This window comes from Hyperoodon ampullatus (assembly GCF_949752795.1).
Source record: "Hyperoodon ampullatus genome assembly, chromosome: 12".
NCBI classification, from domain to species: domain Eukaryota; kingdom Metazoa; phylum Chordata; class Mammalia; order Artiodactyla; family Ziphiidae; genus Hyperoodon; species Hyperoodon ampullatus.
In genome coordinates, this window is record NC_136925.1 from 272,307 (window position 1) to 416,485 (window position 144,179).

The following is a 144,179-nucleotide window of genomic DNA, read 5'->3' on the forward strand; positions in this document are numbered from 1 at the left end:
AAGCCTGTTAATTAGAGGAATCAAATCTGCCAGCAGCCTGGGTGTGGCATGCCCACTGCCCACTCAACCCCATGTGAGAAGAGCCAGAGGAAGGCCCAGGACCTCCCGCAGCTGTGAGTCAATGCCCCAAGGTGATGTCAGGGCCAAGAGTGGAGGGCTGGTGCCAGGGCAGACAGTGGGCAGGGGAGACAGGAAGGGCATCTGCTAGAAACAGGTACTGGGCTAGAGGTTCCCTCATATTTCCTTATTCTTGTCTCACACTCAGTCCTAAGAGTTAGCCATTGTTACCCTGATTCTATAGCAACTTGCTGAAGGCTACAGAGCCTTCTGTAGCAAGGTGCCAAATCAAACTATGTATGTCTGACTACAAAACCAACGTTTTGGTTTTCGTTTTGTTTTGGTTTTTCACGATGTCACCCTGTCTGCACAACAGCCTTGCATGGCTGTGGGCTGGGGTAAGTGGATAAGACCGCCAACCTAATCGAACACAGTACCAGTCCAACAACAGTTCACTGAAGTCCATCTGTGTACAGAATAAAGAAAAAATTGTCTTAAATAAGCACCCGAAGGCCAGAGAATCTCATGGAACTATTATGCCCTACAGACAGGGCCCAGTCATTTTATAAGAAATATCATAAAATGCACATGCTTTTTCCACCATATTGTTTGTACATAGGAAAAGGCCAGCCACCAAATTAGCCTTGAGAAAATGGGTGGTCTTCAACGAGCATTTGAGGAGACCCTAGTATTGCTGCGTTTGCCAATAGATAACCTAAGTACCAGTCCATCAACCTGAAAAAAACTGACTGTAATCACTCACTGGTGTGTGGTATCAACAGAGGCACCACCAGCAATCCCATGTGCAACTGATCCAATTTGAAGTGATTTGAAGGCTTGGCCAACATGATGTGACTAATTCAAATGTATAATAATGACCTGCTTCTCCTGAACAAACTGCAGACAAAGATTCTGTGCTTCCAGGAGAGAAGTCTTCTCCAGTCGCCTTCCCACTGTCTGAAAAAGCATAAACTAGAAAGGAAGATTTATTTTTTTACATCTTTATTGGAGTATAATTGCTTTACAATGGTGTGTTAGTTTCTGCTGTATAACAAAGTGAACCAGCTATACGTACACATATATCCCCATATGTCCTCCCTCTTGTGTATCCCTCCCACCCTCCCTATCCCACCCCTCTAGGTGGTCACAAAGCACTGAGCTGATCGCCCTGTGCTATGTGGCTTCTTCCCACTAGTTATCTATTTTACCTTTGGTAGTGTATATATGTCAATGCTACTCTCTCACTTCATCCCAGCTTACCCTTCCCCCTCCTTGTGTCCTCAAGTCCATTTTCTATGTCTAGGTCTTTATTCCTGTCCTGCCCCTAGGTTCATCAGAATCATTTTTTTTATATTCTATATGTGTTAGCATACTGTATTTGTTTTTATGACTTACTTCACTCTGTATAACAGACTTTAGGTCCATCCACCTCACTACAAATAACTCAATTTTGTTTCTTTTTATGGCTGAGTAATATTCCATTGTATATACATGCCACATCTTCTTTATCCATTCATCTGTCAATGGACACCTAGGTTGCTTCCATGTCCTGGCTATTGTAAATAGAGTTGCAATAAACACGGTGGTACATGTGTATTTTTGAATTATGGTTTTCTCAGGGTATATGCCCAGTAGTGGGATTGCTGGGTCGTATGGTAGTTCTATTTTTAGGTTTTTAAGGAACCTCCATACTGTTCTCCATAGTGGCTGTACCAATTCACATTCCCACCAACAGTGCAGGAGGGTTCCTTTTTCTCCACACCCTCTCCAGCATCTATTGTTGGTAGATTTGTTGATGTTGGCCATTCTGACCAGTGTGAAGTGATACCTCATTGTGGTTTTGAGTTGCATTTCTCTAATGATTAGTGTTGTTGAGCATCCTTTCATGTGTTTGTTGGCAATCTGTATATCTTCTTTGGAGAAATGTCTATTTAGGTGTTCTGCCCATTTTTGGATTGGGTTGCTTTTTTGATATTGAGCTGCATGAACTGTTTGTATATTTTGGAGATTAATCCTTTGTCAGTTGCTTCATTGGCAAATATTCTCTCCCATTCTGAGGGTTGTCTTTTGGTCTTGTTTATGGTTTCCTTTGCTGTGCAAAAGCTTTTAAGTTTCATTAGGTCCCATTTGTTTATTTTTGTTTTTATTTTGTATTTATTTATTTATTTATTTCCATTTCTCTGGGAGGTGGGACAAAAAGGATCTTGCTGTAATGTATGTCATAGAGTGTTCTGCCTATGTTTTCCTGTAAGAGTTTTATAATATCTGGCCTTACATTTAGGCCTTAATCCATTTTGAGTTTATTTTTGTGTATGGTGTTAGGGAGTGTTCTAATTTCATTCTTTTACATGTACCTGTCCAGTTTTCCCAGCACCACTTATTGAAGAGGCTGTCTTTTCTTCATTGCATATTCTTGCCTCCTTTATCAAAGATAAGGTGACCATATGTGCATGCGTTTATCTCTGGGCTCTCTATCCTGTTCCATTGATCTATATTTCTGTTTCTGTGAAAGGAAGATTTATTGATCCTTTTAGTCAAGATGGCTTTTTCCAACTACACAGGATTTGTAACATAATCCAGAGATGTTTATTCCCAGCTGGAACTTATTTTTCTTCCCTTCCTCTGTTTTTTTTTTTCCCCCTCTGAGTAATTTCTGCTCTGACAGAATGCTCTTCTCCACCTCCTTCTGATGGAATTTGATATTTATACACAGCAGAAGGATACCCCGTGAAACAGTTGTGTTTGAAAGATAATCCTTTCACTTGTCCTAGACGTGGAAATTTTGTTCTGGGGGTAGGATGGTCCGTCTCAAGATGAAGCCAGACATGGCCCAATAGGGGAGGGTGAGGCAGTCTGTCATGAGCCAGGACTTGGGTCCAGAGAACTGCTCGCTGGGGCAGGTGGGTGCTAGAGGAAGGGGCTCTGGAACTGGAGACCGCCACCGCCATCATGAGTGTGACTCGCTTCTAAAGGTTGACCAAGCCCTACTCCACTTATTTAAAAATGTATTTAATAAACATTTATAAAGAGCTTACTGTGGCCAGGCATCATTCTAATCACTTTACACAGATTCACTCATGAAATTTTCATTATTGCTCTGTGAGGCTGATACTGTTTTGATCCTCACTATACAGGGTAAGGAACAAAGTCACTGGCAGGTTAAGAAGCTTGACTCCAAAGCCAGGAGGTGGTAGAGCCTGACAGTGTGTGTCTGAGTCCACTCCCTTTATCCCTACCTGTGCTGCTTCCAAGAAAAGCCCGACATGGACAACGGGCCATGGCAGCAGTCATGGAAGAGTCAGATGGGAGCAGGTGGCACTCAGGAGTGCAGGCCAAGGGAGGGTATAAAGGAAGTCTGTGGGACGATAGAGACAGGACTCAGGCTCTCAGACCAGCCCACATGTGGGTGAGGAAGGAAGCTCTGAACGAGAAATGCCAAATGTGGCACCCGCATTCAAAGCCTCAGCCTTGCTTCTAATTTGTCGTATAGCTAAACCTGATGGTTTGATTAAGGAATCTATTAATTCATCCCTTTGCACATTCATTCACTCATTTATTCAGCGTTTATTTGGTCAATCAGTCAGTCATTCAAAAAACATTTACTGAATGTGTCATACTGCCAGGAACTTTGCTAAATGCCAAGGAGAAAACATAGCAATAAACCACAGACTATACACTAACTAATTTAAGATTTAATAATATCCCTAAATTAAAATAATCCCTGCTTGAGAAGCCCAGGGAATAATTTACATTTAGACTTATTTAAAAATGAAGGCTAATTTAAATTGAGATAGAAAGGAATAAGTTTGCCCATGAGTCAACGGTAGTACACATTTAATGTGGAGCCTAGTCATTGAACCATTTTGGTCAAATGAGTCAATTTTCCCCCTTTGGGTAAGCTAATATTAAAATTAAAGAAAGGGTAATAGGAGGTGAAAATATAAGTTTTGACTTCAAATTCACTAAAAAGAAAAAAATATATAGGTACTATTGAACCATACATTGAAATGCTAAATCAATGTTATTGTTTGAGCAGCTGTTCTTTTACGAACAATTTTATAAGGCATAAGCTAAATTTTACTTCATTAGCAGAGTATAGCTTTTCAATAAACAATGTAAATATAATAGGTAATTTCAATTAAGGCATTAATTAAATAAATTGGGTGAACTAGGGTTTACTTTAGACCAGTGGTTCTCAAGTATTTTGTCCTCAGAATTCCTTTATGCTCTTAAAAATCATTGAAGACCCTAAAAAGCTTTTGTTTATGTGGATTATATTTATCAATATTTATCATTTTAGAAAGTAAAGCTAAGAATGAAAATATATATTAATTGATTTAAAGATAACAATAAACCCATTTCAAGTTAACATGTTTATGAAAAATATATTTTCTAAAACAGTGATGTTTAGGGACAAGAGTGACATTGTTTTACATTTTTGCACATCTCTACTGCCTAGCTTAAGAGATTCTCATATTTTCTTTTGCATTCAATCTGTTGCAATACACAGTTTTGGTAGAAAAAAATCAAACTTCACAGAGATATTTAGTTGGAAAGGAGAGGAGCATTTTTAAAAGCTTCACTATTGAGGTATAATTGACAAATAGAATTTTTAAATATTTAAAGTGTACATCCTGGTGACCAGATCCATGAATAGATTGTGAAAGGATTCTTCCCATCTAGTTAATTAACTTAGTATAATGCCCTCAAATTCCATTCCCATTGTTACAAACAGCAGGATTTCCTTCTTTCTCATGGCTGAATAATATTCCACTGTGTGTGTGTGTGTGTATATACGTGTGTGTGTGTGTGTATGTGTATATATGACACATCTTTATCTGCTGACACTTAGGTTGTTTTCATATCTTGGCTCTTGTGAATAATACTAAAATAAACATGAGAATGCAGATACCTCTTCAAGATCCTGTCTTTTGTCTCCTTTGGATATATACTCTGAATTGGTGCTCATGGATCGTATGGTAGCTCTATTTTTAACTTTTTGAGGACCCCCCATACTGTTTTCCACAATGGCTGTACCAATTTCCATTCCTACCAGCAATGCTCAAGGATTCCCTTTTCTCCACATGAGAGGAGCATTTAAATGGCCTTTAAATAACTGTGGATAACCTTCTTTGGTACAATGCCTAAACTCAACAGCAGTACTTTCTTACAGGTAAACTGCATTGTGGAACCTGAAATATCAATGAACCTTTTGTACTTTGTAACATTAAAATCCACTGGTCTATCTTGTACTTCAAGTCGATCTCTTACTTATGCATATATTTTTTTACTAGATCACATTTTGGTAAATAGCCGCTCATAACACTGTGCAGATCTTCCAAATGTTGATATCAACAAATTGTACAATATCCAAAAAAATCACATTTATCAATATCTCCATCGATCTCATCAAAAATTATCTTTTTAAATTTTTTAAAATTTGGGTCTTAGTTGCAGCATGTGGACTTCTTAGTTGCGGCATGCGGGATCTAGTTCCCTGACCAGGGATTGGACCCGGGCCCCCTGTATTGGAAGGGTGGAGTCTTACTCACTGGACCACCAGGAAAGTCCCAAAAATATCTTTAAGTATTGGGAAGCTGTCAAACTCATAGTAGAAGACACAGGTTTTCCAAAATTCTAATCCCTTGAAAGTCAAAACTTTATCATTAGCAAAAAATACAAAATTAGCCAAAAATGTCAGTCCTGGCAGTGACAGTCTACTTTGTTAGTTTTCAAAAAAAATGCCCGCCAAATCCACCAGTCTGAATAATCATGGTTTGTATGTCATTTGTTCTATCAAGTAAAAATGGTATCCTACATATAAAGCAGCCAGCTCAGCTTGCAATTTAAAGAGCTTTTCCTTAAAACAACTGTCTTCAGTCTACAGCAGAAATGTCTTATGTGTCCTCACTGTTTTGTCTCACATAATATTTTCTTGTTGCATCAAGATCATTGTTAAGTGAAACTGGCATTTGTTTTTTCAGGGCGTGAGTGATGTTGGAAGAATACAAACACCACTGGTGCAGTGCAATTGCCTTAATTTGTATTACGGCACCAGCGTTTTTACCCACCACTGCTTTTGCGTCTTCAATAAAATGTCAACACATTTGTCCCAAGGATAAGCTATAAGATTCAGAAAAAGTGATTCAACGCTTTGAATTTTCCAGTGCGGCTGGAGCTTACTGCGGAACATTCATGTATAGGAACCTCTTCTTTGTGCTTAGTTAGTGCTGATATGAGATGAACGTCAGCAAAAAGTCAGTACAGCCATGTCTATAGACCAATCCATTTGTAAGGTGAAAAGTGCAATTCTGCAGAAGAGATGTGAACTCCATCTTCACATTTGTAGCTAAATCTTGAATTCACTGAGTTGCTGTAACCTTGGAAAGTGGTACTGCTGGGATTTCCTTTACTTAACTCTCTGTCCAGCAGGCAGTAAGCAACATCTGATTACAAAATTGTTACAGGATTTATTTGTCTCTGAGTTGTTTGTGCTCCTTCAGTCACATAACTTATCCTAGAACATGCTTCAAAGAGTTTTCATTTCTAGTTCAAAAAGTTGGAACAAATCATTTTTAGCATTTAAAGAGCTCATCAAGTCTATGTTTAAAATACTCGATTATTTATTCTTTAAACTCTGAGTTATTGGTCTCAAAATTGGCAAATCTAAATTGGCAATATAGAATGACAATTTAATTGATACTCTATATTATCTGAAATTTTTCTGTTGCATAAGACCCAGGTGGCAAATTATCAACACCCACAAAGTGAAGGAAACAGAATTTTTGTCATTTGTTTCATTTAGAGTTTTGCACAGTCTCTTTTGAGAGTCACAGAATTCTGTTGTGTCAGTTTCCAAATTCTTCAGCATCTTTAGACATGGATGGTACAACTGTGGGTTGAGAAAGCAAATCCTCTAATCTTTCCTTTTTATGCCAAGATCCCTTCTTTAAATATAAGAAAAATATATTATAATTTTAAATTTTACAATAAAATTATTGAACTCAAAATTTTCAAATGTTTTCAATAAACTTTTAAAAACATTGCAAATTTGTGTATATAGTACGATCTCACTTAAACAAAAATACATATGTGTGTATATCTAAATATAAAAAATACATGCAAGAATGGCCACAGACATGTTAATGACGATCATCTCTTGAGTGGTGGGATTTTATCCATTTTTGCTTTTTCCTTTATATTTTCGTGTATTGCCTAAATTTTTGCTGTGTTTTTAAAATAGTTTTTAAAAGCTATTTTCCTTGTTTGTTGCAGGGAGGGTACCCGTTCCCAACCTTGGATACTGCTGTGTGACATGCTGTGGAAAAGATGAGTGGGACTAGTCAGAAGGTTTGATTGATGAATCTGATGAATCTGCCCAAAACTAATCTGGGAAAGAGAACTTGTCCATGATAATCAGAGCTCGCAAAGTTGTATTTGAACACCAAAACACGAATACTTTTACTTGATTTACTGAGAGAACTATAGCTATCAAATTCCACCAGAATATCATCTCATTCTTTCCCAAATCACAGTGCCGATGGGAGAAAACAAATTATGGAGTCATAGAAGGCCAGAACAAGAAAGAAATTTTAGAGATCATCTGGCCCAACTCTGTCACATTACAGACAAGAATACTGGGCTCCAATAGGAGGAAGTACGTCTTCCAGGTCACAGAAAAATCTCGCAGTGTGTGTGTGGTGAGGACCAGTGCCATTTGGGAGGCCTGAGATTATGTCCTCATAGAGCCCTGATTTATCAGCCCTGGAGAAAGTGTGTCCCAGCCCTGACTCTCCATCTCTCCCTTATCAACATCACCAAGACTTCCCATAAGTGTCTTGTCATGGCTCCAAGATGTCTTCTTATCATGGTCTAATTACATTTACTCTACAACCTTCCTGCTTTCTTCAGAGTTGCCACCTCATCCTCATAAACATATGATATTGAAGTCTTATGGCAGAATAAGCAGTCTTAATGCATTAATGAGTCGGCTGTTAATGTTTATTACTATCAGTTGCTGACTGAACCTTATTTCCAGATTCCAGAGTTCAGTCTCTGCTGAACCCATCATTTTTATTCCTTTAATGTATGTACTGTAGAGATCATCAGCCAGCAGGGCAATGGTCTGAAAAAGTGAGCAAGGGATTGAGAGGAAATAAAGGAGATGCTCCAAAATCTACTGCAGGCACATTCCTTGCCCTAAAAAATTGCTTAAACCTACAAAATGTAAAGCCAGGTTGCACTGAATGTGGCTGCCTAGCCATCTGGAAACACTTCTAGGAAAAGGTGGGGTAAGTATTAGGGTTCTCCAGAGAAACAGAACCAAAAGAAGATGTATATAACAGATAGGTAGGTAGTTAGATACATCTATCTATATATAGGAATATATATAGAAAGAGGATTAATTGATTGACTGACAGAGAGAGAGATTTATCATCAAGCAGAGTCTGCTGTATTGATTACCAACCTCAGAAAAGGACTCCACACACTTATGCCCATTGTACCTTGGTATTGGATGACCAAGGAAGACACCATGCAGTCAAGCACTAGACAGAACAAGTCTTTACTCACACAGAGAAGGGGCGGAGCAGGATTTGCTCCAATAGGAAGCCGTGGTCCTCACGGCTGGTGGGTCCACCTCCACCACGGCCAACGCAGGGCAATTGGCCTATGAACCCCCAAGCTCCTGAGCACCCCTCCCCAGCGGCAATAGAAGGACCCTGACCGGGTCTGAAATACCGAAATCTGCAGTTGTGCCTGAGGGCCGCTGATATACCTGCTTAAACAGAACAAAGGGACAACTCATCTGGGAAAAACATTCCCACACTAGGTGATAACCTGCACAGGCTGTATGGGTTCTTTATCTCTAAGGCCCAAGGCCCGTTCTTATTCCGCCAGATTGGTGTGAAAATACTGTGCACATGACACTGTCTTTGCCAACATTCGTTTTAAGGAACTGGCTCATGTGACCGTTGGGGACTTCTAAGTCCAAAATCAGTGGCTAGAAAGTCAGTTGAGAGTTGATGCTGTGTCTTGAGTCCAAAACCTGCAGGACAGGGCAGTTGGCAGGCTGGACACTCAGCAGGGTTTCTATGTCTTGAGGCAGAATTCCTTCCTCAGGAAACCTCAGTCTTTACTCTTAAGGCCTTGAATTGATTGGATGAGGCCCACCCACATAATGGAGGGTCATCTGTATTGCTTACAGTCTACTGCTTAGTCACGTCTTAGAAATACCTTTACAGCAACATCTGCATTAATGTTTGATCAAACAGCTGGGCATCATACTCTAGCAAACTTGATTGTTTTGATGCATTGATTACCTTCCTTATGCCCTAAATCACTGGTTCCTCTCTGGAAGAGTATCACTGATTCTTAATTATCCTCTCACTGTGCCATTTCCCTACGGGAAAATGTTCAGAGGGCCTCCACTGCCACTATAGTTATATACAAACTCCTTATTCTGACACATAAAACCTATGACCTGGCCACACACATCACCTGCCATCACTCACCCCCATGCAGGCAGCCAACCTGTACCCCTGGCTCTTCCAGGCTCTGGTACTTGCTCCCTAGGCTGCCCCCAGCCCTGCGCATCAAAATCCTACTGCCTGAGGAAGGTCAGCTCAAAGACCAAATCTGTTCAAAAATCTTATCTGTTGCTCAACTGAAAAAAAATCTCCCTCTTCTATGTTTTCAAAATATATGTCCTTTTTTTTCCTTTTTCTTTTTTTTCTTTGGCCATGTGGCATACAGGATTTTAGTTCCCTGACCAGGGATGGAACCACACCCCCTGCAGTGGAAGCATGGAGCCTTAACCACTGGACCACAAGGGAGGTCCCCCAGAATAGGTTCTTTAAAACTTTTATTTTTAATGTTCTGCCTTCTACAGAGACCTTTCAAATTCACTATATCCCTTTGGAATGTAAGCATCCTGAGGACAAGGATCATCTCGACATCCTCACAGAGCAGGCGTTCAGAGATCCAAATAATTTCAGAGTCTGAGAAATAAGGGAGTAGAACAATGTTCTCAAGGTTACCGAGCAGCATGAGAATAATCTTTACTTTGAGGTGAAAAAAGCAAAGTCCTGCTGTAACCACCTTCCCCCTCCCTCCTCCTGCACACTGCGCTCTGAGGCCACTTCAGCCCCACCTGTACACTCCAGCTGCCCCGACCATGGCCTTGGAGGAAGGAATGTAAGGCGTACGAGATCAATTCCTCTAATCGCCGACCCTGCTCTCACTTCAGACTCCCACTGTGCTTCCCCAGGACTGAGACCCACTCAATCCGCCAGGTGTTAAAGGACTAGACTCCTGCCCACGTCCATCCTCTCATAGCTAACCAAGAGTTACCCAAGGCCGCAGCTGTGGTTAGGGAGAGAAGCGTGGGCTGAGGCTAAAGATCTGGGTGTGCGTCCTGAATGTTCCACTCACCAGCTTGGTTAATTACGTAACTTCCCCCAGCACCTCTTCCCCATCTGCCAAGTGAGAATTATTGATAGAGTGCAATGTGCAGGGCACAGGGTTTGGTGAGGAATAGGTGAGATGCAGCTCATGAAAATGCTCTGCAACATTTGCTACAGATCTCAGTTATTCCCTTGACTGGGGCTCATCGCAGCCCCTCTGCCCCGGAAACACTTGGGATCAGGGACTTACCCCAATTTACCAGCTTTTCATGTGGGGTCATGTGGGAGGACAGAGGGAAGGAAAAATGCTCACTGAGTTGAGAAGACCTCTTGAGACAGAAAAGCGAGAGGGGCAGCTCCCTATAATCAATGAATCCGTTTATTATAGGGTAACTTACTCAGAGGGTGGGGTTGGGATGGGGGGGCAAGAAAATGATCTGGAAGAATGTGGCATTTGCAGCTGCATTCTGCACCACCAAGGGGCCACTGGGACAACTTTATAGTTAACCTAGGGTATGGGGGGGCGGGGGTAGGTGCTTAGAAACAGGAAGTACATTCTTAAGTCAAGATTCATGAATGGATAACTAGTTTCATGGGCGCCGGGAATATGTCACCAAAGCTTTTCATCACTGTTTGCGGACTAACTCAGTATACAGGTTACCTGGTCCTAATGACTATTAAATAACACCTATTAACTACAAAGCCCTTGATGACAGAGAAGTGATTTACTGCACAGTGCAGTCTTGGGTAGGGTCAGCAGAAGGACAGGCGAAACAGTAAGGGACCAAGATAGTGTCAGTTATGCACATTCCGCCCCCAACAACTTGATGGCCCCTACAGTCTTATCTGACATTCTTCCATGTAGACCCAAGAGCCAGATATAAAGATTAAGATCTTTATGTCAACTGATGTAAGTGTAAGAAATGCGAACACAATTTTCTTATGTTTCTTATGGCGATAACTTTGAAGTTCGTTTCGAAATAGAACATTCGCTAAGAACGTCTAGGTCCCCTATTTGCTGCCCCTTCCCACATGGTGGGGTCAGCCTGCTGGTCAACCAGCATGGTCTTCATCCAGCTTTCATGTCCTAAGGCCTGGCTTTTACTGACTGGATCAATCTGGGCCCCAGTTCCTGACCACCCTGGGCTGGCTTAGCTGATACTCTCTTCTAGAAATGACAAGGTAGGAGAAAAGGTCAGCAAGTGGCAGGGTCTAGTTATCTGAGGGCACATGCAGGTGGCAGACCAGCCAGGTGAGACAGGAGCCCATAGCTCAGCCTTGGAGGGGCTCTAGTTGAGTGAGTGGCACCGTCCTCCTTTAGGTGAAACCGGAGAGTTGGTACCCATCTTCTGTGCTGGACAGCAACACCGCCGATCCAATAAGAAAGGGATGCTCCACTACTGCCTCCTCCACTCCTCCCTCCTTTCTTATTCCTGGAGCGTTTCAGCAGATGCGACACTGGCTCCTCTGTGGCCTGGTCTCACTGCCTTTATAGAGTCCACCAATCCCTTCATCCCTCTGGCCTTAACTTCTCTTACCCCTCCATGCCCATTCTGAAAGGGATTCCACCAGCCTTCCTCCAGGAAACCTGTTATGATTACTTAAGACTAGGGAAGGATTCTGTCTCTAGCTCTCGTGGTACCCTTTGCACATTTCTAATACAGCATTTATTGTAACGCACCACAATTGTTTGTTTACTTATTTGTACCCACTAAATTAGGAGCGTCTGGATTAAAAAAAAAAATTCTGTTATATTGAGAGATGGAAGTGTCCGCCCAAAGTGGGCTCAGAGGACATCAGAAATTCTGAGTTAACAAAGGGACAAGATGGGTGGGTGACAATAATGATCTAAACGAACAAACTTCCTAACAATTGCATATCACTTGGGTGCTTGCAGATGCTGGGAGTATAGGGAAACTCCTGCTGTTTGTGTGGGCCTTGGTTCCACGTGGGTAGGCATGTATCAGCAAGGCAAAATGTCAGAGCTCAGCCTGGGAACTGTGACTTAGAAATAAATTATACAGATAGTCATCGAATAAATTATATAGATAGTCATCACTTTCTTATATTCTCCTCCCTTTCCTATCATGCTGTAACGTATCATTTATGAGCTCTGCAACGAATCACAACAAGAAAGAAAATAGTGATCCTTTTCAGTTGGCCTCTAAGATTGCATAGAAATTTGTTATGCAATAAAAACAGCACTAACATTCTCTGAAAATGTTCCCCTAGAACATACCTTCTGGGGATTTCCAAATAGCTCAAAAGAAGGGTTTCAAAACTTTTCCTGTAAAGAACAACTTGAGGCTAGCACTTCTCAGAAGAAATGCCAGCCTCAATTTTTCTCGGCTTAATTTCATTTCAAGAGTAGTACATTTTTTTTCTTTCTCCAATTAAGCTCCATGCCTAGTCCCAGGAAGAAAAGGAGTCATGGTAAAGCAGCCACAGTTAATAGATGAAGAAAGGAAGAGCAAAGCAATGAGACTGACAACAAAAATACATTTGGGAGGATGGACAAAACCAGAAATTCATTATTTAAAAACACTAATAAAATAGCTAAAGCTTTGTAAAGATTGATGAGAGAGATAACTAGCAAATAACAGGAATGAAGAAACTGTCTTTAACTACAAATGAATATGCAATACCCAAAACAAGAAAATACTATGAACAATTTTTTCCCAGTGAATTAGAAAAGTTAGATAAAACAAACCATATTCTAGATGAATATGTTAGCAAAACTGACTCAAAGGGGAAAAAAAAGCACAGAATCCCTGCTGTAGTCTAAATGTTTATGTCCCCTCAAACTCATATATTGAAATCCTAACCCCAAAGGTGATGGTATTAGTGGGTGGGGACTTTGGGGGATGCTTAAGCCATGGGAGTGGAGCCCTCATGAGTAACATTAGTGCCCTATAAAAGAAAGATCTCTAGCTCCTTGCACCATGTGAGGACACGGAAAGAAAGTGCCAGCTATGAATCAGGAAGAGGCCTTTCACCAGAATAGCACCATGCTGGCACCTTGATCTTGGGCTTTTCAGTCCCCAAGACTGTGAGAAATAAATTTCTGTTGTTTATAAGCTACCCAGTCTGTGGCATTTTGTTACAGCAACTCAAATGGACTAAGACAACTCCAAATAGACTTTAAAATATTAAAGACGATCAAGAATATAAAAATCTGCCCATGGGATCAGGGGGAAAGTGATGAAACAGTTTTACAAATGAGATCCACCAACAAGTGAAGGAACAGATCCCTGTCATGTAGGAATTTTACCATAAAATAGAAAAAGAGGAAGAATTGTCCACCCCAAAACACACGTTACATGACCAGTATTACTCCGATATCAAAACCAGGTTAGAATGATTTAAAGAATGAAAATAACAACACTAATCTCATAAACACTGATAAAAACCTCCTTAATAAAATATTAGCAAAGAAGATTCAGTGATTAGAAAACAAAATAAAAATTATGACCCAACTGGGTAACTGGTTTTATCCCAAGAATATGAGTTAAGTTTAGAAAAACCTATTGTTTTTTAAATCTATATTTTATCTATTATCACATTAGCTGAATAAAAGAGAAAAATAAAATCATCTCAGTAGATGGAGAAAAACTTTTTTTGAATTTATGATTTAAAAAACAGAGCATATTTGTTTGGAAAATTAGAAGGAAATTTCCTCAACTTAATAAAAATTTTAACACAATAAAAAAATCATACTTAATATAGAAAATAGAATAAGAAAAACATTTGATAAAATTAACACCATTAAAAATTAAAAACACAGATTCACAGATATAGAGAACAAACTAGTGGTTACCAGTGGGGAGAAGGAAGCGGGGAGGTGCAAGAGAGAGGTAGAGGATTAAAAGGTACAAACTCTTAGGTATAAAATAAGTTACAAGGATATATTGTACAACACAGGGAATATAGCCAATGTTATATAATAACTATGAATGGAGTATAACCTTTAAAAGTTGTGAATCACTATATTGTATACCTGTAACTTATATAATATTGTACAGCAACTATACTTCAATTAAAGAAAATTAAAAACAAATGCCATGCACATATATTTGGAGAACACTGTAATTCAAAAAGATATACACACCCCAGTGTTCATTGCAGCACAATTTACAATAGCCAAGACATGGAAACAACCTGTGTCCATCAACAAATGAATGGATAAAGAAGATGTGATATATATATATATATACACACACACACACACACACACACACACACACAATGGAATACTACTCAGCCATAAAAAAGAATGAAATGCCATTTGCAGCAACATGGATGCAACTAGAGATTATCATACTAAGTGAAGTAAGTCATAAAAAGGAAGACAAATACCATACGCTATCACTGATATGTGACACAAATGAACTTATCTATGAAACAGAAGCAGACTCACAGACATAGAGAACAGACTTGTGGTTGCCAAGGGGGAGGGGGTTGGGGGAGGGTTGGATTGGGAGTTTGGGATTAGCAGATGTAAACTATCACATATAGAATAGATAAACAACAAGGTCCTACTGTAGAGCACAGGGAACTATATTCAATATCCTGTGATAAACCACAATGGAAAAGAATATGAAAAAGAATGTACATATATATATATATACACACACACACGTATATATAACTGAATCACTTTGCTGTACAGCAGAAATTAGCACAACATTGTAAATCAACTATAATTCAATAAATTTAAAAAAACAACAAAACAAAAGTGCTGTGCAAACTAGGAATAAAAAGGCACTTCCTTAACCTGGTAAAATTTGTAAAACTATAGCAAATATCCTATTTAATGGTGAAACATTAGTTTTAAATAATTTAATAATTATTTTAAAGGAAGAAATAAAACAATCATTCACAGCCAGTATTCATTATCTAACTCAAACGTGAGAAAACTCAAGAGAAAAACAGACCAATTATTAGAATTACAAATTGAGGTCAGAATACGACAAATATATATAAATAGGTTGCATTCCTACACACAAAAATATACATATGCATAAAATTTTAAAGCATATCGCATATAATAGCAACAAAATGTAAGGTACTAGAAGTAAATCTAATGAAAATGTGCATATATTTATGAAGGAAATTATAAACATTTATTGAAAGACATTAACGAAGTTCTATGTAAGTGGAGATATATCCCCTTCAAGGATAAGTATGAATATGATAAGGTTGTTAATCTCCTCCAAATAAGCTATAAAGCTTCAGTTATAATCCCAACAGTATTGTTCATGGACTTTGACAACTTTGTCTTAAAATTTATGTAGAAGAGCAAAGAACCAAGAACAGACATGACAATTCTGAAGAACTTCAAGGTGGGTGAGGACCCTCATCCTGGCAGCTATGAAGGTCTTCCTAACACTTGAAGAACGAAGCAACATGGCACAGGGAAGGGACAGAGAAACCTATGAACAGCTGGGAAACTCAGGCATTGACATATTCATAGACAAAAACCTGACACGTGACAGAAGTGGCTTTGGAAATCAGAAAGAAAGGGACAGAATAGTCCAGTGTTTTTCACATTTTGTTTTACCAATTACCCACAGTGAGAAATGCATTTAACACTGCAACTCAAACCACAGTCATGTGTATGTAGGTAAATGTATACATAAAACGAAAACAGAAGATTCGAGGAAAATAGTTACAATTACTATGTGCAGTGCATTCTGGTATTTTTCTATTCAGCCCTGTTTTATTTAAAACACACACACAGACACACACACACAATTGTTGCAACCCATACAGTTGATTCCATAAGCACTACAGAGTTGTAACCTTCAATTTGAAAAACTGCACCATGCAACAAGGTTCTTGACAGAGAGTTCTGTGCAGTGGGCATGCTAGTATCATTCCCCAGGGGTTGCAGAGGGAGTTGATTTGTAGTGTTTGCCCATAACTGTGGTATAAAAATTCCTGCCGTGGCCCATATGAGCTAGCAATGTGTTTAACAACCACCTAACGCGATGCCTGAGAATTAACAATGAACTTTCATGAGCTGGTACGAGGTAGCTGCAGCACGCTGCTGATTCTAGGATAACTGGTTACCCATATGAAAGAAATAAATAATCAGACCTGTACACCACACCATATATGAACATTAATTTCAGGTGAACTAAATACCTGATACATGAAAAACAAAGATGTGAATGTGAAATGTGAAAAGCAAAAGTTAGAAAAGTGCAAAACAAAAAACAGTAGTATGTCTTTTTAACTCCTGGGTAGGAAAGGATTTTTAAATGATGTTAAAATCACAAGCCACAAAGGGAAAGCTTGATACATCTGATTACATTTAAAATAGACATTCCTGAGCATTAAAATTCATCACTTAAAAAGTGAAAAAACAAGCCACAGACCAGGATACAACATTTGCAACTCATATACATTCAGAATTTTATAGGAATTCTTATAAATCAATAAGAAAAAAACCCTATAGAAAAATACACAAAGACACGTGCAATTAACTTACAGCAGAGACGATCTAAATGGCAGAAGAAAAAGGAAGAGAGGGAAAGAGGAATGGGGGGAAGAAGAAAGAAAAAGAAAAGCTCAGTCCCACTTGGGTTAGATGTATCAGCTGGGTTCAGACTGGAAGGCAACATTCACACCCAGTCTTTCAATTCAGAGGAAATTTAATTCAGAGACTTTGGAAACCCAAAAGGCGAGGCAACCAAGAGACATAACTGCAGGAACCCCTAGGCTGGAAAGGAAAGAGAAGACATGGTGTTTTCAGAATCCAGGACCTGGGGCTGCCCAGCAAGCCCTGAGTGGAGAAGAGGCCATCCAGCTGAGTCAGAGCCATGGCAGGGGCTGGCCAAGTTGAGCTGGGACCATGGAGACCCCATTGGAGGCAGAGTGGATGGGGAAAAAGACCTTGGCTTCTCCCGTTTAACCTTCCACCAGTGCTTCACATTAGCTGAATGAAAACGGAAGCCAGCAGGCAAGGGACCCTGGGAACTGTCCTTTTAGAGATGGGCTCCCTCCAGGATAGGAGAAAGGAAAGATCTGAGAGAAAACATGTAAATGCCCAACGTATCAGGGGCTGCACTGAGACCACTCCGTATCCATTAGATCTGGAATATTTCTAAAGTCAAACAATAAAAAGCATTTTAAGGATGTGAATGTATGAGAAATCTAATACACTGGTAGTGAACGAGGAAACTGACACAACCAATTTTGAAAATAGAGGGTTTTTTCTCTAGTAAAATGGAAGGTGCACACATCTGTGATCAAAAAATTCTACTCCTAGGTATAAATTCCAGAGAAAATTCTCACATATATGCACAAGGAGACATGTACAAGACTATTAACCATTTGGAGATGGTTCCAAAAGTGGAAATAATTTCAATGTCCATCAATAGGAGAATTAATTTTTTAATGTTATATATTCATATAATAATGGAATACTATATCACAGTTAAAACAAAGGAACTAGTGCTACATGTGTTAACAGGGATTTATCCCTCAAGCCAGGCCATTAAAACAAAGCAAGGAGCAGGAGACCATACACAATATCATTCATATAAAGTTTAAAAACATAAAAGACAATTCTGTGTTTTGCACGGGGATGTTGCTTAGGACCACATACAGAGGATAAACTATAAGAAACATGCAAGAGAAAGATAAACACAAAATGCAGGATAATGGTAATCCTGGGAGTGATCTCGAGGAAAATGGCATCATGGAAGGGTGTCTAGGAGTCTTCATCAATATGTAAGTGCTTTGCTTCTCAGGTTAGGTGGGCAATACCTGCCTGTTCCTGACGGTTTCTCTCCACCTTTTTATATGTCTGAAATGTTTGATTTTTATTAAAAAGATATGGAAGGACTGGCATCAAATTACTTTATTACTCACCTATATATATCAATCCTCATATTGGTCAAAACTCTGAAATGTGTTTATAAGAATTCATAACACAAAGCTGGTGTGAGAAATAGAAATGGTTCATAAATTGCCTGTTAATTACTCCCTATGTTTTTGGACTTACAAAGAACTGTGATCTTTCCTCCAAAAAGCTCAGCTCCTTCGTTCCATCAAATATATAAAAACCCAGAACAGGGCTTCCCTGGTGGTGCAGTGGTTGAGAGTCGGCCTGCCGATGCAGGGGACACGGGTTCGTGCCCCAGTCTGGGAAGATCCCACATGCCGCGGAGCGGCTGGGCCCGTGAGCCATGGCCGCTGAGCCTGCGTGTCCGGAGCCTGTGCTCCGCAGCGGGAGAGGCCACAACAGTGAGAGGCCCGCGTACCGCAAAAACAGAAAACAAAACCCAGAACATTTGGAGATAGTATTAGTGGCTAATATGTATTAAGTACGTCCTCTGCTTCAGGCACCTATCATCCCCACTGTATGTATGAGAAAAACAGGGCATCAAGAGAGGACGTCGATTCCCCAAAGCCACCTGCTGATCGGGGACACAGCCTTTCCCACACTCCCTCTTCTGCCCCACCCAGGTCAGCCCTTGTGTTTCTGTCTTACCTCGGAGTAATTTTCAAACACGGGTAGATGAAATAAGGGTGCTTCTGGCAATCTCTAGACCTGACCGTAACGTGGAGCTTTCTAATGTCACGGAATAGAAAACAAAATTCAGAGGGCTCTCTGGGGAGAAGCGAGCCCTCCCTATTGGCACCCCTGGTTCTGAGGCCATGCGACAGCTCCCACCAGCGTGTGACCTGGGCAAGTTAATCAAACCAAGTGCATTCCAGTCCCGGTTCTACCACTTTCTGACCCGTCACTTAGCTTCTTGAAGCCTCATCCAGAAAACAGAGTATTTAATACCTTCCTCGTTGAGTTGGTCTGAGGGTGCGAAGTGAAAGCACGTCAGAAGTTCTTGCACCCTGCCTGCCCCCTGACCTGCGATGGTTACCCACGGGGCAGAGCCAACAGTGCCCATCCCTTCCCAACTCCACATTCAGTCACCTCACGCTGACATTGGCCATAGTGAGACAGGCTGGGACCTGGGACCCTTTGCTGCAGTGCTTGCACCTGGGCAAACATCTCCCCGAGCAACAAAATACAAAGAAACTCCAAGGGACTAAAAACAACTGTGTGCATGTGCGGTTGGGGCACATTATAGACAACAAGATGCAAAAAGACCAAAAAAAACCCCAACTGCCACTTCTGAAGAGCCAGAAGCAAAAGCAGGACACTGCGCATGCCCCCTGCACAGAGCACCACCAAAGAAGTGGGTAAAGCATCGAAGCCACTCCTCCGGCCAGAGCCCTGGACACAGCCCCACCCTCGCCCCATAGAAGGAAGCAGCTCAGCCCCTGCCTCGGGGCTCAAGCCAGTGAAACCGTGGCTTATTCTCGCTCCCCCCGGCTGCAGCAGGAACCGCAGTAAAGCTTTGCCTGAATTTCTTGTCTGGCCTCTTATCAATTTCTATTGATTAAGGAGGCTAAGAGTCCTGGTCGGTAACAGCAGCAAAAGGACTTAAACCACAAAAGTGGACAAATTCTACAAATCAGGGCTTTATTTATTTATTTTTCTAAGAGCTGGTTGTTAAACGTTTTACCAGCAACTCCTGCAGCACTGTTGAAATTGGTTTGTCAACTATATAAATATTAGCTATTATTGTTTAAGATTTCATGACCAAGAGGACAAAATGGAGAATGTTTAGGGGTGAAAACAGCTCCCACAAGAACATGGTCCTCCATCTCACAGAACACCTGTGCAGCACACACAGGTAAGGCCTTCCTCTGTGCCCAAGCTGGGATGGTGGGGTGCCAGGAAAACAGCAGTTTTTCCACAGCTGGTCCAGCACAAAGGGGCCGAGCTCCACGGCTTCATTACTGAATGAGCAGGTGGTATCTTCACGTGTTACTCTCTAATCTGACCAGCATGTGCTTTTCCTGAAACCCCAGTAAGTACCGGGAACCCTGTATTTGGTTGCCTTTGCCACTTCCTAACTGGGTGAGGGAGAATGCCCCTTGTTCTAATGGTTTACTGCACAAAACTCCCATCTCACTGAAGGTTTAGAACAATTAATTCAAGATTTTAAAATATGAAAGTATATATATTAAAATACACCAGACAATATATGAAAGGCAATGAGGAAAATCTAGATGTATAATGATTTCTGTGATCTTTCTTCTCTAAACTGTGCAAGAATGTGGCTATTCTGAGACTTGCCTTGTGACACTTCTTATATTAGTAAAATATTAACTTGCTCAGAAAGTGAGAAATCCTCAGCATATCAAACACCTGAATGTATTTTACTAAGAATTTCAGCAGCTTCTCCCTTAGACATGTTTACAAGCCAGAGTTATTTGTATCGAACACAAATAACTGCATTTCTCAGCATGTTCGAAATGAGAGGAAATAGAATTGTAATGAAGTCAACGCAGGCCACCTCAGCAAACACTACAATAAAAACACTTCCCTCACTGTTCTGATCACCACGGGTTGAGATGATGGCTAATCAGAAAATCCTGAGTCAGAACATAAGCTCTTCAAATTCAAGGAAGAGAGTTGCCAGCATCATTTTCAGATTTACCTCCAAGTGTCCAGTTGCTAAGAGACATATGGACAAAATGTACTGTAACATGGAAATGGCTGTTCCTTCCAAAGAGCCAAGCTTACACAAAGCCTGTGTGGTTTGTATTTGCCTCCACGGCTACAGTGATGATTTGCATTGTTTAACGTGTTTGCCATTGTACCAGAATTAAAGATGTCTCATCATGGCCCTATTTGTCATTAGCTGCCTGCCTCTCAGACCTGTCCCTTCCAGAATGTTCTCCCCATGCTATCACCAGAGTTCTCTTCCTAGAATGTTAGTCATTCATTTATCAACTTCACAGCTGCCTTCTGCGCTGTTATTTGGTTTACACTCTTAATTTAAATTGATTTATACCCAAGCTTATTCTTGCCCTTAGCACTCCATATGATTTGCTGTCACACAATGGAAGAAAATATTCGTGAAACATATCTGAAAAGGGACTTGTATCTAGATGTATAAAGAATGCTTCCAATTTAATAACAATAAGAAAAACAATCCAATTAAAAATGGGCAAAGGCTTCCCTGGTGGTGCAGTGGTTGCGAGTCTGACTGCCGATGCAGGGGACATGGGTTCGAGCCCTGGTCTGGGAAGATCCAACATGCCGTGGAGCAACTAGGCCCGTGAGCCACAACTACTGAGCCTGTGCATCTTGAGCCTGTGCTCCGCAACAAGAGAGGCCACGATAGTGAGAGGCCCGCGCACCACGATGAAGAGTGGCCCCCGCTTGCCACAACTAGAGAAAGCCCTCGCACAGAGGGCAAAAGATTAAAACCCTACAAAAGACAATATATCAGTGGCCAATAAGCACATGATAACAAGTTCATCATCAACAGACATCAGACAAATGCAAATTAAAATCACAATAAAATACCTCTACACACTAACTGTTAAAAGATTAATAATTCAAGGTTGCTGATGATGTGGAAGGATTGAAATTCTGATACAGTGCTTGCTGGGAGGAATGTAAAATGGTACAACCAATTTGGAAAAAAGAAAAACCTGGCATTTTCTTAGGTTTGAAACTCTACATTCAAAAGCATGATTATCTAACTAGTATATGTCTCAGCATTAGATCTAGAAATATACAGAGAATAAAATAGGGTTTAAAAAACAGTTAAATGTACAGTTACCACATGACTCAGCAATTTCACTTGTAGGTACCCATCCAAGAGAAATGAAAAAATACGTCCACAGAAAGACTTGGGCGTGAATGTTCTGGGGACAATAGAAGCTTCTCTCGGGGTGACACCCTTCCTAAGAGCTGAGCACTTGCTGGAGGGCTGGGGGCAGTGGCCTGAGGTCCCCTCGGCTTGCTCTCCGGGTGTGGAACCAATGCCTCATTACCAGGGCCCCGAGCTCAGTGTGCTGCCCCCCAAGATGGAGCCTCCATTCCATGAGTGGGGACTGGGCAGCAGAAGAGAACTTTAACCAGGAAAGAAAACATGTTTTTTGTATTTCAGATAGGTGATTCTGGCATTGTGGCAGACAGAGAGAACAGACTTGGGATTGCCAAGGGGGAGGGAGGGTGTGGGAGGGATGGACTGGGAGTTTGGGATTAGCAGACGCAAACTAGTATATATAGATGGATAAACAACAAGGTCCTACTGTAGAGCACAGGGAACTATATTCAATATCCTGGGATAAACCATAATGGGTATGAAAAAGAATGTATATATAACTCAATCACTCTGCTGTACAGCAGAAATTAACACAACATTGTAAATCAACTACACTTCAATTAAAAACACACACACAAAAAACCCCAAAAGGGCTTCCCTGGTGGCGCAGTGGTTGAGAGTCTGCCTACCGATGCAGGGGACACGGGTTCGAGCCCCGGTCCGGGAAGATCCCACATGCCACAGAGCGGCTAGGCCTGTGAGCCATGGCCGCTGGGCCTGCGCATCCGGAGCCTGTGCTCTGCAACGGGAGAGGCCGCAACAGTGAGAGGCCTGCGTACCAAAAAAAAAAAAAGAAAAGAAACCCCAAAAAACCAAAGCAGAAAGACACCAAGAGACTGGGGCTGGCTGAGGTTTCACTTTTCCTTTTTAACCAATTAGCCGCCATTCTAAATATCGTAGACCAAACAGAGACTGGGTCATCTGCCCAAAGGTGGGAGTCTGCAGCTATCAACAGAAACAGCCCCAAACTAGTTTAGGACAAGTTTATGTGGCAGAGAAGGTAGCCCACAGAGGAAGCTGTAGCCAAGCCCTCACCAGCATAATGGAGTTAAGTATTCTGGAGTGGAAAGCGTCTCTCGCTCCTCCATCACATTAAGGTGAAAACTGAGGGCCCATAGTGAGCTCTAGACAAAATAGAATTATCTTACCTTGGACAAGTTTCTCTGTTCTCTTCAGACTGTGGTAGGCAGAATGGTCCCCCAAAGACGTCGACACCCTAATGCCTGAAGACTTTGAATATGCTATATTAAATGGCAAAAGGGACTCTGCAGCTGTAACGCTACAGGTTTTAAGATCAGGAGATTATCCAGGTAGTCCTGGGCGGGCCCTGTCTAATTGCATGAGCCCCTAAAAGCAGTGAACTTTCTCCAGCAGGGGGAAGAAAGACTGCAGCAGAAGGGAAATTCAGAGAGATCTAAAGCACGAGACGCGCTGGATCTACCAGTGCTGGGGGGAGCCACGTAGATAGCAGGAGAAGGGACATGGGCAGTTATACAAGCAGACTGGCCCCCAGCTGACTGCTAGCAAGGAAATGGGGAACTCCAACCTCAAGGAACTGAATCCTACGGACAACCTGAAGCAGCCTGGAAGCTAAACATTCTCCAGCACCTCCCGAGAAGAGTCCAGCCCAGCTGACAACCCGATTTCAGCCTTACGAGGTCTTCAGCAGAGGACCCAGCTGATCCCCATTGGGCCCAGACCTCTGAGCCATGGAATAAATGGGTGTTGTTTTAAGCCTCGAAGTTCACAGTAATTTGTCCTTGCGGAAATAGAAAACTGATACAAAACTGACACATAAACACATTTTTAAAAAGGAAGTAAGCAAGCAGAATTCTCAAGGAGAAGTGACTGAGTATAATTCCAATTTTCTTATTGCAAATACAGGATGTAGGAGCCTTGGAGCTCTTTGCTCAAGAATGATAGTTACAATCCATACTCCCTTCTGCACTCCTCAGTATACGGCTGTATTAAATGGGAGACTGAGGCTCTATTTAGGGGAGTTTCTAAGGCCCTCTAGCAACACTGGAATGGAGAATGGATTTCAGTGAGGTCAAGAGTGCAATAGGAAAACAAAACAAAACAAAACAAAAAAAACCTGCAATAGGAAGACCAGTTGTCAGGCTGTTGTACTGAGGTGATTGAGGGACCACAGGGCAAGGTTGGTATGGAGGAATCAGATTGGAGAGGGAGACACTGATCCCGAATAGTTCTAGAAGGGCTGGCTAGGAGGAAGGTAGCACCAGTAAATCAGAGAATTCAGGAGGAACAGACCTGGGAGAGACTGAAACCATGGGTTTGCTTAAATCCACTTCAGCTGCCTTCACTGATCAAGGTGGTTTTGCATGTCCTCCAAGCGGCATGTAGCCTAAACAATAAGGTATCCATCTGCCCGAGTTATTTTCCAGGAACTTGGAGTCAGCTGTGTCCAGTTGGAGCTCAGCTGGTTAACAGTGGATAGGACCACTGACCCTCCAAATGGGCACACATGAGTGGCCGCGCAGGGACCTTCTGACGCCAGAAGGTCGAAAACTCCACCCTCAACTCGGGCTAAGCGCCTCCACTCTTGAACGTGCAGAAACCTGTAGCCTCGTTACGCCTGCGCAGAACCACCACCACCCCGCCTTTTCCCGGTGACCTTTCCCCGGTGACCTTTCCCCGGTCACCTTTCCCCACGCTCCCCACGCCTCAGAGGGCCCTGCTTCTTCGTTCATTATCCCACAATTCCCCTGAGCCCCTTGCGGATCTGAGACTTGTTTTCCCGTCTTCTCACCTGGCTGCCTTTTAAATAAACCCTCTCTTTGCTGCAATCCTTGGCGTCTCGGCGTTTCGGCTTGCTGAGCGTCAGCCAAACATTAGCCCGGTTTGGTTACAAGATGGTCACGGCAAAAGCTTAGTTTGGGATCTGTTGAATTTGAGGGGCTTGTGGAACATCCAGGTGGTAACTGGATATTGAAAACTGAAGCTCAGCTGATTCTCAAAGATGCCGATTTGGGAATTATTAACATACACGTTCAGAAGATGCTCATGGGTTTTCTTTTGCTTTAAAATACACTAAGAAGCCTGAGGAAGAGATACAAACAGGGAGTAATCTGGAGGTAATTAGAAATGGGTTTGGAGGAAAGAGGAAAAAGGAGGGTAGAAAAGATGAGAGAGCTGGCTAAGGTAGAGTTAGCTGATATATTACTAATAAACTACAAGAAAAGGTGTGCCCGGAAAGTTCATGATCTTAGGGGAGAAAAAAAGAGGTGGTGGGAGGGCAGAGGTAGAAAATATTCGTGTTAGCCACAGGGAGCACGGCCACCTCCGGCCTCGGTGAATGACGATGCATGGAAGAGGGAGACGCAGGGAAAGAAGACGGTGTTGATCCAGCCACTTGCACCTGGGGAGCTTCCTGGGCTGGGGATCTGTAATTTGAGGAATGTTAATATTGTGTTCCTCCTGAGCACACCATTCATTCAGTGAAGACTTAGCTATTTACAAAATCGTTTCAGGGGAGTTGGAGACTCCCCACACCCCGATTTCTGTAAAAGCAATGCTGCTGTCCTGAATACGACTGAAAAATCTAAGTTAGCTTATGCATAGCCACCTATGCATCCAACACAGTTTCCTCATGAAAATCTCACGATGGCTTTTTTTTTTTTTTTACTTTATTGGAGTCTAATTGCTTTACAGTGGTGTGTTAGTTTCTGCTTTGTAACAAGTGAATCAGTTATACATATACATATGTTCCCGTATCTCTTCCTTCTTGCGTCTCCCTCCCACCCTCCCTATCCCACCTCTCTAGGTGGCCACAAATCATTGGAGCTGATCTCCCTGTGCTATGCAGCTGCTTCCCACTAGCTATCTATTTTACATTTGGTAGTATATACAATGGCTTTTCTTGATACCCTTTGCAGAATCCCAATCTGTGAAAGCTTCTGAAGGCTGCACACAGCAGCAGGGAGAGAGAATAAGATGCCCACACAGCAAAGCTTAGGAGGGCTCCCTGCTGAACCGCCAGCTGTGGGGCAAGCAGCCAGCCAGGGAAGGTACCATTTAGGATGGAGTGTTCCTCATTTTCCCAGCTGGTCTAGATGGGCTCAAAAAGAATTTAAATTTAACCTATTCCAAAGCACCAAATGATTATTTTAGACCATGAGACCAGATGCTATACTTTCATTATCTTTCCTGATGCCTCTAGTTTTGGCTAAGAATCAAAATAGCTGTCAAGGTTGCCTTAAACTTTCTAAACACATATAATCCAAAGCTGTGTGTGTGAAGTGTCTCCAGAATCTTTTATTGCTGCTTTTAAAATTCCCCGTAGACACTAACCTATACTGTTGCACTCAAATACATTTCTACCACAAAGATTAAAAAGTACTTAAGGGCTTCCCTGGTGGCGCAGTGGTTTAGAGTCCACCTGCCGATGCAGGGGACGCGGGTTCATGCCCCGGTCCGGGAAGATCCCACATGCCGCGAAGCGGCTGGGCCTGTGAGCCGTGGCCGCTGAGCCTGCACGTCCGGAGCCTGTGCTCCGCAACGGAAGAGGCCACAACAGTGAGAGGCCTGAGTACCGCAAAAAAAAAAAAAAAAAAAAAAGTACTTAAGAATATTTTTTATTCTACTCTGTATCAAGGCCATAGACACACAAAATGTTTGGATCACTTAATAAGTTATAACATTCCATGTTTTCATAGTAAGAACAAGGACATAAATGATCATTTCCTGAGTTTACAGTGCAATGTAAAATTTAATCTGTATTGCTAATCAGACATCTTACAGCATAGAAATGTGATCAAAATGATCATTTGCTTTATCATGTCATAAAACACAAGAGCTTACTGTAGAACAGTGATACAGTTTAAATGGTAAGGAACTTTGTGATTCATAACAAAGAATCCTGTATATACTTGTTGCCACGATTGACCTTCCAGGACAAATATCAGTAGTAAAATAAGTTATGGTACAAAATAAAGTCAATAAGGTATCTATAGTGAAGAAACATTTGATTTCATTTAAGAAACTAAAACCTGGATTCTAGTTAACCTATATACAAAAATGTTCTTTTAAAAAACCCTAAGTAATCACAAATTTAGCTAAAACAGCTGAATGACGGCTCTTCATTATGCTGTAAAACTATGGATCTCATCTTTGGAAAAGTTCAAATCATGCAGCAACCTGAAAAACAAATAAAAAGCACATGTTTCTTAGGGAAGATGTTTAAAAATAAAGAAGATCAGAGTTTACCATCGTAATCATAGTATTTTTTCATTTTCCCCATTTAGCATGTTTTCTAAAAAACTCCACAATTATCACTTCTAAAAAACTAACAATAATTCCTTAATATCATCTAATATCTAGTAAGTGTTCACATTTTCAATTGTCTCATAAATGCCATAATTTTTTAAAGTTTGTTTGAATCAAGATCCAATTAAAGTCTACTTACTGTGATTGGTTTATATGTCTTTTGGGTATTTTTTGATCTATAACATCCCCTCCATCTCTCCCCCCACCCCCTCTCTCTCTGTCCTGCAATTTATTTGTTGACAAAATCAGATTTTTAAGTGTTGAGTCTCCCACGGTTCTCATTTTGCTGCATCCCTGTGGTTTACTTTAATAATATGTTCCTTTTTCCTTTTATCTCCCAAAATTTAATAATTGGATTGAGAGGCTTAATCAGATACAGGTTCAATTCTTTTTGACAAGACTACTTCATAGTGCTCTTTCATCAGGAGGCACATAATACCGGGTTGCCTCTCTTTTTGCATGCTAACCACCACTGGTGATCTATGTACAGATCTACTAGTTTCATTAGGGACCGAAGTTGGTGATATTCTACTCCTATCATTCTTTATTCATTTATCAGCCGAGGAATTCTATAAAGAATAACTTCTGCTCATCTATTATGTGGTTATCCAGTAGTATAACTCATACAGAAAAGGCAGAATAAATGCTGGTTTTCTTCCTCTTTATTCACTAGTTTTTGAAGTAAGGACTTGATCCCCTAGCATTCTATCGTAATTTTCCCCCACTGAACAGGAGAAGCAGAAATGCTGCTTAAGTATAATTCAACTTGGAGAATGCTGTAAGTGGAGACTGAAATCTTAAAAGTAGCTCTGTTTAAAATAGTGCTGAAGGGGACTTCCCTGGCGGTCCAGTGGTTAGGACTCCACGTTTCCACTGCAGGAAGCATGGGTTCGACCCCTGGTTGGGGAACTAAGATCCTGCAAGCCATGTGGCATGGCCAAAAAAACAAAAGGAGGTGAAAAAAATAAAATAAAATGCTGCTGAAAATAATAAACATTTACTTTGCACTCACTCTTTGTAGTCACTGTGCTAAGCATTTCACATGCATAAATATTATCATTTATTCCCTTGGATAGGTGAGTTCACTAAAGCTTAGAAGAAGGTTTTGGCCCTAGGACACTTAGCTGATGATTGTAGGACGACTCTAAGTGGTGGAGCTGGGACTCCAACCCAAAGTGGCAGCTTCCAGAGCTGACACACACATTCAGACAAACGGACAGGTTGGCACAGGAGTTACGAGGGCCAATGTGGTGCGGCAGGCAAGCCTCTCGCTATCTGAACCCAACCTACCTTTCCGGCCATACCGCCTGTCTTTTTCATAATTAAAATTAAAAATAAAATAGCAAGAGAGAAAATTACCTAGCAAATGTTAGGTTCAGTCATATACCAAACAAGGAAATGCGGGGCATTTAAGGCAGTCATATTTTAAAATCATCTAGAAACCCAGTAGTGGCTATATCTAACCCAATATTTTAAAGTGTCATGTTAGAGTTAAATCAGATCAAGGTGATTTTTAAATAAGACGATCACTACCACTGGTTGTTCTTTGTGCGGAGTTCAACTCTCGGTCTTGGCTTATTTATGTTCTAGTCTCTGGTTTTTGTCTTGCTGTTTGGCTTTCTCTCACTGTGTTATTAATGCTCACCCAGTTGCAGAGAATGATGGAAGATCAAAAGCTACAATGAGATGAAACCGCTTATTATGATACATTTTTTAAAAATTATTATATATTATGAAGCTTTGGTGGAAGAGGAGGTTGAATCTAGTGTCCCCAAAACTATCTGGCACCAATCTTGTGAAAGCGTCCACACTACCAGCCACTACCAGAAGCCGTCAAGAGCTGGCTGTGTCTGACTTTTGTGTTCACGTCTAACTCTGTGCATAATCCGGGCCTCCGACGCTTCACCTGCACACAGATTAAACACTTTGTTATTATTTTCTTATGCTGTGACATACTACTGAAGTGCAGGTTCATATGAATAGGAAGAAATGAGAGCCACGTCAGCTGCTGTTTATAGGAGGTCATCATTTCACGGTGCTGGGATTCTCTCTCCTACCACGTTGCTACTCACTTCATTCCTTGTTCTGTAAATGGCATTGGTCCACAAATGCAGATGAGGACTTTGGACGTGTCTAAACTTCTTTTCAAAAATTCAGAAAGCAGAGCTGGTGAAATGTATCCCCGTTTGCCGTTCCATTCAGAAGTAGGTGCTGAGAGAACAAATTCAAGGTCAAATCTGGAGAAAAGAAACATTTTTTTAAAGTCTATTACATTAAATATATTATGAACATGTTTCCAGTTCACTAACGCATCTTTTTCTCCCCTGCAGAACAAATGAATATATGAAGGCTGACATGCTTGCTAGCAAAGCACTAGAACAGAATGTAAACAAACATTCTGCAGAAACATACAGGTATATCCACATTTACTGAAGATAAACTTTTGCTACAGATAAGACAATAATTTGATATTTTCTATTCAACTCATTAGAAAGAGAGCTCTAAAGGATCTCAGAGAACTCCACATTTTTATTAATAATTTGCTTGTATAAAGCACAATAAAGAGCAGCAACCAGTGACGTGCATTTTCATCTGACTCAAACCCCTCCAATGAGTCCTTGACCCCGATAACCAACGGCCTATCTGACTTCTTACTGTTACTGTCTTCATGGCTTCAACCTTGACTTACAGTATCCCTGTGCCACACCCGACATCACTGCTGTGAATGGCACCACAGTCCGTTTGGTTGCACAAACCCGAAACCCAGGACTGATCTGCCTCACCCTCCACGTCCAAATTCTCCCCAATCCTGGCTCCTAACTCTGTGCCCTGCTTCTCTCAGCCTTCACTGCCACACCCTGCCTGTTCTCTTTCTCCTTCTGTAATGTTTCTACCACACCCCACTGTTCAGTTTCTTAGCTCAAGCATCATTTCCAGGGAAGCACTGCAGCCCCACCAGTCTGGAGTCCTTCCGTAATTACATGTGTTGTAGAAATGTTTCCCTTTTCCTCTTCTTTATAGCCTTTCTATCAGGCTGTAAATATGTGGCCACCAAGGTGATTATTCTAGTAACGTCTACCTTCCCCATTAGACCAGAAACTCCGTGAGCGCAGGGACCATGTTTGCTTGGGTCATCACTGCACCCCTAGTGGCCATCACACAGGAGGCACTCAAACACTATGGGGTGAAACACTTCAAAGAAAAGAAAGGGTACAGAATTACAATCAGAAAGAAGCACCTCAAACCAAGCCTCACAAGGGAACAACAGACCATTTCTTCCCACAGCTCTGTAATCTGTTAAGTGAACTGCTGATGAACAGCCATAGCAAATTCAAAATTCTAAGCTCTACCTGCTTCCTTTGTTCCATTTCTGCGAACACAATTAGTTCTTATCATTTTCAGTAGCATCAGATCGAATGTGTTTCTACATTTTCCACTTGAGTAATATGTTAATCTCAATCTTAAGAAAACGCTGAAGCGAATAATTTCTCTTGTGAGGTGGCCCTGGGAGCCAAACATCAGAACAGAAGCAAGACATGGCTGGAGCTGTGGTCCCCGCCTGGCTGGGCTGCAGCTGGGTGAACGCTCCCAAGTGCGGACGGGCCAGCACAAGCATACAGAGCAGCTCAGGGCGCCCGCCGGGGCTACAGAACCCGACCCAGCTCTCAGCAGCCCCAGCCTCTAGGGCTTATAGGTCCATCTGTGGAACAAGGTGGGAAACTACATGCTCTGTTACCATTCTAATATTCTGATTTTATATTTAAAAACCCAACAGAGACATGATTTATTTCTTGCCTTCAAGGTTCCCATTTCACTTTAGCAGCAATAGGAATCCACCCTATACAAAACAGTACCCCAAATACTCTCTTTCACTAGCATGTTTTCCTTCCCAGCACTTATCATTAAGATAGCGTTACGTAATTCTGGAATGTGACGTTTGTTTGCTGCTCCGTGAAGCCAGAGTCCTGGCCTGTCTTGTTCATACTGTATCCAGGCCTGGCTTGAGGCAAGTGTGCAAAAAATACTTGATGAATGAAAAAAGGAATTTATTTAACAAGAAGTCATATTGGTTAAAAATAAACACTATACTCAGAAGAACAAAGCCATATGCTGGCATCTATGAAATTACATATAAAAATGTACGTGAATTTGTAAGGGCATTTTTCTGGGAAGAAGGTCTATAACCTTTCATCAGATTATAAAAGGGGACCCAAAAGCAGCTGTGGAACCACTATCTTAAGACATTTCTAATTATACATAGACAACTCAATAAAATATAGCAACTGCTTTGTTAAATTACAAATAAAAGATAGTCTTCTCTGCCTCTATTTCCAATCAGCCTGTCACTGGAATAAAACTGCTAAGATATATGAATCAATACTGGCGTCCTTTGTCATCTGAATAAAAATCTTAATTTTCCTTTAGTGAGATGCTTTAAAAAGAAAAAAAAAAGCCTAATCAGTGGCATGCTTTCTGCAGGCATCTACTAAAGGGTGAAAAATAACTGTGATCCTTACATAAATGGTATAAATTCCTCATGTATTTTGTATTTATTCACATATTGGTCCCCTGGGTATACCTTTGGGTCTCTCAGTGGAAAATGTGACCAGGTGGCACGGATGCGATTTTCAGGGGATTGTAAGGAGGCTGACATCCTGTTTCTCTTCTCCTTCACAACCCTGGAAAAGAGCCTTCACTGGAGCGGGAGCAATCCCAAGGTAAGACTCAAGAATACATGAATGAAGGACTTCTTACACCATATCAGGACACAGATGGTTACTGTGGATGGTTGCTTCTGAATTTTTCTGAAGGGCAACTTACTGCCTGAAGCATTTATAGCCTTGAGGCATGAGGGGATGCACTGGCAAACGTCCTGAAACTCCTTTCTGCCCTATGATTTCAGAAGTGCCAGAAAGGATTGGGACTCTTGAAAAGGTTCCCTGAAAATAAATTTCGAGAATCCATAAAGTGCAAAGCAACATGAAAAAGGAAGAGAGAGAGAGAGAGAGAGAGAGAGAGGGAGAGGCCTGCTTCTGATGAATGCCTATGAGGTCTAAATGTCAATGGAAGTAAATAACCTTGTCCAAAAAAAATTACTTTAAAGTAGGCTGATAAATGACCTGAGATTAAAAAAATCTTGAAATATAAACGTATGCATCCAGTCTAAACCATACGCAGAGCCTGAAGTCATTCAACAGCGTATTCCCTCCTCCTCCAGGCAATCAGCTTCCCAGACCCACTCCTTCCTATTTCTTACACATACATATTCCTGCCTTCCCATTTTTACTGCCACAACTCCAGGTCCGGCTCTCCTATCTCTTATCTAAGATGCTGCTCTAATAAGCTTACCCTCATCTATCTGGCATATCCTTGTTATACTAGTTCTCCTAAAAACCCAGATCCAATCTCACAACTTCTTTGCTAAAGCTTCAGTGGCTTGTCACTGCCCACAAAGTAGTATTTGGGGCCCCAGCTTTTCCTGGTTTCTCTAGCTAAAGAAAAATACTAGAATCTGCAGAAAAACTTGCTATTTGCTCGTGGGAAAAACAGCTCACAAAATAAACAGCTAGGGGTTAAAATTATTTCTCAAAAAAATAATCTCAAAAACTGATTAAACACTTGTGCTCCTCCAAATGTTAGTGGTCGTCCATGAAAACAAAAGGCTAACCTGTCAAATAAGTTTGGGACTACTGGGTTAAGAGAAGTTAAATAGATTTGTTTAGAATTTCTCAAAGCCTTGAATATGCTAAGTTCATAATAAACTTCAAGAAGATAACATAGTATACATTATTTCTCAAACTTATTTAATCACAGAGTCCTTTAGGGGGAACACATGAGTATTTCAAGGAACACAGTCCAAGAAACACACCCTGGGATTTCCCTGGTGGCGCAGTGGTTAAGAATCTGCCTGCCAATGCAGGGGACATGGGTTCAATCCCTGGTCCGGGAAGATCCCACATGCCACGGAGCAACTAAGCCCATGCACCACAACTACTGGGCCTGCGCTCTACAGCCCGCGAGCCACAAGTGCTGAAGGCCACGTGCCCTAGGGCCTGTGTGCCGCAACTAGTGAGCCTGTGTGCTGCAACTACCGAAGCCCACGCGCCTACAGCCCATGCTCCACAACAAGAGAAGCCACTGCAATGAGAAGCCCCCGCACCACAATGAAGAATAGCCTCCGCTCGCCGCAACTAGAGAAAGGTCACACGCAGCAACGAAGACCCAATGCAGCCAAAACATAAATAAATTTAAAAGAATACCAAAAAACATTGGGAACGGTATTCAATGCCTTGTAATAACCTATAATGGAAAATAATCTAAAAAATATATATCTGAATCAATTTGCTGTTCATCTGAAACTAACACAATATTGTAAATCAACTATACTTCAGTAAAAAAAAAAAAAAAACATAAAAACACCACCCCTGGAGGAACATCTGGGAAGAAGAGAGAGTGGTACAGGGTCCAGATTAGGGGCCCACATAACTGAGTCGCCTCACAGGCTGGGGCAAAAGAAAGGCGTTCAAGCACCTTGTTTAACTTATTTGTGCTTCTGGAATCACTGGATTTTGCTGTCTTAAATGGGACTTACACATTGCTGGTCCCCAAACGGACACCAGAATATAGAAAAATTTTACCTTTCGAGAGGCTATTGTCAAAATGGATCAATAGGCCTTGGTACACTTTGACTTAGTGATTCTTCTGGTGAATCTTTATCCTGCATAGTTAGAGAGGTACTGAAAAATCTGTACTCACTATGTCAAACAGTAGAGGGTTGGTTAAACAAATGATGGTATGAACTCAATGACCACATACAATTCAGCTATTAAAAATCATGGTGTAGTGTGAGTTTTCCCAACTAGCACTACTGGCAGTTTGGGCAGGATAATTCTTTGCTGTCCTGTGCTGTCTTGTGCACTGGAGGCTCTTAACAGTTTCTACCCACTAGGTGCCAGGGGAGCCCCTTCCATCAGTTGTTACGATCAAAAACGTTTCGAGACATAAATGTCCCCTAGGGTGTCAGGGTGTCAGGCGGGGAGAAACAGAATCACTCTAGGTCGAGAGCCACAGGTTGAAGTATTCTATGCATAGAATACACACAATTCACTAAAAATGTAGTTATAAAAAGTATAGTCAGTATGGACACATTATTTAAAAATACAAAACAAAAATAATGTGTGCATTTAAGCATATAAGTGCATGTGTGCGTGTATGTGTGTATGTGTCTGTGAGAGAGAGAGAAAGAGAATGGAAAGATACAAACCATAATGTTGTTCCTTGGATGGTAAGATTATGGGTGATCTTTTCCCTTATATATTTTTCTATACAAATACGTATTAACTTTATAAACGGGGAAAATCAGCAAATCATCAAATTCTACTATTTATAGAAAAGAATATGCTAATAACTTTACTAAAATAAGGTTATTATCTTCAAACATGACTGCCTTGAAAGAGAAGGAAAATACTTCTTATATTTATATATTACAAAATGCCATCCAGAAGTCAATCTCGCTGTCAAACTGTCCTGCACCTCAAAAAGAATTCTGCAAAAGCAGAGAACTCAGAGCGGGCGCATTCTACTGGGGGAGGCGGGAGTACCAGCGTGTAAGACTGAGTCAACCAGGCCTCATAACACTGCTCAGTAGTCGAGACAGAGATAAGTGAAATTTAATTTGGATTTCAGTTTACATAGTAATTAGCTACACCTGCTGTTGTACCTATTTACCTTCTACTGGAGTTAACAGTCAAGTGTAATAAAATATTTGGATAAAATTCAGGCAAGCTAACTTTTTTTTTCCATTGAAATTTTATGCTTAATGACATGAAAACTGATTTGAAACAGAAACATGCTGAAAGAGTACAAATGGTCTACCTATTTTCGGCAATTCTGTTAAGTTCAGCAACATGGGAAAATGAAGAGATCCATCCCTTGCATGAGAAGATAAGCCAACACAATATCCTGTTCCCTGTTATACGCCCATACAGGCACCTGGGAGACGCTCACAGGAAATTCATGAGTAAATGAATGTTACAAATATGCTAATTCTGGGCAAGGCACCCACGTCCGCTATCTCATGGCCCCCACTCCCAAACAACCCTATGATGGAGATATTGATGTCCCTGTTCTACAGAAGGAAAAACTGAAGCTCCGTCAGATCAAGTGACTTGCCCGAGGTCACAGGTTAATAAGTTTCCATCATACAACAATGTTTCGAAGAATTTCCTTTGCTAACTATATTATTTGGATAAACTCTGAGGACAAGCACAGCATGCTTGCTGAAAATGAAAATATTAGATAATACACCAGTCTCAGTATACATTTTTCCTATCCCTCCTTGTTCCGCAAAGGATTGAATGGAAAGCTGTGTCCTAATCCTACAGAGAGTAATGTATTTCATTTGTTTTAACTATAGAACTTATTGTTTTTATTAGTCACAATCCAATAATAATTTAACCAAGGAGATGTGTTCAAGTTTCACATTCTGCCATCAGAACCTTTATTACTAAAACGAGCAGTGACATAGGAGAGTCAAGACGTAGGAAAGGGTGGTTTAACAGATAAAAAAAATTAAGCCTTAAATGTTAACTAAATGACAGATGTGACAAATTAAAACTACCTTATATTAAATTTGAACTTTCACTTTCCTTCTATGTATGGGACTCAACAATTACGCTCTGAATGAACAGTACTACCGACAGCCATCAGTAAACCTTTAAGGCTAGGTTTCTCCTCTATCTGCATAAAACCTGAGAATATGGAAGGTTCCTGACAAATGTTCCAAAGCCACGTACATACACAAGGCCTCTGTGTTTCCCATTGAGGGTCTGACCCCAAGTCTCCAGGGGGGCACAGATTATCCGATGCTGGAAGTCAGTGCCGGTAGAGGGCCCCCAGCCCTCTACCTCCGGAAAGTGGAAGGAAAAGGAGGGAGCAGAGAGCACACAGTAGCGGGAGCAGGCGGGTGAGAGCCGGGAGAGAGCGAGCGAGCAGAAGAGAGAGGATAAAGGCCGGCCAGAGGCAAACACTCACTTCTCCCAGCAAACTGGAGCGTCTCACTCACTTAGAGCCAGTCATCCGGAAGTGAAAAAAAGGAGTCTTTCCTCATCCTCAATCCTGCAGCCTATGCAATTCCACCAACCCAAATTACATGGACCAAGCGAGACAAAACAAAACACACAGAGGACATTGTTAAAGGGCATTTCATGTTCAGAAGCTGTCAACACATGCCTTTCCACCAATTCTTTCTTTTTTTAAATTTTTTTAACTTTTTATTTTATATTGGAGTATAGTTGATTAACAACGTTGTATTAGTTTCAGGTGTAAAACAAAGTGATTCAGTTATACATATACACGTTACTTCTTATGTCGAGTTTAACATCAATGGATAGACTAAGAGTACAATGTCTGTTTGCTGAAATAATAGTAAATGAATTTTTCTTGTACAAGCAAACTACCTTGAAGAATACCATGTCCCAAAACTGCCAGAAATACTTTTTTAAAAAAACCTAGCTAAAAAAGTGTAGCTATGTCTGCTTAAAGTCTTTTAAATGCTTGCTTAGGAAGCAGGAGCTCAGTCAATACAAGAACACATGTATACAGAGGTCCTTCATAACAGCAACCCAAATATCTGAGGCAGGCCTTCACAATTTCCAAGCATCTGTACTATCTTCTCTAGTCCTCACAACAGGCTTATGAAGTAAGTAGGAAAGATGTCATTATTCTATTTTGAAAATAAAGGGACAGGCCCACGGAGCTATGTAATTTTTGAATACAGTTTCAAGCTAGTAAAGGGTAAACTGAAAACCAGAATTTAGGTCTTTAGGCTTTTTGATAAATGCTGCTTCCGATTTTCGACTTTGAAAATCAGTGAAAAAGACACTTGAAAAACCCAGGAATTTCTATTTCTTTAAATGATGCTCTAAATTGCCGTGCAACTACTTAAGTATAGTACATATTCTTAGGTTTATGTTTTAAGTATGTAAGAAAACACTTGGATAATTAAATTCAGGTGGTCCTTCATTTGTGCAAATTATTTACTAAAAGAGAAAGAGGGGGAGGATGGGAGACAACAGGGAGGAAAAGACTTGAAGGAACCACGGCACCACCTTAGTGAGGATGTTCAGAAAATATTCAGAAGAACCTGGAGCCCCTGGGACAGCTGAAGTAATGAGGTCTTTAACTTTTAAAATGTCTAGAACTTTATCTCCACCATATTGTCATAAACATAAATACTTACGTCAGATATTCTGTATGACTTATGAAGTTCTGCAATTCTTAGAAACAGTTTTTAATGATTACAAAAATGCTTCAGAAATATGACAGCTTGGCCAACTCATTCTTCTTCTGAAAATTTTGTCTTGAATTTCCAACTGCTTTCATATCTCCTTAGGGGAGATGGGGCATATGTGTGTTTAAATTATCTCACTTCCTTGGACTGTCCTAGGGCTCTTTTTTCAATGAAACAAATTGCCGCCTTGCTGTCCTTGCTGCCTCGTTTTACCACTGAATTCAGCCTGATTCAGACTCTTTTCTATTACCTATACCAGCATTTCCCAAAGTGTGTACTGAGGACCACTAGTGATATTTAATATGTGTTAATGTAAACGAACAAAAATGAAGAGAATCTTGCTAAACAATGCAGAAGGAATCCCCTTCTTGGAAAGTCACAGTGGACATTGGCATAGCAAAGGCTCTAAGAAATCCTGCAGTAAAAAAACATGTTTATTTTTGCTTAACCTATCTCACCAGATTTATTTGATCTGTCCCCATTATAACAAGAAAATCTTGAATTACCAAATTGGCTACACTGGATCATTTTCAACGAAACCTAACTGAGTATAAACAACATAACATAAACATAAAGCCCAGTATATATTTTATTGATACATATTTGATGTCACATTGACCTTATCAAACTATTTCTTTGGGGGAGGTGTACTAACATTACTTAACATTACTTACATTTAGTTTTTTTAGTTTTTTTCTTTTAAGAGAATTAGTGATTATTTTTGTTTGAAGGAGTCAGTTAAAAACTCCAACCAAAGGAAGCAAGAGTATCAACGGACTAAACCTGTATGAATATTTAAAAACAGAGCTAATACCACTTTTATACCTTTTATCCTTAAATGCTAATTTCTCCAATTGGCTTCTCCAAATTATGTCATCCTCTGTTTTATTGAAGAACATCAGCTTCACTTTCCTTAAAAGAAAAAAACAAAAACAACTCAAAAAGTACTATTTCGATTATAGAATTAAAAATATGCATGAATGGCAAGTCTAAAAGTGAACTAGCATGAATGTTTTTTTCGTGCCAACTAGGTAACCAAAAATACCAAAAATAAAGGAATCAAGTAAATAAAACAGCTTGGAAGGGAGAAAGAAGAGTGAGAAATGACGACTGAGGGATAACATGTCTGTTGAGGTCCACTAAGTATTTAATCGATTTAGAATACCTTCTACTAATCTAGCAGTCTTACAAGGGGTAGTAATTAAAGACAAAATGACATACCTGAGACTGGGTATATTAGTCAAAGCATAACTCAGTACTTTAACCATTGGTGTGAAGCCTGTTCCCGCTGCCAATAAAAAGAGATCTTCCAAGTCTTGGAACTGGGATATTTTAAAATTGCCCTCGGGATTGCTTACAGAAACATAATCTCCTAAACAATGAAATATACATAAAATCAGGAAAAAAAAAACAAAACTGAGACCGTTAACCTAGCTGAATTAAGAACACTAGGAGAAACAGGTTGCATAATTATCAGACTACATCTCAGTTTTTAAGGAATGTAAGGGGTTTTGAGAATACTCACTAGGCTCCCAAGTATGTCATTATACTCAAATTATCATTATAATCAAATTAATAATGAGATTTCATTATACTCATTTCCCAATATTATTTTCCCAAATCAGCTGGAGTCTCTAACATACAAACTACTGCCAAATATTTAACTACAAATTATCAATAAAGGCTTGATTGCTAAACTAAAACTAGGCACTTCAAAAGCAGAGTCCGAGTATACCTGTCTTGCACAGTATAGGGCGGAAAATACACATTCACTACTTACATACTGATTCTTAACCACAGTAATAAGCGGAATAGGAGAGAAAATTGAAATGGAAATGGATTCTAATATCTTATGTTGTAAGTGTGCTAACTTTGCCTCCATCAAATCTCTGAAAATACCTATCAATTAAAACAAGAGCTGTTCTGCGTTTAATTCCCATAAAGACAAATCAAGATCAGAAACCGTACTTGGGGCATGCTACTTCCAAATTTTCAATCAAAACAGTTGAATAAACCCTTTTCTGCTATGCAGTTGATATAATCGCTATGTACCACTCATATAATGTCTTTAGGACATTTCAGAAATTTTCAATGTAACTTTAAAAATACAAAATAAAGCTGACCATATTTTAAAAACAATTTCAAATGTTCTGGTTTATTTTTAAATGTTTGGATGCTCATAATTTTTCCCTTTTTTGTCAATGGCAGGATAGTAAGACTGTTGTAGTAATTGATGAGTTAAACATTAGAAAGTAACAGAAGCTCCTTGTTATAGTTTGAAAGGGACCATAAGATCAGAACATCCTCAGGAAAAAGTCAGCTGGTTGTTTACTAAAGCAGCCTCACAGAATGATATTAACTTGATAACTTTTGTCCACAGTCCAGTCCTTCCAATGCCATAAAATTGATTACACTCAGGCAAGGACTTGATGCTAATGAAGTTCACAAGAGATTAAAGCACACATTCCAGAATGGCATTTGGATTTTCAGCCTGACTACCTGCATCTAGTGACCTGTGCATTACTCGCCCCCATCCAGGGCATCTCATTCCCAGTATTGGAAGACCAAATATTTGGAACATTTAGAAGGGCAAAATAATCATTTAAAAGTTACTTGATGAACATGGAATTGAAACAAAGAAGTGGATAATTTTATAGGGTAGCTCACATAGGCCATAATGAGGCTTCACGAGTTATCACTGCTCTCATGAAGGCATCTCATTCCCAGTATTGGAAGGGCATCTCCAGGGTGTCTCATTCCCAGTATTGGAAGACCAAACATTTGGAACATTTGGAAGGGCAAAATAATCCTTTAAAAGTTGCTTGATGAACATGGAATTGAAACAAAGAAGTGGATAATTTTATAGGGTAGCTCACATAGGCCATCATGAGACTTCATGAGTTACCACTGCCATGCCAGTGTACAACCCTCTAAGTGGCACCAGTATCTGTGCCATGACTAGTTCCCCTAGATGAAGATGAAAAAACACTGATCTTGCTATTCTGGCTTTCCTTTCCATGCTCTGTGCTGACTCTCCACCCTGCTCTCTGCTACACAATCTCTATGGATAGGTTATAATACCATCAGTTAAGTTTCCAGCTGCTATATTACGATCATGTTGTCAGTCCTTCACAAGGTGATATCACCTTCACTAGATCTGTAGGTATTCCAGAATTCTTTAGGTTCACATTTATGTTCAATAGTTTGATTTATGTAACCAAAGATGACTCATCACATCTATTATATGTAGACTGCTGAGCTTAACTTTCAGACAGCAGCAAATTTCCTCTATTTCCAAATTTTAGTAATCTACTTCACTCAATATTACTGCTAATACTGTCTTAAAAGGGGAAGAGCTCTTTTATTGTTAGGCAAAAGGCAGTGAAAAGTTCAAGACAGAAAAAGGAGTAGAAACAGGAAGGGGGGCGGTCTCTAAATATTAGTAGATTTCATTATAGTCCCTTTATTAATTCTTTCAAAGTACTTTTATTGAGAGCCTGTTAGGCGCTAACTGCCTTGCTGGGTATGGAAAATACAAAGATAAGACATATCTATCCTTAAACTCAAAGTCCTGTAAAGAAGGAATATTATTTATTCTTATCCTAGGTCAATGAACAAAGTGTTAGTTACCGAGGGGTGCAGAAGAGGAGGGAGGCTTCATAAAGTAAGCGACATTTTTAAAAAATATTTTTAAAAAGGTACTTGACAGGTAGAGAGAGGCATTCTAAAAAACTCAAGCACCTAAGAATGAGGATGACAAACTTCTGGACCAACTGATTAAGTCCTCTTCATGGCCTGCAAAGACTTGGATGCTTTTTCCAGCTTCACCTCTCACTGTACAAAATACTAGTGCTACTCAGGTAATGGAGACCCATCCAAGGCGTCAAAGCTGCAGAGCAACATGATTAAATCTATCATCAAGTCAGTATGGAAAAAGAACTGGAAAATGCAGATTAATAGAAAGATACCAGTTAGAGGCAACTGAGAGAGACCAATTACAGATTAAGAGAGAAATGATGAAGGCTTGATCTAAGAAGGTGGCAGAAGGGATAGAAAAGAAAGATTAAAAAGTCACTGAGAGGTAGACTCAATAAAACTTAGTGACTGACTGGATTGGGAGGGAGAAAGTGGGAAGACGCAGGGATGACTCGAGTCTCCAGATTGGGTCGAAGATGTACAGTGATGCTGCAAATAGCAGATGAGGAATATGGAAGCAAGGATAGGTTGGTGGGACTAAGAGAACATGACTTTGGTGGCAGACATGATGAGTTTAAGATATCTGACAGACTCCCACAGGGAAATAACTAAAAGAAAGTGTAACATGTGATCCAATCCAGAACACAATCTAGATTAAAAAAATATATACTAACCAATCTGAAGATGATCAAGCTCTGGTGTAAAGAGTCCAGCAGGGTAGATTTTGATCAAAAAGTAGATGTATTTATTATTGGGAAAAACTGGTTCCTTGAACTCTGAGAATAAGGAATCAGATACTGGTGTATATGGCTTCACAATTTCAGTACCTGGAAAAAGTCACAACAAAGAAATTCAAATCTAAAATCTAAATGAAGATGAAGCATACAAATTTTATGATGCTATCAGTATATATTTAAAACTGTGCACTTAATGTAAACTTAATTCTATGTTCTATATGTATGTAGTACATGTATATGTGCCCTAAACCTATGTGTGCTGAGATAATTTTAGCAAATCAGTAATCTACCCATAATATAAATAATCTGTTTTTATTAAGCGTGGCATAAGGTGATGGGGTTTTATGTTAATAAACTTAGGCAACCATCTACACCATCAGCATGTAAGCTTTGTAATAGGCCACAACAAAAATGGCATTAAAAGTTAACAGAGATGCAAGGAGGTACTTACATAATAATTTTAATTATACACCAAATTTTTTAAAGATTTTATTTTATTTTATTTATTTTTTGCCTCACCACACGGCATGCGGGATCTTAGTTCTCTGATCAGGGATCAAACCCATGCCCCCTGAAGTGGAAGCACGCAGTCTTAGCCAATGGACCACCAGGGAAGTCCCCATACACCAAATTTTTAACAATGGATTCCGATGGCCAGTGGGATCATTTGAGTTCCAGGAAGGGAAGAATTTCACTTTTTACTTTATATATTTCAAATTGTTTTAACAATTTAATATTTTATATATTACTTTGGTAACTGAAAAGAATGTTAATCCAACTACTTCTAAGAATATAATAATAAAAAACAGGGTAAATAAGAAGTCATATTTTAGCTAGCCAAATTCCAAGGAAAGAGGAGTCACCACATGTTTGAAAGACCAAAATTTTATACATGGTTCCATCACATATACAAAAATTAATCTATGTGTAAATTATAATACATTGACAATAACCACACTGGGGAAGATACCAGCTATTGAATGATAACTTGGCATTAGTGATGATGAAGAGAAAAACTGAACAGCGCCATCATAATAAACTATAGTCACCAAATCCTGGCTGGTAGTCTGTGAGGCTGATTGCTGGAAAGGCTAGGAGTGTTATCTTCTGCAGTTTCAAAAGACTAAGAAGATGTCAGACATCAGTAAGAGAGGTATTTAAAACAAGTAAATGAGGTAATTTCAGGACGAAAATGAGGGAAAAAGAATTTACACAGTAAGGAGTATATTTACAGAGCTTCTTATACTAGTGGCACATGCAAGGAAATCATTTATAATCATCCACTCATTTTCAGTTTTATAAATTCAACTTCATAAATGACAGACCCGAAAGTGGCTAAATAAGAGACGTTAGTGTGTGTTTCTGGCAGTTGTCTTCACGGAAGACCATCTGTGTGCTCCCTCACCTCTTTCCTTTAAGGCTTTGTTAGTAATAAATTACAATGCTGGTGGCACTATCTCTGTGACTAGTGATAATTTCTTTGTTCATACAGTGATGCAGCACAGCTATAGTTCCCACATGTAGGATCACTGCATCCACAAACCTAGAATCTGGCTATCACGAAGTCTAGCTGCCCAGAAACATTTTATTTATAACCTAAATGGGCACTTCCTCGAGAGATCAGTACTGATTCCAAACTGCTTATAAAAGAAAATGTTTCCGCAAAGCCTCTGCTTGCCTTACCTGTAATAGTTAGCTTGAAGTAAACATGTTGCCCAGTTGGCACCTGAAGATGTGTGCTTGGTGGCAGCATCAAGCAGAAAAGCTTCGTATCATGAGTCACATCTTCCTTGGAAATTAACTGGCACTTTCTGTAGTACAAACCTAGAAAGTGATCCATTTTCTCTTAGTGATGAATAAATTAAATAAGAAGTACTCTCAGACCTACCACGCAAAAACACAGGCTCAGCTTTTGCTCTTCAGTGAGCTTGAGTTTCACTAACAGGCCTATGACATTTTAAAAATTCGTCAGTATTTTGAAAATCTCATAGTGTTAGTTTTTTCCATTTTATTTCCTGTAATATCCATTTTCTAAAACCTGTAAGTACTTCTGTAATTTGAAAAATAAGCTCTACAAAATGAGTGTTATTTTCTCATGTTTGTTGTTATAGCATGTTAAAACCATTATAGTCTAAGAAATTAAAGTCTAGTTTATTTCTTCTTAAATTTACTTTTTAAAATAATTCCATCCTTTAAGCCTATAACAGCTATATAATTAAATTGTAGATGTGAAAAATATTTGATAATCAACAAACTCATTCTAAATTCTTTTCTTACAGAATGGAAAAGTCCTGAAACTCAAATATTTAAGGTTTAACAATACCAGCACTATTCAATAACTTAGAAATATTTCTTTGATAAAGGCAGGAAAAATATACATTCTTGTGTCTCTGTATATGTGTATTATATATACACAAACAAAATTCATATATATATATGAATTATACAACATTTCAATGGTCAAAAAATGACTAAAACAAAAAATAAGCTTAGGTTTAAGGGTGTAAGTTCTGATTATCTGGAAAATTAATTTAAGTGAAAAACTGAAGATGCCAAGTTTGTGGTACTAAAATACAAATAAACAAAAGGAATCAAGTATTTCTATAAATATGGGAAATATTTGAAATTAATACCCTAAGCTCAGGAAATATTATCTGTATACAGAGCAAAATAATACCACTTGGATTGGAAGATCTTGTTACAGAAGTTCTGAAAGCATGAATATTTTCACTTGTAAATTTTCTTTCGGATGTAAACAGCATGCCAGAGTAGACTTTGTTTCATAATTTCCTCTCTTTTATAAAACAGCATTTACAGAGATGTCAGGAATTAATCCTAATAAAGCATCTTATTACCCTAATTATGCTCTTTTTTTTAACCTAAAAATATTTAAGTAGGTGCAAAAAGATTTACTCCAGACCTCAGGATGTGAAGGTCCTACATCGAATAATGGAATGGTTACTGGAAAACTAAAATTCACATAGAATCCTAAGAAATCATTTTGGCCACAGTGTCATCCAATTATTTTCTTCCCTTGTCCCTTTTGCTCCCAAAGATCCTGGTCACTAAATCTTACCATCTGTCACCATGGTAGCTCGGTATGCACATAAACTTAAGAGTGCATCATTGCCAGGGCAAAGCTTAGACCAGGTTACAGCTAAGGGTACCGCCCCAGAGTTATCCCAGAAGGCCTTACTGGACCGACGAAGGATCAGAGGACCTAGGCTCACCCCCAAGAAGAAATGAAGGTAAGCTGTGACAAAGCGAAAGAGAGGCATGGACATATATACACTACCAAACGTAAGGTAGATAGCTAGTGGGAAGCAGCCGCATAGCACAGGGAGATCAGCTCGGTGCTTTGTGACCACCTGGAGGGGTGGGATAGGGAGGGTGGGAGGGAGACGCAAGAGGGAGGGGATATGGGAACATATGTATATGTATAACTGATTCATTTTGTTATAAAGCAGAAACTAACACATCATTGTTAAGCAATTATAGTCCAATAAAGATGTGGAAAAAAAAAGAAAGAAAATAAGAGAAGCCTGAAAGTCAAAGACGACAAAGCTGAAAATAAAACCTTTCAGCCCTAAAAAAAAAAAAAAAAGAAAGAAAAGAAATGGAGGTTCAAACGATCTCCTTATCCCTTCCTCTAGACCTTCCTGGGACCCAGAGTGGTAATACAATATGAGACCCCCATCTATATGTCTAAATACATGAAAGTTATAAATCAGACAAATAACTGCTAAATAAAATATGTTCTATGTTGTACCTTGAAATATACTTTGATAATGTCCTAGAAGGCTAGGTTCGAATTCAGGATTCTTCAACTCCTCAGAGTTCCATGCAGGAAGATGGCGGAGGGATGAGAGCCGCACTCCCTTGACTGCCTATGGCCTGACCCCCCTCTTCTCAGCCCCACTGTCTGACCCTGAGTGGAGCCTTGTGCAGGTGTGGGTGCACCAGCCCATATGTTAAGGCTCATCTACCTGCTCTCTCCATAAACAGCCTTGGCCACTTCTTGGATAGAAGCGGATTTGGGGCCATTTGGGCAGGGAATTCTGGGGCTCCAGATACCTGGAGGGCAGTGGTGAAGGAAAGAGCCTGAACTCCAGGTGGATAATTCTTCACCTTGCTCACTCCTCATCCCGTGGGAGCAGTGCGGCTGGAGGAGAGCCCTTGTGTTTTCCTACAAGCACGGAGTCCAGGGCAGGTGCCCCTCCTGACAGTTTCACTTCTAGCCTTTACCAGAAAGGATTTTCTACAGTTAAGTATGCACCTCTTTGACTATACTTAAAACACAAGGAAACTCTGGGTTCCAGTGACTGACTGGCTTTCCTTGTTAGAGAATTAACACAGTATTCCTGCTGTTTAACACCACTGAGATAATTTCAACATTTTACCAATAAAACTGCCATAATTTCCCAAGGACGTGCTAACAATAGGTTCTAAAAGTCTTACGGAAAATTTAAGAACAGTTTTGTCTTTCAGTTGCACTGAGGAGAGAAGTGTCACAGGCATGGACCTGAAAAATGGGGGAAAAGGAGTATAAAACAGATACACTGACAACTTCAGTCTGGATAATGCCTGTATTGAAGTGTCAGGTTTTTGGTTTTATAAGCATAATTATACAAGAAAATGAGAAACTGAAAATAAATATGAGATGGTGAAACAAAAACATAAGACAGAAAACTGTCTGCCCAGAAACCTCAGTTCTTTTTTTTTTAATCTTTATTTTTTTATTGAAGTATAGTTGTTCTTCAATGTTTCAGGTGTACAGCAAAGTGATTCAGTTATAAATACACACACACACACACACATAAAACACACATTCTTTCTTTTTCAGGTTCTTTTCCATTATAGGTTATTACAAGATATTGAATATATTTCCCTATGCTATGTAGTAGAGGTCCTTGCTGTTTACCTATTTTATATACAGTGGTGTGTATATGTTAATCCCACATTAACTTCTTTTAATAACATACATATAATATTGAGACATTCAGCGTAACACTGAAATGCTGAGGATAATATGATAATTTGGGTATCCTTTTTTCTTCTTGTTGAAAAGAAACTATAGCTTTCCTTCTAAAGAGTAGACTTTCAGAGGCTAAAATAAAGACAAAGCTCAGTGGGAGAGAGACGTGAAAGAGAGCACTGGACTGGGAGTCCATACTGCCTTCAACCTGTCCTTCAGATCCTTCCTGCTCCTAGTACACTTTTTGTTTTTCTGGCCATGCTACGCGGCATGCGGGACCTCAGTTCCCACACCAGGGATGGAACCTGTGCCCGCTGCAGTGGAAGTGCAGAGTCCTAACCACTGGAATTCCCCCAGTACACTTTTAAAGCACCTATCCACTCTCATTTTCCCTGCTGGAAGCAGGGACTTACAGAAGTTAAACGGCTTGCCCAAGATCACAGAGTCGCTTGAGATGTGGGATGAGGCAACAAGTTATGAGAGTTTCTCACCCCAACTCATAGGCCTTGTTCAAAAAGTTTGAGAATCATCGTTCTAGAACAGTACATCGTTCTTTAGCGTCTTCCTCCTAATTTTGACCCCATCGGTTCAAGCATAAATGTTTATAGATTATCCCTCCACCCTTTACAACTCCCTACTAACTATTTAATGTCCAAATTAAGGAACCAGTTCAGCAAGTCACCATCCATCCCAGGTACATCTCTTCTTCAACATCCCCAATTCCTACCGTTCTGATCAACCACAGGTTTTCTTAGCGCTGTTTACTACTTTCAATTACCTAAATACAGGTGTCCCCCACTTTTCGAAATTTCCCTTTACGCCGCTTATCTTTTATGAAAAATCTACATTAGTACCTGTTTTTCCTAACTGAAAGAAATCCAAAGAGGATTTTCACTTTTATGAAAAACTGTGAAAAGGGAAAATAGCATTCAGCATTTGTTTTGCAGTGAGCTGTTACGGAGGCAGCGTGCACCCTGAGCAGAGAGAGTAGCACCCCAAGCTCCTTCCCCAGGAGCTACACTCAGCATCTCAGCATCAAGCCGCCATAACTTTGAACTGTGCCTGTGAGCATCTGCGCTTTGTCTCAGTTTACCTTGTGCCTCCGTGAGCTAGATGTGTCCTAAGGTAACTGCTTCTTCCCTTTACACCATTTCCACTTAGGAAAGATTCCATAGGAAGGCTCTACTTTTGGATAGTGGGGAAACCTGTATGATTTACTTACCTCCTAATTTGCAATCTACCTTTACTCATGTCTTCCTCTAAGATCTTCCTGAACCAACATAGAGCAACCAGTTAGTGGAACTACACACTTAAAAAATGCTCCAATGGAAAATAACCCCAAACATCAATACTAACATCTACAATACTTTAAGATGTATTGATATACATACCTAGATATGTCCACGCAGAAAAACCCACAACCTACAGCCATTCAATTCAATAGACATTCCATTTAGAAACTGGGTTATGTAAGGAGGGAAATCCAATATTACATTAACACCTTGGAAGAGGCTCAGAGCAAGACATGATATTGTCTCTTAGCTCAATTTTATCAGATGCCTGAAAGGGTGAAGCCATATGTTGCTGAGACCACTCCGGTTTCTGGAACCTATTAAGGTTGAATAGGAAGGCTGCACACTTGAGGGGCCTTGCCCTGGGAGACATTTTTCATATGATGTGCTGATGGACTGGAGAGCTATTAATGACTGAATGAGATTCTAGTAAAGCGCCGGTTTCTTCTTAGCTGTGTATCATTTGATATACATGGTTCACGGCCAGAGACCAGGGGCTGGGCTGTGAGATAAGAGAAAATCTATATATTGGCCTCTGCCCCCGGTTCCTGGCACAGAGTTCCTAAAACTCTTATAATATCCTACGTGATAAGAACAGAAGGAGCATCTCTTGTCCTTTACACAGTAGTTCCCCCTTATCCATGGGGGATACATCCCAAGGCCCCCAGTGGATGCCTGAAACTTCTGGGGTTTCCTATATATATGTACATATTATACAGTTGTAATTTATAAATTAGGCACGGTAAGAGATTAACAACAATAACTGATAATAAAATAGAACAATTATAACAATATGCCATAATAAAAGTTATGTGAATGTGGTCTGTCTCCCTCAAAATATCTTACTGTACAAACTTAATGCCATTTTTACCTTAACTAAGTACTTATCATGAACTGTGGCAGTAACTTTTGCAGTTTAAAGTACAACAGCAAAACTAGCATGGGGGCTTCCCTGGTGGCGCAGTGGTTGAGAGTCCGCCTGCTGATGCAGGGGACACGGGTTCGTGCCCTGGTCCGGGAAGATCCCATGTGCCGCGAAGCGGCTGGGCCCGTGAGCCGTGGCCGCTGAGCCTGCGCGTCCGGAGCCTGTGCTCCGCAACGGGAGAGGCCACAGCAGTGAGAGGCCCGCGTACTGCAAAAAAAAAGAAAAAATCTAGCACGGATTCCTTTTTCCTTCTTCACAATTTCACAGAGAAGATTTGTTCTCATGGTAGATCTTAGCAACCTCATAATTTGATTTTTCTTTTCCTTTCCTTGTGAAGACAAGAACTTTCACCCTTTCACTTAAAGGAAGCAATTTATGGCTTCTCTTTGGCATTCTGGAATTGCCAGCATCACTTCCCTTGTGCTTTGGGGCCATGACTAAGTAAAATAAAGGTGACCTGAACACAAGCACTGCGTGATCCCGCGACAGTTGATCTGATAACCCGGAAGGCTACCAAGTGACTAACGGGTGGGATGCGCTGGACAAAGGGATGATTCACGTCCCCAGCGGGACGCCTTGAGATTTCATCACACTACTTAGAACGGTGCACAATTTAAAACTTATGAATTGTTTATTTCTGGAATTTTTCATTTAATATTTCTGGACCACGACTGACTGTGGTAAGTGAAACCTCAGAAAGCAACACCACAAATAAAGGGGGAAGCACTGTATTTGTCTTTGACCCTCATCTCTAACACGGGATTCCTAAAAAAATACATGCATGGCTCTAATTTCATAGTTTATCCCTTGTAAATTCCTACGTAATAAGAGAACCAGGAACATTTTTGTCCTCATGAGGTGACTCTGGCTGGGCTCCTGGATGAGCGCCGGTCACCAGAAAGACTCAGCTCTGATAGAAGTTTGGAATTTCCAGCCCCACGTCCCACCCTCTGAGAGGGGAGAGCGGCTGGAAATGAAGTTAATAACTGACCGTGCCTACGTGAGGAACCTCCATAAAATCCCAATAGCAGGGAGTTTAAAGAGCTTCCAGGTGGGCAAACACATCAACACTGGGAGGGTGACAGACCTCAACTCCCCACGGACAGACATTCCTGTGCTCAGGACCCTCCCAGACCTTCTCTCACCCTCTGCATCTCTTCCGTCTGGATATTCACCTGTATCCTTTATCATATGTGATCTACTCTAGCAAACTGATCAAGCCCAGGGAAGGGGTCTTTGGAACCTCCCATCTATAGCCAGTTGGTCAGAAGGACAGGTGGTAACCTGGGCTTGCCACTGGCGTCTGAAGTGTGTGTGTGTTGGGGGACGGGGGTAGGGATCATGTGGGACTGAGCCCTTCACCTGTGGGATCCGATGGTGTCTCCAGGTAGACAGTGTCAGAACTGAGTTAACTTGTAAGACACCAGCTGGTACTGCAAAGAACTGCTTGCTGTGGAGGAAAATCTCCATGTATTTGGGACCAGAAGTGTCAGGAGTGAAGCGTTCTAGTAAAGGAGACACATAGGAGACAAAGACAGTAGGGAGGGAGGGCGTTTTCTTCCTACACAGGAAAGAAAAATCTGAGTTTTTCCTTTACAGAATCTGTCACAGTTCATACAGCAGGGGTCATCCTGATTTAGCCTTGCTGGCTGGCTGTTTCTGCCAAGACACTGACCTTGATGAGCAATGAACTTGTGTGCAGGGATGATGTTCAGAACACCTGCGAACAAGCGGAGCCTTCAATAGCTCAGTTGGTAGAGCAGAGGTCTGCAGAACACTTGAGAACAAACTATTTTCAAGAACTGTACAAATATCTAACATTTCTGACTATGGATAAAATAACTCAAACCCATGAAGTCACTAGAATACCTTCCTATGCTGAAGAAACAACAAAGTTTTAGTTATTATATACTTTTAAAAGTATTATGTAATTGCATTTATTTTGCTGTTTTTAAAAATTATTCAGCCTTTTCACTAACTTTGGTAAGACTTCCACTTAAACTCTAGTAGTATAGTTTTATCATCCTCACCCAAACCACTCCTGAATATATGAATAAGAATACGCTCATAACACAGCTTCAAACACTAGGATGATAAATGTGTAAGGGCACACATTTTTCCATATACTGGGGTACAACCTAATGAAGCAGTATTAGTAAATTGACAATAAAGCATAGATTCCTTTCTGTTTTAACTATTACTGTTAAAAATATACCTAAAGTGGGCTTCCCTGGTGGCACAGTGGTTAGGAATCCGCCTGCCAATGCAGGGGACATGGGTTTGAGCCCTGGTCCAGGAAGATCCCACATGCCATGGAGCAACTAAGCCCGTGTGCCACAACTACAGAGCGTGCACTCTACAGCCCGCAAGCCACAGCTACTGAGCCCACGTGCCACAACTACTGAAGCCCACGTGCCTAGAGCCCATGCTCCGCAACGAGAAGCCACCGCAATGAGAACCCTGCGCACCTCAACGAAGAGTGGCCCCTGCTCGCCGCAACGAAAGCCCGCACACAGCAACGAAGACCCAACGCAGCCAAAAATAAATAAATTAAATAAATAAATTTATTAAAAAAGACATAAAAAATTATTTTTAAAAAATATATATACCTAAAGTGTATCCAGGTCTTTTACTACCTCACCTAGACTGATGTGAGTTGAATCCTTCTTTCAAAGTGAGGATTTTATAGAGTTAAATATTAGCATTAAATTAGGAGAAAGGAAGCTCTTTCTCCAAGACTAGATTCAGTGGGGCCCTTAGACAATGGGGTCCACATCATAGCAAGGTTGTCACTAGATTTGAACATTTCTGTGCTTATCACTTTTCCTCAGTTCCATAACTAATAATTCAGGCAACATTATACACTGAAGTGCCTGAACTGCCTGAATTCTAAGTTTTTAAACTTCTTCTATTCTACCTTTTAATATAGTAAATAATTTCTTACTCATTTACAGCCTGCCCCATCTATTCTGTGTCTCTTCATATTCAGGCCATTCCGCTAGAAATAAGAAGAAGACAGCAAAATGCCAAAGTATCTTATAGTTACTGTGCAAGCAACAACTTTACACCTGCGGGACTGAGCAGACAATTTAAGAGAACAAAGCACAATGAAGTTTCTATTTGCTATCCCCAGTATTTTCTTCTTTTCCAGTAATTCTGAAGCTTGTTTTAGGCAGCAAAGAAACACGGATGCGCAGGCAAGGAAGGGGAGGGGAGGGGTGAGGGCCGTTCCTTCTACCCCTGCAACAAGAGCTGTGGTTCACTGTGGCGGCGAATAGCTTGCCTGCAGAATCACAGGCTCCACAGGAAGCCTCCATTAAGTGACTGCTCACAGAGTGCTGACAAGCACATTTACACCTACAGACAGTACTTCAGTGTGTGTGCATGCGCGCGCATATGGTGTGAGCAGTTAGGAAGCCCTGATGAAAGTATAGTTCAAATAATGAGAAACTGCCATTTTTCTAGGTTGAAAAATAAATATCAGTGACTTCATACAGTTCAACTTGAATTATAAAGACAGTTATAGATTCTATATATATTTAACCTAGAGGTTTATAAACAGCTGCTGACATATCACAATTATGACACAATTTTTTAAAATCTTGTTTATAATTTTGGATCCCAATATTCATTTACTGAGTTGTTTGTTGGCAAATCTGTATAACCGCCTTTGTCTGGTGATCTAAGTTCCCATATTAAAGGCAATCACAATTAAAATAAACTTTAGGTTGGATACAGAAGTAGCAATCCAATTATCTATTAGCTTCTGACTCTTAATAGACACAAGTTTGTTAGTCATCACACACACACACACACACACACACAACTACACACTCATAATCTTCATCTATTCATCTTTGGGAAGAAGAAAATAATTGGAAGCACCCAAGTTACAAATGGTAGTTTGGTTCCAGTCATATAATTTAATTTACTAACTATTACAGCTGGATTAAAGGTAAAAACAAAGTACTTTCTCTTCTCTGATTATGTTCTTTGCTACATTTGAATCTTTTGTGTAAGTAAATTTTAGATTTGACATGAGAAGGTAGTGCACTTACACACAACTTACATGCTTATTTTCAAACTTAAATTTTTAAACTAAGAAATTTCAGTAAGAGGAAGCCAGCATGAAAACCTCCTTGAAAACCAAGGAGCTACGTGATAGACTGAACATTTGAAGCTACTGACAACAAGTTAATCATAATACTCTGATCATGTAAGTATTCAGCTTTGCTAGTGTGGAAAATAATCTATAGTTTTTGTCATGATTTAAGGAAGAGAAAGGACGAAGAAGAAATTATCTATGCTAATTCTGTCAGACAAATAAAAAAAAAATCCCCTAAACTTTGAGTCATTTTCCAAAGTGGAAAATCTAATTCACTGAAAAATATATGCATGGCTCTAATTTCAGACAAGAAAGCTAAAGCGAACTACGATGGTTCATGATTCAAGCCAAAATTTATGGCAGGGATGAAAGAGTTCATGGAAAGCCTCAGGAAATTATAGAATACTAGAGCAATGTTCATTCTATTTCTAAATGGAGGTCAGCCTGGGTTCTCAGTCTCATTTATTTCTAGGACTTAGCTTTTACCTGGTTTGCTATGATTTTCCAATCACTAGAGAGTCGGATAATTTCAGGGCAACAGATTTCACTTTAATAATATCTCTTTTCATTTTCAGTCTTTTACCTATTCTCTTCTGATCTGCTACATCACTCAGTTATTCCTCTATGTTCTCTCTCCCTACCTTATACCACACAATTGAGAAAATGGGAAAATGGCTCTATTTGAACTTTCCCACATGTAGCTTACATTTTCTTTCTCTACCACCTGCAAAAGGTCTGGCACAATAAGTACCCAGTAATGATACCTGGAAAGCCCTTCATAGTTTTTTTGGGTTTCTTTAAAGCCACTTTCAAAACATTGCTTGATATTCACCTCCTTCATTGATGGAGAGTCATTTAAGGTCAAATTCATCTGCATCTGTTTGTTCACTTAAGGTAACCTTACAATACATTCAAGTTTACACTATGTAACTTGCTCTTACTGGCCTATTTCTTGATACAAGTATTCTTCAGTCTCATGTTTGTGTATGTTCTTTCTTCCGCCTGGGAAAATAATTTCTGATGCCTTTTATTTGTTTCATACCACAATACCTAAAATAGCCTTCTACACACAGTGTGTACTCAAAATACAGCTATGTGATATTTTTCTGAAAATTAAAATACTATCCACAAATATATTTTTATAATTTTAAATATTTAAAGATGCTAAACTGAATACATGCAGTTAGTTTCTTCTAACCCCTCCCTAAAATAACAGCAAAGATGGTTTTTTTTCTGTGTGTGTGGTTCTTTTTTTAAGGCCTAGCCTGCAAGGACAATAAGGACAGAAATAAAAAAGCAACAGAAGTTTGGGAGCTGACAAAGCAAAGAGACGACTGGTAACTGACTCAGTAGACTCCATAAAGCTAAATCCTAAGCTAGACAAACAAAAAGCCAAGAATCAACCCATCTGTAATATGAGATCCCTTTGAGGCTCAGAAATTGGCAGGACCAAGTATCTAGGATCAGAGTGAAGGCAGAGCTAAAACCATTTTCTGGAAGAAAGTTCACTGAAGAAGCCTAGATACCTCCTCCCCCGCTTTCTGAAGTCCTCCCCTACTTCACACGGCCACATGACTGATTCTCTCCTATTCTGGCAAAGTATCATAATTTTGCTCTCTCCGTAGAGGGCAAAACAAAGGGTCTCTAGATTGGGTATATGTTATAGGCTGAACTGTGTCCCCCTCAATTTTCAACGTTAAAGTCATAGCCCCCAGTACCCCAGAAAGTGACTATATTTGGAGACAGGGTCTTTTAAAAAGTAAGTTAAAATGAGGTCATTAGGGTGGTCCCTAATCCGATGTGACTGACGTCCTTATAAGAAGAGGCAGTAGGGACGCAGATGGAAGACCATGTGAACACAGCCATCTGTAAGCCAAGGAGGGGCCTCAGGAGAAGTCGACCCTGCCAGCACCTTAGTCTCAGACTTCTAGCCTTCAGACTGTGAGAAAATAACTTTCTGTTGTTAGGCCACCAAGTCTGTGGTACTTTTTCACAGCAGCCTTAGTAGACTAATATAGTATACTAGGCAAAAAAAAAAAAAAAAAAAAGGAAATTAAGTTTACAGATATCCCAGCCTTCTTTTCCCTTATAACTTCTGAAATGCTGGATGCAAGGTAGAAGACTGTTTACCCTAGAGACTCTGACAAAATATTGGCATCAGACTTTTCCCGAAGAAACCATCCAGCCACATAGTAAATACTACTGTCAACAAGCCACACCCACATGCACAGAGTTTCCAGTCAGCTTTTAGAGTTCCACCCTGAAGTACGAGCAGATGGGCAAGGATCAGCAGACCTTCAAAGAAAGCATCTAATATGAAAGACAGACCAAATTAAACAAACTGTAGGAACAGAGGCTACACAGGGAGACAAAAACTCTCAAACACTATAATTCTTAAAAAGAGAAGACAGAAAATAGGATGCTAAAACAAAGGAACAAAAATCAAAAGAGTTCTCCAAAGTTAAAAATATGAGAGTAGAAATGAGTAACACAACAGCAGAGCTGGAAGACGCAGCTGAAGAAATCTCCCAAAAAGTAGAAGAACAGGACAAAATTGAAAATGAGAGAGAAAGGACAAGCTAATTAGAGAACTGGTTAAGAAGGCTTAAAGTAAGACTATTTCTAGAAAGTAGAACAGACCATGGAGGGAAGAAATATCAGTATTCCCCAGGCCTGAGGGTCTTAAGTTTCCATAATGGAAATATTAGCAAAGAGGATGAACATTCGCCACAGAAGTTGAAAGCAGAACCCCCATTACGGTATATCAAACCGTGAAATTTCAAAACACTTGGAAGAGGCAAATCCTACCAGTTTCCAAAGAGAAAATATGGAGTGCGTTCACTTTGTGAAAATTCATCAAGTAGAACACTTGTAATATGCACCTTTGCCTATAAATGTTATAGTTACATAAAAAGCTTTAAAAAAGAAAGAAAGGAAGGAAATGAATGGTATCATCCTTTAGGAATAAACTCAGAAACTGGTTTAGGTGAGCAGAGAGATAGTAAATGTGCCTTCTCTAACAGAAAAAAACTAGATGTGCCTACAAGGCACAAACTTAACTTGTTTCTGTACCTTTTATAAAAAAAAAAAAAACCTCAAGGAGTGAATGGTTGGACAAGAGTTTGAGTGGGTTTCTACATTTAGGTATCATTACCTAATGACCTTTGTTATGTCTAAACATTAGATAGCAGAGTCAGAAATTTAATTTCTGCTTAAAAAAAAAAAAAGAGGATAAAGACACAATGTCCCTTTCAACTCCATACAGAGAGATACAAGGACCCTTTGGCTCACTGCAAGTGGCCATCCAAACTCGGATACAACTGAGCCACTGACACAACATTTTCATTAACCCAGGACTCAAAATAGTAAGTAGCACAGCCTACCTGTATCTTTCTTTGGAATAAGTGAATTATGATTCTCCAGGGGATGACCAAGGCATTTCCAAGAAGTAGTCTCTTTTTTCTTCAGGACAATCTCTATTTTTCCCACATTCTCAACAACTCGCACTGAAAAGAAGATAAATTGCATTTGTATTAATTGATATTAAATATAAGGTTTTACTTTTAAACCAATCTTTCTCAAACAACCCAAATGTCCCAATCAGATATGAATGACACTGAGCATTTGTGAGATAAATAAAATTTTGTGTACATGTTCATCAAAATTGTTTATGCCTTATATGGTGTTAAATCCAGTTTATGTTAGATTCAGATTAACGTCTTTCAAATTAATTTATCAAGGGCCAAACTAATACATAATGCTAGTTTTCATACAAGCTCAAATACAGCCATGGCAACTAATTAACACATAGCTTAAACAAAAACTTAAATATACAAATTAGCCATTGAATGGATCCACAAAAGCAAATTTAATTTATACTCTTTTAACTTTTCTTGGGATCTGAGGGGTTCTTATGAGTGAATTCAGTAAACCAATATTGAGCCTAATAAACATAGAAAAAGCTTCAGGAGAATGAATCCCAGTAAAGTGCATGTCAATCTTTGATAATTAAAAATCTTTTAGATTCTCTTTTTATTTTTGAATGTTTAAAATAGTTTAGAATACACGAGTACAATAATAAAATAAACTTTTAAAACTGATTAAATTTTATGAATTGAATGTACTTTTAAAGATCTAAAGTATATTTCCTTTTGTCTTTAGAAACAATGTCCTTCCTCACTGTAAACACATAATTCAGTAGCAATTTAACAACTTTTAAACACAGGTTAATCAAATAAATTCAATTCAATGAGCACTGATTTGAACTTAACAAACATAAGAAGTCCTTGACTTTAAAGAGCTTAATTTATACAATTTACAGAACTTACTATGGTATAAAGAAAAGGGAAGGTATAGAACCGGTGTAAGGTACCCTGACAGTACTTTAAAACAAGAAACCACATGTATATATGAATATAGAATGGAACATCATTCAGCCTTAAAAAAAGGAAGGAATCCTGCCACTTGCAACAACATATGATAAATCTAGCGGGCATTATATTAAGCGAAATAAATAAGACAGAGAAGACAAATAGTGCATGGTATCACTTATATGTGGAATTAAAAAAAAAGTCACACTCATAGAAACAGAGAGTAGCAAAATAGTGCCAGGAGTTGGGGTGGGGGGAGGGGAGAATAGAGAGAGCTTGACAAAAGGGTACAAACTTCTAGCTACAAGATGAATAAAGTCTAAGGATCTAATGAATAACATGGTGACAACAGTTGATGACACTGTCTTGTATAATTGAAATTTGCTAAGACAACAGAACTTGTGTTCATACGCATAGACACACACACACACACACAAAGGTAAATATGTGAGGTGATAGATGTGTTAATTAATTTGATTGTGTGAATCTTTTCACAGCATATACCTTTATCAAGTCATAACATTGTACACTTTAAATCTTTAAATATATTGTAATTTTGTCAATTATATTTCAATAAAGCTAAACACAAAAAACAAGAAACCACCATTCTTTGATGAGTCTTCTATTGCTAAACAGCTGTGTAAAATCCACTTTGTGTATTTACATGCAGAAATAGTCATAATTTAATGTGCTCTGTCAATATTAAATATGTGAATATATACACCTAAGAAAAATTTGTCTGGTCTGGTCAAGTATATTTCTACAAGCTGCATGTCAGGAGGAGGGCCAGAAGGAAGAAGGGGGACAGGATTTTTTTTTCTAAGGAGAGGGAAAGGAAAGGGCAAAGAGATGAGATGAAACAGGGGAAAGAGGGCTTCCCTGGTGGCACAGTGGTTGAGAGTCCACCTGCCGATGCAGGGGACACGGGTTCGTGCCCCGGTCCGGGAGGATCCCACATGCCGCGGAGCGGCTGGGCCCGTGAGCCATGGCCGCTGAGCCTGCGCGTCCGGAGCCTGTGCTCCGCAACGAGAGAGGCCACAGCAGTGAAAGGCCCGCGTACCGCAAAAAAAAAAAAAAAAAAAAAGGGGGGGGAAGAAAAAAGGCGTGGGGGGAACTGAAACCAGAGGGAAAAGAGTACATTAAAAATTAATGTACTTGCTTATATAGAAAACATCATGTCCTTGTCTGCAACATGAAAATATACAAATGAATAAGACAAATGCTGTCCACGCCCCCCATGTGTGTGTGTATATGTACATAGATAAATTATTTTGGGTAGCTTACCAGAAAAATCTTCCTGAATCTCATGACTTAGGGCTGGAGAAAAAAAAATTTCAGTTAAGATCCAACTTCAGTTCCTATGGTCTAGAAACACCATATAAGATCATTTAAATGGTTCTTTCATGCACCATTTCACATCTCTCAAACATATCCTGAGAAATCAAAAGAAAGAAACTGAACACAACCAAAATACTGTATACAATGTTTTGAGACAAATTGCTTAAATATGTATCTTCAATTTTTCCATTTCTCTCCCTATTAATTAAGGAGTAAATACTCAATTGCCCACAGGTGGATAACCCACACTGGTGCAAGGATAGTCCCAGATTGACAATGCTACAAACCAAGAAGGGAGCAAGGCAGGGAGAGATAGCACGTGAAACACACATACTCCAGGGTGTGCACGTGCGTGTGTGAATACAGGCCGGGACTGGGTCTAGCTCAGCGTTTCCTTTCTTACTGTTCTCTAAGTTGAATATTCATTCAGTTATTGAAAAAGAAAATAATTGGGCATCTATGCTTGTTATGCACTTTCCAGGTGTTACAGTTATCACAGTGAGTAAAAGAGAAAAATCCCTGCTATTATGGAACCTCATTCCAGAAGGGGGAGATGCAAGAAGTGTTTTTACAAACATCTGCTCTAAAGTTCACTGTGTTAATATAGTTACGTGGAACTTAAGATTCGGCATTATTTTAGTCCTTTCGATCTAATATTAGCAACCAGGGGTTTCACATTTTTGACTGTGGAATTTTTGTTTGTTGTTTATATGTGTGCAAGATACAGTTAGCTACAGTGTGAACAGAACTAGCCATGAAGTATTTGAAACATAATAAATGCTGACACAGAGGTCTTCCTTAAAGAAAAATCATGACAGAGCTAATGAATAATGTATACTTTTCTAGACATCTGAGTTTTTGTTTAAAACTCTCCCTAAGAGGCAATATATATTAGATCTTATGCTAGCAAAAAATAGGGTAGCATGTATTTCTAGAAGAAATGTTTAAGATTTGAGGTTGATTAATGAATGGGGGGAAAATAAGAAAGAAAAAACATTTATCAACTCCAATCAAATTCAGAACTAAAGGTCCTTCATTAATATGGTAAAGCCATGAGCTGAATCGCAAGTCATCTGAGGCCTGGAGAATTTCATTCTGTTTCGCAAAAGTAAATGAAACGTTCTTTACATAAGAATGTGTGCTTAAAATACAGTTTTCTTCTTGCTGTTTTGGTTTGTTTCATTTCTACTTTCTAACTAGAATAACATTACCTTCTTTAAAGGAGAAAAGGATGAACTCCTAGAGTCATCATGGGTGAGAAATGGATTAAGAATCTGCTACCTTGATTCTAGATTTTAGTCCTGATTTCTTTCCCCTGATAGATCTGTAACCGCTCAAAACAGACAGAAGTGAACTGTATGGTAGGTCTTTGCCCATGAAGGGACAGGCAGCCGAGGGGTACAGTATAACCTTGCGGCTGGCAAGAGACAGGCCGATAGAACAGCGCCTGGTGATGTCTACTCAGCGGGAGCACATGACAGGCAGGCCTTCGGAGATTTACTTGTAGGTATTAAGTTACAGAGTCTTACAAAGCTGGGCCAACAAGTATTTCATACGATTATTGATTTTGATCGCACCTAATTGTTTAAACTTGGGAAAAGTGAGGTTGTACTGCCATTTGCTAGCGCTTTCCTTAGTATAAAGAAATAACAGGAAAAAAAGATCAAAAATGACGAACCAAAATGACAATGGCACATAAAATATTATAGGTACTGAGACTCTACACCAGTAACTACTATACCTAAAGGAAACAAAAGTTGTTTCCACTAATACAGAATAAGGTACTTACCAATATGTATAAGATATGAATAATCCTTGATAACTGTTTCTGCTCTAAAGGAATCATCCCGGTGATCAGCTATTACTGAGTCTAAACTGATATCCTTAAATGGAAATCGAAAAGAGGAAGATTAAAAAGTAAACTTTTCACCAAACTCCTATTACTCTACTTTTAAGCTGATCAGTGGAAGTTCATATGGTACTTATTTACAGAACCCACAAGCTAAATAAACATTATTCCTGTTTTTTGCTCTTTCATACAACCCAGTTCTTCTCCTTCAAAGTATATATCACAATTTTAACTATGCATTTGTCTATGCTTAATGTCTACCTTACACGCTCGTCTTTAAGGTCTAAGTGTAAGGGGCAGAATATTGTCTTCAGAATATTGCTCAGCACCGAGTAGGTGCTCAAATATTTGTTGAATAAATAATTTGGAAAAAAAATTAGAATCAGACAAGAAGCCAAGATATTTGTGTTCATCTTTATCTTTCCACTATTATGTGACACTGTGCAAATAACACAACCTCTTAGGCTCGGCTTATCAAAATAATAATAATAATAATAAATTCACTAACAAATTTTTAGATGTCTCTAATTTCTACATAGCTTTGGTGCAAGTTATTTTGGTGCCTATCGTTTACACCATACACTGAATACATTGTTCCACGTGGAAACCTTCCCCCTTCCCTTAATCATCCATCCTCTGCACTTCACTGATATCACCAATGAGAGCACACAGACCCCAACCTCGCCAGGCCCTGTCCTCTTGGTTCAGGCCTGTTTGGTTAGGAGACAATACCGAGAGGCAGTGGAAGGCGGGACAAGCAGTGCCTCTCTGGGCCTCTTGGCTCTTTCAGGCAGAGGCTGGTCACTCCTGTGGAGCCATCAAATCCTGCTGCAGGAGTAGGAGGCACTCACCAGCTCAGATGTGGTTCTGTTACTACAGAAGTAGCATGAGTTCTCAGAAATTCTTAGCTGCCAGAACTTGTCTTTAAATCTCCACAGTTCCTCAAGTGTGGGAACCTTGCCAGTTGCTGGAGGATGTGTCTGGAGATGTTGTAAGTTGCCTGCTTATTTATCTGATTTCCCAGCTGGACTGTAAGCCTGAGTGAGAGTTCAGTCTATGAATCTGGCCCATCATTAGATTCCTGAATTCTACGATGGTGTTGAAAATGAAGCAGGGATTCAATAAAAACTTAGTGAATGAATTAACTCCTTAATTTTAGTTTTCAGAGGGCATTAACTGAACCCTGTTAGTAGCTTAGGCATACTAAGCTCCAGCAGTACAGTCTCTCCTGCCCCTTGAATTCCAATTTAAGTGCAGGAAATTAGTTTGTATGGTGAAGTTAAACTTGGACTCTCACGGCCGTTATCCATGCTTAAACAAAAAAAAATCACAGAAGAGCACATAAAATATGCTTCTTCCTAGTCTACTTTTTCCCTAAGATGCTATGGCATGGTTGTTAAGAGCATATACTATGGAGCCAGCCTGCCTGGGTTCAAAATGCTAGATCTGCCGCTTACTGTGTGACTTTGGGTAAATTACTTAATTTCTGTTTCCTCATCTGTAAACTGGGGGTAACGAAAGGATCTACCTCACAGAGTTGCTGTAAGTTAATAAAAGAAGAGCTCTTAGAAAAGTACACCTGCGCATAACTAACATTTATTATTTACCTTTTTGTTTTTTTCTGATCTTAAAAATGTGTTTACCTTCTGTTTAGTATATATGACAATGGTGACTAAAGCGTCTGTTTGGAACCAGTCATAGCTGTAAAACATTTTAAAAAGAATAAATAATCATGTGCAGTAACATATATTAAATCATTAAATATATAATTTTAAAATATATACAGTTTAAAAATATAAAATATGACACAATAAATACATGATTTAAAACATACAGTTCAAAATCTACAGTGAGAAATATATTTCTCTAGGTAAAGTTTCTTTTCTAAATAATCAGTGGTGTTACCATGAAATAAATAATAAAGCAATTATTTCTCAATTTAAAATACTTATACTTCCATGTATTCCAACTCGGATAAAAACAAACAACATCCTTGACAAGGCACTTTTTATAAAGGTTACACATCTAAAATTCCTTTTATCAGAGCAGTAACACAACATGTTTTCTGAAGGAGCATGACAAAATCTACATGCTTATTACCTTCACTCCTCCCTGTCACAAATATATTATTACTCCTCAAGAAATTAACTCACCAAGGAAGCTTAATGGTCAACAGTAAAAACTTAAGGAGAAACTAAGTCTTCGGTTTTGTAATAGCTATTGATCAAATTGATTCTGTTTTTGCACTTACTACCTGTACACAGGCCCCCAATGTGAATGCTAGGAGGTATCCTAAGGCCCTTAACTTAAAATTGAATATGAAATAATTTAACATGTATAGCAAGTAAAGCCGGAAGCTGCTGTTATAGACTCACAATAGGGAGAAAGGTGGTAAGAGAAAGACTACAAATAACACACATAACCCTAAGGGCATCTGAAATATCATTAACAAAAATATACATGGATTGCTTAATTTACAAGACAGGGTACAATGTATTCTGAAGGATTTCCATTAAAAACTGATAAAGCAAACTAGACACACAAAAAATAGAATAGTTGAATAAATTATGGATATTCTATGATCAATTTCCATCATATGATAGAATACAGACAAAAAATGTTTTTGCAGAATCTTTCATGACATAGGAAATTGATCATAGAATATACTGTAATACTGTATTATCAAAATAGGATAGTATGGAAATAGGTATGACATGAATAAACTGTGTAGAATAAACCAAATATTAAGAGTCTATATCCAGGGTTGATGGGATTACAACTGATTTTATCACTTTCTTTTGTATTTCTCTGTATTTTCCAAGTTTTCTACCATGAGTGTAAATTTTATAATCACAAAAAATAGCTCTTTTTTAAAGTTGTGGTGTTTAAAATGGGTTAAACTTCAGTTATGTTAAAAATTCATATTTATGGAACAGCTCATTCTCCAACAATGCCTGATAAATGAGGCACTACAGTTCTTGTGTCAAAGAAGCATAATTAATATAATAAGCAATAAATCAAACTTAGAGCCATTTTTGTAACGTGTATATTTTGGTGTAGAACTGATTACGCTTTAAAAAAGTAAAACAAGAATGCATACCTTGGAGAACTTGGCCCTTCTTTGGCAAGTGGATCTGTCGCTTGGCTCTTGGGAAGCATGCCTTCACAAAGAAAAACAAACAAAATAGCTACAGTTCATCCATGTAGCATTTTTCTTTTTTTTCCCCCATCTTTTCAGTAAACTTCTTATTGAAATATTATAAAGGGACACAAGTCATAAACGTACTACTCAATGAATTTGCATAAACATACTCTTGTATCCAGCACCTCCCTGTGCCCCATTCCACTCAGGGCCCCTCCCCCAAGGGTCATCACTTTTCTTTTAACATCATGATTAGTTTTTCCCTGCATTTGGCCTTTATAAAAAATGGAATCATAAAATATGTTCTCTTCTGGTCTGGCTTTTTTGGTCCAGCTCTATCGGTATTTCAGTTAATGTCAAATCAGCATGATTAACAGTAAACAATAAATCACGTCTGGAGCTTTCTGAGATTTTATCCAGGATGCTGAATACATCAGTAGTTTGTTCCTTTTTATTACTGAGTATTACTACACTGTACGAACATACCATATACCAGAATCTATTCATTCCCTGTTGATGGACATTTGGGCAGTTTTTAGCTATTACTTATAGTGCTGTTATAAATGTTCTTGTACATGTACATATACATTCTTAAAGAACATCCATCTACATTTCTGGTAGGTATATAGGACATGTATATGTTTAGCTTTAGTAAATACTGCTAAACAGTTTTCCAAAGTGGTCATACCAATTTACACTTTCTACCAGAAGTGTATGGGAGCCCTGTTGCTCCACCACCTTGCTGACATGTGGTGTTCTGTCTTTTTTCATTTTAGACATTCTTGTGGATGTGCCCCAGCATCAAATTTTATTTTTTATTTTTACTTTTTTTAAGGTTTAATTTTTAATTTATTTTTGGCTGCATTGGGTCTTCATTGCTGCATTCAGGCTTTCTCTAGTTGTGGCGAGCTGGGGCTACTCTTTGTTGTGGTGCGCGGGCTTCTCATTGCAGTGGCTTCTCTTGTTGCGGAGCACGGGCTTTAGGCACACAGGCTTCGGTAGCTGTGGCTCATGAGCTCTAGAGCACAGGCTCAGTAGTTGTGGCTCACGGGCTTAGTTGCTCTGCAGCATGTGGGATCTTCCCGGACCAGGGCTCGAACCAGTGTCCCCTGCATTGGCAGACGGATTCTTAACCACTGAGCCACCAGGGAAGTCCTCAACATCGCATTTTCAAGGCTCTGGTTTTCTCATTGTTTTCAAAAACTCTGAGAACACGGAAGAGCTCCAAAGATACTATCAGTGATGCTATCAGACAAACAACTTCAGGTGTTACATCACAAATTGCATAAAGTAGTCTACAATAAGACAATCTTTTCTAGTTAAAAAAGAAAAGGTAATTCATCTGGCAATCCAGCTTATTAGCTGAATTTCTATAACTTTCTTGTGCAAATAGGGAGAAAAAAACACCCAATTTTTAAACATACATTAGTAATACGGTTCAGTCAGAGTAGCCCTGTGCATTTCGTAAGTGTCATACCAAACTTTTTTGGGGGTTAGCAGCAGTGTCAGTCATAATTCCAAGTCATACTGAACGGCTGAGGAAGCCAGAGCCGCCAAGCCCAGAGGAGGGGCGATTAATAGGCTGGCTGCTCAGCATCTGTGTATACACTGGAAGAACACCCCGTGCCTGAGGGAGGGACATGTTCAGCCTGGCCTCTGAGGGTGGAACTCCTAGTCACCATGAGTATTCAAGCTGAGGGCAGATGAACACATGTTCAGGGATGTTATAGAAGGGATTATGGTAAGAGTCAGGGCTGTTTGATGCTTTGTGACCCCCTAGAGAGGTGGGAAAGGAAGGGTGGGAGGGAGGCTCAAGAGGGAGGGGATATGGGGAGATATATGTATGCATATGGCTTATTCACTTTGTTGTACAGCAGAAACTAATAACACTGTAAAGCAATTATACTCCAATAAAGATATATATAAAAAAAGAATGTAAACAGTAGTTACACTCCTGAAAAAAATCTATCCTATAAAATAAAAACATCAATATAAAAAGATTAAAAAAAAAGGAGGGCTGCAATAAGGGATCTACAAAGTTCTCTGCCAAATGCTCTAAGCTTAGGCAGTAAACACATCCTTTGGATAAAAAATATCTAAATACCCCAAATAATTCTGTGAGGCAATATTGTACACAGTCATGTGAACATGATTCATTTTTTACTATAAATGTATATGACTTACCGTTTAAGAGTTTCTTTTCCGCATGATAGTCTGTACAGTGGTTTAGAAAAAAAGTTAGGTAAGAATATTGTAACATTAGAGAGAAGATCGGTTAATATTATTGAGTTAAAGGTAACAGCCCTCTTCTTGAAGGGCTTTCTTCCAAGGCCTGAGGAGAGAAATAAGGCTGATAAACAGATGGCCTGTGCTTTAAGTAAGAAATTTCATCTCTGAAGACTGCAGGCCATTTCTGCAGGTGTTTGTCTCCCATTTCACTGGGATTTTTCCTCCTTCTTTGGACATTTTTGTTCTAACATCTTCGTTAATTTCTTGAGAAAGCACATAAAGACCCAAGTTTTGTCCTGGTCATCATATTCTAAATTAGTTAAAACTATCCAAAGTTTATTAGATTACACTTTATATATGAAACATACATATTAACCCAAAGAAAGACACCTTATTATCTTTCCTATCTAGGTGAGCAGTTAAAATGATTATTATTACTCCAAATTTAAATGGCCAAAATGCTGAAAATATGTTAAGACTTTCACTTGTATATCAGTGCAATCAATCATTAGGGGTACAAGCCAGAAAAAAACTTAATGGGTGTCTTCTTTCAGGATGGCAGCCAGCTCACAAATCTATATTATATTTTGATCACCACAAGTTTTATAACCATATGTCAAAATAAAACCCTCAGCAAGTTGCCAGAGTTTAAAAAAAAAAAAAGAATGCCAAGCTAACACAAAATATTCAAGTAGTAAACTAAATTGACAGACATTACTTGTTAAGGTAGCATCATCTTGTTTTGTAGAAAAAGAAACCAAAGTATGTATATCAAAGCTTTCAAATTTTTTTATGTTCTGATTTTCAATCAACCAGAGATCTCATAATTACTACCACTTCACTCACATGCCATAAAATACACATGATTAAGGAGGTCAGATAACCATTCTTTTTATTTTCCCCTTTTTACCGAAATAAGTTCATAGCTGAGAGGGATCTCAACAACATACACCAAATTATCATCCGCTCCCCTCATTAAAGGCTGAAAATCAGAGGTCAGGACTTGAATGAACCCCACAGCTCTTTAGCAGCAAAGCCAAGATTAAACTTCATCTCCCCTGAAACTAAGCACCATTTTTCTTAACATGTCATTGTGAGAGATAATACTTTCTGAAAAGACACAGGACCTAAAAACCATTTAAATTATGCCTCAAAATGAGCTTTGTTTTTCAACTACCAGATGAAAATCTAGTCATTAGTTTGCAAGGGATCACTGATGTCCCTGCTTGCTGACTTACTTTCATACAATTTCATCTGTCTTTGCTGCTGCAGTTGTGATCATTTGTTTTATCAATATCTTAGAACAAATAGCAAACTCACAGTAACATAAGTAAATTAAACCTAGTTTCAGTGTACAACATAGTTGGCAGTTTGATGAATCTCATTTATCACGTAAAACAACTTGTTTTTATCTAAGAGGCTCAGATTTTGAAAACTTGTCCCCGGGGTATTTGTTTCTAGGGAAAAAATATGTCATCCCATATGATTACTTCCTGTCTGATGTGAATTGATTTGAACCTGTCAGAACTTTATGGATCCTGCTAAGTTATTCATTTTTTTCTGAGTCTTTTTTTCTTTAATACAAGAAGTATCAGTAGGAAGAGAACATCTACCTAAATGATCTAAAATATCTTTAAAACTCCACTAGTGTACTTTTGCAACTCTTTTTGAAAACTGAGTCACAGAAATAAGAGAGGCTATTTTTTTTTTTTTTTTACTGTTAAGCACATTTACATCAGAGTTACCCTAGGCACATGAGATACTTTCCTCTCTAACAAGAAATCTAACATTCTGTCTTGATAACTAATTCCATCATTCGGTTGGCTCCATGGCCAAGAAAATTTGCATTTTCTTATAATATTGGTTAGACTGCATTACTCTGATCAGAGCTTCTGCTTTCTGGAAAGGTCAAAGTCCTTTAGAAGGCTGGAGCTGTGATCTATCGGCACTCAACTCTTCTTTGGTAAGAGGGTTGGTGACAATTTTTAATTGTGACCCCAATCTAGTTTACCTCTTCTAAGTGGAGCCACAGAAGGATCCCCTGGGATGGGGAAAGTTAAAAAACAAGCAAACAAACAAACAAACAAACCCTGTCTTACTAGTATACTCATTCATTTAACAAATACCTGTTGACCATCATCTTAATAGGGATAGTGACACAATATGAAACCCTTTGGATAAAAAGTTAGGAAAATACGGCTACATGTTCAGTTTGCTTATACATGCGTAAAGATGATTTGGAAGGATACACAATAACACGGTTACCTGCATCTGTGCACAGGAGGGAAAAGGGTAGGTGGGAGACAAAGGTATGACCATGGCACTTCTCATTCTGGAATCATGTGAATGTATTACTGAAAAAATTAAATAAACTAAATTGGAAACTTCAATATGGTCTTTTCAATATGATATGATAAGTGTTTTAAAAGAGATATATAGAAGGTGGCATGGAAGCACAGGGATGAGGGAGGGCATTGCTACTTGGAATTTGAAAGGACTTCATTGAGGAAATAATATTTTAGCCACATTTTGAAAATATGTAAGCATTTGTCAGGAGGCCCTGAACAAAAACATTCTAGGAAGACAAATGCTGCACTTTTATATCTGAATGTCATATTTATCCGGAGCTACATACCCCATCTTCCTTTCTCACTCCAAAAGGCCGACGTCACGTAACCATCAGATAGGAGCTCCGTCTTATTACCAGGGATCTTAGTCACAAAATCCGAAGTGTACCATCCCATGTTCCCTTTACTGCTTTGCCTGGCCAGAAGACTCCCTGGTTCTCTACAATGTGTTTAATAACCATTTTTCTCTAGAAATTCTTCCTCATCTCTAAAGAGAACTAACTCTTCATAACACAACTGAGGCCTAATTCTTGGTTTTGTTTCCGAAGTCATAAACTCATTTCTCAAATTCTATAAAATTTAATAATTTATGTATTATTAAATACATTATTAAATAATACATAAATAATAATTTATGTATTATTATCCTTCTCTTTTACTCTCCTTAATGTATCTTTGTCAGTATCTTCTGAATCATCTTCAAGTTTTGTACATCTCTCAAACTTCAAGGCCCAGAAGTTTAGTCCTTATCCTAGAAGTAGTCTACTAGCAGAATTAAAATAAAGGTTTAATAGTTCAAACACATACTTTGAAAAATTCCAGGATTAAAAAGTTCTAAAAGTACCAGAGTATATAGTTACTTATTCCTGGTCAGTTTTTCTCTCCACGATTCATTTAACTAATCACAACAAATACTGCATTTTTAGAAGTTTGTATTTTCTGTTTTCAAGTCTATACTTGTCATTTTTTATTCAATTCTCCAATGTATTAGTTATTTTCTACTCTTGTCCTATCCTCAGAGGGATTAACCACTCCTCCTTATTTGGTATGACCTATACACAAATATACACACATTCAAAAATCATTTTTCAGGACTTCCCTGGTGGTCCAGTGGCTAAGATTCCATGCTCCCAATGCAGGGGGCCCGGGTTCGATCCCACATGCCGCAACTAAAGGTCCCGCGTGCTGCAACTAAGACCCGACATGGCCAAATAAATAAATAAATATTTTTTTTAAAGCTTGTTAAGAACAATCATTTCTCTCTGAAAACCAAACAAATACTAACTTAAACCAAACACTGGCCAGTCACAATCATACAGCAAGACCCACTTCCTGCTCAGGCCTGCATCTGCCCCCTGACCAGGGACTTCTCACCCCCCATTTTTAATTACCCGTCCCTTATATCTTTCTGGCAGGAATCACTCAGACAGTGGGACCTATAGCACAAAAGCAAATGAAGGCAGCCTGGCTGAGAAAGCAAATCTGCTCAGCCAGTAAAGTCCACTTCATCATGACACCTGCCCCTTTCTCTCCACTAGTAACTGTCTTGCTTCTCCCATACTGAGCCTCTGAGCTTGTGTTCTGTCCACCCACTTGAGCCCCGAACTGTCCCCATTTTATCAATGAGGAAACGGTAGCTCCTAGAAGAGGGAACTTTGACTGACTATACAGAAGCTGACCTCCCAGCTGGCAGCCAGCCCACCCAATTAGTGATGCCACTAATACCATCATTTTTAAGAATAAAAAACTAATTCATATATGAGGGTTTCTGCATGGCAGCACTAGGAACATTTGGGGCTGGATGATTCTTCATCGTGGGAGTGTATCCTGTGCCTTGTAGGGTATTTAGCAGCACTCCTGGCCTCTCCTCTACCCACGGGAATGCCAGTAGCATCTAGTTCAGCTGTGACAACCACATCATCTCCAGACATTGCCAAATGTCCACTGGGGAGCAAACTCAACCCAGGTTAAGAACCACTGGCATATATCAAAGAGAAATAAATTATTTGAAAGAGGATAACTTTAATGAGGTGATTTTCTGCCTTACAAAAGGAAGCACCCAGGATTTCTCTCAATGGTGGGCTTCTCCTATTAAATAACTGTAGCCTTTAAGGAAAGTACATATATCTACAAGCCTCAGGATCTTCCCTTTTAAACTGAGGGTGTTAGAACAGCTCTGAATCCCTCTTCCACCTCAAAAGTATTCTACTGATCTATGGTTCTAAGTGCTTTATAGTCAGCAAGTGCTTGTGAAAACTAAAAACATAAAGTATTAGAAACCATGATAAAACAATGAGAAATTAAGAAGAAACATTCCTGACACTGGGCTATGCCATTAGAAAATGTGACTATTTTACAGAATGGCCATCATTAAAAACTCTACAAATAACGAATGCTGGAGAGGAGAGGATGTGGAGAAAAGGGAACCCTCCTACACTGTGGGTAGGAATGTAAACTGGTGCAGCCACTATGGAAAACAGTACGGAGGTTCCTCAGAAAACTAACAGTAGAGCTACCATATGATCCAGCAATCTCACTCTTGGGCATATATCTGGAAAAAACTCTAATTCAAAAAGATACAGGCACCCCTATGTTCACAGCAGCACTATTCACAATAGCCAAGACATGGAAACAACCTAAATATCCATCGAGAGATGAGTGGATAAAGAAGATGTGGTACATATATACAATGGAATATTACTCACCCATAAAAAGGAATGAAATAATGCCATTTGCAGCAACATGGATGGACCTAGAGATGATCATACTAAGTGAAGTAAGTCAGACAGAGAAAGACAAATATCATATGATATCGCTTATATGTGGAATCTAAAATATGACACAAATGAACCTATCTATGAAACAGAAAAAGACTCATAGAGAACAGACTGGTGGTTGCCAAGGGGGAGGGGGTGGGGGAGGGATGGAGTGGGAGATTGGGTTTAGCAGATGGAAGCTTTTATATATAGAACTGGATAAACCACAAGGTCCTACTGTACAGCACAGAGAACTATATTCAATATCCTATGATAAATCATAATGGAAAAGAATACTAAAAAAAAGAATGTGTGTGTGTGTGTGTGTGTGTATATACCTAAATCACTTTTCTGTACAGCAGAAATTAACACAATATTGTAAATCAACTATATTTCAATAAAAAATATATATATAAAGAAAATGTGACTATTTAAAAAATATATTAAAATTTTAAGAGTGCATTTATGATCTGGAACAGTGCTGTCCAGAAGAAATATAATGCAAGCCACAAATATAATTTAAAATTTTCTAATAACCACATTAACAATGTACAAAGAAACAGGTCAAATTATTTTTAATAATATATTTTCTCTTAATGCAATATATCCAGAATCTTGTCCTTTCAACATGTAATCAATGTAAAGTTGTTAGATATTTTACATTCTTTTTTTCATCCTAAGTCTTGAAATGCAGTATTTTACGCTTGTAGCACATCTCAATTTGGAGAGTATTTCCATACTTAATAGCAGCCACACGTGGCCAGTGGCTATAATAATGACAGCAAAGGACTCAAAAAAGGGCAAAAAAGAACATTTGTCATCTTTGCCAGAGAATGAAGTGTTCCACATAAATAATCAATAACTGAAGCTCACCTTTTCAAGCAAAATTTCTCCCTTTATTCATTATTGATATCTTTCTAAAGCACAATACAAACCACAATACTTTTTAAACAAAGGATTATAAAAAACCCACTGATTCTTCTCTTGATAAGGTCCCACTAGTATTATGTGTTTTATATTCTGACACTGTTAGCTCTTCTGTGTTCTTCCCAGATATCATAACTCCTACCCTAGAAGCCAGTAGATAAATGGAAAACTGTCCTCCCAGGACTGCTCAGCTGTGGGGATGCCTACAAAATGCTACTTCTGGCTCCTCCCTGCACTGGGGTCTGGAAGATCACCCCACCTAAAAGATGGTGTCAAGGATCTCGTATTGAAAGAAGCCCATATATAACATTTCTCTTCAGTATATCCATCACCCCCCCAACCCCCTATAAATCCGCATGTCAGCAAGTCTCCACCTACTGTTTCCACTTCGTCTCTGTTTTCACCCTCTATTCCTACTTAATCTGTTTTCATCCTCTATTCCCACTTCATCTCTGTTTACACTTATGTTCCCATTTCATCTAGAAGCTCTAGTTGTGGAGTGAACATAGTTTCTAGTTTGCTACAGTTACAGTTTACTGCCTGCCCCCTGTTATCTCAGTGTAACTACTAATAGAGGCTCCATTCATTCTCCAATCTGCCCCAGTTTGGATAACTACATGGTCACCCCATCTAATAGTTTCTATCCTTAAGTCTCATGCCAGCAGACTTCAAGGATCAATCTCTGCCTGTAGGTGAAAGGCATAGGAGGTACTGTTAAAACAACGTTCACTTTAATTATCATGAACATTCTTGACACATTAAACCTTTCTCTTTAGTTACTTTGTCCCTTTTATATGATCTACTAGTTCTGGTTAGCTTGGAGTTCAGACTGTATCTTGCTGGATCTTAAGTCTCTACTGTTCCAAAAACCCGATCCATTTACTTGCAGTCAACAACTTTCCTGATTTGTAAAATTCTTGTCTTTGCTTCCTAATGCCTTGCAAGTTCTCTCACATCACTACCTGCTACTGGCCTCATCCTAGCAAAACACTTATAATCCAAAAAGGCTTTATAGTGAAACAGAGATTCATAAACATGTTCTCACATGCCCTGTCAATAATAATGATAATACTTAATTTTTCCCAGAAGCAGAGCCATGGTAAGACACATGCTGATAATTATAGGGATACAAAGGAATAGAAAACGTAAGCAGCCTCAGTATTGTAGGAGCAAAAGAGCAAAAGTAGCCACCACAGCAATAACCACTTCTACTATTCCCACCACCTGTTGCTTCTAATGCATCCGGTGGTTAGCAAACATCGTTTAATCCTCACAATGACTTTGGGATGTTTCATTCTTAGACCCCATTTCACTGCTGAGCAAAAACACTCGGATCTGTTAACTGATGCTGAAGATCAACAGCTCATGAGTGTAATTTGAGGCGGAGATGAGAGCTGAAGCCATGTTAGTTTCTATGAAACTTGTGCTCTTTCTACAGATCATGCAGCCTCAGGAGCCAATCCCAGGGCCAGAGACAGTGTGAAAAAGGAAACTGTTAATTTATGAATACACAGTATCTCAGAGTCCATTTCTCATTCTGGATAAGAAATATGTTTGCACTTCCCTGAACCAAGTGGTGAGAAGGAGAAGGAATATTCATTATGGTTTAGTTCTTCACCATTAGAATTTAGTCAGAAATCCCAGTTTCCTCAACCCTTCTGATTTTGGTTTCATAAATCTGTTTGTTTTTGTTAGTCTTAACTACCTTTATTTCATCCTTGTTACTGAATGACTTTAGGTTGTCAGTTGTTCTCCCTCAGAACTTCCAAGATACTGCTCTCTTTGTCTCCTATTGATGTTCTAGTAAATCAGCAGTAACAGCTAGTAAATTACACTAGTAAATTAGCTGTCAATTTACTAATCACTGGTTTGTTAGTAAACCTATCTCTCTCTGGCTGTTGTCTTTGGTGTTCTGCAGTTTTACCATGAATAGTCTATGTGTGGATTTCTTTTTATTTATCTTGATTGGGGATTTGTTGAACTTGCTAAATCTGAGATCTGTGATTTACCAATTCTGGAAAAGTCTCAGCCATTCAGATGCTGCCTCTTCCTCATTCTCACTACTACTTCCTTCTGGAAATCTGATGACAAGTGTTAGATCTTATTGCTCTATCCTCCGCGTCTCTTGCATATTTTTCTATCATTTTGTTTCTATGCACCACGTTCTGTTCCACGTCTGCTGCTCAGTCTGGCAGTTCACTCAACTCTTCTACTATGTCTAAATTCTAACTATTCATGCTATGCACTTTTTAATCTCACCAGCTCCATTTTTCATTTCTAGGAGTTCTATTTTTTTTTCAATTTTACATGATTATTTTAGCAGTCTCTTGCTTTACTCATGTTACCGATTCATTCTTATTTTCCTAATCACTTCAAACATAATTATTTTTATTCATAATTATTTTTATAATTACTTGTATACAAATAATAAAGTCCAAGGGGTGAAATTCTGCTTTTGTTTCTGCTGACTTGCTTCCTCAAGTGTGTTTAATTTTTCTACTGTACACTAATAACTGGTGATATGTCCCTGTGGGAATTTTAAGGGTTTTAGGTTGAAAGTTTGTTCCACCGTTAAAAATGTGTACATAAATCTGCCAAGCAGGCAGGGAAACCAGTAATGGGAGACCATTTTATTTCTCGGTTTGAGATTTCTAAGACTACATAGGTGGTATGTATATTTGAATTCCCAACTCTTACGTGGGCAAGACTGTGGTTACAAATTCTCAAAGGAGATTTCTCTTTCCTCTCCTCCATCACCTCATAAACAAGGTCAAGGCAGACTATCCTGACATCTCCCTTTGTTGTTGCACAGATTTCTTTTCAAGCCTTCCCATTTCACTGATCATAAAGACTTCAAGAGTCAAACCATAGGCAGGGATCTCAGCTCCAACTCCTGGCCTTTACAGACCCAAGATCCGGTCTCCCATTTCCTATGTGACCATTAAAATTCCCATGTGGCTCTACGTTCTAAGTATCTGATAAGTGCTGTGGGGAAATGGAGGCATCAGAACTAGCTTATCATCCTGGACCGCTGCTTCTAGCATCCCCCCCTCCTTTTTTTTTTTAATTAAATATCTGGGGACTTCCTTGTGGAATCTGCTCATTTTAAATGGTGTTTGCTGTATTTGATGAAACATTTTGAAGATTATCTGTCTTTCATTTCCAGGGAGGAAGGATGGAAACCAGAAAAATCCTTTTATTAATTTCATGTCTCCTATGACACAGAAGCCTAAGGAGCTGGCACACTTTCTGACCACATTGAACAGTATTACAGAGAAGCACATGACCTTTAGTACTGGACTGTGTAAACAAGATATGTAATGTTCAGGATGAGGTAAAATTAGTCAGTTAGAAGCTTTCCTTAAGAACATGGCCCCTGCTGGCAGTGAATAGGTGAACTCAGGAGCAATTAAGAGAAGAACGGGATTTGTTTACAAAAGTAAACTGGTTTGGAAGAACTGCCAGACACTAAAGTTCAAACTAGTTTGCTTTTGGTATACACGCAGACCTCGTTTTATTGTGCTTTGCTTTACTGCACTTCACGGATACTGCGTTTTTAAAAATTGAAGGTTTGGGGCAACCTGCATTGAGCAAGTCTATTGCTGCCATTTTTCCAACTGCATTTGCTCGCTTCATGATTCTAGGGCACGTTTTGGTAATTCTGGCAATATTTCAAACTTTTTCATCATTACTGTATTTGTTATGGTGATCTGTGAGCAGTGGTCTGATGTTACCATTGTAATTATTTTGAGACACCACAAACTGCACCCACATAAGACCACAAATTCAATCTATAAATATGTGTGATCTGACTGCTCCATCGACTGGCCATTTCTCCATCTCTCTTCCTCTCCTTGGGCCTCCTTATTCCCATTAATTAGGCCCATTAATATAACCCTACAATGGCCTCTAAGTGTTCAGGTGAATGGAAGAGTCCCACGACTCTCCCTTTAAATCAAAAACTAGAAATGATTAGGCTTAGTGAGGAAGGCATGTCAAAAGCCAAGACAGTCTGAAAGCTAGGCCTCTTATACCAAACAGTCAGCCAAAGTGTGAATGCAAAGGGAAAGTTCTTGAAGGAAATCAAAAGTGCTACTCCAGGAAAGCAAAACAGCCTTACTGCTGACATGGAGAAAGTTTTAGTGATCTGGATAGAAGATTAAACCAGCCATGACATTCCCTTCAGCCAAAGTCTAATGCAGAGCAAGCCCCTAATCTCTTCAATTCTATGAAGGTTGAGAGAAGAGAGGAAGGTACAGAAGAAAAGTATGAAGCTAGCAGAGGTTGGGCATGAAGTTTAAGGAGAGAAGCCATCTCTATAACATAAAAGTTCAGAGTGAAGCAGCAAGAGCTGATGTAGAAGCTGTAGCATGTTATCCAGAAGATCTAGGAAGATAATTAATGAAGGTGGCTACACTAAACAACAGATTTTCAGTGTAGATGAAACAGCCTTCTACTGGAAGAAGATGCAATCTAGGACCTTCATAGCTAGAGAGGAGAAGTCAATGCCTGGCTTCAATGCTTCAAAGGACAGGCTGACTCTCTTGTTAGGGTCTGATGCAGCTGCTGACTTGAAGTTGAAGCCAGGGCTCACTTAACCATTCTGAAAATCCTAGGGCCCTTAAGAACTATGCTAAAATACTCTGCCTGTTCTCTATAAATGGAATAATAAAGCACATCTGTTTATAATATGGTTTATTGAATATTTTCACCCCACTGTTAAAAACTACTGCTCATAAAAGAAAGATTCCTTTTCAAAATATTACTGCTCACTGACAATGCACCTGGTCACCCAGGATATCTGATGGAGATGTTCAATGAGATTCATGTTGTTTTCATGCCTGCTGACACGACATCCATTCTGCGCCCTGTGGATCAAAGAGTCATTTAGACTTTGCAGTCTTATTATTTAAAAAATACATTTTGTAAGGCTATAGCTCCCACAGATAGCGACTCCTCTGATGGATCTGGGCAAAGTCAATTGAAAACCTTCTGGAAAAGAGTCACTATTCTAGATGCCATCAAGAACATTCCTGATTCATGGGAACAGGTCAAAATATCAACATTAACAGGAGATTGGAAGAAGTTGATTCTAACCCTCCTGGATGACTTTGAGGGGTTCAAGACTTCAGTGGAGGAAGTAACTGCAGTCATGGTAGAAACAGCACGAGAACTGGAATTAGAGGTGGAGCCTGAAGATGTGACTGACTTGCTACAATTTCATGATAAAACTTGAACAGATGAGGAGTTGCTTCTTATGGATGAGCAAAGAAAGTGGTTCCTGAGATGGAATCTACTCCTGGTGCAGACGCTGTTAAGATTGTTGAAAGGACAACAAAGAATTTAGAATAGTACAGAAACTTAGCTGATAAAGCAGCAGCAGCATTTGAGAGGACTGACTGATTTTGAAAGAAGTTCTACTGTGGGTAAAATGCTACCAAACAGGCCTGCATTCTACAGAAAAATCGTCATGAAAGGAAGAATCAATCAACATGGCAAACTTCACTGCTGTCTCATCTTAAGAAGTTGCCACGGCTACCCCAATTTCAGCAGCCACCACCCTGCTCAGTCAGCAGCCATCAGCATCAAGGCAAGACCCTCCACCAGCAAAAAGATTGACTCTCTGAAGGCTCAGATGATGGTTAGCTTTTCTCAGTAACAAAGTGTCTTTAAATTAAGGTATGTACATTGTTTTTTCAGACATACTGCTATTGCACATTTAACAGACTGGAGTAGAGTGTAAACATAACTTTTATGTGCACTGGGAAACCAAAAAATTCATGTGACTTGCTTTATTGCAATATTTGCTTTATAGCACTGGTCTGGAACTGAACCTGCAATACTTCCGAAGTATGCCTGTATGCATGTACTGCTTATTTGTTTTATAGCAATAGAAAGAAAAAATCCTTTGTGAGCCTCTGTTACATTCATGCTAATTTATTCACATTAATTCTCAGCCCTATGAATCTGTGTACAGATGAAAAAACTTGAGGCTCAGAGACAGAAACTGCCATCTTTATGGCACAGCCAACAGGCCACGGAGCTAGGGTTCAAATCTAGGTACGCCTGTGCTAGTTCTATACAGTTGACACAGGCCTCTAACAATAAGGCCTTGAAATACAAAACTCACTGAACTAAATAAGTAGTAGCAGAGTCAGCTCAAACAAGCCAATGTATTCCTAATTTGGATGTCAAAATCAGGAGTTGTTCAAAAGAAACGACTCCGTTCCATCCACAGTAAAGGATTTAAGCAAAGTACTCCTGCTACTCCAATTGCCTGTCTAAACTTTTCAAAGGGCGCTCTTCCAAAAGAAGCTTAGGAGGAAAGAGATGATCTCCAACACCAAGCTGATTGTAGAGTGGCAGTTTGGAAGGTAAGGGAAAGAAATCGTTCTTTTTTTGTTTGTTTTGTTTTTTTAACATTTATTTATTTATTTGGCTGCACCAGGTCTTAGTTGCAGCACGTGGGATCTTCGTTCCAGTGTATGGGATCTTTAGTTGCGGCATGCGGGATCTCAGTTGCGGCATGCGTGCAGGATCTAGTTCCCTGACCAGGGATCGAACCCAGGCCCCCTGCATTGGGAGCACAGAGTCTTAACTGCTGGACCACCAGGGAAGTCCCAAGCAATTGTTTTTTTTAAAAGTACTTTAAAATCAGTTTTTATGGTAAAGAGTCAAGGAGTGGAAAAGTTCAAGGCAAATGGGAGACAAAGCTGACGGGAAATTTTACTGTATAACTTTTTATATTTTCTGATTTTTGAGCCATGTGAATACAATTACATATTCAAAAAATTAAATTTTAGGAAACTAGTCTAAAAGTCACCTCTAACCAACTGTTCGAGCTACTCTATGTAACAAGAGAATAAAAGACTAATGAAAACTAAGTAAATAAAGTTCTTTCACTTCCGTTATGCTTATTCTCCACACTATGAATGTTCTCTCAAAACATGCCAAATTTTTAAGGTAAAGTTATTGTTTCATTCTAAAGAACTAAAGTAAAATCTTTACAGTGGCTAGAACAGGAGGCCAGTGAAATGAGAACAATTTAGTGATTTCTTTAAATCTATTTTCTGAAATCCACCTAAAAGACAGTCCATGTGTATCACACATCAATGCCAGTTTAGCTCTGGCTCCACGTACCTTTAGGAAAAGCAGGTTTAACGGCCATCCTGCCAACCAGGCATTCTTTCAGCATGGATTCATAGTTGACCCAACGATGAACCTGGTGTGGGAGAAAAATAGCAGAAAAGCAACATGACTCTAACTCCATGAGATGCCCTAATTTTTTTCTGATGAAAACTAAATATTCTTACACGGCTCTGAAAAACTAAGAAGCAGATTCAGTTAGCCAACAAGGGAGTGACAAAATGGGAGCATATATAGGGACTTTAGAACAATGTTCTCAAAGTGTTGTCTACAGACTTCTGGAGGTTACTGACGCCCTTTCAGATACCCACGAGGTCTCAATTAGTTTCATAATAATACTAAGATTTTATTTGCCTTTTTCATTGTATTGACATTTGCAGTGATGTTGAAATAGCAATGGTGGGTAAACCAGTTTGCATCTTAGCACAAATCAAGGCAGTGGTCTCAACATTACATTGCTTACCACCACAGACCCACGGGGCTGGAGGGAGTTGGTTTCATTTAAGAATATCCTTCATGGGGCTTCCCTGGTGGCGCAGTGGTTGGGAGTCCGCCTGCCGATGCAGGGGACACGGGTTCGTGCCCCGGTCCGGGAGGATCCCACGTGCCGCGGGGCGGCTGGGCCTGTGGGCCATGGCCGCTGAGCCTGTGTGTCCGGAGCCTGTGCTCCGCAACGGGAGAGGCCACAGCAGTGAGAGGCCCGTGTACCGCAAAAAAAAAAAAAAAAAAAAAAAGAATATCCTTCATGAAGTAGAAAAAGCAATTAATTTTCTTAAACCTCAACCCTTGGTTACAGGTCTTTTTTATATGCTGTGTGACAAAATGGGAAGTTCTCAAAAACACTTCTGCTGCTAAGTAAGATGGTTGCTGCGAGGAAAAACACTTAGGCAACTGTTTGATTTGCCTATTAAACTGTGTTTTTTCTTGAAAGGCTATTTATCCATGAAAGAAAAAGAATGACCTATAAACTAGTTACTCAGACTTGGGTATCTGATAGACATTTTCTTCTAAATGAACAAAGTGAGACTGTCGCTTCAAGGGAAACAACTGACAGTATTTGTTGCCAGAATTACTAGTGGGAATTAAATTTAAACAACCTTTCTGGAGGGCATCTTCTCGATATATATTAAGAGCCTTAAAATATGCAGCTCTTCCCCTCAGTAATTCAGGAATTTACCTGAGAAAATATTTGCATATACACAAAGATGCAGGCACCAGGATACTCATCATAGCACTAGTTATATTAGCAAAATATTGGCAACAACCTAAAAGTCCAATTGTAAAAGACCAGTAAAGGAAAATCATAATATATTATTCCATAAATGCTATATAATCACTAAATAATCAGGTCAAATAATACTGAGACCAGAATCTTTATGTATGTTCCTGAGTAAATAAATATACATTAAAATAGCAAATATGTAAAAAACATATATGTAATTATAAATGCACACTAATTAATATAAATTGAAATTTTATTTACCAAATAGTTATGGAGTCTCCAGTAATGTGTAAAGCACCATCTCTGGGGTTATGGGGTTGGGTTGAATTTTAACAGATAGATGAAGGAGAAGGATATTCAAAGAGACAAAGGTATGGGGTTTGTCAATCATGGAACTGGTGATTTGCTCAAAGTACTTCAGTTCCAAAGCAAGTTGCATGTTGAGAATATTTACCTTGATACATTATTTTTAGGCCCTCAAATGCCAGACTAATGACGTTGAATTTATTACACTGTCATTGGTGAGCCTCTGAAACTTGTAGAGCAAGGTGCTAAGATGACTGTCTTTAAGAATACTATTCTAGCTGTCATGTTATCTAAATTGGTACTGAAGGTAAAGATACCAGGACAGTATTAAAATATTAGGGCTAGAGAGGGTGATTATGACTTGACCCAAGGCAGTGGGAAGAAAGAAAAGGTGCAGTGTTTAAAGACAGCATCACAGAAGTTCACCAGTGATTAAATGTTGAGGCACATATGTTACCAAGACTGTTGCCCCAGAACCATACTCCTGCCCCTCCCTCAGACGGAAACTAACTGCCCTTATCGAGTTTCAGGCCAAATACAAAAGGAGGAAGCTGCTCCTAAAGAAATTTCTAAACAACTGGTTAGAACTAACTAGGCCCAAAATGGCAGAAGACCTTGAGCCTCATTATACACTCACTGTAATACATTAGCATGCTATAAGTGACACACCCACCAGCGCCATGACAGTTGACAACTGCCATGACAACAACCAGAAGAGCCCAAAAAAGGACTGAAAAGGAGTGTTGCCTCAGTTCCTGGTCCAAACCACACCCCAGTTCTAGGATAAGTCATGAATATTCCTCCCACCCTTTACTCAATTCCCTCCATTTTACCTCAACCTTCCTATATATATGGTGTCTCAGCCTGAGTCAGGTTGAAAAGTTAATCTGCGAACCAGTTCTTGCTTCTCCATTCTTTGGCCACCGAATAAAGCTTGTGCTGTTCCAGTCTCAGCACTGGTTTTGTTATTGGCTATACGAATCCAAGCAGGAAAAGAACCTCCCAGGCTGAGACAAGGGATCTCGACCTGGGCCAAGACCCTGGAACAGGTCCAGGTGACCACTTCAATAACATAATGAGAGAAGGCAAAGATTACTCAAGTGGTTTCAAGTTCCCATTTCCAGAAACAGGAAACAGTAGAAAAAACAAGGGAAGAAGATGAGTTGATATTATTTGAGGGCACACTGAGTTCAACTGCCAACAGGTTTTCAAACTGCCCATCAGCCAACTGGAAATACGAAACGAGAAGTCAGAAGTGAGATCAAAACTAGAGACAGAAGTGTGACAATAAAGAGATTACTTAATATTCTTTGTACAACTCAAATACTAGATATTAAAGATATAAGAAGCTTCACCACTGTTTCTAGAATTTTATGAAGTTTTTTACTTCTGTGGCGAGTAAAAGTCATAAATAAACATCACTGGTCTTATTAAAGCCAAGGGGAATGCAGCACTCTGGTAACTCAAGTGTGGACAAAGAGTGTAGCCTGACATTTCAGTAATAAAGGATGTTGCAGCCATAAAGCCATCAAGCCACTGCAGCCGGCCCCTATGGTGTGGCCTAAGAGGAATTCAGGATGGAGAAAAAGAGGACACTGGCCCTAGAGAGTTAAGGTGCATATTAAAGGAACAATTTCAACAAGCCCAGACTCTTGCATCTTCCCATACACAGAAAAGCACTAAAATAATTAACTGAGATGCCTGCTTTTTGTGATTAGTAGTTATGTTTTGATGTTCTACTATATGTTTTTTTCCCAGCAAAAGCTCCTATATATCCTGGTTTCTCCCTTACCTCTTTGGAACAGTTTCTCAGAGCTATCTGAGAGGCTGTTTCCGGACAACGGTCCTCAGTAACGCCTCAAATAAAACATAATTCTCAACTTTTAGGTTGTGCATTTTTTATTTTTGGTCAACAAAAGTACTGTTGAAACTGCTAAAGAATTTAACAATATAGCAGTTTTAGTGACTTGCCCAAAACAAGCTTATTTCAATAAGGTCCATATAATTGCACAACACTAAGAAATATGAATAGGACTAGATGTTACCGGAAATTCTTCTTGTGGAAGCGTACATTCATCATCAAGAGGTTATAGGTGCCAGCTAAAAACTGGTACTTGCCATCTTGCCCCTTCAAGGACTAAGTCACGAGCCACTGCAGCTGCTGACCCTCAACACCCCCTGAAAGGAGTGCAGGGTGGAGATCAGGAAAGACGCGCTCTGTACTCTGGGAAAAACTGGCAGAACAGCCCTTCAGAGAGTTAGATATTTTCAGGAGATGATTTTATAAGCCCAAATTCCTGCATCTTCTCATATCTAGAAAAGCACTAAGATCATTTAAGGTGACATCTGCTCCTCGTAACGAGCAGTAAGCACCTGCCAAAATGGGTGCTTGACTCCACATACCCCTCTTCACTGAAATCATACAATACTGACCTCTCCCTCTACCTCTTGGAAGCAGCTCCTCAGAGCTCTCTGAAATGCTGTCTCCCAGGCTATAGTCCTCATTTCGCCCCAAATAAAACTTAACTCACAACTCTCACATTGTGAATTTTTTTTTTCAGGTGACACAGGACAGATAAAAGTATGGTAGACAAGTTTTCCGGCAAATGTTCCCAAACTTTCTATTTGGCTTGTACTGCTAGCCAATAACAAATATCAAATGACCACGGGAATTTAAATCAGCAATGAGGACCTCCCAAGGAGGATCCTATTATCACCAATGGGTAAAAATGACTTTTCTCCAACCCAGGAAAAACATTAACAGCAAATGAGATTCGGTTATTTAAGCAGATGCATGTAAGTACATTAAAATACAAAACAAATTATATTTCTGGTATCCTGGTCAAAAAATAAATCCTACAACGGATGAGAAGGTAAGAGGAACAGAAATCAAATTTCATTTGTTCAGAATGCAACTCTAAAAATAACCCAGTCTGATTCAGGTATCTCAGGTATATCAGATGGTATATCAGATGGTAAAAACCCAGTACTACAACATGGTTAATCATCGCTAAAATACAAAATAAAGCATTTCTGAGACAAAGGCAAATTTCTATTCTTCTCAGGATAGTTGTTTCAAAATAGCAGTTCAGCCAATTGATAGTAATTATCATATTCTACATGATTTTTAAACAGTATAAGAGCTAATCATTGTTTTTAATAAATATAAGGGGGAAAAGTGACTAATTTAAATATCTTTTGACACATACTACAGAGTCTCTGCTATCTCTAGGAAAAATATGTTTTCTATTCATTAATGATCTTTCTACATAATATGCAGACTTAGTACAGCAAGACAGGCTGATTACGTAACAATCCCCAAATGAGCAAAGACTAAGAGCAAAGAAGCTAAGGGACTTGTTATTTCCTCTAATGGTCACTGCCTCCTATAAGTCAGTCATCACCATTATCAAGATGGATCAAAACTGAGTAAACAGTTGCCAGCAGAGGAACAGCAAACACTTAAGAGTAAACTCCCAGATACAGATCTGAGTGCAACTCTAAAATGTTCGTAAAATAATTCAAAGGCAAATTAAATGAACAGTTGTTACTTATGAGCATCTTCCCACACTTCAAAATTCAAGCCACACATCTGAAATTTATGCCACTATTTTCTTTCTTTCTACCACTGTCGCACTGCTGAACCTAAGAGCCCTCCTCCACTGTGAGGGAATAGTCACTTTCGGCACCTTACCTGGTCAAAAAGGTCAGTACCATCTGATCCCGCTGCTCTCATGAGTTCCTCTTCGCCACCAGGGTGATACTCCATGTACGGGCTGACATTATAAACAAACCCTACATCAAATAAGGAGAAATAACACCCTAAGTGAACTTCTTACAAACTGCACAAATTAGAAATCGAAGTTTCAATAATTTTTCCCAAATACATTCCATTTAACAAACCATTATTTAGAAGTATTAAGAATATGAGGGCTCTGAGATTTCACCGTACTTGCAAGCTAACAAGTTAGCCGGCCAGTTTCATGGGTTCTGACAGAAAACACGAGACTCCCAGGTTGGAAACAAAGGACAGCTTAGTACTTACATCAGTAGCGGCAACTAGAATATCAGCAACTGCATGAGTTCTCTGAACCCCGATTCCCACAGAGCTATGTGAAGAGGGCCAGATAACACCTGTAAACAATGTGCTTCATGACGGAAGGGCAACCTTGAGCTTAGGAGGCTCAAATCTTTTCTAAAGGGCAGTAAATACACCTGGCCCTTTGCTCTGGAGAGAGACATGATCTCTATTATACTGAACAGTAAGCAAAGCTGTCCTTTGCTCTAGAGGGAGACACTAGCTCTACCATCTAAGGTTGTGCACTGCGCAAACATCCCTGAAAAGACTGCCTAGAACAACGACCGTCGGCGCGTCTGCTCGCAAGCTATGCAGGTGTGCGAAGACCTATAGAGAACGGCCTCCTAAGGCAAAGAAATAATGAAACACCATATATAATATTTAACAGTTCTCTCTCCCCTCACCTCTCTCTCTCATATTACCACTTTATCGTCCTCTACTGCCCTGGCACGAAAATCTGATGAAAAAGAATGGAGCTGTCACCCATATGTTGATCATCTCAGCAAAGGCTGAGATGGTGACTGGGCCACTGAGGCACGGTCTGCGAAAGCAAGCACAATTCTTTTCTGCAGTTGCCCAAGGAACCAAGATTATTATTTAGATCTTAATAATCCTTTCATCTTCCCCAATATTTACTTTATCTGTTCATATATTTAACTATGTTTTTATCTTTTAAGAAGAAGGAATAGGGAACAAGAAATACAGGAGAGGGCTTCCCTGGTGGCGCAGTGGTTGAGAGTCCGCCTGCTGATGCAGGGGACACGGGTTCGTGCCCCGGTCCGGGAAGATCCCACATGCCGCGGAGCGGCTGGGCCCGTGAGCCATGGCCGCTGAGCCTGCGCGTCCAGAGCCTGTGCTCCGCAACGGGAGAGGCCACGACAGTGAGAGGCCCGCGTGCCACAAAAAAAAAAAAAAAAAAGAAAGAAATACAGGAGAATAGCTCAATGAATAGCCTACCCAAGGAAGTGAATTCCTTTTTAATCCTGCACTTGTAGTAAACTAGAGAGCAGACAAATCCAGCCCTCAAGACTCCTCAAGAGTGAAAGGAGGACAACTGATTTTCTTATATCCAAAACTATTCCTTATGTAATGACTTCCATGAATTTAAATAGCCTCATATAATTTAAAATGTTCATCCTATATAATAATCTTGGAAGGAAAGTAGTTGAATTTCAGACTCAAGAAAGGTACTATAATTTTTCCACCAGTTTAATTTGGAAAATAACCAAGCAGTCCAGGTTTCTTTATAAAATTGCTTAAAGGCAATTCACAAAAAGAAATAAATTCACAAAATCTCTCTTCCAGCAGTCCTCCAAAAAAGTCAGGAAAAGGAAAAAAAAAAAAAAAAAACTGGCAGAGTTCCCCTGTCTCTCCTTCCCCATTCACCTTTCCCCGCCAAATTTAGAAGGAATTGTTGCTATTGTTTAATGCTCCAAATTCCAGAGACCACAAATGTCTGAAGTAATGATTAGGATCAGAATTATTCCCAATAGGCTTTTAAAGATACAGAATGCATTCCAAACAAAAGAATTCCAAACTTTCTCTGCAACCAAACCTTGACTTGGGTTCTAGAGTTTCTCAGGAACGTGAAATCTATAACACACGATCATCTAACTTTCTGTGATGGAATCCCATGTATTTCAGCAACCAGTGGAAAGATGACCAGGCAGCTTAACAACTAACCCTGATCACCAGAGAAAGCCTGAGACATCCCACGGGTGTTCTCTGCTGCCCGCCAATCCTTTAGATCAACCCTTGTCCTCTCGTATCTTCCTTCTGATGGACTAGGATCACTCTGGACCTGAAGAATTTCCCATCCTCTTCAAATGCACGAAGTCAGGAATGCCCATAAAATCCCTCACTTTAAGGAATTAAGACTGTTAGTGTCTCAGCCCAAGAAATGTTAGCTCCAACCACACTTGGCAGTGTCAGTAATTTGCTAATTATGAGACTTTAAACCCAGCCCCAAGATGCAACAGGTGCATTTCCTCTGGTCCAGAGGCTCGCTATTCCCTCTTTTTCTTCCTCCCCTGTCTCCTTCCTTTTTGCCTTTTCAAAAGCATTTCCTAACAACTAAAATTTGCACCTCTGATTGTAGCCGAAGAAAACAAGAACCTAGCTTTATGCTTTTCCCTCATGCTTTACTGTATTCTATTTGTACGATACATGGCTTTTAAATTTATTTATTTCTTTATTTTTGGCTGTGTTGGGTCTTCGTTTCCGTGCGAGGGCTTTCTGTAGTTGCAGCGAGCGGGGGCCACTCTTCGTCGCGGTGTGCGGGCCTCTCACTGTCGCGGCCTCTCTTGTTGCGGAGCACAGGCTCCAGATGCGCAGGCTTAGGAGCTGTGGCTCACGGGCCTGGTTGCTCCGCGGCCTGTGGGATCTTCCCAGACCAGGGCTCGAACCCGTGTCCCCTGCATTGGCAGGCAGATTCTCAACCACTGCGCCACCAGGGAAGCCCTGATACATGGCTTTTAGATAGTAATTTCTCACATGCAAGTTTCCAGCCTCCTATGAGTTCTTACCGCCTGATTTTTAGAAACTAATTTTACAACGTTCCAAATTTTGCAGTGATTCAATTAACTTCTTCCTAAAGCTCTAATTGCTCAGGTGTGGCAGATTTGCACAACTGATTGCCCATTAAATATAAACAAATAGTATTTATGAACCAACAGACATAATCTCAATTTGATGCTAGGCTATTAATAAATTCTGCAAAACCTAAATGTTAATAATGACATTAAGAACAAAAATGGGCAGGAATGGATTCAGGAAACATCAATGCTAAATGGTGCAAAACTAGGCTGGGACCAAGATCCTCTGGTCACAGCCCAACTGCTGCTTTTAGGTCATTTACATGGATGACTTTCAGTGGCAGAGGGGGACTTAGGGAGGATACCTACCTACCTACCCATCTATCTATCTCCTCCTTTGTGCTTATATTTTATTTTCTGTAGTTTTTTTCTTTAAACTCTCATCAGGAGTAGATACAAGAAAAGGACTGAGTACTGTGATGAAAAGCAACTTAATTTCACAATATATACATACACCAAATCATAATGTTATACACCATAAACTTATACCATGTTATAGGTCAATTATATCTCAATGAAACTGGGGTAAAAAAAAAAGAGGAGGAGGGGCTTCCCTGGTGGCGCAGTGGTTGAGAGTCCGCCTGCCGATGCAGGGGACACGGGTTCGTGCCCCGGTCCGGGAAGATCCCACGTGCCGCGGGGCGGCTGGGCCCATGAGCCATGGCCGCTGAGCCTGCGCGTCCGGAGCCTGTGCTCCGCAACGGGAGAGGCCACAGCAGTGAGAGGCCCGCGTACCGCAAAAAAAAAAAGGAGGAGGAGCAACTTACTGAAACCGAAATACGGAAGTTCTATTAAGAATATATACTCTAGTGTTTAAATATCGATACATTATTTTTAAATGTCCTAGCAATATTCAGGGGTATATTTTATAGCTAATTCATCCTAGCAGAGCTGTAGTGCAATGGAAAGCACACAGTCAGAACAACAGCTAAACTGAGCTCTGTAGGCAATGTACTGGTAGAACCTGTTCTAACATTTTCACACTAAATTATCTTGTTTCTGTTATATGTCTGGAACTCTGAGTTTTCCAATAAGTTCCTAGAATAAAAATCAGCCACTTCAAAATTACCAGTTCAATCACAGAATGACAGTCTTAAAACTGGGAGAATTCTACAGGCAATTTTTAGTCTGATCTTGCATCCAGTACAGGATTCACCTCTACAGGATGTATAGACAGCATGTGCACACAGCGTATAGGATCATCCAGCATCTTCTTGGATCCATCCAGTACCAATGTCTAGTTTAAAACTGCTTGTTGAAAAGCTTAGTTCAAGGATCAATATCATTTCAGATATAACCTGAAAACTAATGTTGCCATTTTACACACAAAGAACTCTTCCATCTTGGCAAACGCTGCCTCTGGTTTTTCACAAATATTTTCACAAATATTTTTATTTGTTGTAATTTAAACCCCAACTGCTACTGATAAAGACTATGGGCATCTTACAGTAATATATTAACTTTAAGTTTGTGTAAGATTGTGCGTACAAATTTTAAAAACACACACTAAAACGTGTAAAAGAAAAGAAAATATACCGGTTGCCTAGCCTAGCTAACAGCGTTACTATGATAGAGCAATTAAATGTGGTCCTGAACTTCCTAGCAGCTAAGGCCAAAGGAGATACTAGTTACAGTGGTCTCATTACCAGATCTTAAAAAGTATTAAAATGGAACAACAGACAAACAGAGACTCATTAGTTCTTTAAAGGCAGAAGACTCCCTTCGAGTTTTTGATATTGATATTGCAAAGATCTGAGTCCCTATACAGGGGCCGTGGACCACATAACATATAGTACAATTTAACAACATGCAGAAACATTCTTCAGGTAGCATTCCTCCCATTCTCTCCAGCCTCAGGTAACCACAAAGGTACTTTCTGTCTCTTTAGACATATATATTTTGGGCATTTCACATAAATGGAATCACACAATTTGTGGTCTCTTGTGTTTGCCTTCTCTCACTTAGATATTAGATATGAGATATCTTAGATATCTCACTATTTTCAAGGTTCATCCATGGTACTGCATGTATCAGTACTTCATTCCTTTTTCCAGCTGAATAATATTTCATGTATGGATGGGCTACATTTTAGTTATCCATCCATCAGCTCAGGGACATTTAGGTTGTTTCCACTTTTTAGCTTTTATGAATAATGCTGCTATGAACATTTGTGCACATGGCTTTGTGTGGGCATATATTTGTATTTCTGTTAAGTATATACCAAGGAGTGAACTTCCTGGGTCACACAGCAATCTATGCTTAACCTTTTGAGGAACTGTTTTCCATTCTCTGCAGCAGTATGTGAAGGTTCCAATTCCAGACCGCTCATTTTTTAGTCACTACTCCAACTCCCCTTAGAGAGGAAAAGCCTTTTGCCACCTGTGGAACCTGAATCACACCTCATATCTCAGATAACTGAACTCAGAACTGGATTGCAGCATGACCCAAACTATTCTCAACCCCCAGCTCTAGATGACACAGGACAATGGAAGACTCAAGTGGACCTTTTATATCTATTAATCTAGCTCCCAGATGGGGCTCCCACAATTTTTCAGGTTAGGTACCCATATATGTGAACCCTGACAGCCCACTAATAAGGAGGTAAGGGCATCCCCATGGTTCAGGCCACACACCCACTAACTAGTAATTTTTCACTTTTTCTTTGTTCTATGTTGTAAGTCAGAGTTTCAAAGTATGGTCCAGGGGCTCCTGCAAAGCTCAAGACTCTTTTGGTGGTCCAAAGCCAAAACTTTTTCATAACAATACTAAGATGCTGCCTGCCTTTTTAAAAAAATTCTTTCACAAGTGTATAAGATTAAATGCAGAAGGTGATATGAGAATATGGTTGTTATCTATTAAGCCATACATTAAAGATATTTGCCAACATGTAAAACAATGTCACTTTCTCACTATGTTTTGTTTTGGAAAATATAGTTATTTTTCATGAAAATATTATTATTTATGATAACATACAGTGAGTTTACTTTTAAATCAATTTTTAAAATTCTTTCAATTTCTCAATTTTAATTTCTGAAGGGTAAACATCAATAGATATGACCATCATAAATAGAAGTTCTTTGGGGTCCTCAGCAATTTTTAAAGGAGTAAAGGGATCTTAAAACCAAAAAGTTTGAGAACTACTGCTATAAGTAAAAGTGGTACTTTTATAATTAGCCTTTAAAATAATTTGTTTTAAAATTCAAACACAAATGTAACTCCAAAGCCCCACATTACATTAATTCAACAAGTTTATTTAACATCTATCATGTATATACAAAGTATTATGCTGCCATACTGCAGTGTTCCTGTTTATTTCACTAATCACCACTGTTCGTTTTGTTGGCTCTACAATAAATGAAGGAAAAGGGTGTGCTCACATAGTAAAATCATGGCATATTTCACTGTATTCAAATACACAGATCCATTTTTGCAAGTACTGCGACTACTTTGCCATCTTGTGTTCAGTAAAGAAACTGCATATTGTTTTCATTATTTTACGTCTGATGTTTATCTAGTTCTAACAACTGCTGAGAAAAGGGTGTTAAAATACACAATGGTTTTGAATTTTTTCTTTCAATTCTATTAATGTTTGCTTTTTTTTTTTTTGCGGTACGCGGGCCTCTCACCGCTGTGGCCTCTCCCGTTGCGGAGCACAGGCTCCGGACGCGCAGGCTCAGCGGCCATGGCTCATGGGCCCAGCCGCTCCGCGGCATGTGGGATCTTCCCGGGATCTTCCTGGACTGGGGCACGAACCCGTGTACCCTGCATCAGCAGGCGGACCCTCAACCACTGCGCCACAGGGAAGCCCTGCTTCGTGTATTTTGAAGCTTTGTTATCAGGCATGAACAGTCTTCCTAATGACCCTTTCAACATTATAAAATGTCTTTATCTCTAGTAAGAGGCTTTTCTTTGGTAATAGTTTTTTATCTGCTATTAATATAGCCCTTTTTTTTTTTGGCCATGCCACGTGCCTTGCGGGATCTTAATTCCCCGACCAAGGATTGAACCCAGGCCCAGGGCAGGGAAAGCACCAAGTCCTAACCACTGGACCAACAGGGAATTCCCTATATTTACTATTTAGATAGTATACTTTTTCCTACACATTTATTTTCAACCTGTGTCTTTATATTTAAAGTGTATCTCTCACAGATATCACGTAGTTAGGTCTTGATACATATACACACAGAAAATCTCTTATCTTTCAATTAGAATAACTAGTCCATTTACACTTAAATTAGTTACTGATGTGATTGAATTCAGAGCTACCATCTTATTAGTCTCCCTCCTCAGCCCCAAGTTTTCTTTTTTCTTTTTTTTTCCTCCAAGTTTTCTGTGTCTCTATTCCTCTTTCTCTGACTTCTTTTGGGCTAACCAAATATTTTTTGAGAATTTCATTTTATTTTATCTATTGGCTTTTTAGTATACCTATCTGCATTATATTTTAAGTGACTGTTCTAGGGGTTACAATATATATCCCTAAGTTTAACCAGTTTACTTGAGTTAATGTTGTACCGCTTCACATGTAATGTAAGAACAATTTACCACCCTCCATCCCTGATACTTTATGTAACCCCACAATACAATGTTATAGTTTTGCTTTAGAAAGTCATGTATTTTTTAAAAGATAAGAGGAAAAAAAGTAATCCTGTCTCTTTCCTCACATATTTACTATTTCCTAAACATCTGAGTTTCCATCTGGTATCATTACCCTTTAACCTGATGGATTTCCTTTAGAGCTCCTTGTAGTATAGGTCTGCTGATACTAAATTCATAGTTTTCATTTATCCAAAAAAGTCTTTATTTCATCTGCATCCTTAAAGTATCTTTAATGATATAGAATTCAGAGTTGATGGTGTTATTTTATTCTCTTCAGCAGTCCTTCCTATAGTGTCCAGGTGTTTTACTTCTGGCTGTTCTCAAGATTTTATCTTTGGCTTTCAGCAGTCTGAATATCATGTGTCCCTATGTGATTTTCTTTGCATTGATCATGTGTGGATTTGCTAAGCTTTTGAATTGACAATTTTATGTCTTTCACCAAATTTGGAAAATTTTTGGCCAGTATTTCTTCAAATATTTTTCTGTTCCATTCTGCCATTCCTCTCCTTCTGGAATTCCAAATAAATATATATTAGACATTTTAATTTTATCCCAGAGGTCCCTGAGCCTCCATTCATTTTACTTTGGGTCATTTTCCTCTCTGTTCTACAGATAATTTCTATTAATCTATCCGCAAGTTCACTAAGCTTCCTTTTTATTAGGTCCAGTTTGCTATTAGGCCCATTTGGTAAAATGTTTTACTTCATATATTGTATTTCTCAGTTGTACATTCCCATTTTTTATAGTCTCCTATTTGTTGATTCATTATGAACAATGATGAGATTTCCTATTTGTTCATTCATTATATACCTATGTTTCTCTACTTCCTTGAGTATTGCTGTAATAGGTGCTTTAAAATCCTTGTGAACTAAATTCAACATCTGGATCATTTCCGGGTCAGTCTCTAATAACTGCCTTTTCTCTTGAGCATGTCTAGAAACTTTGGATTATATTCTGGCCACTGTAAATAGCATGTTGTAGAAATTCTGGATTCTGTTACATTCCTCCAAAGAGTACTGACTGTTTTAGTAGGCAATTAACTTGACTGGACTTAAACTCTAAACTCTGTTTCCCCTTTGGAGGAATGAAAACTAAAACCTCTGTTCAATCCTTTTAGCCTTAGTTAGGCTGCCTAGAGTTTGTCCGTATGCAAGATTTAGACAGTTTATATCCCTCTCTGGATCTCTTTTTCCGGATTTTCTTCCTCATTTTTCAGTTAGTACAAATGCCCCAAACTCGGTCACCTAGTTCTTCAGGCCAGCCAAATCCTGTCATCTAGTTCTTCGACTCAAGACTGGGCGTCTCCATCTGAATTTTAGCCACCGTTCACAGTACCAACCTGGGCATGACTTCAAGTCAAATGCCACAGGAAATGGCAATTCACCCAGTGACAGTTCCTTCTTCTAAATATAGATGACCCTTACCCTCTAGTTTCTGTCTGCTTTTGGTTGCTCACCAGTGTTTTTAGATAGTTTTTTTTTTTAGTATGTTGTCCTCAATTTATACTCAGTATTTGCTGGAGTCTTAGTCCAAAAGGAGTTAGTTAATCAGTTACACCTAAGAGCAGAATTCTGCCTAATATTTTAGAAAACTAGGCAATTATCTTGCTAATTTCAATAGAGACAAATGGAAAAGATATTAATGAAAGATAAATGGATTTTATAATGATTTAAAGTAAATGTGGCCTTGGTATTTAAGAATAATATAATAGAATGTAGGCTTGCAAGGTGTTGGATAATAGAGTACCTCAGGACTTTGGGATTAAAAGCACACATTTGCCTCTCACATTCCTGCAATCTTCCTAATGACCACAAAGAATAAATAAGACATAAAACCACAGAGACACAGAAATTGGAAGAGGACGAGTGCAGTAAAGTTTTGGAAGACTGAAAGCCAAATGATAAGCAATAATTTACTTAGCAGAGTAAAGAAAGGTGAAATAAGGCCTATGTGTAAATTGGAGGGGAACCTATAAAAAAGCCAATATGTGCAGCAGAACCCCCAAAAGGTGCAGTAATCAGTAATCCAGGTAGTTCTGAAAGTGAGGGTGCAGGAGGCAACCAAGTAATAAGCCCCTTTCCCAACCCACAAGAAGTGTAGGTTTACTCTCCAGAGACAAGGAACCAGAGACACGTTATACTCAGGGAAGCGGCAATCAGTGGAGGAGGGGCTTGAACTAAAAATGAGAAGTAAAAGTCTACGTGTCTGAACACTAAGATCCACCTCCTACCACCCATCGCAGCAGAACAGTTACTTGCAGGTGATTGGAAGACTGTAGCCTAAAAGCAAAGATTTCCATATAGTAGGCTGGGGATCCCTGCCACTGCCCTCAGTCAATTCATAGAAAAATGTTCTGCCCATACTCGTGGGACTTCCATTCACCCTTCTGGGCCATCACTCTCACCATGAAGAGGCAGAACGTTTGACAAGAGTCTCTAAAATTAAAATTAGTATCTTAAGTACTTATTAATTGCCAAGCTCTGGTGCAGTTTTTAAGAGGAAACAAAAAAAAAGACTAGAAATGAGACAAGCGCTACCTCAGAGAAATGAGAACCAGGCAGCAACTGTCCTGAATATAACTTCAAGCTTCAAACTGCACCAAATGACTTCAATGATGGCCAGTCTAATCAACAAAAGAGCTAAAAGAATCTGGTCTGAATGCCTCAGTTTGCCCAGGAAAATTTAAATGGAATGTAATAAAGGCCTCCAAGCACTTCAGAAGGTTGACTGGCCATAATTATCAAAGGTCATCTTATGTTACATTATTAGTATTAGGAAAAAGAGCCGTGACATTTAACAGTTTCATTAAAAGGAAACTGACCTGTAAAAGCATGAAAAATTAACCAACGGTCTGAGCAGTCAGTTACACTCTGAGTATTTTGAAAAAAATCCACAAACTTCTAGAAAGAATAATGACCAAACATTACTAGCACCAGACATCTTACTATTCTTAAACTGGATTTACAACTTACACCAGTAATAAACAAGACACTCTATCTCTAAAAGATCAGTTTTCCAACTACCCCACTCTTTCCTATACCATGGGATCATTTCCCTCTGTTTGCCTGTGCCTTAGGGCTACCAATGACAGCTACCAACACTGAACTGCCTTGCTATTAGTTACCTGGAAAAAAAACCCAAATATGTCCTTAAGCTTTGAGTTATTTCCTATTTTCCAAAACAAGCCAGCTGCAAAGATTAATTAAGATGTAATGATGGGGAATTCCCTGGCAGTCCAGTGGTTAGGACTCTGCGATTTCACTGCTGAGGGCCCAGGTTCATTCTCTGGTCGGGGAACTAAGATCTGCAAGCTGAGCGGCATGGCTGGGAAAAGAAAAAAAACAAAGGTGTAATGATGAACTTAAGAAGTAGAAAGCCCCAAGAAAAAATTGCTCCCACCTTAACAAAAAGAAAAAAAGCCAGATAATCCAAAAACACTGTTAAGTTTTTTTTGAGGATTTTTTTTATATACAAATTTATTTATTTTATTTATTTGTTTTTGGCTGTGTTGGGTCTTCCTTGCCACGCGCAGACTTTCTCTAGTTGCCACGAGCTGGGGCTACTCTTCTTTGTGGTGCACGGGCTTCTCATTGCGGTGGCTTCTCTTGTTGCGGAGCACGGGCTCTAGGCACGTGGGCTTCCGTAGCTGCGTAGCATGTGGGATCTTCCCGGACCAGGGCTCGAACCCGTGTCCCCTGCATTGGCAGGCAGATTCTTAAACACTGCGCCACCAGTGAACTCCCAAAACGCTGCAAGTTTCTGAGTCCATCAGTGAGGTGACGTGGTAAGGCAACCAAATATCTAAATTCCACAGGGTGACAAGCCCCTCTGAGGAAATGGGACATATGAACCAACTTCACCTTCGACAGAGCACAGGCAAAAGAGATGTTGCTATAAAACAACTGAAATTTTAACAAACTCTTTTAGGGCCCAGTGTGCACTAGTGCCAATTTAGAAGGCTAAGAGGCTCACATACAAAGGGATTCTGCATCCAGTCAATTCTTTTTTCATAGTCTTGCACCTCATGAGATGCTCATGGGAGATAGCGTGAGCAGGGCAGACCTGAGAAAGGTCCATAGGTGGCCCAGGTGTGTAGGACCTGCTCCAAGACTTGAGGGTAGAGTGGGAGTACCAAGAAAAGGCCATCTATACTTTGGGGCTGCAGGAGTACAAGGTGGGGATCAGCTACTGCTGAGGAAGGAGCAAGAAATTCACCCATGTTGCAGATCAACCCTGACACGCGGCAAACGCAGTCTGTGGCTGGGAAGGGCTAGTAAAGCCTCCCACCCTCAAGTCCCTGCACTGATATCAGGCAAAGGTTAGCTGCTGCTGGATAGGGCAGGAAACACACATCCTCCTTCACTCTGCACTGACATGAGGCAAATGGAAGCTAAGCACTAGAGGACGGACAGAAAGCCCACTCAGGCCGAGATCCTACACTGATACGAAACAGGTGACCTCTAGGACTGGAAGGCAGGCAGAGCAACTGCTCACACCCCATGCCCTCTGCCCTGTCCTCCTCCTCCCCTACTGATACAAGGCAAAGTTCAGCTGCCATGGGCAAGAAACCTGCCTGCATTCTAAACCCTGCACTGAGTAAGAGGCAGTGGGAAAGTGACAGGATCGCTGAGAAAGCTCAGCCCATGGGGCTCCGGTAACAGAACCTGCCTAAGACTGAGGCTGAAACAGGAAAACTGCAAAACCCCTTCTACCACCACAAGACTTACACCAAACAACAAGTAAGAGCAGTCTGCCAGTGGGAGAAGGGCAAGAACATGGTGAGAGACCCTATGCAAGCATACAGGGCAAGCTGTCAGCTAAGAAGAGCAGAATAGGGACAATGAAAAAACCCGCCAACACTAAGGCCCCGCATCAAAAACAAGGCAGTAGTCACCTACTGTTGGAGGAATCTGAAGTCAGTGGTGCACCAATGATAACAATAACAACCACCCCAAACCCAGATCAACTACTAACTAAGCTGACCCAACCTAATTGCCAGAAAAAGTGTACCATTTCTTTTTTTTTTTTTTCCCTTCTGTTAAAGAAAGGCAGACTGCCACATGCAGCAGCTCATTTGGATGTGTGTGGAGTACTGGAAGCTTGACTACCCTACGTTCTCCTACAAATGACCTTGAGAGCTTGTCTGCAGGTTCTAGTAGGGGAGCGCAGCTACTCATATACCCTTGACGGAAGAACAGTCCCCCTCTATCGGGCAAGGTCATCCTCTTCAACCAAGCATACAGCTTCAAGAGGGACGCACATGGAGTGGTGAGGGAGAAAGGGGAGACCCGCCTAGCCATCCAGATCAGCCAAATCAACCCTGGTGATCAGTGGGGTGACAGACGTCTCAGCCAGATCACCCTCACATCCAAAAGTGTACCATCTCTGAGTATAAACACCTCAAGTTCTACTGTTCATCTATATTCAATGTGTAACACACAATCAAAAAATTGTAAGACACGTTTTTCAAAATGATAAAACCCACTGTCAACAGAGAAAAACAGCAATACAACCAGACTTAGAGATAGTGCATACACTGGAACTTATAGGACAGAGACATTAAAATAACTCTAATTAATATATTAAAAGATCTAGTAGAAAATAAGGTTGACACTTAATAAATAGGAAATTTCAGCACAGAGATGAAAGCTATACAAAGAAGCCTAATGAAAACACTAAAAATGAAAAACATGATTATCAGAATGAAGAATTCCTCTGATGAGTTAATCAGCAGACTAGACACAATAGAGGAAAAAATAAGTAAACTTGTAGAAAAGTCAACAAAAATGATCAAACTGAAACACAAAGAGAAAAATGAGTGAAAAAACAGAATGGTGCATCTAAGAGCTGTGGGACAATACAGGCTAACATATATGGAACTGGAATCCCAAAAGAAGAGTAGAAGTATTTGAAGAGATAATGGCCCAAAACTTCCTAAAATTAATTTAGAGAACCCCAAGCAGAAAAAATAAAAGGAAAACCACATCATAGTCAAACTGCTGAAAAGCAAAGTAAAATTTTAAAGGCAGTCAGAGAAGAAAGAAGCCTTACATTCTACAGGAAAACAGTTAAGAATGACAACAAGGGCTTCCCTGGTGGCGCAGTGGTTGAGAGTCCGCCTGCCGATGCAGGGGACACGGGTTCGTGCCCTGGTCCGGGAGGATCCCACGTGCCGCAGAGCGGCTCGGCCCGTGAGCCATGGTAACTGAGCCTGCGCGTCCGGAGCCTGTGCTCCGCCACGGGAGAGGCCACATCAGTGAGAGGCCCGCTTACCGTAAAAAAAAAAAAAAAAAAAAAAAGAATGAAAACAGAGTTCTCATCTATGCAAACTAGAAGATGGAGAGATATTTTTAAAGCGCTGAGGAAAATAAACTGTCAACCTAGAATTTTATACCCAATTACAACATATCCTCAAAATGAAGGCAAAATAAAGATGTTTTCAGATGAACAAAAGCTGAGAATTCATTGCCAGCACATCTGTAGCGCAAGAAATGTGAAAGTCAGTTCTTTAAGGGAAATCTGGATCAACACAAAGAAATACCAAGCACTGAAAATGGTAAAAATGTGGGTAATTTTTTTTATTTTCTTAATCTCTTTAAAAGATAAGTGACTGTCTAAAGCAAAAATAGTAACATGTCGCAGGATTTATAGCATATGCGGAATGAATAACAATAATAGCACAGGACACTGGAGAAGGAAATGGAAATATATTCTTACACTGTATGTAAAATGGTATAATATTATTTGAAGGTAGACTGTGATAAATTAAAATTGTGTATCATAAACCCTTACAGCAATGACTAAAACAAAGATGACAAAAAGGTATAAAGAATAAGTTAATAGTGAAGATAAAATGGATTCATTAAAATATAATGATGACTATATCAACAATGGGTGAATCTAGCCATGCAAAGGGTTTCTAGAGTTCACTGCATCACTTTTGCAACTTTTTTTGAAAGTCTGAAGCTTTTTCAAAATAAAAGGTTTAATTGAAAATATTAATGGCAAAAAATGGCTCTGAAGAAATCTCCAATATTTACTTAACCCCTACAGTGTGCAAAGTCTGCAAAAGGAAATATGAAGCTGTACAAAGGAGAGAGAACATAGGATACCCATCAGGCTGCAGCTCACATTCTATGAGCTCAAAAATGAATAACTGACCATGAGTATATATCAGAAAACTGTCCAGAAATAACAAACTTTTTGATTAAGGAATTGATATATTCCCTAACTCTAAGAGCCAATAACCTGGAAACGGCAAAAATGAAAGTCTCTCAACTGGTCACTATTTTGTGAAATCATTAAAATATCCCTACCATATGTGGTTTAAAAGTCCTACATGTGATTCAAAGGATATTTACTGAACACTGCCCATGAGCCATGCCCTGTACTAGATGCTAGGGGTAGGGAGAGAAGCTGCATATTAATACCCTGAAACTTAATTTAAATAAAAAGACAAAAATAGAAGAAATGGCCCAAAAACATTATAGATGTTCTAACAGAGGACATACATCAAATACTGAGTAAGAAAGTCCAGGGGAAGAAGAAAAGTCAAAAGAGGACCAGAAAAAATGAGGAGACTGAAAGGAAGAAGCTGTTGGAAGAAAGAAAGGAAAGCACTGAGGGTGTTTCAACAATGTAGGATAAACAACTACCTGAGGTCACAGAAGACACTGGAGAGGACTGATAAGAGCACATAAAGGGTCAAGCCTTAGAAAAGAGTGTGCCTTAGAAAGAATGATGTCTTTGACTTTCCAATACAAGAAACTGAGAAGAAAGAATACAGGTATCACTAACTTGAAGTTCCTCATATTCACAGTGAACACCTATGTGTTGCACTTGGGCTCTTTCTCTCACACGATCACACCACCCAGACTTCGCACGTGCTTTTTCCGGAACCTGTAATATTGTTCCCCTTCCTCTCTGCCTGGTTAATGCCCATTTACCTTTCATCTCTACTCAATCTCCTGGAATCTTCACTCTTAGCACAGCAGACCTCTCCTTCACAATACTCCTCAGACTTGAGTAGCACTTTGTGTTCCCTGCCAGATTGTGAATGCCATGAGCAGGGGCCAGCTCTGTTTTAAATTTCCATGTCACTCCCCAGAACCTGGTATCATGCATGAAACATAGCAGACCCCAAGAAATACTGATCAAACGAGTGAACCAATATAGAGAAAGAGAAAGTTAAAACCTATAGTCTCTATTTTTTATGAATGACAACTACACACAAAGTCACACAGAAAGCAAAAGCTATATTTCATTAAATTACTAAAAATAAAAATTGTCTTAGAAGGCTATCCTGTATGACTGTTAATTAGCAATGCTATTTAGCACAAGGGAAGAGCTACAAGTAATAGGCACTCCATCGTAATTTCATAATAAATTAATTCATGAATGGCACTCAAATTGAGTTATACGTAAAGGCTAAGCCAGGATCCAATCTAGAGTTGAATATGATAAAACAGGTAGCAGTATGGTGTAGTTTAAGCATAACAGCTTAGAATCAGGTTGCCTAGGTTAAAATACTGGCTCTGCTCTCATCAGCTATGGCTTTGGCAAGTTACTCTATGCTCTGCAGTGGGCATTAATGTTTTCCCTACCCAGCGTCCACTCCCCTTACAGCAACAGCAGCAGTTTTTCTTCAAGGAGTCACATCCTCCTCCCTGACTCTTCCGTGTGGCCCCTCTCTAGGTTACAGGATGAACTTGTGACTTAGGTTTAAGTGATTAAGTACACCATTTCCCCCTAAATAGAACTACAATTCCAGCAACGAGAACATGATCAAAACTGTGCCAATCAGGGCCAATTCCAAGACTTTTCTTTTAGCTATTAGATAAAAGGAAGAGAACCTGAAAATAACTGGGGTTACAGTTGCTGTGGTCATCTTGCTGCTGCTATGAAGAGTTAGTCCTAAAATGGAGCAAGCCCAGAAGGGAAACTGACAGACAGTGTGAAAGCAGATCCTGAGGACACCACATGAGCCCCTGTACCAATCCTCACCTCAAGTCAGCTCCACCTGCAACTTTTTAGCCTTCTGCTTAAACCAAGTTAGGCTGGAGTTTCTGCCACTTACATCCATGAGTCCCCACTAATATACTTTCTCAGCTGCAGTTTCATCATTTGGAAAATGAGGATTTGCTAAGCTTCTGTGCCCTCATCCGTGAAGCAGAATACCTACTTCATAGGTTTGTTGGGAAAAGTAAACACTTAGCACATAGCACAGATCTCACACATCATCAACCTGCTGAGATGTTTAAAAACAGAAAACACTTCTTATAAAGAATACTGAGCTATATATGTGATTTTAATTAAAAATCTGAGAATTATGTGACTGGATAATAAGTTTAAGTGAGCAAAAACCTCTGGTAAAAAGATAATGGCAACAGCTAAAATGTAAATTGGGATAAAAATCCCAACACTGAGTTTCCTGCTACCAGGTAATTCAGACATTAACTAAGACTATAACAAGAGTTATTGCAAGCAAATTATCACCACAGAAGTATAGATGCCAATGTTGAAGAAGAGAAATTAAAACAGTCACCTCCCCAGTAACAACAAGAGTAGAAATCAGTGAATAGAAAATGGACAAGGAACAGAGAAAATCAAAGCCAAAAGTTAAGACTGATAAACTTCCAGTAAGACTGATAAAGAAAAAAACAAAAAAACCAAAGACTATCAATATTAGGAATGAAAAAGGGTCTATCACTATAGAACCTAAAGACATTAAAGAGATAATAAGAGAATGTTATAAACAACTTTATGCCAATATGGTAAATAACAGAGATGAAATTAACAAATATACTGAGAAACGTAACTTATAAAAACTGACACAAGAAAAAGAGAAAATTTGAATTGCCCTATAAATTTCTTTAAAATTGAATTTGTAATCAAAAACTTTCTTACAGGGCTTCCCTGGTGGCGCAGTGGTTGAGAGTCCGCCTGCCGACGCAGGGGACACGGGTTCGTGCCCTGGTCCGGGAGGATCCCACATGCCGCGGAGCGGCTGGGCCCATGAGCCACGGCTGTTGAGCCTGCGAGTCCAGAGCCTGTGCTCCGCAACGGGAGAGGCCACAACAGCGCGAGGCCCACATACCGCAAAAAAAAAAAAAAAACTTTCTTACAAAGGAAATTTCTAGATGTTGGCTGAAGTCTGTAAACCACTGTGTCAATCAAGCAAAACACCTGAGGGTTAGATGAGGCCCTCCCCCACCCCCAGCCCTCCCCCAGAACACCAGTTTTTTCCCCTCTAGTGGATTTTTAGTGAATGGAAGGGTGGTACAGAGAGAGGAAGGGTCAAAAAACGAAAGAAGAGATTGAATAACAATTAAGGAGATAAAGACAGAGTAAAAGAAATCGAATGGTCTCACATGTCAGTAGGACAGAATAAAATCAACAGACTAGATTACCTGCATTAATGGTGTATAATAGGCAACCTGAGAACCTACAGATTAGATTAGAAATGGATGAATAAAGGGAAATAGACCTGAAAAAATGTTGGCTTGTATTTCCTAAACAAGCAAGTGGTAGCAGAAGGGAGTTGTTCGAGAATCTGCAAACTGTCAAGAAGCAAGTAAGGAGGCTGTTACACAAAGCAGACAACGTACAGAATAGTTGAGCTAACTGGAATAACAATACAGTATTGTTTAGAGGTGCTCTATATTACTGTGATAATACCTTCTATTATATATTAAAGCATTAGTTCCAAACTTGAAAAACTGCTTCTAGAAGAAAATTTTCAGATAGAAAAAGTTTCTCAGCTAGAGACAAATACTACAGTTTCTCAAAACAGCATTGAAGCAGGGAGCTAAGGAAACCTGGAGAAAAGAACTTGGTGTTAAAAAAAGTCAGCTCTCTTCTTGGTGGGTTTGAATCTAACCTAAAAAGTATAAAACTTATTTTACTTTATTATTACTGAAGTATAAATAAAAGATAACCTAAAGAACTACAGTCAGTTCTCATTACTCTAGGCAGTTACGTTCTACAAACTCACTTCAAACACTGAATTAGCCGACATTGAACCACTGCTCCTAAGGGAAAATATTAATACAAGGTGAGGTTCCTGTAAGCTTCTGGTCACATTTTTGTCAACCAATCAAAACATAACCTTGTTTAATGTATGTTCTGCTTGACATCTTATTCAATACATACTGTAGATTCATGAACGCTGAATTCACAGCCAACAGCACTATGACTCATGGCTAAGCAAAGTTCATCTAACAGATATTTTCTCTAGAAGGCACGTGACCACATTCTTGGGACAGCACTTCAGCACTCTCCTTGCGGGGCGGGGGGCAGGTATACAGTGAAATCACCAAGGAAAAGCACAGGATGTGAAAAATGTCGCACTAAAAAAAACGGCAAAAAAGACACTTGTTACTGTAAGAGAGCTGGAACAAGAAGGCAGAGCATTGCCTTGTCTGACCTCAGCTAGGAACATGTGCTCGGGCAGCAGCAATTTTTCACTGCACTGTGCACATCTTCAAGTTACTATGAAAGCACTATGAGTGCTGATTTGGGGGTTACAAATAAATTTTAGTGAGTAGGCCAATTTGAAACCCAGGAATAATGAGGATTGATGCACTCAAAAATTTACACTACTGTCATGTGAGTAAATTTTTTTGAAGTTTACTGTAAATGAACCTAGAAATCTAGGAAACGGTAATGGAAAAATACCATTTCTTGGAATCAATCTGCCAAGATATTTTAGTTATTGAGACATGAAAAATACAAACCCATTAAAAGTCACTTTTACAATGGTCTCAAGCAGGCCTCTTCAATTTACTAGCATATGACAATCAGCATTAGAAGAAATCAAAGTATGTTCATTTCTAAGTTATAAATGAAATCCATTAAATCCCACTTGGGGAACTGAATTCACTAATTTTTTTTTTCTTTTTTTTTTTTTTTTTGCAGTACACGGGCCTCTCACTGCTGTGGCCTCTTCCGTTGTGGAGCACAGGCTCCGGATGCGCAGGCTCAGCGGCCATGGCTCACGGGCCCAGCCACTAAATGCTTTCCTAGTCTCATTTCAGTTCACTATGCCCACCAGCAGACTACCTTTTCCAAGGCCTTCTCTGTCCCCACATTCAAGCACCTCCAACAGTTCACACTGCCATCAAAATTAAGAACACATTTCTCAGCTTGGCTTTCAAGGTCCTCCCTAATCTGCCCTAACATGTCTTTGGAGTTTTCTTTCTTATAATTCTCCAACAGGCAGCCTAAGCTCCAGAACATACCTCCAGCTTTTCTGTGTCTAGACCCTTGGTTAGCATTTCCCTCCGCTTGGGTGTACTTCCCCCTCCCTTCCGGTTGAAATCCTGTCCACCCTTTCAAGGCTTATCTCTATCACAAAAGCGTCTCTGATCTTCCTAACCCACATGTCTCCCTCCCTGCAATCTGACATCACTTTCTTTATAGCCCTCGTAGGGCACTTCACTCAGACTTGTCTAGCAGTTATTTATCTTCTCCTCCTAGAGTGGAGGGTCCCAGGGCAGGGCCTAAATCAAATGTTTCTTTATTAAAATTAAAAACCAAACTCTGTCAAAAGGGGAAAAAAAAAAAAAAGACACATCTTACTTTGCAATCGGCGGGGGAAAGCCTAATTATTAGTAGGGTAGAATACATTCTCCAACAGAAACTTTAAAAGAATTTATCCTTAAATCAACATCCTTACCAGAAGAGTATCATCCATTCAAATCATTACAGGAGATATGTAACTGGGAGCAACATGTATTACTTTTCAAACATAGCAAACCCGTCCCTGACCTCCATCAGTACATCAAATGAATAACAAAGTATGACTGTATTGTAACGATGCCTCATTTATCTAATAGCGCTAGGATGTGAGGGTTCACATGAGAGAGTTTTCTGAAAAAGTGGCTTCCTACTGCAGGAACAGCTCAGACACGCCCGTAGCCTGGACCAGCTGAGAAATCCTCGTGGGAAACTGACCTCCACTTCACCCAGGCCAGCAGAAGACACTTGGGCACAGTGGGGAGGTCATTTTGTGCCAGTTACCTGCACCTGGTAAACAGGTACGCAGCACAGAGAGAAAGCAAGGAGGGTATTAAAAACCCTATCAAATGGCCAAAGGAGCTTTTTGTGTCTGGCAGAATCCTCATTCCAAGTTACTGGTCTATCCACAGTGTATTTCCCTGAGAAACTTTGAAACGTTGAGCATCTGTTCTTCTGTCTCAGAACAAGCTAAGTCATCCCCTCCTGGAAGATTCCATACCCTCTGCCACTGAAAAACATTCCACACTCTAATTATATCTATTATGGATTGAATTGTATACCCCCAAATTCATACATTGAAATCCTAACTTGCAATACTTCAGAACATGACCTTATGTGGATACAGGGTCAATGCAGATGTAATTAGATGAGGTCATATTAGAGTAGGGCAGGCCCCTCCTCCAATAGGACCCATGTCCTTATAAAAACAGCAAATTTGGACCCAGACAATCACACAGGAAGAATGCCATATAAAGATGAAGTCAGAGATCAGAGTGATGATACCACAAGCCAAGCAACTCCAAAGATTGCCAGCAGACCACCAGAAGAGAGGCGAGAGGCATGGAACGGATTCTTCTTCAAGCCCAACGAAGATGTCCTGATCTTAAAGTTCAGCCTCCAGAACTGTGAGATAATACATTTCTGTTGTTTACGCTGCCCGGTTTGTTGAATTCTGTTTGGGTATCCCTAGCAAACTAACAGTGAGACTGGTGTCTTTCCATTTACTATACTACTGATCTACTGTGACAACCACACACCTCTTCAAGTAATCAAATTTCTTAAGAATGACATGTGTTGCACTAGTTCAACAAACACATGCTGATGACCTCTAGGTGCCAGGCACCAAGGACACAGCAGGTGACTGACATGGTCCCTGCCCCCATACAGGTGACAGTGTCACCAGGATAACTGACAACAAACCAAAATTATACAATGATAAAATTACAACTGCGATAACAGCAATAAATGACACACTTCCTTTCTTCTTTAAACTGAGGATAGTGGATATATTGAACCCCGTCTAGATGACTCAAGGACACTGCTATGGAGACCCAGTGCACAGCTGCAAGCCCTTTATTGTTTTTGCTTCTCTCTCAGATACCAGGTTGTAGGACACCATGAGATCTACTTCCATCAACTATCATTCTTTCTCTGCTCGCTCTCCCCCCATCTATCCATGTCTAGCCTGGGGCTTCTAATTTGCTGTGGGCTAGAAAATCAGGTAACTCATATTGCTAACAAGCGTGGATTAAGTAATAAAGAGTGCTGCAAGTGAGAACTAAGGATTTGGCTTTAATGTGGGTTTTCTGATTTACTTTAGATTCTCAGAGACATTTTTTCCTATAGAATTCTGTTACACGGCACAAAGGTGGAACATTATTCCATATAAACTAGGTGTTACTGAATAATTTTATTACTTTGGGATTAAATTGCCTGGTAAACACTTGTTTTCTTTCAAAGGGAATACAGTACGGGGATGCTATGTGAACAGTGACTTAGGGAAGAAATACTGCCCTAATTCAGACCCAAATTCAGAATTAGAGAATTTATTGCCCAGTGTAAGGCATATTTTTGTTATCTAATTGCATATCATATCACCAAATAACAGGACCAAGGGGTTGTATAGCATTACAACTGGAAATCCTAGCCAAAACGTTTTGCAGTACATAATAAATACCACCTACCTCTTATGCATATCCAACAATCATCTTTTTTGTTGTGTTTTTTAAGTTCTTCTTCAGTTACTTCAATTAATCTTCCTTTTAATCCTGTTAGGTCCTTTCCACTTTTGCTCAGTCGAATCCAATCCATAAGACTTCTGCCCTGTTTCAGAGGGACCTCAAAAAGGAAAAGGGAAGAATTCAATGTGGCTTTTTCCAATAAGCTGCTTTCCCTTCCCCTTCCTGCTGCTGGTCCTCAGGCCACTTCATTATTGATTCCCACTCCAAAAGATAAGAAAACTCAAATATAACAATTCTAAAAATCTTCTTCAGCTTTAGGAGGTGGTATTAGAATTATAAATGGAACCCTATATAAAGTACCTGAGCCACGAGGTGGGGCTTAGAAAGTCTGGCACACAAATGCGCACCCAAATGGTATCACAGTACAAGGACAGTACTGAACCCAGAGTCAGAAAACAAATTTTGGTCCTGGCTCTATGGCTAATATGTTCTAGTCACTTACCAATTTGGACCAAAATTTCTTTGCCTTAAAAATCAAGGGATTTGAGAGAAGAAAACAGAAACAACTGGCTAAAGCTGATTTTCCGGATTTTGAACGTACACAGAATATTAGAAATCACATGAGATGGTAATATGTTTTCTAAGAATCCACTGAGAAACAAAGGTTATCAAATAATGGAAAATAATAAAACTGTGGCTCCCCATGTTCCTTATAATAATGTCTCTAAACTGTCACACTCTAGGGAAGGGGTTGGCAAACGGGCCTATGCCCATTTCTGTATAGCCCTTGAGCTACGAGTAATTTCCACCCATGGTGGTGGTGGTGGTGGTGAAGAGACTGAATCCTTATGAAGCCCTCAAAGCCTAAGTTATTTATTACCTGGACTTTGCACGAAACTTTGCTTTCTCCTGCCTAGAGGGTTTAAAAACAGTATGTTTGGGATTTTGTGGGTTTTGGGTTTTTTTTACAAAATACATTTTCAAAGCTTTTAGATAAGAGGTACAATTAGTGTTTTAACCAGTTAAGACACCCTAGTGGAAATTTTTCAAGACATCTAACCTGTATAACTAGTTTGTAACATAGTACCAGATAACTGTTGAACATAAAAGCAGTCATATCCAAGGAAGTTTATTGCTATTTGTGTCCCCCCAAAATAGACTGAAATCCTAATCCTCAATGTGATGGTACTAGGAAATAGGGCCTCTGGTAGGTGATGAAGTTGTTGGGATTAGTGCCCTTATAAAACAGGCACTAGAGAGTTCCCGCACCCCTTCCACCAAGTAAGGACACTAAAAAGATGGCTACAAACCAGGAATCAGGGTCTCACCAGACACAGAATTGGCCAGTGCATTGATCTTGGACTTCCCAGTTGCCAGAAGTGCGAGAAATAAGTTTCTGTTGTTTATAAGCCACCTATGATATTCGGTTAGAGCAGCCCGAAAGTACTAAAACACACATCTCACTTTCCTGAATCCTATCTATTTTAGATATTCAATTGCCCCCAAAATAACCAAGTTAATAGGTGTGTGGTGCCTTTCCAACTTCACATTCCTTCTTACCAATCCACATCATCCCATTCTTACCGTCGCTAAAACTCTCTAGGTCTCTCGGTCTTCATAAATGAAGTAAAGTGTGAGAATACATATGACCCTTCCCATCCCAAACCACTTCTTTCACCGTTCTATCACCTGCAGCGTAGTTAAAGGTAATCTTCTGGAAATGCACATCTAAGCTAGGGACCTCCCTCCTTCAGTGGCTCCTCATATTCCTTATAATAATGTCTCTAAATGCCCTCGAGTGGTTTACTAGGCCCTTCATAATCTGGTCATAGTTTACCTCACTAGCTCCACGTTTTAACTTTTGCCCCTTCCCATTCTATGCTTTTAGGTAAATGGAAACTGATACCGCTCTCTCCCCCGCAGACATTACTTCCTCCAGAAGCCTTTTCTGACCCCGACTCCTTCAAGGTCATAACAGACCGTTACAGTCCCTATGGCATTTATAACTGCCTCTTTACTAGTCTGTGAAGCCTGCGGGACTAAACTCTTTGACAACAGAGATGTTGGGGCCCAGGGCAGGCCATGCAAGAGGAACACTTTGACTGTCCTCTTTGTCTCCCTGAAAGCAGGAAATAAATCTCCCATGTGAAAGGCGCCCTCCCTGTACTGGGAGGTAGAAACACATCCTTCTCACCAGAGATAGGAAATTCAGGGCCAAGAAGCCTGTAAACAAATCTTGTTATTCGTTTACTAATTTACCACCCAAGCCCAAACTTTGCTCAAATTCCTTACCAATTCAGTATCCAGACCTAAGTTTCTTTGTCCCATCAATTCCTCTCAAATGTACTGTCTGTCTAAAAAGTATAAAAGCTGCCTGCTTTGGCCACTCCTTAGTGTAATAGGGAAGAATCTATTACAAGTTAATCACTAAAGGGATGTCGCCTATAAGTTTAAATTATACGTAATGGCCCATCTCTGGGAACCCGGCTATCCGGGCAATGAGCATTAAGCTAAAATACCTTCGTTTAGCTCACAGGAAACATCCCTACCAGGCCCACCTGCGAATGACTGCAGAGAGGAAGAAATTAACACATCCTCTCTGGAGGCTGATGGGAAACAGGGAATGTCTGACTTTACTTCCTCCCCTTCTAGTATAAAAGAAGCCTGAATTCTAACTCAGGCAAGATGGTTCTTTGAGGGATGAGCCCACCAGCTTCTCCATTTGCCAGCTTTTCAAATAAAGTCATTATTCCTTGCCCCAGCAATTCGTCTCCCCCTTATTGGCCTGTCGTGCTGCGAGCAGTACGAGCTTAGACTCATAACATTAGATCCCATTTCTACAAGACTTCTGTGCATGCCAGTTAAGTTTGTTTCTTTGTCTCCTGCTAATCTGTCTTGTGTCAATTTTGCGGAAATTTCCCCCTCCCCAACAGAGATCACATCTCCATCATATGGTACGGTCTCAATAAATATGGTATTGAGACCCAAATATGGTAGGGTCTCCATGTCTCTGCTTCTTATTTGTAGAAAAAGCTTCAGCCTCCTAGGCCTTCCCAGAGTTCCAAAGAGCAGAATCAAACAGCTAATGACTACCGAAGTGAGAAAATGCAGAAACCAAGGAAAAGTAGTCCAGCAAGAAAACTACTAACACTTGAACAATAGTCACAGGACTCCTAGTCCCTCCTGAAGAGATACAGAAAACAACATGATGCATATCCTTGAGTTCTTTTACGGCAACCAGGACCCTAAGGGATAGAAACTGCTGACCACAAACACAAAGGCCCCAGCCTGGTTGGAACAAGAAGGTTGCAGATTGAGATTTCCAAAATGTCACCCTGTTACCTCACCACCAACCAAACAGAAGACTGTCCACAAGCTAATCATGCTCCCTGGACCCTTCACCCCAAATGCTGCCTTTGAAAACGCTTGTCTGAAAGCCATCGGGGAGTCCGGGTGTTCTGAGCACTAGCTGCCCGTTCTCCTTGCTTGGCACCCTGCAAATAAACGCTGCACTTTCCTCCACCACAACCCAGTATCAGGAGATGGCCTTCACTGCGCGTCAGGAAAGCAAACTCAAGTTTGGTTCCGCAACAATTTCACAAAGGGGGAAGAAATCGTCTGAGTTTTCTCTTGAATTGCACAATAGTCGTATTTTATTCTCTTTCTGGACCCAAAGACTCACCCTTTCCATCACCACCTGGGGAAACATCTGTCTTTGCCTCTAAGTTTTCTCCTTTAAATGATACCGAGCACATGGCTGGTAGTTTTAATGGAGAAGGGCGGCAACTCTCATACTCTAATCCAGAGATGCTTCCTTTGAAAAGGCTCTACTATTCAGCCAAGCACTTAGCTTAAGGAGAGAAGCAGGTCAAACACCAAGGAGACGAGGACACACGACTGGATGGCTGCATAATATATGCAGCAATAAGTGAAAAGTCACAGTCAGAGTCACATCACATCAAGCCTACTGGGTCCAAGGCAGCATTTCTTAACCAGTTTTCTTTTCTGTGAAATGGAGAAAACGAAAGCACCCACTTCACAGGATCATTAGAAAGATTAAACAGTTAATACATGTAAAGCACTGAGGTCTTCAGTAAGCACTAAATCTCAGCTTTATGATTATTACAGTTGGGGTTATAGACTTCTGAAAATCTAATGAAAGCTACAGATCCCTGAACCCATAATTGTGATCTAAAGTCAAACTCCAGGTCCATGTGGAGAACACAGAGAAAGTTAGTGAAGTTCCCAAATGATGTCAATGCTAAGGCTCAAGAGTCCAGAAATGAAAAAGGAGTGGCCTGAGTAGGTGGAAGTCTTGAAAACAAAACATGAAGATGTGGTTATTGAATGAGGAACTAATAATCAACAGAAGCAAGCAACATTCATGTTGCAATAAACACAGGAGACAATTCTATTAAATTCTGCAAATATAAAACACATTTGTGTTCCACCTGTTGGTAACAGAAGCTACGTGCAACAAAAAGTTAAAGAGTATTATATTAGCTTCAGAGTCAGCAAATGACATCAGTAGAAAAGGCAGTGATAAAACAATCAGGTACCAGAGGAAGGGAGAAAGGCAGTGTGACTTGGAGAAGTGACGGTAAACCTAACTGGAGGTTTGCAGACACTTGTTCTCGCTTCTCCAATCTTCCCTAGCTCCCGGAGTCCCCACCCTTGGCGGGATGATCACTGGTCTCTGTCGCTAGTGCTCAGCCTTTCCTCTCTTCTAGGGAACTCACATCGCTCACAACCCCTTCGGAAAGTGAACAAAAGAACGGAGAGGAGGTTATGTTGAAGGAAGGAAGGAAGCTAATACTGAGTTCCTACAATATGGGACGCACAGAGCCTGGCCCTATCATACATCTGAATTTAATTAATGGGAAAAGAGTTGGAAGAAGGGAACTGACAGAACGGGATAAAGGGATGGGAAAGAAAAGGGGCCAGTACGTAAGAGGGAGGGAGGTTAGGAGAGTTCGAGGACTGGAAACGGCATGGGATCTGAAAGAGATCGCCAGCAAAGGCGGGAGGGAACGAAAGCTAGAGGTGGGGACAGGAGGTGGGAGAGGGTACGGAAGGAGAGAACGGACTGTGCCGGAGCATGAAACGCTGGCGGGAAGGGAGGGCTGCGGCACGAGACCGCCGGAGTCACCCGCTTACCTTGCTACGCCCCCCGGAGGAGACGCGCTGCTGCGAGCTGGCGCCCGGGAAACACTGGGAAGGGACGTTCAGCATCCTGGACTCTTGGCCCGGGCCCTGCCCGGGGTACGCCGCCCGACGGGATAGCTCGGCGCGACCCCTCTGAGGTAACACCTCCGGCTCCGGCTCCGAGGCCGGGCAGAGGCCGAGCCCCCGACCCACTTCCGGGGTCGCCCGGGGTGAGGCGCGCCATGACGCAGCACGTCGAGGACGCGAGGGGCGGAGCCAACGAGACCAACGGAGAGCCGGCGGGGGTGGAATCAGGGCAAAGTACGCATGCTCCGTTCGTCCCGCACCCTGAATTTCAGCACCGCAAAGAGGTGACAGCTATTCCGTGGAAAGATTAAAGGGTGAAGCTGTTCCTAAGCCTTGGTGCTGACTGAATCTGAGAATAAATTCTTGGAGACGCCTGTTAACCCAGAACACAAGTGTCTGCCCATTGTTGAAGCACTACCATCACACTGCTTGAAATATGGAATAAAATAATACAATTAAGGCATTTTGATTTCTCAGAAACTCTCTCTTCTAAGGTACCACGCTGTACAGGAAAGAGAACCTTTAAGAGTTAAGATGTCAAATGCAAACAGTCACTCCTGCTAGGTGAAGAGAACACTTCCCCTTTAAGAACTCTCGCTAATGATTAACGAATGAGTCGCAGAGATTAGTAAAGTCTCTTTCTGCTCCATTCACCCACTCACAAGTTCTTCCTCCTCATCTAACTTCCTCTCTTCCCTGAAAGATAAAGGGGACTGAGAACTGATGCAGCCTACGTCCAAATGTAGCTCTGAACAGCTAGCCACGTTTAAGAGTCAGATAGGTTTAGTTTGGATGCCACCCCTGCAGTTAATAAATGAGCATCCTTCTGCAGGTTACTTTAGTATCTCAATGCCTCATTTCCCATCTGCATAATGGATTTAGGTTTTAGTAAGAATTAAGTGAGACGTCAAGTGCAAATTACCTAGCACAGTGCCTGGCTAATAGTAGGCACTCAATAAATGTGGCTGTGGCTTTTCATACTATTCTACCATATTAATAATAGCAGCACAAATACTGTGCAGGTAAACACCAGTCCCTAATGCTCAAGGTCCAGATTGGTGACCTGGTGGTTTTTTTGCATATCTCTTGGGAAACACACATATCCTGAGAGCAGAACTCAGTGAAAGAAGAAGTTTTCAGGAAAAGAAATATAGTTCTAAGTTACTCTCCATCCTCCTGCCATTACTAACTTTTCCTGACTCTGAAACATGGTTTGAACTTGCTCTATTTCAATTCCTTTGTCCTTAAAGTGCCTGGAAATCAATGCTTATATTTCAATTGCTTGCCACTGCAAAGACTGTATTTGAGCTAAAAGAACTTCATGATCATAGTTTACTATGTTACCTCTCCCATGCAAAGTGCTCCTGTTTTCTCTTTCATTAAAAGATGATGTATTCTTCTATAAGTCTATGTTTTAAAAAAAAAAAAAGCTAATCTCTAAGAATTTCTTATTTCACTTCCTATGTGAAAATTGTTACATGAGTATCAGGAGCAGGGAACCACAGCAGCGATGGAAGGTGATACTGTTGGAGAATGTCTCCTATCTGCCAAATTTCTTAGCTCCCTCGTGGACAGAAATGGAAAAACAATACTATCAAATTCTGGCTTTTTGTCTCCCCTTTTTTAGACTCCATGTAAGTCACATCTATTTAAATGTTTTGTTTTAATTCGGGGGATCCCTCAATGTAGCGCCATAAATACTAAACACCCATGCTATTTTACTACTGGATTTGAGGACAGCAGAAGGGTATTAAAGTAAGAATTACTTGACTCATCATTCATTAAAATCCCTACAATTTAATAGCCCTAACATTGATTCCTAATCTCAGTTATACACAATGATTTACAACATTTTTCACCATCTGCTAGCTAATACATAATAATAATGTGTGATTGGAAACATAAGGGGATTGTCCTCATTATCTAGTAAGATAATATTCATCTGTAACTACAACATCCAATAGGGATCGGTAGGAATTACCAGATGTTACAAGATTCAGTCTTGAAAATTAAATATTGTCTTTGTTTGAAACGTTTTATTTTCAAAATTACAACTGAAGGTAAATTTGTAATTTGATGAAGAGAACCAAATTATCTTTTATAAGCCCCAAATGTTTATAATACAATCAAGGTTCCATTATAAATAAAACCTATTTTTAAATTCCAACATTGAATTATAGTGTAGGGATAAAAAAGGCCAAACTACCATAGTAATTACTAAATAGTTCATTTTATTAATAATTTATATACAAATAAGTTAAGTTAAAAGGATTATGATACATTTGTACACTAATCTAATTTGTACCTACAAGCTTTGAATGTCATCAAAAGTAATCAGATTAATTTTCACAGATCAGCTCCTCAATTTCTTCTTCGCTATCAGAATCTTCATAAAATGAAATTGTGGCTTGAATTGGAAATTTTTTCAGAAGAGCTTCTGCTTCTTGATATAAGTAATCGTAACACTTTGATTTTGGCCAAAATAGTCTGAAAGAAGCAGACAACATAATATGCTTTATTTTTTTCACATTCAGAATCCTTCTACTCATGAAACGTTCAAATTTCAAAATCTCCATATATTTAACAACTGATTTATGCATTTAGATAGTTTAAAATGCTACTATCACAGCTTTCACGGAGTCTACCTGACAAAGTATCAATAACTGGTTAATTCCTTTAAATTTTTATCCAAGCTATAAATTGGACCAAACAAATTCACACTAAACCCTTCGTAAGCATAAGATCAATATTTAACTTACTTCAGGCATTATGGATATATTTATTCTTACAAAATACAGAAGAAGGTTTGTCTTCCAAATTCCTTTGGGAAAAAAAATGAATCCTACCATGACATTAAAAATTGTGATGATAGCCAACTTTATAAAGACGTCAAAATATTATGCATCTTACACATAGGCAGAAATTACCTAGTACTTTGCTTGAAACTCAGACTTAGCTCTTAGTTACAGATGGAACCAAAGCAAGTTTAGAAAAGTACAAAAAGCAACCTCTTCAAAAGGCTACCTCTGACCCCAACCTCGAGCCCATCACTCTCCCCTTTCCCCACCCAACTAAATTTTGGAACACCATATTAAGATGTTGAGAATTAGACTGGTTTTAAACAAATAATTTGTATGTAAACGTGATTACCTCAAAACTTCAAATCTCCAACAAATATTAATCTTGCCATCTGATCTTCTATTATTTTTCATCCAAGTAAAATAAAAGGACAAGGCTGAATCACCAGCTACAGTACACAGTATTTTAGTATACAATAAATAGCCCCACATACCCATATAATAGACTGATTCTAACAAAGAGAAAGTTACATATGTTCACTATACTCTATTATAAAAGGCAAAAAAGTAGGCCGTGTAGTTTATAAACGTTTCTAGCCAAATAGTTTTTTTTTAAGCTTATAAACTGGGTGCCTAAATAAACAACCATCAGTAATTCAGTCATTCAATAAATATTTTAGTGATCTCTTGTGCCAAACATAATTCATAATTCAAAGATGAATAAATCATGGTCCCTACCTTCAGGAAGTTGACAACTGAGTAAAAAGAATCAGAAACACACATTACTACTCAAGATAGAACTTAATAAAAATACAATAAGCTTAAGAGAAATACAAAGAAACTGCCACAGTAGTTCAAAAACGGAAGTGCTTATATAGGAAGCAATTGATTTTCTAATGTGTAAAACTGCCAAACCCAAAGAACGTTGTTTAATTGTTATCACACTCTCTCTCCCCCGGAATCTCTCACTGGCCATTTTTCTTCCACAGACTTCATACTTTACTGAATTCTTCCCTGTTCTGAGTGATTCTTCCCAGTCACCTTTGTGGACCTCTCTTTCTCTGTAGACAGGTTAGAGGCTGGCCTTCCCCCACCATTTTATCAAGAGTGATCATCTCTCCTCTCTCACTCCTCCAGATGACCTGACCCACTGCCATGATTTCCCCAATTGTTCATTTCCCAAAGGTTCCCAAGTCTGTCTGTATTTCCACTTAAGAACTTGACTTTGGACCACTGACCTGTATATGCTGCTCTCTACTGGAATATCTATTTGGAGGCACCATAGGCACAATAAATATGACAAATGGAAAATTCAACTCAGTATCTTGCTCCCCAGATCTACAGTTCCACCAACTCGGGCGTCATTCTGTCTTTTTACTTCTACTTTACCTACCATATCCAATACATCATAAGCCTAATCTACTGTGTCAACTAAGTATTCCCCAGATTCACCCAGTCCCAACCTCGCTTCCAATGCCTGAACTGCAATAACTTCCAATTTCACTTTTGGTGTTCTAACTAAAGCTATATACCATTTCCTTAGTGATTTTTCTGAAACATAAATCTGATCACATTACTCTTTTGGTTAAAATCCTTTGAGTAATCCCCAATACTAGCTACAGAATAAAGTCCATGAGTTCCCAATGCCACACACAGGATCAGGACAAAACTCTTGTACCAAGGTGTACCTGGCCTCTGGCTTCCCTGGTGAAATCACCACAGCTTCACACACTCAAATGCCAGTTCCATGCTCCCAGAAGGAACCATGCTGTTCTCTTTTTCTAAGCTATTTCTTCTGCTCCTACGTTCCCAGCCTACCATCCATCTGGTTAACTTCAAGACTCAGCCAGGTAATCACACCTATGATACACACTTCCCTGACCCTTCTCCACCCCCTCTGACAGAGTTAGGCATAAAATTGACCAAGCTAAACTATTAAAACACTTCCAAAGGGCTGTGATTATTTTTTTCTCTGTCCTTCACAAGTTCTAGCAAAGGATAGGAAATTAATCAACATGTATCAACTACTATGTGCTATTATAAACATATACACATTCTACAAACATTATATAGCTCTTCATCTAACAGCTCTCTAAGGCAGGCAAATAGCAGAATTAACTTTCCACCTGATTAAAAGCTACAAAGAATCTTGCAGGAAGGCTGACTTCCCAGTAGCTAGGAACAGTAAACCAGCTCCTAATTGTTAGGTCAAATAACTTTTGGTCCCTTTGGGGATCCTTAGCACTCTTTAGGATTTTCATCATATTTCCTTTTTCTCTTACACGTCAAGCTCGATTTGTTCAGTTTGCTGTAAACCATGATTGTTAATACCATTCTTCCTTCTGGTTTGCAAGAGAATAAGAATATACACACTAAGCCTGGTGTGAAGTCAATTTCACTTGAACCCTTTGGCATTAAAAAGAAATTGTTTGGGAGGCACAAGATGTCACCGTTCTACTTTTACTACACCGTCCACTTTCCTTCTTCATAATATAGTTTTTAAGCGTTTACTAAGTGTGCACTGATTAACAGTTCTTTTAGGGGACAGCGTGAGCTCCTACATTTTCCAGTTCGATGAGTAAAGGACCTCTGGGACGAGGAAGATAAAGAAACGTTAAAGATAGATTTTCCAAAAGAGAAAAACTTCAGGACCAGCTGCTGAGCAGGGCTGGACGAGGCCCCCGGCTCTTCCCTGTGGCTGCAGACAGACCTTCGATGAGGCCTGTCACTCACCTGACTGGGTGTCTGTATTGGGAAAGCTTTCCTGAGGCGTCCGTTATTCCGGGGCCATCTGGCATCTGGGGGTGTAAGGAAATGGATCGAAGTTAGCACTCACCTTCTAAAAAAACTGCAAACCCTGGCGACCAGGCTTTCCTTGCGTCTGCAGGGAATGTGACCGCGGGGCTCTCAGTAGCCTCGCTCCCGGCCCGATCTGTGCGTGCCAGTAGCTGTGGAGGACGCACTCGTCGCATCAGCACCGACAGGGCCACCGGTATGGCCACCAGCAGGCGCGATCTTAAGCGAGGGGAAGGCCAGCCGCGCGTCTCCCTGGGGCCCGGCGTAGCCGGCGTTGGTCGATGAACAGCGACCCCGGGAGGCGCGGCTCACTCACCGCCTCCGCGGCGTGGTGCGGCGCCTCCTCCTCCTCGCCACTGTCTTCCACCCACGGTCTCCAGAAGCCTGCGGATCTGCGAGGTGGGCAGCGGAAGGCGCGCAGAGGAGCCGTGAGCCCCGACCCGGGAGAACCGACTGCATCTGAGGGAGGGCCTGGAGGGTGCGGGGGTGAGAGAGCGGAGGGGAGGAGCTGGGGAGGCGCAGGCGGGACGGATGGAGCGGGGGAGGCGTAGGGCGGGGCCGAGACGCGGTACCCGGAGTCCGCGCCCCCGCGCCGCGTCTGGCGTTCGGGAGCGGCGGGCAGCTGGAGGCGGCGGCGCGCGCGCTGGCCGCCTGGGGTCTCCGGGGTCTCCGCGATCTCCATGGGCAGGCTGGCCCCTGGCATCCACCCGGCCCGAGCCCGAAGCCTTATATAGCCCCCGCGGCCCGCTACATCTTTACACGTCCTCTCCCTCTCCTCCCCTCTCTCCCTTGCCGGCCGCGTAAACAAAAAGGCTGCGCGTGAAGGCGCAGCGGCCCGAACCCCGGGGGCGAACGCGTGCAACTCCCAAATGGCCAGGGGAGCGGGTTTGTCAAGCGAGTGTTAATCGCCCTTCCACACTTGTCTGCGGGGGGTGGAAAACAACATTCGCCCGAGCGGCCAGTTTCCTAGTGAAGAGGCTGGGACGGGTTAAACTTAAGCGATTCTACACGTTTTGTGTATTTCTGCCAAAAAAAAGGCCGAGTGGCGTGTCATCACTGCTCGACAGTCTCACGGCTTTTCGCCTTCAGCAAATGCCACTGGTTGTGCACTCCTTACGAAAGGAATATAGGTTTGGGGAGGATTTGTTTGCTTTTTAATGTGCTGACAGACTAGGTTCCTCCATCTGCCTATTAGTATTTGAAGATTAAAGATTCACAAGAGTTTAATTGTAAAAGACTGAATGTTCCAACCTAGAGGACCAGAGCCTGGAGTCATAGGATTTTGGCATAGAGTTCTACTCTGTCTTCTCATCTTTGCGATTTTCCACAACATCTTATCAGTGTCCTCCAAAGATAAGTCTTGAGTGTCATCTATACAATTCTGTCACTCTTGGCATTTTGTCACTCAGTGATAATTAGCAACTTCTTTTGTGGGTGTTGGGTATGTGTGGAATAATAATGAAATCCTGGAAAGTTATGATGTGGAATAACTTAGTCAACCTCTCTGTGCCTGTTTCTCTTATTTAAGTTACCCCTTACTTATCACAGAGGTCCATGAATCTTGGTAAAAAAAAAAAAAAAAAAAAGTTATGCTTCCAAGAAAAGATGATATATAAATGTCATGATTTTTGTCAAAATGTTTTAAATAATAGAGCTGAACTTCCTCTTGAAAGTTGTAGAGAAGAACCCCAAATGTAGGCTATAATGTCTCTGCTATCCATTCAATTACTGTGTAGGAAAGAAATCCATCTAATTAATACCCAAGGGCCTATAATGATCTACCTATCAGGAAGGTGAGAAAGGGTTTGCTTCAGTTAGTGAAATCAGTGAGGATAGGTATCTAATGCATGTCTCAGTGCCCTAGAAGTATTGTTAGGCTAAATAAAATAAAACTTATAGAATGTTTGCTACAGTGCCTGACACATAGTAAACTCTCAGTAAATTTTGTTATATAAAAAATTTAAACACTTAACATGCTAAGCTATCTGATGAAATGGTTTATCGTATCCATTTTGTAAACATCTTTTAGGGTATCTGTAATGTGCTAAGGTCTGCACTTTCCAGATATAATTGTGAATAAGATATCCCCCTATTCTCAAGAGGATCACAGTCACTGCCATCTATGGCCATCACAATGGCCACATGAGCAAAGATTTCTTTTAAATTGCCACGTTCAATAACAAAAGCACATTTTAAGCAAAGAAGTAGTACAAGGGAGGGAATTGATAAGTCTGTTTGTTGCAACCAGGAAAGCCTTCTTAAAGCAAAAGAAACCAAAATTGGGATTTCTAGAAGAATCAGTCAAAAATAGTGGAGTCTGTGTGTGTGTGTGGTGCAGGAGTGGGAGAAGGGGCAGTGCTTCTAGGGAGTAGGTGTTGCTGGAGCCGAGATGTGGCTGAGAAGGGAGAAAAGGCTTGGACTATTTGAGTCTAATATACCATGATAAAGCACTTAAGCTTTATTCTGTAAGCCCTGGTGAGAGATTTTAAGCAGGAGGGTGGAATAATCAAAGTTTTCATTTTATAGAAATTACTCTGGCAGCCATATGGATTTGGGGAAGTCTGACACTAGAGACAAGTAAATCATTTACAAGCTCATTGCAATAGTTCAGGCAACAGATAATGAGAAGACGTATACTAAGAATGGGAATGAAAGAATATATTTGACGGATACTTAGAATCTACAGAACTACCTGAATCATAAAATGTGGGTGGACATGAACGTGAAGTTTAGATATGCTTCCAGGTTTCTAGCCTGCTTAAGTGGGTTGAGGTTGATGGCTCAAAAAAGATGAGGAGAACGGAATATAGGAGGAAGAGCAAGTGAGATGCTTTTATGTTCTTTCATTCTGTTAATAGTGCTCAAGGAAGCAACAATGAATTTGGTTTTAGATCTTGAATCAGTCAGGTCGGGCTGGGCTAGATTTCAATAACAAATAACTCCAAACTCTCATAGGCTTAAAATAATAGACATTTACTTCTCACTCAGGTCATATATTCACTTTTGTTTGGTGGGGGATCTACTGCACATCATCTTCACTTAAGGATAAAACGTGATGGAGCCTCTTTCCTCTAGAACGTGGCCGGTTGTCATAACACAGAGAAGGGAATAAAATTAATAGATTTTAGAAGGATTAGGAAAACATATATTGAGAAGATATCCAGAGGACAACCAGAAATATGAGATCTGGAGTTTATCAGAGAGTTTACAGCTAAAGATTTAAATGTGGGAATCATTAAAAAAAGTAGAAATTAAAACGATAGGAGTTGATAATTTTCCCACAGAAATTTTGTAAGCTTGAGAACAGGAGCAAGGACAGAGCTCTGGAAAGCAACATTTGCTTGTAAAATGAGAGAGTACGCAAAAATAAAATAAAACAAAAACAAAACCAATGAAAAACGCTCACTTTAAAGGAATGGTGAAGGTGGTAGAAGGTGCATTTATAGAGCAGGGGTGGTGGAAACACGGGATGAAAGAATTCTAACAAGGAAGGAAAGGTCCAAGGTATTAAATGCTACCAAGGGGTCAAACAAGATAAGGACATGTGTTAATTGAATTTGGCAGTTAAGGGGTTATAAGTGACTTTAAAACACCATCTTGAGTGAATGGGAGTGAAAGATTTTTTACAGTTAGTTGAGCTATAGAGGTAAAGAAATAAAAACAGTGAGATGATGCTACATTTTACAGGAAAAGAGAGAGAAGGGGAAGCCTGGGTCAGTAGAGGGGTTTTGTTTTTAGTGTGCAAGAGACAGGAGAATTTTTTTAAAGGGAAGTTAATGGTCTTCCAGAGCTCAAAATAGTTCTTTTAAATTTGGCTGTGCCAGGTCTTAGTTGCAGCTGGCAGCCTCCTTAGTTGTGGCATGCGAACTCTTAGTTGTAGCATACATGTGGAATCTAGTTCCCTGACCAGGGATCAAACCCAGGCCTGCTGCATTGGGAGCGCAGAGTCTTAACCACTGCACCATCAGGGAAGTCCTGAGACAGGAGAATGTTGATAAGATGAAGAGAGGAAGCAGGGGAGGAGAAGCGTCTAGAGAGAGGGCACTGGACCTGGACAATGGCTCATGGTGCTGTGGGGGGAAGGAAGCAATGAGATCAATAGCCCTGGGGAGGATTCTCATGCAACTGTAAGTGTGTCTCAGTGATGATAGTAATCCATGTCTGGGAACACTCGAGAAACAATTTTAATCAAGGGGACTAGAAATGGTGCAGGGAAGGATGGGTGTATTGTGATGATGAGACGTAAATCCAAGAGAACATCAGTTGTCTTAAAATTGTGAAGGAAAAAAAAAAGAATGAATTCCTAGAAGGAAAAAAGGGAGAACCAATGAATGAAAATAGGGCAAGATTTATACTTGATCAAACTCAGACAAACTGAGAAATAGAGATATGGACTATTAGAGATAGAAGATCCTAAATCTTCCATTTATACATTTATTCCACTTCTGCCACCTATTTATACAGACGTTGAAGCTGATTTCCCATGTGGCAAAAGCCAATCAATATTCTTATTACATTTTAAGTTTATTTTAGAAGTCTGTATGAGATCACTGGTACATTTAAATTATGTGCTTTTTAAATTGACATATAATTGACATATTATATTCATTTCAGGCATACGTAATGATTCAACGTATGTATATATTGTGAAATGAGCATCACAATAAGTCTAGTTAACATCCATCGTCACACGTAATTACACATTTTTCTCTTTTAAGATTTATTCTCTTAGAAACTTTCAAATATACAATACAGTGTTATTAACTGGAGTCACCAGTCTATACATTTCATTCCCAGGACTTATTTATTTTATAACTGGAAATGTGTACCTTTCCACCACCTTCACCCATTTCAACCTCCCTCCCCAATCCCCACCTCTGGCAACCACCATTCCCTTCTCTGTATCTATGAGTTTGGTTTTTTTGTCTTTTGGGGTTTTTTTCAGATACCACATATAAGTGAGATTATACAGTACTTTCGTCTTTCTCTGTCTGACTTATTTCACTTAGCATAACATCCTCAAGGTCCATTCATGTTGTTGCAAATGTTGCAAAGGATTTCCTTTATTTTTATAGCTGTTCATTGGGAGGTTTTTGGATTACTGATTCATCCTCCTTACTAGTAGCTGGTCTGCTCAGATTTTCTATTTCGTCATGATTCAGTCTTGGTAGGTTGTACGTTTCTAGGAAATTATCCGTTCCTAAAATATGTGCTGTATATAGCATATCAATATGCTTTCCATAGCACAACAATGAGGATTAAAATTAGATTAAAAATATAAAAACCTTAATTCCTTCAACAGGTACTTATTGAACACCCACTGTGTGCCAGGCACTGTTCTAGGAGCTTGGGATACATCAGTGAACAAAACAGACAGAACTCCCTACCTTCATGGAGCTTACATTCTAACAGACATTGAAGCCACCAGCTTTTATATTTTACTAAAAAGAAAGGATTATAAATTCACCTTACACATGGTGCATGTGTACGCAACATGCTTTATTTTTAATCTTTGGATTTTTGAATGACTACAGGATGAAAGAAAGGGAGCATGTCCTGGAGAGAGGGTGCTAGGTGAAAGTCCCTGAGGAGGAAGCATGGAAAAAATCAAGACCACATAAAAACAATGGAAAAGGGCTTCTATCTTATCCAGAAAATTATAACCAATGAAAAGAAAAATTAGAGCTTCAACTAGTTTCCCATTTTGAATGTGACCTGATGTTTCCCTGATCTTTTCCATGGACAGGATAACCTCAGCTCGGGCATGACTTATTCTCCACTTAGAGACTGAGGTGAGAAGCAGCAGTGTGAAGGGATGCAGGGAAGACAGTGACTCACAGCTGCTATTGCCACCATGTGCCTCCAGAATAAGGCTGGTTTTGCTCGTACAAAAGCAGGGGCAGTCTCAGTTCCTGTACATCCCCTTTTATCTGTGATCTTATGAATATTATTATTTTTAAATGATAATGGCTGCCTACCTAGCTAGACTCCTTTTTAAAAGATTGTACATATAAAATGTGTTCCTTTCTGGGAAAAGGATTCATTTGTGTCTGAATGCCAACAGAATCAAACTTATTAACATTTTGGGTATTTTATTTCAATGATGTAATTATGTTTTCACACAGAAAAGCTGTGAAAAAGGCAATATAAAACCCTGAACATAATACATATGAGGGCTCTTTTTGAAGGGGTGTTAATGTTTTAAAACTGGATTGTAGTGATGGTTGCACAACTCTGTAATTTACTAATATTATTAACTTGCACAGTTAAAATGGGTGAATTGTGTACAAATACAATAGAAAATGGAAATGCCTATGTCATGGCATATTAGATCATTCTAAAGGTTAAACTAAAACTAAGATTTAAGGAAGGCAATTAAGTTTTCAGAACTTTGATTTTCGGTTGCTTGATTTATAATAAAAGTTGAACTTTTGGAATTGAAGCAGAGGGAAGTGTGTTTGATAGACTCTTCTTATTCTACCATTCCACAGTCATTTGTGCAGATTTTGATGGGTTTGCAGAGATGGGTATGAAGCAACATATATTATGATGGAAATGCCATCATTATGACATATGCTTAAACTTCTGCTGAGAAATAAATACCTTGAAATGCCTAAAAAGTCCCCACTTTAAATATGACCTTAAAGGATGGATTCCTAACCATACTCAGTCTAGACTTGAAGAACTAAATACCGCGGTCAGAATGAAGCTTATTTTAGATGTTTCTGATTGGCTGGTTTTCAAAAACATGCATCTTTGGTAGAAAAAGTGATTGCTATAATGTCTATGATCACTTTAGAATTTGTTTTAAAGCAGACTTTGTATTTACACAGGTCTCTGGACAGTTCTAGGTAGTTTTATTGCAGTGCAGTCTCCCTGAGGCTCCATGTGGATGGATCCTCCATGGCAGCGGTCCCCAACCTTTTTGGCACCAGGGACCGGTTTCGTGGAAGACAATTTTTCCTCGAGGGGCGGGGATGATGGGTCAGGTGGTAATGCTATGGGGAGCGGCAGATGAAGCTTCGCTCGCTCACCAGCACCAGTCCGTGGCCCGGGGGTTGAGGACCCCTGCTCCATGGCGATCAGAGCAAGTTTTTTAGAAAAGATTGTATTGGGTCTGCAGTAAGGACCTCAGCCTCCAAAGCATCGAGTGCAGTGACAAATTATCTGCCAGACCTTTGTCAGCAATGTCTCCACTACTGCTGATTTGCCAGAACCTAGGACCTCACACTGAGGCCATTAAAAAAGGAGCATTTGAATCACCCTAACTTGAGTTGGAACCAAAGAACAAGCCAGTGTACTCAAGTGACCAGGAATTTTATTTTGCGTTATTAGGAAGTTAAACACATAAATGTGTTCTCAACCTAATAGTAAGCTAAAATTCTCTTTTCTTCCCCTTACAGTTGGACTGGCACTTCTGTGGTCAACATTTTATGCCAATAAAATCTCATTTGAGATAGTTGACTTTAATAGAGGTCTTTTTTCAGTCTGAGGATCAGATGCTTAGTGAAAGGTGGTGTTTCCAAACTTCAGGCATTTGAGAATCTTCCCAGGTGTAAGATAAAGATAACAGTTTTGGCAAAAACTAAGAAGTGAGCAGAGCAAGTGTGTGTTGTTTTAAACCAAGAAGGTGCTCACAGATGGCTCAGAGAGAGATTTAGCAAGTCTGTGCTAATCACACTCATACATGGGAATATCTCCATTGAAAACAGCCAGATTCCATTGTACCCCTTCAGTAACTTGCTTACTTCATTAATAACAAAAAAGTATAATAGGGGCTTCCCTGGTGGCGCAGTGGTTGGGAGTCCGCCTGCCGATGCAGGGGACACGGGTTCGTGCCCCGGTCTGGGAGGATCCCACATGCCGCGGAGCGGCTGGGCCCGTGAGCCATGGCCGCTGAGCCTGTGCTCCGGAGCCTGTGCTCCGCAGGGGGAGAGGCCACAGCAGTGAGAGGCCCGCCTATCGCAAAAAAAAAAAAAAAAAAAAAAAAAAAGTATAATATTTAATGGCCTAAAATATTCCATGCTTTGTATTATAGTTACAGCTGGATGTATATTATTAAAACCACAATGAGAGTTCATGAGAGGTGGTCCCCAAAGTATACTGAAGATACAAAATATTTGCTGAAGTTTAGATTTGGACAAATAGAGTACTGTGAGTTCTTGATGGCCTCATTTCTTGACATTTCTAAACTTCTGTGTTAGCCCCAAATAGGTTAATTTCTCATACTTAATAAATGGTATGAAATAAAAATACAATCTATAAAAAAGTATCCGTTTGACATAAAAAGAGATTGATTTGTCCCATTGTATAACTATGTTTTACAATGTTTCACCACATCTGACACCTTATGTTAAATATCCATTAACTATACAATTTTAATATCCTATGTTATTACATATCAATGGCCAAAATATGATAAGCACCAAGATTTAATTTTAAATTTTGCTTTCAGAATATAACATAAAATAGATGATTCAGGAAAGAAAACTAGATTCAATTAAATATCTATTGATCAGCCACTATGTGTCAAGAACTGTATTAAGCTTTGAGCATACAGTGTAAAATAAGGCCAACATGTTTTCCAGCTCTCATAAGGCTTATATCCTAGTTGGGAAACAGAAAATAAACAAATGCATGCACAAGATAATTACAGATATTTGCAAGAGTGCTATAGGCGAAATTAGAAGAGTGATTTAATACAAAGTAGTTGGATGAGGCCTCTTTTAAACAGGGTGGTCAGGTAAGGCCTCTGAAGAGATGACATATAAGCTGAGGCTTGAAGGATAAATGACAGAGGACTATTTCCTAAATGATCTATAAATCATTCCTGCTGTAGCCAGACCATATAGAATCATAGCAGAAAATATCTACCTGCTCTTGTTGGTTCATACTATTAGTGGGAGACCAGACAGCTGGTGTGTGGGTTGCTCTAGAAAAGGAAGGACATGTTGAATAGTATTTTCTCTGTATTTGTTTCTGAATTTTACTAATTACTTAGAGAATTACTTGGCTTATGGAATGAAATTTACATTCTTTAAATATATAAATGTTCTCAGCTTAATGGGGAGCCAAATTTTAACTGAAAACATTAAGTGTAAAAGATGTGATACTATAATGTATCAGCAGTAACACATGCATAATAATTTAAGTAAGGAAACAAAAATGTTGTAGTATTAAATTGAGTAGAATTGACTTTTTGTTATTATTGAATAAATTATAGACTACAAGCTAAGAATGAACTATCAATAAAAATTTATAAAATTGAGACTGTATGTTTAATGCTGCTAGGCATTCATTAAGCTCTCAATGACAACTGATTAATTAAAAGAAGGAAAACAGGCAACTATGATCTTTATAAAACGTCTCTGAATTTTATCTATTATCTCATAACAGTCTTGGTTACCACAATGAGACATTTCAGTTGTCATGATTTTGCAGGAACCTACTGGTTCCCTAGTCCATAGGTATTCTCCATCCCCACCCTCATTCTTGCTAAAAGAACTCCAATTTTGTGCAGATATCAAGAAGTCAAATGATTTTGGAAAAGCTAAGCCCTTCGTCACCCACAAAGGGAGAATCATGATTGGTCTAAGTTAATCATGGTAACCTCCATCCCACTTGCCAGGGATTGGTTTGAGCAGTCATGTGATCCAATTCTGACCAATGATATGTGAAAAGGAGTCAGTGTTATGGTGGCAGGGTGCTTCCAGGAAAAGTCTTTCTTGCTGCCTAAAAGAAAAGCATGGGAATAAGCATGCCACTCCTCCATTTTCTACCTCTTGATCTTGTATAATATTTACCTTTGATATTAGGATTTGGGGCTCATAAGAACTGATATGAACCAGGATCCTGAAACTAGCAGGTTAGAAGGATATAAAGATCCTAGGAACATTTTAATGCTGCTGAGGTTATCAAATAATCATCGGTGGAAATATCCAACATCTGGACTTCTTATATGAAAATAGGAAATTTCTTATTTTAATTTTAGCCTCTTTTAGATGAGTTTTAGTTATTTGCAGCTGTGTGTATCTTCATTCAGTGACTAGTTCTATTCTCAGGTCATATTTAGTAGATTAACAGAATATACTCTTTTGTAATCCAGATATACAGTTGACTTGGTATTTCAATACAGACAGGTCAAACTACGCTTCCCAGCAATAAGATGAGTATTCACCATGCAATTGCTCCTTTTGTAGGTAAATTCAAATTGTTACCATTATCTCATTGATCCTTAAAATCTTCACTGTAGAGAAAATGCTGTTTAGTAGTTCTCTCTTTTGAAAGATTAAATTGAAATTTTCCAAGCAGGGTATTTTCTGAGGCAGTGGTTCTTAAGTCTTTTAGTCTCAGGACCCCTTTAAATTCTTAAAAATTATTGAGGATAATTATTTCAAAATAAAAAGTTAAAACAAAAATTATTGAGGGCCCCAAAGACCTTTAGTTTGTGTGGATTATATCTATCAACATTTACTATATTAAAAATCAAAAGTGAGAAAATTTTAAACTATATATATATTTATTAATTCCTTTAGAATAACAATTACCTGTTGCACATTAATGTAAAAATATGTATTTTTATAAAAATAACTACATTTTCCAGAACTAATTTCTTTGGCAAATCTCTTTAATGTCTGACTTAATGAAAAATGATTGGATTCTCATGTCTGCTCTGTATTCAATCTGTTGCAATATGTTGTCTTGGTCAAAGTACATGAAGAAAATCTGGTCCCAAAAAGATATGCTTGGAAAAGAAGGCATTTTTTGAACCCTTAACTGCATTCTAGAGATTCCACAGAAGTCCTGCACACTTTGTAACCCACTGATCTATCATGGTCAGACTATACTGACAAGACTTTGAGATTCCATGTTGTTTTGTTTTCCATCATCAGGTAGTCACAAGCAAACACGGTAGATTAGAATTAGATCCAATTCTCTGTCTTTTCAGGAAAATTTCACTCTCCATAATCATGATAAATGGCTCATTCTATTAACCAACCAAATCTGTCTTAACTTTAAAAATTATTGAAAGGAAATTCAGGAGAAGACTGAAATGAGAACCTAACCCCCCCACCCTGGGGTTAGGACTTCAACATATGAATTATCAGAGGACATAAACATTCACTTCATAACATGAAAGTCTTGAAATTCTGTCTTTGAGCTCAGAATCAATTGTGAAATGCTTTATCTGGTAGTCATTAGTGTCCTCCAGTAATTCTGGAATGCTCACCCTAGGTACATGGCAAGGTGCCCTTTCTGCCTGTCCCCTGAAGTCAGGTGTGGCCTTGTGATATATGAGTGGAAGTGATATGTCTCATTTCTGAATGGAAGCCTCAAGAACCAATGGGCACTTTGTCATGTTCCTTTCCCCCTTGTCTGGATGGAGGAGATTCCATTGGTCTGAATAAGGAAGATATGGAGCAGGACCTCCCACTGACCAGAAGTAAACCTTTGTGGTTTTAAACTAGTAAGATTTTGGAGTTGTTTGTTCCTGTGATGTAACACAGCCTGTGCTGCCCGATTCACTTTACTTTTTGATCCATTAATGAAGAATGCCAAGGAGGCAAACAGTATAATCATAACATTCTCTCTAGTTTTAACAAGCTGCAAGACCAGATAAGAATTGTATTGCTTTTGACCAAAGGTTTACCAGGAAAGAAATATATTTAATGTGACCTTTGAAGCAAATTATAATAACCAAAACAATACCAAATTGAGATGAATTTCTAATGTTGTAGACAACATTTTGGAGTTTATTTTATTAAAAAGCTCTTCATTCATTCCAAAAATATTCATATGCTAGGCTCTAGATAGATACATCGATGGAATCCAGCCTCATGGAGTAAATTATTCCTGAAAACTTCATAGAAATTATGAAGTCAGAATTCTGTTTGATATTTAAGTCTATAGGCATGGAAAAGAACAAAGTAATTTATGGTTTTGTAAATGAAGTATCTTAGTTTAGGCTTCTATAGCAAATTGCCACAGACTGGGTGGCTTAGAAAAAATAAGAATTTATTTCTCACAGTTCTGGAGATTAGAAGACCAAGATCAGGGTGCCAGCATGGTCAGTTTCTAATGAGGGCTCTCTTCCTAGCACGTAGACAACTGTCTTCTTGCTGTGTTCTCACATGGAGGAGAGAGCTAAGGATCTCTCTGGGGTCTTTTTTATAAGGACACTAATCCCATTCATGAGAGCCCCACCCTCATGACCTATTCACCTCCCATAGCCCCACTTCCCAGCAAGATCACACCGGGGTTAGGACTTCAACATATGAATTTTCAGAGGACATAAACATTCACTTCATAACATGAAAGTCTTGAAATTCTGTCTTTGAGCACAATGTAATTTTGATGGATGGTTTTTTATAGGTGACCAAGGTAAGTCGTAGGCATATTATAACTATCATTATATAACTAAAAATGTATTTTAGATTAAGAAAACACATGAGGCACTGGGAAGTAACGTCTAAAATTGCCTAGCAGGTAACTGACAGAGCTAAAGTTTGAACCCAAGCAACACAACTCCAGAGACTGTGCTCTTTAACCCCTGTGTTATAAAGAGTCAAAGATCAGAGCTGACCACTGGAAGTACTCACTAGAAGAATGCACAGGCTGGGTGGCTGGTCTATGAAGAGTAGGTTTCCTTCCCTGGGCCGGGGTCTATGGTCATGGACTCATCATGTTTGCAGAGCAGAGGATTATCAGGAGCAAGGCAGGCCTCAGTCCTAGGAGGGCCTGAAGTTTTATTTCTACGTGATAGCTAAGAAAGGTTACATTAAAATAGACACCTAGCTTACCCTTCCCCCTCCCCGTGTCCTCAAATCCATTCTCTACATCTGCGTCTTTATTCCTGTCCTGCCCTTAGGTTCTTCATAACCTTTTTTTTTTTTTTAGATTCCATATATATGTGTTAGCATACGGTATTTGTTTTTCTCTTTCTGACTTACTTCACTCTGTATGACAGACTCTAGGTCCATCCACCTCACTACAAATAACTCAGTTTCGTTTCGTTTTATGGCTGAGTAATAAATATTCCATTGTATACATGTACCACATCTTCTTTATCCATTCATCTGTCGATGGACACTAAGGTTGCTTCCATGTCCTGGCTATAAGCTGGGATGAAGTGAGAGAGTGGCATGGACTTATACGTACTACCAAATATAAAATAGATAGCTAGTGGGAAGCAGCCGCATAGCACAGGGAGATCAGCTCAGTGCTTTGTGACCACGTAGAGGAGTGGGATAAGGAGGGTGGGAGGGAGACGCAAGAGGGAGGGGATATGGGGGATATATGTATACGTATAGCTGATTCACTTTGTTGTAAAGCAGAAACTAACACACCATTGTAAAGCAATTATAATACAATAAAGATGTAAAAAATAAAATAAAATAAAATAGACACTTAGATATTAAAACTTTTGGAACTTATATGGCAATTGATTATTTACAGTCTATCTAAAGTTTGTAGAGTGTCAGGCGCTCCTTTGTAACAGGTCCATTTAATCCCCCGTCGTTTCAGTATAGTGCCTCCTCACTCATGCTTCAGCTGTGTCTGTTGTCCTCAGATCCAAAACTTGTCAGGGTTGACCTTTCCAGTCTTCAGCTGTGGCAGGGCAGAGGTGTTTGCCTGGTGCATGTGCTGGGGAAGGGAGTGTCTGGCTGCTGCAAATCCAGACTTTCAACTAATTCTTCTGTGTTCAGCGTCTCTTTACATTCCCATCTTCAAAGGGACCTGGTACCTCCAATGCTTGATGCCTCTGGGGTTCTGTAGCATGAATCAGCTTTTCTGTTGTCAGGTTGTTGCTCTCTCCCACTGCTGGTTTAGGTGTCAGCTTTCTTCTGACTGATGAGTCAGTTACTAATCCTCCTTTCACTCCCTTTCTCTTTGCCCTTGAGCATGGATGCCTTTTTTTGGTTCCTTTACCATCATTTTGAGCAGGGTTTTAGGAGAGAACTGAGATAAATGTGTGTATTCAATCCACATTTCCAGATATCTCTTTAATTATGTCATTAAAGGTAAGTGGGATTGAAACAGGACCAAGAACAATCTCTAGGTCAGTATAAATTCAGAAGGACATGCTCTTATTCTGATAAGACTATTACTGACAAGCTGCTGCATGAATGTTAATTTCTGACTGAATGTTAATTTCCTACTGAATGTGAATTCTAACAAGATTGTTCCAGAGCTGGTTTCTATAGACAATTTAAGTCTATTTAAAAATGTGCCATGATACACATAATGCATACTCGATGTTGAATCCAGTAGTTTATTACACAAATTAGTGGAGGGTCGCACGATGAGTTCACATTGACTGGGTTTTTTTTGGGGGGGATGGTACTACTTCCACAGCCCTCCCACTCCCCACCTTGTCTTCTGTCTCATTCAGTGATCGTTCTGACTGTGGCTAACTTAAGGAAAAGGGAATTTACTGGAAGATTACTAGGGATTCATAGATGCAAAAGGAGGCTGAAATTCAAGAGAGGGAATGACAGGGACAAGGAAGCTCAGAGGGACTATCACCCACACAGAACAGTCAGGTCAGAATGTTGCTGCTGAAGCTGCCACTGTGTAAGAATGATCGTCAAAGAGCCCCATCCTTGCTACACCCTCTCAGGATTCAAGGTCTGGTAACGGCCTCTGTCCAACCCAAGCCACTACAGGGTGATGATATCAAGTTGCTCACAGCCATGGGAAACTGAACTTGATCCTGCTAGGACCTTCCAGGGCATGTACAGCCTGCCTCCCAGAGCTGTCCACTCACCCATGAGTGGAACTGAGTATCTCGCTCTCTCTGGCCTTTTAGCCTAGTAACGCTATTAGAATAGTATTGCTGTCATGTTGGACTATGATAAGGGCCACTCCTAAGGATGACAGAATGGGGGACTGGAAGGAAGCTGGTTCCCAACGACGTTGTGGAACTGCCATTCCTGCCCTGGGCTGCCTATTGCCAGATTTCTTTTAACTGAGAGAGAAATAAATGTTTTGGTTTAAAGAAAAAAGCAGGGAAGGGGGTATTACTCTAATGGATTCAAGAATTCAAGCCTAGAGAGAATGAAGCAGGCCAAACTACACAGTACTTTTTTTTTCCAAACAAATTTAATTCTCTTCCAGCCCTAAAGAAGGGTAAGGACCTAAATTTTATAAATAAAAATTGCTCAAAAACTAAGTCATTAAAAAAAGTAAGCCCCCTCCCTTAGCAATAAATACTGAAATGATATACATGAGGCTCAGGAAGGAGGCAAGAACAGGAACCTTGGGGATTCTGTCCCATGACAAGGTCCCAACACTTCTCCCAACTCTATGCTCTTCGCCTAAAACGTAGAAGAGCAATGAAAGAGGCAGAAGATATACCAGGGACGTGTGTGGCCCCAGAGAGAGCTGGAACATAACAGGAGAGAAAGAAGACACAAAGTGTCTTACAGGGCAGAGGAAAGGAAACTTGTCATCTAAAACATCCCACCAATTCCACTTGCGTCGCTGATCTGGCTGGTGCAGCTGCCGAGTGCCCTTGAGCTTTTCTCCCCGCCTCCATTCCCTCTTTAGCACGCCATCCAAGGAAGGTCATTCACGCTTAGGTCAGGCAGAGGACAGATCAGTACTCTTGGCTTTCAGCTTCTAGGAAACGGGAGGTGAGAGCCAGGAGTTTCTGCCCCCAAGAATTCCCCATAAGAGCTCAGGGTGCTGGCAGGCAGGGGACTGTGTGTCAGACACCCGCTGGGCCCTGCATCACAGCCCCTGAGCCTCACACTGTTCACAGCCGTGACTTTGGCAAATTACTGTGTGGCTTCACACTGAGAGCCCCTTGCCTCCAGCACACTCTGAGCGTCCTTTGCTGCCTGCCCCCCGGGGCCACTGTTCCAGGACCAGGGCAGACGACTCAGCCCTGAAGTCAGGAGGGTCGTTTTCTCCTGGGGCCAACCTCAACCAATGGGTGATGGAGAAATATTTTTCCTGGTCAAATTGTTCAGTAGACAGTTCTGACACTATCTATGTACTCCTCAGCAGGCCCTGAAGGGATCAAGCCCCAGTTGCCCACCGTGGTTAATAACTTGATAAAATAGCCTTGTAGTAGTTTTTCCTTCTTCCCTGTTTTACACTTTCTGGTTCCTTCCTCTGGCCCCTCAAATCACATGCTAAATAAACAGCCTGCACACAAGCCTTTGTTTCAGTCTCTGCTCTCAGGGAAGCCAGGTTGAGACACAGCAAGTGCTAAGGAGCCAAAACAAAGCTGGCTTCAGGGATTATATCCATGAAAACAGCAAGCAGCATTTGTGTGGGTCCTAGTCACTCTAATTTTAAATATTAGAAAAATAATTGCACGGTGTGTCCAAGGTGTCGGTAACTGTGGTCCCATCTCAGCGGTCCCTGCTGTGGACAGACCTTGCATGTATAGTTCAGTACCCCTAGTACAAGCCAGACCTTTTCACCACCGCACTATCTTATTAGGTGTCCAGGATATGACACCTCTTGGACTCACAGGCATCCTGAGGTGCAGTGGGGAGGTAGGTAACCAGGGAACAATCAGAGGGAACCCCAGAAAAGTCTTTCTTTCTAATATATCCCTCCTACTATACACTCCGTGGGTCTGGTGCCAGTGCCCCCTAAGTGATGTTCTCTTGGGGACTAACAGCAAAATCAATTGGTGTTTTAGTCATGACAGTGCTGCATTAACACACATGCCCCAGATTTCAGTGGCTTAACACAATGAAAGTTTATTTCTTACTTTTGCAAAGTCCAATGCACGTACTCCAGCAGCTTTCCAGGACGGGTGTCCTCCAAGTTCTCGCCATCCTGTCGATTCACAGGGTGTAGTGAAAGGGAAAGCAGGATCAAGCGTAGATGATGTCTTGCATCCCAGGCCTGGAAGTGGTGCGTGCTACTTCCATCCAATCCCATTGGCCAGAACCAGTCACATGGTCCCACCCAGATGCTCTGGGCTGGAGACTGCAAACTCCTTGTGTGCCCAGGAGGGAAACAAAATGACTTGGTGAGCTAAGGAGTGTCTCTGTCTCCCGTGGCTGGAGGCTCTGGCTCAGTGATTGCTGGGCCATCATGGAGGAGGACTCAGATCCCTTTTCAGGCCCATTCTCATGGCACCGGGCTTTTCCCCTTCTTGGGCCACTTGCCCCAGTTTAATTCCCAGACTTCTCAGGTCCCAGCTGGTATTGCTCATCTCTTGCTCCTCTCTTCAGTTTCCCCATCCCCACAACCTCTATTCCTCTCCATACCCCATGTTTTTTTACAACAGACTTCAAAGACTTTTTAAATCTAGAGCCTAAATCAAAAGCAGCCAAAATAGTCAAATCCATTTCTCCAAGAGAACAGAAGGCTCAGTCTTTGAACCCTCCCAGGGGTAAGAAATAATTACATTCCATCCCTCTCATTCAGCAAAGAAAAGGCTGAAAAAGAACAAAGCAGTCAAATTTTCACCTTCAGGGTGACTGAATATTTGTATTCTGCTATGACTCTTTCATGTCCCCTTTTCTCCATCCACATTATCCCTTCACCATTCAGGGCCTCACCATCTGCCACCTGGACCTGTCCAGAGTCTTTGCATCTATGCTACACAGTCACTGATATCTTCTAACATGAAAATCTGTCCAAGTCATTCTACAGAGTAGAAACTTACAATAGTTCTCAATAGCTCATAGATATGCTTGCACTCAACAGCATGATACCCATGGTAGGAAGAGTAATGCATCCTCCCACCCTGTAAAGGTGTCCACATCCTAATCTCCAGGACCTGTGAATCTGTTTTGGTAAAATGGACTTTGCAGATGTGATGAAGGATCTTGAGATGGGAGATTATCCTGGATTATCTGGGTGGGCCCGGGATCATCGCAAGCATTTTTGTAAGAGGAAGGCAGAAGGATATCAGTAGTAGGAGACGTGGTGATGGAAGCAAGAGGTCGAAGTGCTATAAAGAAGGGGCCATGAGCCAAGGAAAGCAGGAGGCCTCTAGGAGCTGGATAAGCCAACGAATGGATTCTCTCCTGGAGCCTCTAAAAGGAGCCAGCCCTGAGACACCTTGATTTTAGCCCCATAAGACTTATTTTGGACTTCTGGCCTTCAGAAGTGTAAGAAAATAAGTGTGTTGTTTTGAGCCACTAAGCATGTGGTAATTTACTACAGCAGCAATAGGAAACTGTTACAGTTCCCAAAGCTCTTTCCGTCTTCAGCTTCAACCCCTCCCTCTTCTATCCCCTCCAACCACAGTGTAAGAATCACTGTTGAAGGTCTGACCGCAGTTCTAGGGGCTCCAGGCCCCTCAGGAATGTCTCTCTGCCTCCAGTGCTGACTTTACAATGGGAGGTTTGTGTCCCCAGATGAATGAGTGGTGTGTGGGAGTCCTCTCTCTGTGAGAAGTAATAGGCTCCACACTCTGCTCTCTGCACTCCATAATATTAGATTCAATTATTTAAATTTAATTTGTTAATAGATTGAAGTTTCGTTTTCTTTCTTTATTTTTTGGCCATGCTGCACGGCTTGAGGGATCTTAGTTCCCTGACCAAGGATTGAACCCGTGCCCCCTGCAGTGGAAGCACAGAGTCCTAACCACTGGACCACCAGGGAAGTACCTGAAGTTTAATTTTAAACATAGGATGAATTTTATTAGTGAGCACCCAACTTATTTAAATTCTTAATATCTGTAGTTTCCTCATAAAATGAAACAGTAAAGTATTACCTCTGAGAAATTCCTCAACTTGACTGGGTTCTTGTCCTAAACCACTTTGCTGGTTCTCTCTTTACTATTAGCCTTGACAGTGGTGCCCAGGCCTTTTGAATCCACAGCTGGGTATGGATCCTGATCTCCCCACTTGTACCCCTGACCTGGGAGGAACTGGAGATAATGATGTCACAAAATTACATACAAGAAATCTGCTTTTCATCCTGCCGCTGCAGAAAACTTCGCTTTGTCTCAGGGTCTTCTTATGGGAAGTGTAAACAAAGACAAAGGTCAAATGAATCTCCACTGTGGGTTCAATCCATGGCCTTTCTGAGCGTCTGGTCTTCAACCCTAAGACATCACACTATGTTCCTAGGCTTGCCTCGTTGTCTCGTGGTAAAGAAGCCTTCTGCATAGGCTGGAGGCCTACCCGCAATCCTGGGTACTAGGCTGGCCATGCTCAGCTGTTGGACACTAGCTGTCCTTGGGCTATTTCCTGGAGGAAGAAACCAAGAGCCTACTGGCTGCACAGGCTTTGGGGGCTGTCCTTGGAGTTCTCTATCCTAGGTACCTAGGGGTCAGCCTGGTCTCTAGGTGTGGCCAGTGGCAACCTGCTCAACAGCTACAAGCATGAAGCCACCAGTTCAGCAGAGGACAGGCTGCAAGATGGTGACTCACCCCTCTCCTCCCTGCTGGAGCCATGAATAGCTGCGCTCCTGTTCTCTGATTTTGGAATAGGGATGCGAAAAGTCTGTCAGACATCTTCTGCAGTTTTTTCAGGAATCCTGTGCTGTCATTTCTGAGCACAAAGAAGGGCCTATCAGAGCACTTTATTTTGCCCTTGGCTCTTCTGACTAGTTGATGAGAACTATGTTCTCAGCTGTAGGACAGAAGCCTCTTCCCTGAGAAAAAGACATATGGAAAATCAAATCCATATTTTGCATTCATTTAGAGGGAAGATACATAGAAAGGGCCAGAGCCTCATTCACAGTAAGCATAAAAATATATGCAGGGGCTTCCCTGGTGGCGCAGTGGTTGAGAGTCCGCCTGCCGATGCAGGGGACACGGGTTCGTGTCCCGGTCTGGGAAGATCCCACATGCCGTGGAGTGGCTGGGTCCGTGAGCCATGGCCGCTGAGCCTTGCGCATCCGGAGCCTGTGCTCCGCAACGGGAGAGGCCACAACAGTGAGAGGCCCGCGTACCACAAAAAAAAAAATAAAAAAAAAATAAAAATAAAAAAAAAAATATATATATGCACAAGGGTGTACAGAAATAATGAAATGATGAGATAAATTATGCAATACAGCCCCCAAATTTCAGAATACTATAGAGTTTTTAAAAATGGATATCTATTAACACTGATAAATAACTCTATAATATACTTTTAAGTGAAAAAGCAAATGATCTAATTTATGTTTTTTTAAAAAAACACCCTATAGATGTATATGTATGCCTGTGTATTTTGTAAAAGCAAATTTCTATAAGAAATATATAAATAAACTATACTGGTGAGAGGTGGGTAGAAGGTAATTTTCATATTTTTATTCATAATTCTATTTTGTTTAAATTTTTATAACCAGCATCTACTTTTTATTTAAAAACCAAAACTGAAGAAGAAATTAAATTAATAGAAAAAGGAAAATGGGCAAAGAAAATGAACAGTTTTTTAAAAAAAACATAGAAATTACAACTTACCAAAATGTTTAAATGTCTATTTTAACTAGCTTGAAAGAAAAGCAAATTAAAGCAACACTGAGGTGCTATTTGGGCACATCAAACTAGAAACTATTCTTTTTTAATACTAGTAAGTAGTCTGGATGAGAGTATGGTGAGATAGATAGTCACATTCTTTTCCACTGGTGGTGGGAGTTTATAAAATTTACATTGGTATATTAATTCATAAGAATACAGGCAAAATATATTTGAACCTTAAGAAAGTTTTACTTCTATATTTTTCTCACCAATTCCAATTCTAGAAACTATGCAAAGGAAATAATCAGAGATATGATAACAAATTTGTATATCAAAATACTCATTACTGTGTCATTCATAAAAAACAAAAAAGTAAAAACAACCTACACATTCAACAGTAATGAAATTGTTAAAGGCTAATATTATGCAGCAGTGTAGAATCTTGTGCTCAGAGAATATTTAAAGGCATGTTAAAATCTCATTGTATAATTCAGTGAAATCAGGGACAAAACTTAGTTAAGGTATGAATTTAATTTGGTAAGCAAACAGAAATCTAGATATGCGTATGTATTCACACAATCATAGGTAAAAGATTAGAAAAAAATAGACGAAAATATTAAAATTTGTTAGAGCTGGGGGTTGCAATTACAGGTGATTTTTATTTCTTTATAATGTTCTACATTTTCCATTTTTTCAGCAATGTTCTTTCTTTCCACTTATAATCAAGAAAAATAGTAAATTTAAACTAAAATTATATCAAAAGTAGAAGGGGAAAATTTCCTAGAGTTCTTTTTGACTAGCATCAAACAAATAAACCATTGGCTATGCATATGTGATGTACTCTTAGTGAAATATATTTTAAGAGAGAGAAAATTTAAAAAGCTGGAGATGTCTACTTGTAATTTTCCATAAGCTTTTAATGTTGAATATATTGGCTTTTTGAATTTGGAATCACATAGTTCAAATAAACGTACAGCTGCTTTGAAAAGTCCATAAGTATTTTTATACCAACCAGGGAATTCACATAGATTCAGCTGGGTTGCACCCACTCAGTACAGCCAGTCATATACATAAAGACCTTGTTACAAAGGATCTGTGGTTTCACCGTCCAACTCCAGCTCTGATTGAGCTCTGCACTGAAAAAGGATTTAAGGCATCTGTATTTTGGATGCAGAGGATAAAAGAGCTCACTTTATCTCACCACCCTCTCCAGGAAACAAATGTTCCAGATAGCAGCCTGGCACCAGCAAATGCTCCCCAGTTGCTTCACTAATGCCTCATCTTTACATACATGTTACTTTTGCTGAGAGGTTTTCTTTTTTTCATATGAGCACAGAGGATTCTTGGGGAAAAAAAATTTTAATGACTACCCTTAAAAAGTATTTCCTAAAAAAATAACTCTATATACTTTATATGAGTGATATTACACAGTCACCATCCTTGATAAGAAAATTCCTGCCAATTTCTTCATCTTTCTTTGGGAAGTCCAGATCATAAGAGAAAAAGTATTCAAGTGAATCTCATTATTTTCTGTCCAAAATTGCTCTCTTCCATATTCAAACACATTTAAGAAACCACAATCAAACTCTTTGGAGACTAGGCAGTCTAGTCCAGATTTGATAAACATTTATACTTTGCACTTCGTTTAAAGTAAACAGAAAGTGCTGGTGTTGGCTGGAGATCAGTCTGTATGTGCTAATGAAAACACTCCACATGGTCCAGGTGGTATGTGACAGGCAAGTGTTACTCACACAAATACCTGGGAAAAGACAATGCTCCCACATAGCAGGGGCAACAAGCTTTGTCCCGTTCAAGTGATTTGTCGATACTTTAGAGGTACCGATATTCAAACTTGGGTTTCTCTAAGTAGTCCCAGTGTCTATTTGACTCTCTTTGCTTCTGACTTACAAAGTCATGCCATACTCTAATACCCTCTCACGGAGAGTGAAAGATTATTCAGTATTTAGGATAAAATAGACTGTAACTTGAAATTCTCCCTCATTGGCTCAATTTCCATGTACTTTGGCTTTTTCTTTTTTTTTTCTTTTTTTTTTTTTAACCATGGAGTGTTCTTCCTAGAAACTACTATATCAAAGGGACTTTGTAGGAACTCTCATTCCTATTTGTGCATTATTTATCTTAATTTCCAAATTATGTAATCAATTCCAGAATAATCTAAGGAGGAGGCAAGGTAGCTAACCAAGATGTGTATAAAGTCTAACCAGTTGCCAGTGGCCTGTGGCACATCCACATATGTGGCCTGTGTGACACGTCAACATAGACACTCTTCTCTGGGGCTGTCGAGTCAGTCTGAGGGTCAGAAGAGCACAGGTTCCTTACTCACCTGGCCTATTCCAAAGCTCTTTGAATATCCTGAGTGCTCTTTGAAATACAGCCCGGATTCTGTTCCTATTGGGTTATGTAAGTCTAACTTCTTCATCTTGCACCTTCTGACCGCAATGTTGTAGTGAATCAAATAAAATGGCATTTTGTGAAAGAAATTAGATTTTGGTGCAGTTACGACAGGCCACTTCTTTTTTCTCTAACAATGAGAAACAAAATGGAAATAAAAGTTTCCAATGACCTTCAGAGGTTCCCCAGAACTTCCATTGTGAACGCTGATTGCCTTGGGCCCCACGTGCAGCCACCGGCTCAGTGACCCACTGCGTGTGGTTATTCTCTAGAAATGATCTGCCTTGCAGGTGAGCTGCTTCAGCATTCTTGATTGTTAACTGTGCTGTCCTTGGAAGTTTTTTGTGACCTGGGAGGTCCAGATGCTCTTCAGTTACCCAAGACCATTATTTGCCAGGTTCGTTACCCCTAGTTCCAGACTGTCAAAATCGATTTGAACCTGATTCTTCCATGACTTTGGACAATATATTAAATTCACTTACAAAACCTCAGTTTACCTCCAAAATAGCTGTCAGGTCTAGAGTAAGAGTTAACTGAGATAACGTGTTTAAAATGCTATCAGAGAGACATACAAATGGCCAACAAGCACAGGAAAAGATGCTCTGTATCATTAGTCATTAGGGAGATGCAAATCAAAAACCATAACAAGACATCACTTCACACCACCTAGGAAGGCTAGAATCAAAAAAAAAAATGAAAAACAGCAAGTGTTGGTGACAATGTGGAAAAATTAGAACCCTTGCATATTGCTGGTGGTAATGGAAAATAGAAACTGAAAAACAGTCTGGCAATTCCTCAATAAGTTAAACTTAGAATTATCATATGACCCAGTAATGCAATACCTGAGTATAGGCCCAAAAGAACTGAAAACAGGTGCCCAAATAAAGACTTGAACATAAATATTTAAAGCAGCACTATTCCCAACAGGCAAAACATAGGAACAACCCAAATGTCCATCGCCTGATGAATGGATAAACAAAATGTGGTATATCCAAAAAGTGGAATATTACTCAGCCATAAAAAAGGAATGAAGTGCTGATACATGCTACAACATGGATGAAATCTTGAAAATATTATGCTAAGAAAAAGAAGCTAGATCCAAAAGGTTACATATTAAATGAATCAATTTATATGAACTATCCAGAATAGGCAAATCCATAGAGACAGAAAGCCCATTAGTTGCCAGGGACTGGTGGGAGAAGAGAATGGGGAGTATAATGGGTATGGGGTTCCATTTTGGGTGAGGAAAATATTCTGAAACTAGATAATGGTGATGGTTGCACAACATTGTGAATATCAAAATGTTACTAATGATAAATTTTATGTTACATGTATTTTACCACATGAAACTTTGTTATCACATAGTAAGCATTCCATAAACATTAGTTATTATTACTAAATAACTTTTGGCATTTTTGTGTATTCTCAGAACAATATTACTTGACGGTTATTATCTAGCAATATTATGCATTGGGTTTTATTCTATTGCTGTCTAACCGATAAATTTTTTCTCTCTTCAGCTAAACTGCATGCACCATCAGATTGGAATAGGACCTCATTATCTCTCACTAAGCCATCCCTGTACATAGACAGAACTTCCTGTGTGAACTGATCTGGGAGATGCTGAACAGCTTATCTGCCCCAAGGTCTTTACCCCACGGGCCCACTCTGAGCTCTGAAATTCCATATGAGAAGGACTCCGATGTACAAGGCACTGTGTCTCTACCGTTGAACTGCAGGGTTATTATCTGGAAGAGGTAATCCAATGTACCACCAGACTGGAAAATTTAACATCGTAGCATGAATTAAGTTGGTCACCAGAGAAAACATCTGAGGAAATGAGGCTTCGGTGGGGGATGACTGAGGTGACCGTTTGGCCTATTAAGGTGATCTTCAGTGAGTGGATCTGAACCACCAGGGCCTTGGGAGAAAATAGTACTGTGGAGGAGGGCAGCTGAAAGGGAGGAAAGAAATTTCAGAAGCAATTTTCACCTAGTTGAGATTTTACCAAGATCTTGTGTTGTATCCAATGCCATTACTTCTACCCTCAATAGAGTGGGCACCCAATATGACAACAAAGGGGCTTCTTTTGAATGAAGAAATGAGTGAATGAATGATGTCTGGAATAGGTCTTAAAAGACCTCCTTCCTATACCCCTCTCGTTTATCACCAATATAACTAAAGTAATACTAATAGGAGTTAACATTTATAGGGCTTATCATGGGCTAAACCATTTATATGATTATTTCATTCAATCTGCCCATAATCTTATAAGATAGTTACTATTATTATCTCCAATTCACACACACACAAAAGGACACTGAAACTTAGAAAGGTTAAGCAGTTTGCCCAAGTTATAGCCTCGTAGAGTTGGGTCTCTATCCATCCAGAACCTCCACTCTAACCACTATGCTGACTATTCTAGTGCACTCTTTTCACTCTTAGTGGGAACATCAGCATGAGCTAAATGGATGTCAGAGTATGAGTCAGAGACAACAGAAGCAAAAAGCAATCACGAACACTGTGGGTCGGAGGGCCATTTTGGTCATTTCCCTCTCTGCCCTTGCCAGTCACCCATACCTCCCACCCAAGCCTGGGAGCTGTAATTGTTAATATCAAGGCAAGATCACTGTAGCCCCTATGAGGAGAGCATATCAAGCGCTAATTCCAGCTGTGCTGGCATTCTCCCTTTGTGGAAAACAAAATTAAACAAAAAGGCGTATTGAAATAATGGATGCAACTTACAACTCTTATTGGTCGTTCATTAGGTGACATTCATTGCAAGTGCTATGTTTTGCTTGTGTGGAATATCCACAGCCCATTTTGTTTCTTTTATTTTGTCTCAGCATATTTACCAAATGGCCATTCATGAGTTTTAGTAACACATCTGCTATGTCAGCTATATTTATTCAGTGACTTCTCAGGATAGCCCCTGACCAACAACTTCAGACCATTCAGATCCCTGGGTTGCATATTTCTTAGCATTGGCACTAACCATTTTATAAATTGGATTGGATTTTATAAATCCTTATAGTTGTGCAGATTTGTTTATCACATTTATGTGCTTCGAAGTCAAGTAAGACTTCGGATCTAAAACATCTGGGTGTGGATTGTCATATAACCAAATCATCTGGTGATATTTGGAATTTTTCACTCTCTGAGTCTATTTAACAATCACTTTTCTTTTTCTATATCTCATTCTCTCCAAGGGCTCAAAATCTCAGTGTGGCTTTTATCTAGAATTGTCATTGTTTCCTTGACCTGTAGAATTTTCCTTTCACAGCTAAGGAATCGCTAGGCTATAGTGTTTCATCCAGGTAATTGTAAAACCTTTATCTCTTCCATGCCGTGATGCTCTCCAGAGGCAGTGAGTAGGGAATGTTTTAGGATTTAAGCGCAAGAGTGGTGTGACCAGGAGCAGCTGTCCCTTTCTGACTTGAGCAGAGGCACACAGTGACTGGGGACATGTTACAACCCTGTCTGTGCACATGTGGTAACGTGTTGCTCCAA

At 39.9% G+C, this 144,179-nt stretch overlaps 1 protein-coding gene across 1 annotated transcript; it reads right to left on the bottom strand.

Moving 5' to 3' along the window:
• Positions 1-27,261: 27,261 nt before the first annotated feature.
• Positions 27,262-112,403, bottom strand: LOC307061336 (cytochrome b5 reductase 4-like; the record flags this gene model as incomplete). The annotated part of the gene is given in 18 exon segments (XM_079716411.1): positions 27,262-27,316; positions 29,518-29,682; positions 38,562-38,648; positions 38,958-39,108; positions 42,107-42,259; positions 43,853-43,993; positions 56,850-56,972; positions 59,121-59,153; positions 60,964-61,057; positions 62,667-62,724; positions 64,124-64,184; positions 66,350-66,379; positions 68,660-68,732; positions 68,735-68,748; positions 79,566-79,647; positions 84,794-84,894; positions 107,070-107,223; positions 112,224-112,403. Coding segments are annotated over 18 exon segments (1,650 nt in total). The 5' UTR covers positions 112,299-112,403.
• Positions 112,404-144,179: the final 31,776 nt, after the last annotated feature.